General features: G+C 31.1%; 2 protein-coding genes across 3 annotated transcripts; both read left to right on the forward strand.

Annotated features, from left to right (window-relative positions):
• The first annotated feature begins 808 nt into the window (after window positions 1–808).
• On the forward strand, window positions 809–19,787 carry LOC136983204 (ciliary microtubule associated protein 1A-like). 2 transcript variants are annotated; one of them, XM_067279892.1, is made up of 4 exons: window positions 5,414–5,573; window positions 5,676–5,744; window positions 13,636–13,773; window positions 19,452–19,787. In XM_067279892.1, the coding sequence occupies exons 2-4, from the start codon at window positions 5,724–5,726 to the stop codon at window positions 19,566–19,568; spliced, it is 276 nt and encodes a 91-aa protein (XP_067135993.1). In that variant the 5' UTR covers window positions 5,414–5,573; window positions 5,676–5,723; the 3' UTR covers window positions 19,569–19,787. The 2 variants fall into 2 exon arrangements, with proteins under 2 accessions (XP_067135992.1, XP_067135993.1); XM_067279891.1 differs by lacking the exons at window positions 5,414–5,573; window positions 5,676–5,744 and adding an exon at window positions 809–1,029.
• A 10,463-nt stretch (window positions 19,788–30,250) lies between these two features.
• Window positions 30,251–100,059, forward strand: LOC136983202 (protein ILRUN). The gene is made up of 6 exons (XM_067279889.1): window positions 30,251–30,553; window positions 53,552–53,706; window positions 67,615–67,812; window positions 74,700–74,846; window positions 89,307–89,446; window positions 96,069–100,059. Exons 1-6 carry the CDS (start codon window positions 30,399–30,401, stop codon window positions 96,156–96,158), a joined length of 885 nt encoding a protein of 294 aa, XP_067135990.1. The 5' UTR covers window positions 30,251–30,398; the 3' UTR covers window positions 96,159–100,059.
• Window positions 100,060–101,866: the final 1,807 nt, after the last annotated feature.

The following is a 101,866-nucleotide window of genomic DNA, read 5'->3' on the forward strand; positions in this document are numbered from 1 at the left end:
TATTATTAAATATTTATAATAAGAATTTCAATATTTAACAATTTTATTTTATAATTAAAAAAAAAAAAAAAACTAAATTAAGCAGTGTTTTAAATGATAGTTCTAAGATTAGATGTCTCGTTACTTCTGGTAAATGACTCATATTCAATATCCTCATTTCAACTTTCTGATCTAATAACTGTTAGAGTATAAGGAAGATAATTTTCCACAAATTCATGTTCCATGAAGAATTTGACAGATGTAAAATGTTATAAAATGTATATAATTATTATTTATTAAATACACAATATTTACTGTATAATCATTTATTAAATCTTCACAGTATATTATTATTTAGTATTTAATTATTAAAATATTAATGAGAATTAACATCTCTCATTCATCTTTAAATTGTTATTAATTTTTAACATAAAATTCTAGATTATAGCAAACATTATTTTGATTTTACTATAATTAAATATATTATAATATAATTAATGAATTATTTACTTATGTATTTATTTATTACAGTTAATATTAATGCGATTCTATGACAGTAAAGGAATAAATATATTTAATTTTGTTAATACTTCAAACATTTTTATTAAATATAAATCGACACGTAGAGTGTGTAGCCTATGTTAAATGTAAATAAATATTAATTTTAATTAAGATGTACAGTACATTTATATTTAATATAAAACAAACAAAAAAGCAAGAGGAAAATTTTTATTAAAAAAATAATAAAATAGAATTCTATGTATAAATCTATAAATATTTCCTTAAAGGCGAACCTCTTTTAAAAAGTATTCGACTTGGAAATTTTCGAGTTGTGTTTGAACTGCTCGCAAACACGTTTTCAACACGAAAATCGTGTACGAAGCAGGTGATGTAAATAGTTAATTCAAAATGGCTCCTCTTTTCGCAGTTAACAAACAAGGTAGAGTTAAATCACCACAGAGTTTTGTTAAATGGAATTATTATAAAAAATCTCCGAGTCAATCTACTTCCAGTTACACTAGCAGTGGAAGAAGTAGCGTTAAAAGTGATGTAAGTAAATTATATTTTTATATACAGTATTAATATAAGTTCATACATAAATAAGCAATTTTCTAAAATAAAACGCTCTATTTCTCGCTTCTAAAATATTCAACTCAACGAACGTCAATTATATATTAAAGGAGAATATATTTTATTTTAAATTAGTCCATACTTTAACTAAATACTTTAGACTTTTTAATCGTGCAATATAAACGACTAAAAACTACTATAAATAGCTTAAATAAGTTAATTTATCTGGCAATAAAATAAAAAAATACAAATAATTAAATTAATTTTAGTTATAAATTTTTAAACATTGTTAAACATATTTTAAATATGATAAATTAATAAAAATATTTTCACGCAAAAGGCATGAAATAGGACGCCATTGTAATGTTATATATAACTGATATTTAAATATTTATTTTCAAACGAGGAAAATTTCTAGGAAAGCAAATTGAAAGAGAAATAAAATTTACTTGTTTATTGTATAATTTATTCTTTTATTTTCAAATATTCGTACGTTTCAAGAAAATTTTTATATCTAATAATTTAAAAATGAAACGATTTTTTATACGAATGAACAAAATATAAGTAAATTATAACTTGTTTATTTGATGTAATATATGAATTTTTAACAAGTGGTTACGTTTAAAATTAGAATTGCATTAAAAAGCTACATTAATTTTAGTAAAAAAACTATTTTTATCTCTTAAATACACCATTTTTTATAATTTTTAATTAAATTATAATTATAACTAAATAAAAACCTTTCAATTCATTTCCCAATGCTTTCTAATTTATGATAATTTAAATAAACACTTTGAGTTAAACTTGCAAAATATTTTATACAATTTTTTTTCGTATACTATAGTATATATAAAATAAAATATATGAATGAATAAAATATCAGTTACTTTTCCTTTTCCAATGTTTACTTTCAGTTCAAATTTGAAATCCAGAGTTTTTAATAATAATTATAAAGTATTTTTCATCTTATTTAATGAAGCTTAAAAAATATAAATATTTCGTTTGAATCGAATTAATTTAATGTTATTTATATATACATGTGATTATAGACAATCAATGATTTTTCTCATTTTAGTGCTAATTGTTCTCATCTGTATCTATTTTTCTATGCTTGTGAGCATTAGGCTATATACGTACAGTACTGCCCAAGATCGTTGGAGTAAGCTGGAGATATTTTTTCCGGCCAGCAGAAAACTTAGGCCTCTACTCCTATAAACTAGTGTTTTTTTTTAACTAACAAAAATGAAATCTTTGACTGATTTTTATCAATACAGAAACCTTTTACGTATTTCATTTGTTCAAAAAATAATAAACAAATAAATAAATAATAAAATAAAATAAACAGAAGGCAAAATGTGCTCCCTCTACCCCTGTGTCCCGCACAAGCTGTCAACAGCCCTGATTCTATATAATGCTATATAATAATATACCTTGTGTACGTATTGTTAAAACAATTATTCTTTTTATTAAAGTCACACGCAGATTAACCGATTACAGTTCTCGATTTTTAATATCTTAAACACAAAATTAATTTATTTTATTGTTTATATACGTGAAAAATTCGTTTTAAATAGATTTAAGCCGTAATTAGATGTTTTAAAACTGTACGAGTTTAAAGTTATATCTCAATAATTCAATAATTGTTTATTCTCAGATCTATATTTACACGCGGACAACTTTATTAATTAAATAGAGAATGTAATTATAATATCTAATTAAAATTTTTATTTCAAAATAGTTAATTGTGACACAGTTTTTCTGAATACAAATCTTTCGATTAGGGGTAAACCGGCATCTTTATAAAAGTTTTCTTGTTAGCCTTGAAATGTTTTGAAAGTCCTAACGTTTGAATTATTATTCGCGTTGTCTTTTATTATTTATCTTGATGTACAATATTAAACTGCATAAATTATGTAGAAAATTAAATGGCGAAATTCTTTAACAGTAATACAAGGTATTACCTGAATAAATTTAAGACAGACGAAGGATTTAGAGAGCCTTAAAAGGTGTTTAATTTTAATTTAAGTACGAAAAGTATATAGTAGATACTTGGATATTGATTTGCGAATGTATGTAAATTTTAATATGCATTTGTATAATTTAATATATAGATAGTAATTTCAAGAAAATCGGGTTAAATAACTTATTAAAAATATATCGTATCAAAAATTAATTATTTCTGTATGATCGAGGATTGATACGTAAAAGTTGAATAAAAAGGAAATATTTTAAGAAAATCTGAATACAAGATATATAATTAGCTACATTTTCAGAGAGTCTTTTTTAAAAAAATTCAGAAAAATGTTTTTATATTTAATAAAATCCTTGTTTGGTAAGAAAACAGGATACGTAAGAAATAAATTTTTTCATACGTATTATTGTTATTTATAAAAATAAATAATATGTTTTTAATAAATACATCTACTAGATTAGTGTTTTTAATTGTTTACTTCAATTTTCAACTAAATAAAAATGTAAATAGACAAATGATGTACTACTATATACATGTCTACTTCATAAACATGCAACGGATAAGAAAATATATTTAAATTAATATATTAATATACTTTTAAAAAAGTAATACAGATATTAAAAAAATTAAACAGTAACTTGAAACACTATTTTTCTACATTCTAAAATAATGCCAGTTTTTTAAAATTAAAAATAATATTCTGAATACAGTTTTACCGCTTCATAACATACAACTTCTAAATATTAACTGTTACTTTAGATGTGATATTATGATACGTATTCAGAATGTTTTTAAATATAAAAATACATATTTATTTCCTTTAATTTGATTGATTTTATATTTTGCAAGAACAGTATCATCAGACGTTTATAGAAAAAAATATACCAGTTTAAGAAGTAGACACTTAATTACAATTTTTCTTAACTATTTTCTAACTGAAAAAATTTCTTTGAATATATATATATTTTTTTTTTCTCGAATTCTTGGATAATGTAATTGTAACAGAATTTCAATAAAGTCTGCTATTTGTGGTATTTTTTTTTCTTGTTTTTAAAAATTGTTCTTTCACTTAGAGCGTAGCAACTTATGCTTAAATATTAGCATTGAACAATGTATTTGTCAAATTGTATTATTTATTAAAAATGTGAATATTCTTCTTCACAAATGCGATTTAATTTCTCCTTTCATATTAAAATTTAATTACATTTAATCCTGAAAATTGTTATTGTATTTCAGCTAAAAAATAAATAAATAAATAAATAAAAAGAAGCGTAATTTAAATTGTTGTAATAAGCGTGATGAATTTTATCATTCATAAAAATAATAGAGTGGAATATAATAGCTTTAAACAATTCTTTCCATTTAAAATTAGAATTTTACATGAAAGAAGTTCTGTATAAACGTATTTTTATCGCTGATATTTTTTTATTTTTTTAATGAATTTTCGATACTTTCAACAATTTAGCTAAAAGTAAGTACAATGTTGTATTATATATTAAAATTATTAATAATAATACCTTACTGAAAACTTCTGATATTTATTCAAATTGTTAATTCTAAAAAATTAATGAAATTTCAATCTTTATTTAAAAGTCAATTAATTTTGATGAATTGCATTGTTATCGTCAATCTGGATTTCGATTTTAATGCCGACACATTCCAAATTAATAATTATATAATCTATATAATAATTATTATCATAATTATATAATCGTGTAATAATGTTTCATCATTTAATTATGATATGATAAAGAACAGAGATTTTTTATTACTTGTTTTATTTATTTAAAGCAATATAAAAATAGTAAAAATTTTATCTTAATTTAAATTATGCGTTGCTTATCTCGTACCTTCTTAAAACATATATTATCTTCTGAGAACATTTGCCAAATTAGAAATTAAGAATTTTATTATCGTAAAGTTGAAAACAGACGATTTCAGCGGTAGGAAAAAGAAGACATGTGCTCCCTTAATTAACCAAAAGAGATTTAAAACGACCCTTAAGTTATATATATATAAGTATTTTTAGATTTACCTATAAAACATCACAAAATTTTATACATAAACCTATTCCCTACCTCCCTTATGATAATATCTGGATACATTTTTGGTTGAAAATATATATGTATATTACTCTGAATTTAAGTTGATAAAATTTTATAATTTTCCCTACAATACAATTCAATGTTTAAAATGAATCATCTGCTTAATACAGCTTTATTTCGAATTAATTTATTGGGAACCGACAAACGATTCCCTCTGTGTTCTCGTTACGAAACAGATCTACGAACAGGATGTCAGAGATGATCTTAAACACCAAAATTATATAATTTATAAAATAGGGTTGTATTGTGTATAAACATTGTACACATATAAAATACTTCTCTGTCAGATAAAAAGGATATGGGTCAATGACATAACTCGATCTGCAAGATCGCCAACAGGAAGGAACCTGTTTTAAGCTACATATCCTGTTAGTTGCAAGGATCAGATTGTCAGATATAAAGTATTGAATGTTATTTCGAGTGGGCCGAAAATTTAAGATATTCAGGTTTGATTCTTTATTAATTTAATAGAAATATTTTGGCGTTATTCTTTTAATTTATATTGATTATATTTTTCTAAGCTATTTATTTTTATTTCTGCATTATAGATTAGTTTCGATAAATTTTTCGGGACCGGGCTTCAATAGATAAAGCGAATGACAGAACTTATAGATGAGGTGCGCTTTAATTTATTTTAATATTATATAATAAGTTATGTATTTTCGTTAACAGCATTATTTCTAGCATTATTTATGGAAAAATCAGTGAAAAAATAGATTAATAAACACCAATTTCTTGTTAATTTCTAGATGAATATCAATATAAATCGGTTATCGGTCGATAAATAACAAAAAAATATCAATATTAAAAAATATAATGTATATAATTGTCTATGTTTTAAAGTGTCAATATTGTTTATTGAAACTGAAGATAATATACGAATTTAATGTTGATGTATCTATAAATTTTATGTCACTTCTTAATTCTTGACTAGTTTATCAGTTGCTGAAAATACGTATATATTGTCTCAAATGTTGTATCAGTTATTAAATTTTAAATTACTTTTAATATTAATATAAAGACTTTCGGTTTAATATCGATGCAATAAATTTTGGACGAACTAGATTATTTTTAAAGATAATACAATAGTTTCATTTACTTAATTTAAAAAATTCCACTGAACTATAAAAACTAAACCAAAAAACAAAATTCATAATAACGAAATAGTTCCATAGTCGAATAAGTGATATTCTTCTTTTCTTGCTGCAAACCTACAAGAAAAGGCCCGTTGTGAGATGTCACTTCGTCATTATGAAATATATATATTTTTAAATAGTTTATTGGAAATTTTTGAAATTGAAAAAACAAGGAAGCTCATTTTGCGATATAATTTACTTATTTTAATAAAACGTTTTCTTCTCTTGTAATTATAAGTTTAATTATATGAGCTATTGATACGTTCGAAGCTCTATATATATTCGCAATAGCTTATTTTATGCATTGGTGTACTAAATCATAACAGATTTACGTAGTATTTAAGAATGAAAGGAATCTAAAATATCATGTAATAATTATATTAATTATTGAAAATTGTTTCGATTAAAAATTCTTTAATTATTTGACATCATTATGTCTTAAAATCATAAAACCAACCGGAATTTATTTGTATATTTAAGTTTTTAAATATCACAGATTAAATACTTTAATAAAGTTAAATTATTTAGAACATTTCAAATGACAATAATTGTTAATTATTTTACCTTCAGACATGCTATATATTTAAGGAAAATTATCTGACAAAGAAATAAAAATAACCTAATATACAGGAGTAGAATCAGATTTCTCGAATTGTAAACGAAACCTTCATTCCACGATAATATCAAATGACGTAAATAATCGTGTATTAATTAAAGTGATTTATATGTTAATTATATATTAAATGTTTGCAAATAACAATTTTGATCAGATTCGATTTTTTGGACTTTCAAACATAAATTTAAATTTTTAAAAAAATTATTTCACAATATTAATTAAATTTATTGTAGACAAATAATTTGCCATTTAATACAGTTAAAACCGGAATTTTCTATCCATGCACGATAAATTCATTTAATAGATATTTACGTAATTATATATTATTTACTCTTATATTATCAAATAACTACACAAAATTTGATTTTATTTTCAGTTGTTAAACGTTAGTAATTTTAAATAAAAGAAATTATCGGTGAAGATCAGAATCAATCAATAATTTGATTCTTCGTTTTTCCAGAAAGTGTACACTTTAACGTCAATTTGACGTCACTTCTTGAGTTTTACAATGAACAAATTTAAAATGATGTCGTCAAACTGACGTAGAACTGTACATTTTCTAGACGAAAGAAACAAGCTTTCGATTTCCTCTTATTATGCAGTGTTTAACTAATAGTCTATGTGATTATTCGATAAAACAGAAAGTTTATGTATATTATTTATAAATTGTAATTCTAAAAATATTAATTAAATAATTTTAAAGTAATCAAAAATATAAATAAATATAAATTATAAGAGAGGGTATTATATTATTTAGATTAGGTCTTATTTAATAAAACAAATATCTTCAGTTATATCAAAAGTTATATCGAAGATAAAGATTATTAATAGTCAACAATGAGATTTTTTGATAATTTAATACATAAAGTACTCAGACATACATAATTTAAGTCGAATAGAAATTTTTTATTAAAGTCTGAGTTTCACTCTAATTTACCTTCCCTATTAAAATTAACTCAATGACAAATAATTGTTAATTTATTACAGTATTATTATATTTTATCCACACTTTTTTAGTTAATTTCATCCTTTTAAAACTAATAATTGCCATTTTAAATACAGTTAAAACCGGAATTTTCTATCCATGCACGATAAATTCATTTAATAGATATTTACGTAATTATATATTATTTACTCTTATATTATCAAATAACTACACAAAATTTGATTTTATTTTCAGTTGTTAAACGTTAGTAATTTTAAATAAAAGAAATTATCGGTGAAGATCAGAATCAATCAATAATTTGATTCTTCGTTTTTCCAGAAAGTGTACACTTTAACGTCAATTTGACGTCACTTCTTGAGTTTTACAATGAACAAATTTAAAATGATGTCGTCAAACTGACGTAGAACTGTACATTTTCTAGACGAAAGAAACAAGCTTTCGATTTCCTCTTATTATGCAGTGTTTAACTAATAGTCTATGTGATTATTCGATAAAACAGAAAGTTTATGTATATTATTTATAAATTGTAATTCTAAAAATATTAATTAAATAATTTTAAAGTAATCAAAAATATAAATAAATATAAATTATAAGAGAGGGTATTATATTATTTAGATTAGGTCTTATTTAATAAAACAAATATCTTCAGTTATATCAAAAGTTATATCGAAGATAAAGATTTTTGTCTTCATGAAGATATTAGGCTATACTTAAAGTTATCTTTGAATAATAACTGTTGTAATATCTTTGATACATTGTTATATGTTATTTGAAAAAAATAAAACGAATATTAGCATTATCAAAGAATTGATATTTGCAGGCAAGGTTTTGAATTTCGTTAATATAATTACAAAACTATTTAATAGAAAAACTCCGGATTGGGAAGTATTGGGAAGATTGATTAAAATATCAATGAACTGATTTTAAAAGTTTAAAAAATAATAATGATAAACTTCTCTTAACAATTTACGAGAACACATGCTTGAATACACTCGATAATCATGTTGTATGCACAGTGCATCACTGAAATATTTTAACGTAGCATATGATTATTATTTTTAATAGTTACATGTTAAATAACATTAAAATTATTTAAATAACTCAAATTCAATAAGTATTGTTCAAAGTAAAACTGATAAATGATTTACAGTTTAGCCTATAATCGGGAATGCCGAAGTGTTAAATAATAAAACATAGGGTATTGGCGAAATGTTAACTATTTATTGATTTCCATTTTATGATGTAGCCTATATCTTAACATCTTGACCGCGTCAGATATAAGGCCATCTTTGTACTTCTATTACAAAGAAAATATAATTATTGGGAGAGCTTATTGTAATTAAAGGAATTGGGCCGTTTAATAAATTTATTCAGATTTCTGGGTAATAAAGTTGTAATAAAAATATCCCTTCCTACTTTAAGATGTAAAGGCCGTGTAACGCTATACATATTTGTCTAGCACAGTACATTCCTAATACAGGGCATTACTGGACACCGGACAATATTTAGCTCTCACATTACTGTTATAAGCTGTTTGATACGTGAATAGAACAGCTAACGAGGAAACGCGAAAAAAAAAAAAAAAAATGAAACGTTCGATCAAAAGCACTTACTTAATAAAAGCTAAATATAACAAAAGCTTTCGTTGCTTTTATATGTTTATTTATTATTTATTTGATATTTTATCCTATTTCTTTAGTTTTCGATTGTAGATGTATTCACTTTCTTTAACGAGTGCTATTAACGTCTCGCCTACACACCATGTTTTCAAAAGCTTTCCTATACAACAAAGTTTTTGATTCGTTGCTGGATTTGTTACTGTATAAGCGACTTTTTCCAAATGTTGCTGTTTTATTGGCTGTTAGATAACAGTACGCTTTCAATACAGCAAACCCAGACTCAGTGGCTATATGATGCGTCAAATGAATTTGCTGTCCTACAACACTTGTTGCTAAGGCAACTCTTTACTGGAACGTGCTGTGCTGAACAGATATTTAGTGTGAAGCAGCCTTAATTGTTTCTGTACACAAATAACACTTAATCTATGTAGATTCAGAATATTTATATAGATCAGTAATTAAAAACAATTTCTTAAGCTAATGCTCATAAAAATACACGCGTTATAAAAATTTTATGATTAATGTTTGATTAAACGATGGATTATAAACAAAATTTGAGATATGTTTGCTAATTAAAAAAATAACGACTTTCTTCATAGAAATCAAAGTCTTTTCATCTATTAATTATTTTCTTGAATTAACATAGAAAACTGGAAGCAGAAGTTCACCATTGTCCGTTCCACCGATGTAATCCATTATATGTTATACTACTTCCTAGCATCGAATTATTACAACTTCCTTAATTATCATCAACAATAATCAAGATTATCTTGTCACCTTTAAATGTCGAATGATATTAGTTAAAACACAGTTAAAAATATTTGTCTTTATTATGCTTTACAGCAGATTTATTGAGAATCTTTAGCCTATTATTTTATAGAATACCCCGGAAAAGAAATATAAACTTCTTTTGATTTTTTGTCTGTCTAAGGTAGGATGATCAGACGTTCCGTTCTTCTACAACCTCTGTTGGAACACTTAAATGTCCAGCATTTCTTTATTTTTATATTTACTTCACGATCGATATATTTCGAGCGATTTCGTTTGACGGTTTGAGTGACTTCGCGTGTCTTCGTGAAATCAGCTGAGACAATTGTGAGAAGGTAACTACACTAATTATAAGATCAAACCGTTTTACGAAAATTACTATTGACCACGTTATTGTTCGTGCTTCATCAGCAAATACGTACGACGATTTTTATTTTTTTAATTTGTCTTACTTGTGCTGAAATTTGAAAAAAATTGCAGACCTATAAATTCCCCACTGTCGTCCGTCCGTTCGTCTGTCGTTTCTTAATCTCAAGAAAAGATCTAGATCAGTGGTTCTTAACCTTTTAGTGATGACGGACCATTTATCAAAATTTTTCTCTTGCCATGGACCACGAGCTGTTTGGCAGTAATATAAGTTCTTATATGGTTGTTCTATAAATTAAACTTGTATAAAATTATTCGAAACCAAGAGTATTATATTATTTGCGAAAATGTAACATTAATTATATTATTTTAGTGCAATTTTTGTAACTGCATAATGTTTACCAACTGCTGGATTCTTTGTTCAGTGCTGCTCAAAGCCAAACGCATGTTGGCACTGGCATCCAACCGATTTCGATGTTTATTTTTAATTATCAAAAGCACTGAGAATCCTTGCTTGCATAAATATGTGGTTGAAAATAAAGTTAGGTACCGTAAAGCAATTTCTCGAATTTTAGAGAAAGCAATAGCTTTATGGCTCCAAAAATCTTCAAGATTAATTCCTGTCTCGAAAGTATCCTTGCAGTTACTATCGTGTTACATTTCAATTAACTCTTCTTGTATTTTATCCGGCACCTCAGAAATGTTGACTATGAAAGGAGTGTGGATCAGTTTCCGAATAACGTCTTCCAGGAGATCTTTTAAAGGAAACTGGCCCCTATTCAGGTGTTACAAACGTGGAGAAAACCCGGAGAACTCCACGTGCCAGCCCGTCTGAACGCAGTGGGAACCCGCGACCAAACTCTCAGTGTTTAGCGACAGAACCGCTCGGCCACTGGTGGGCATCTCAGCACACTGTCAATAATTGGGTTCAATGTATCAAACGCAAAAAAAATTCTTTCTTTCAACTTTGCTGATCAATAGGTCGATTTTAGCGATAAACGTACTAATTTTATCTTCAAATGCAAATATATTGCTAGTGTTTTCCAATTTCATATTTCCTGACCGTTGCAGTTGAAGGTTCAATTTATTTAGTTTGTGCAAAAAAATCCACTAAATAAGCAAAATGTATTTGAAATTTGAACTGACAAAACTCGTCGTCATTTATTTAATAATTTTAGGATGATTTCACGGACCACTTTGGGTGCTTTCAGGGACCACCAGTGGTCCACGGACCACCGGTTAAGAACCACCGATCTAGATAGATGAAAATCGAGACAAGATATGGAAACCTTATGGGGAAGAGGACCAGATTAACTATAAACAAACTTCCGTAGAAAATCGGAAATTATGTTATTTCAATTCAAAATTTTCTCCTGAAAGATGTTAGATAGATGACCGGCACGGCTCTATTGTTAAAGGAAAAGTATGATGAACAGGAGCAATCCACTATTAATTTGAGATGGAGAACATATGTTTTAAATTAAATAAATTAAAAATTTGATGAAAATGATTACAGCTCGACATTGTGACGATGTCACAATAAATAAATTTTAGTCGTTTACTAGAATCATACTTTCAGTTATTAGATTTAGATGAATTTCAGATATTTTTGTGTCATTTTCGAGGCACGCCATAATGATTTATACTATGTAATGTGAATTCAAAACAAGCGAAAATAAATGAACATTTAAATAATTATTTAACACATTTTACATAATCAAATTTTGGAGATTTTGTAGTATTCAGTTAATTTTGTTCATTTGATAAGTGTAAAATCGTTTTCTATATCATTGTTTTTATTTTTCCTCTTATAAGTAATATAATTCCGAGTTCCGGTTATTAGAATCACCATTTAATAGAATAAATATTTTATTGTTCCTAAAAATTTTCCACTAAAAACTTTAGTGTCTCGTTTTTATATTTTCAATTTATTTTCACCCTAGTCTGAAAAATTGGTAGTTTTACATTTCAAATATTTTGGATGACATAAGTATTTTTATTACAAAAATTTAAAAATCGATTGTATTCCGTATCAGTTCACTTTTCAATTGATCAAAAATGCTTGAGCTAATTTATTAATAGGATTATTTATTATTGTCAAAAACTAATTACTATTATAACTAGACATAGACTATATAGCACCGTGTTTCTTGTATTAAACTTTCCTGTAATTGATATATTTTTCTAGTTATTTTTCAGATTTAAAGCTATTTTAAAGATTTAGAAATCTTTTCAGAGAAATGTTTAAGACTGAAAAAAGGACATTTTTAAATAAATCGATTATCCTATTCAATGGCATCGATAATAATAGCGAGATCGAGATAACCTTGCTATTGTTATCGATGTCCTATCAATGGCTCTCTAAATATTTTGCCGTGTGGACCTTGAACAATTTCTCAGTTACTTATATTTGGCCTACTTCCGGAAAATATTTGTCATTCTTGTCTTAGAGGAATTTTGTACACAACAATAGAATTTGGTAATGAATGGAAACAAAATTGCTTTTAATACAATCATACAATTAAATAAATAACTTGTGCTTTTATTATAAATCTTTGAAACATTTGTGTGTAGCTATTATATACCTGTAGTTTATTGTCGATCAGTATCTTTGAGTAACGTTAAATTAACTTCTGATGCGTTAAAAAACGAAAAGATTATAAATAAGTAGGCCTATCACATAAAGTACTGATTAATAACAAATACTGAATGAAATATTTTATCATGATAAAATATAAACTTGATCAAATTTATTTATTTCAAAAAGAATAATTTGCTTTCAAATATATATAACAAAAGATTATAAATCAACAATGAGATTTTTTGATAATTTAATACATAAAGTACTCAGACATACATAATTTAAGTCGAATAGAAATTTTTTATTAAAGTCTGAGTTTCACTCTAATTTACCTTCCCTATTAAAATTAACTCAATGACAAATAATTGTTAATTTATTACAGTATTATTATATTTTATCCACACTTTTTTAGTTAATTTCATCCTTTTAAAACTAATAAAATTCTTTTAAAATAAAATTGATTTATTTATTTTCAGACTCCAGGTCCTGGTTCATATTATCTTCCACATCCCGATATATATAAATTGAAATCGCCATCTTTCAGTATGCGAGAAAGGATTCCTTTCAACAATACTAATGACACTCCAGGTCCTGGTGCTTATTCTCCCGAAAAGGTATATTAATTTAAAGTTTGATTACAAAATTTCAAATTATTCAATTTATTATCGAAATTTTATTTTAAGATACTGAAACACAAATATTGATATATATTGATACATAACTTATATTTTAAATTAAGTTATACATGTTAGCTATATTATTTAATATTTATAAAATTGCATCATTACTTAATTTTAAAGTAAAAATAATAATAATTTATATTATTTGCGCATTCTTCTATCTTGGATTAAGCTAGAAGGAATTTGTGAATATACTTGAAATAATCTTGAAGATTTCAGCGCTGATAAAGGGCCACTAGTTTGGTTTCTAATGGCACACAAGACAGAAATAACCTGTCTTTGTGTGCCGTTGAAAAACAGAAATAATCTGTTCGAATTCTTAAGAACAAATTAAATAGACAAAAATAATCTGTTCGAAAATAGAATGCTGGGCTAAGGCAACGCAGCACGTGATCGATCTACCAAAGGGATGCCTCTTGGGAGGACTTTGTATCTAAAACTAACTGTTATTTAAGTGTTAGATACGTGAAGAAAATTCGGAAAATTCCATACTGCCAGCCTGGTTGGCGCAAACCCTCTACCAACTACCAGTGTTCGGTGGTTTTATCCACTTGGCCACTGGTGGGCACTACCTGTCGTGGGTTCGACCAAGCTCACAATGGGTACAATGGGACGGGACCCTACATATCCGGGATAGACCTCCATGAAAAATTCCTGGGTACTCTTCTCCATCACTCGGTCACTTAACAAATACATTAATATAAAGTACTTTATAGTGATAATATAATAATTGAGAAGCAGTACAAATTAGCTTTTCCTATTAATATAACTTCTTTCACAGGCAATTTATATAATGTAAATTATATCGTAGTAACTTTTTCGTCATGCAAAGCACTATCTGTATAAAAATCTATAACAATATGAGATGTATGCATAGGCGTAGCTAGGGCGGGGCGGTGGGGGCGGCCCGCCCCAGGTGTCACCCGTGTAGGGGTGACACCCGATAGGCCTGTACCAAAAAAAAAAAAAAAAAAAAACAGGTCAACGGCTCGCTTACCATCACAGCTTCTTCGCTACGAGGAAACGCCACGAGGGCTCGCACCAGCTAAAAATCTTACTATGATTTATTCTATAAATCTAAACTCATATGTCGCGACATCGCATATTCAATATAGCGTTCAAGTTGCTCGAGTGCGAAGATATTACAATTCAACAGTGTTTTATAAAAGAGTTAAAAAGGGTGACACCACGATATCCGCACCGGGTGTCACCCATGCTAGCTACTCCACTGGATGTATGTAAATAAATAGTAATTTGTTGTAGCTATGAGTGACGATAGTTTGGGCGATAATGATTATCTGTTAGTAATTTTTTTTACAAAATCAATTTAACTGACTTTAATTAACCGTAATGAAGGCAAAATGTTTAGTTTTGTATTGCAAATGCGCAAAGAATATATCAGAATCGAAAGTTAGTACTTATAATCTTTAAATTTGTTGTTAATTCTTCGTAAAAAATTAAAATATTGGTTCAGAACCAATGTGAACTGTAAAACTAGCATATGTCAACATATATTAACATTAGGCTACATATTTTTTAAATAGGCGAGTTCAAAAAGAAATGCGAATATTTAATAACTACATGTTTAATTTAGTTTTTCTGTAATATTTAAATTCAGCATTTTAGAATTTTTTTTTATTTGTTGGAAGTCAAAACATTTAAGTTAGTTACATTCAAAATTAGAAAAATTTACGTGGATCTTTACCTGAAGACAGCAAACAAAAAATTAAAGATAATCTCTTTACAAGCAAATTTTTATTATAACATTATAATTACAATATTAGAGTTTAGTAACTTATATATTATTTCATTTATATGTATCATGTTTCAATTTTAGATACACCATTGTCTGAAACAAATTAACTGAAAACAAGAAGAATGGCTATTAAAGATTTTATAGACGCACATTACAGATGATGATAAGATAAGACAGGTTATTACACTATTAATTAAGCTGTCTTGATGACAGCTTCATACCATCTTCAAAGAAATGAACACTTACAAGTTAGATTGTATACTATTCATCAACATTGATAATGCCAATGATAAGGAAAACTCAATATTTAAGAAAATTGTCATGCAAAGATTATTCTTTCTTGAAGGCGCATTTTCTGGAAAATACAATAATCATTTGTCAAAAGACATTTTATTATAAATATTTGTTTATTCAATATTTATTTACTCATAAAATATCATTTTTGAATTTCACCTTTAATGTCTGATTAAAAACGATAATTAAGAATTCTAAATAAATTTTTATCATGTAGGAAGTTTCACTTTTAGTATTAAATTAAATACTAAAGCATATTAAATTATGAATTTTATTATTTAGAAAAAGTTATTTATTCAAAAGGAGAAATAAATCTAGTACAGTTTAGTGCTGTGGAATAACCACATGATTTTTAATAAACTTCCATGTTCAAATCATTGCATTGAACTACATACAGTGTATTTTTTGAACTCCGTATTCTTATTATAGGCCTGCGGTATTATATATAATACACTAAATAATGCTTTCACATAGCCTGAATGGATTTTTAAATATTGTTACTCAATTTCCATCTTATATTTACCATTTGATGTAATACAAACAAAGTGGAATACTTGCATAAAATATTAAAAATATCGATGTATGTAATTTGATACAATTAAATACTCAATCACCAACGAATTACAAAATAAATTTATACAGTATTGTGCCAAAATAAAGTCAATAGGATAAAACTGAGAACAAAGAAATTCTTTAAGCTAAGATTAATAAAAACAATCTCGTGCCAAGTGAGTGAATTCTGTTCTTAACAGACATCATTATTTTTTCTTTACGTCGAATGATGTTTACAGTAACAACAGGAAATTAACTGTATGTACTGTATGGCTTTACAGCAGCAATTCGATACTTAGGATTAATTAAGAACATCGATGTTTATCCAGATACATCCAATTCGGTATATACTGAAGAATATTAAAGGAAAATCTAGAATCTATACTAAAAATAATAGCTAGATTATACTTTTATTATAGGTATACTTTTCTTCTAAATGAATTATTCTTTTAGTGTAAGACAGACTTTAACGCGATTTATCTGAGTAATATTTTATTGATTAGTATAAGATTGCCATCCTTTAGTTTAAAAATAACAGTCGAGATAAAGTAAAAATAAATCTAAAGTAAACTCTTTGTATTTGTTAAAGCGAAGTGGATGATAAAGGTTGGAAAGAATAAAGCACAGTACTGTGCGAATGGAAAAGAAACTGTGATATTTAGTAATCGCACAAATTTGAAGTGAAATTAGTAGCGAAGCCAAGTTTAGGTGGAGTTTTGAATGAATAAAACGAAAAGTTACTAAGTTTGCAGACAGTCTGCCTATAATGGCCAGCTATAAAACTCTGTTTGTAACGAATAACATAATAATAATAAGCATAAGTAATAATTATTTACACGAAACTGATAAAAAAAAAAAAAAAAAAAAAAACAATATGTCATCGATTTGAGAACGACCTTAAAAATAATTTATCTGTATTTCAGTTCTAAAATAAAATAGTACACTCAAACCTGTTTTTGTGCGGTCTTTTTTTGTGCGATTTTTTATTTGTGCGATTTGTTTTGTGTGATTTTTTGTGTGCGGTATATGAATTTCAATCAAATTGGTATACTGCACAAAAATAATTGCACATATAAAAAATCGCACAAAAAAAGACCGCACAAAAACAGGTTTGAGTGTATCACTTATATAGATCAAATTGTTTCGTAACATATCGTATGAAAACAGTTGAAACAAATATTTTAAAAGAATAAAAATAGAAAAAATTTGTACTTTGTGCAAAACGTTTTTAACATGATTATAAACAGTTTTGCCCAAAATTCTAAGAAATTTCTAAAATCTCGGAAAATTTTAATATGTTTAGTTTGAATTAATTAATAACCACAAATATGTGAGGTAATTAAAATACCGTATTTTCCGGTGTATAAGACGACTTTTTAACCCAGGAAAATCATCTCAAAATTCGGGGGTCGTCTTATACGCCCAGTCATCTTATACGCCGGAAAATACGGTAATATTCTCTCAAAGCTTAGTTATTGAATCAATAAAATAATTCAGATGGCAAATGGTAAAGGCCCATTTGTGGCCTCGGCCATTAATAGGTGATCGCGGGTTCGCGCCTGGCTAACAAGGTGGCCACGTGGAGTTGTCTGGTTGTTCTAAATAGAAATCAGTTTCCCATAGAAAGTTCTCCAGGGAGGCACGTCACTCTTAGTAGATCACCTAAATGTGTTCATGGAGCTATAATACTAGAGCGGTACATCCTGAAATTAAGTGAAACCAATGTATGCGCGCGCAGGACAAAAGTCGACATCTTGAGCGTGGAAGAAACATAGTAAGCTCGTTGCTTAAAGTTGGAATTCAACGAAGCATTTCTGCTTTTCATTTATTTATTAATGTTTTTGATCAATTTGAAAGTTTCGCTTAAGTATTACTCACCTCTCTGTGCATTAAAAAAGCTTTTAAATTAACAATACGAAATAAATTTTATAGTTAAGGAATACGTGTTTTAAACTTCTATTTAACTGACACGACATATTACTTGTAACTCGAATAAAACGCACCGAATAGTAGAACTATATGTTTACTGCATATGTAAATTTACATCTTTACTTTTATTTCTTAAATACAGAAGAATGATGAAAAGTGCTGCCTATAGAAATCACGACTTATCAAAATCCAACTTTTAACGTAGATTATTGGCTTCAGTAGGATTTTGAGCAAACAGATTTATACATCATAAAAGAATTTTTTTGATCGCATAGCTAAAATTTTTCGTTTCTAACAATTTTTTACGATGTAACAAAAATTAGTTTATCTCAGCCAAAAAATTACATATTGCAAAAATAAAAAATCAAGCAACGAGTTGCGTAATTTTCTTGCTGTTATGCGATTTTGTTTAAAAAGCAACTTTTATATTTTTAATTATAATGAATAAAATTGTGTGTGGTGCCATCTGTTATGAGATTTTTTCATAAGAAAGCTTTTTATATTATTAAATATTACAAAATGGCAAAACGCTCAATTTTGAGGATGGAGATAATTTTTATATTTAAAAAAAAATTTAAATGCTAATAGCGAGTAAAATCGTCATTAAGTCCGATTCCTCTGGAGATATGACGAGTGACCACCTCTATCTTCCCGCACTTCAAGCAACAATGGGATGTTTGAAGTGCGGGGTCGGTTATGCAACTCGAGAGTGTCTCGCTCAAATCGGGACGTCTGAGATTTATCCTTCGATCTAATCAACTCGATAAGTGTCAAATAAGGTCGATTCATAAACTCCATGTTAAATCGGTAACGGTGCAACATCTAACATTGTCGCAACTGATCATCATAATGTCTCCTGATAACGATCAGTTGAGTTTCACGAATACCTCTAATGTATACACAGGTTATAATATATTTCCTTAAAAAGATGCTTAAAAGTATTAAGATGTTGGAATTTTATCACAAACTTTTTAAGAATTTTCTAACTATAATTTTAAGTACATTTTATAAAACTTTTTATAATTTTGCAAAAAATATTTTTATCTTTCGACTAATTTACAATGATAATATTTTTATTAAGGTTTGGATTAACAAGAAAAGTGCTCCTAGGTACACGTTCGGTATTAGGCACAGTCCATACGTCGTTTCTACTCATCGTCTGGAAGCAACTTATATCAACATTCATTGCGTGCCTTAACTGGATTCTGTAAAAATGTAACATTTGAAATTTTGTATTGAATTTGATATTCGACTTATTTAAATGTTTTTAAAGTTAAATTATTTTACCCAATTATATATATTTGCCGGAATATGTTATATAAAATGATCGATTATATCGACAGCGCGACCGAGGTGGTTAAAGTTAAAGCGCCCTACTACCACTCTGAGACGCCTAGATAGCATTTGGGCGGGACGAAAACCATAAGAATTTTTACAGATGTTTCCCGGATACGGTAAGCCCAGTTTCTCACCACCCGGCCAAACTCCCATTGTGTCGAACCCGTGATGGTCACAGAAGGCCCTCTTGGAGATCACATGGTGGAAAGAGTGAAAAATAGAAAAAAGAGATACACCGTATAGAATTAAATGCTAGCTCATTTATCAGTTAAGGAATCGATTATATTAAACTTCACATATATAGTGAAAACTCGATTATCCGAATTTGATAAGACCAGAAATCCAGAAATTCGTTTGTTTTTGTGTTTTGGTTGCATCAAGCACTATGCATTTAAAGTTTCACGAACAATAAATACTCTAATGCAATTACTATATTTTTAAAGTAAATTAATTTACACAAAATCTAACGTAATATTACATGTATATGACCTAGTTTCGTGCGCTAAAATCGTCAGCTGACGTAGTAATTTCCATTTACGTTGAGAGTTTAATTTCTGTGCGTTATACTCTGTGGTCTGTACAATGCTGCACGTTCTAGTATTTTTTAACTTTTACTTTGAAAACCGTTTCAGATAATCGGGTTTCTACTGCATTTGTTTTTCACTTTTGTTCTTTCCATCCTAAGGGCACTAAGAGGGCTTTCTTCGCAGACCCATCACGGATTTGGCCAGGTTCACAATCGGCCGGTCGGGTGTTGAGCGACGGGACCAAACAGATCCGAAACGGACTGCCCTTTCCCGAAAAATTCCTAGGACTGCTGGCCTGGGATCAAATCCGGGCCAGTGGACGATTTAACCGCCTCGGCCATTCGGCTGTCGTGTCCAGCTACATGTGACCGTGAAAAATTATTATTAATTAAGAAAATTATTTTTAATCTTTGTTTGTGTTACAAACATTTGTTCTTTTTTCTAATTTTCAAATGTAATAAAGTTAATGATATTTTTTTAAATTTTAGAATATGGAAAATCATAATTATAATTTAAGAAAATGATAAAATTGTATAAAAACTGAAAACTCGTTTCTTTTGACGATGTAACTTGTATTTTTAGAATCAATAATTCTATAACACAGAGTAGATATGAAAATTCCGCTAAAGGTCTTTTCAACCGACCTGAACATTATTATACAATATTTAGATTGTATTTTCTACTTTTGAAAAAAATAAAAAATATTATAACAGTTAAAATAGATAGTAGAACTTGAACTATTCTCTAATTAAAACCTAAAAATGCAAATGTTTAACGTTTAAAATAATATTTCAATATAAAATTCATAAATGAAAGCAATACGATTTATGATTGTAAAAATTATAATCTTTAAAACTGTTCAATGGTTTCTAGCTTATCAATAAACACGATTTCAATAATTATATTTTCAGCTAATTTATTTTTTAAAATTCAAACACACGATTTATATCTGTATTATTTTCCAATCTTGTAAAAACATAGAACTTAATTGTAAAATTGCAAACCATATTTTTGATGATAATTTATTACTGAGTGTTTGGATGGAAATTTTTAAAAATAGTTTATCGAATCCGAATATCACAATAAACTAAGAAATAATTCATAACTCTCGGCAGAGGCGCCGTCAAGTAGGCGAACCTTATTATACTGGAACGAGAACACTGTCTATCCGCATTCACAAATTCTATTTATCAAAATTCAAATTAGAATTATTGGAAATACTGCATATTTGTCTTTATGAAATAAGTATTTGAATTTTGAAAAATCTGGTGAAATTTGCTTTCGTTATTCTAGTTTCATTAAATTATAGATAATTTATTTACCGAGCTATCTGTTAGTGATAACTGTTATAAGTAATGGAAAAAAATCCTGTAACGAGTTGCTTAACTTTTCAGGCAACATTTGGTGACGCTATCTGTTATCATATTTAATTTAAAAACTTTTTATATTTTTAACTATTATAAATTGGCAAAAAGCTTAATTTTGAGGGTATGGGTGGGTTTTATAAAACAAATTGTAAATACTAATAACGAGTAAAATCGTCATTAAGTCTGATCTTACTGGAGATACACAATACCCCTTTATCTCCTACCCTTGGCGATGTGTTCTTTACAGATTCCTTTCACTGTTGCTTTAAAGTAGGCCATATATAATGTGTTAGTAATTCCTTTAAACTGTATATAATAAATTTTGAAATAATTAATAATGAAATAATTCTGAAATAATTCCGAGAGAAAAATATCGTATCTACTCGTTGAAATTATCGTATTTTGCTTAAAATTATCGTACAATCATCTCGACCCGTAACACTTACGCCCTCTATCCGTAGAAATATTAACTATACTTTTTAACTTTTCATCTGCGACCCTGTCTTACAACAAAAAATTTTTAGATCCCATTTTACAATGATGTTTTCACGACTCCCCCTTATAATATATGGTGTAAACCTCTTTGAATGAGCATAATCTAAAATTTACGTTTTTTAAAATAAAATTTTAGCATATCAAACACTAACAAATACTTAACACATTCTTTATATACAGGGTCACAGAAATTTTAAAAAATTAATAACTCACAAACTATTTACAGTAAAATGATGCGGTTTTCACAGAAATGCTTAGAAAGAAGCCGTATTTTTTATGTGTAATAAAAATTTTAGTACCACAATAGTTACATTAATTACCGTAGATAACGCTGTAGGAAACTGAAAGCATTTGTAATTTGTTAAAATAAGAATAAAAAATAAAAATATTCTTAGTGTAAGCTCTAGTAAAGAACTTATGTAATCTTATAAAGCGCCATCCATGGCAAGAAATGTACACCTAAAAAAATCCGGCTTCTTTCTAAGCATTTCTGTGAAAACCGCATCATTTTACTGTAAATAGTTTGAGTTATTATTAATTTTTAAAAATTTCTGTGACTTTTGAATCACCCTGTACTTATTTCATATGCATAAACCTTAGTTTTTCCAAAGTTTTGCGACCGTCTAAAATTCTTAGTCTACCATTCGAGTGGTGCGATCCCCTAGTTTAAGAAATGCTGTCTTGTATTAATGTAGTACCTACATTTTGTGCAACTAAAAACATGATAGCATTTCGACAGAACACGTTTATTTGTGCAAATTTTCTTTGCACATCAATTTGAGCATTTTATCAATTTGTCTAAAAGTATAGCAGTTATAATAAAAGTTCCTTTCGTTATTCTAGTTTCATTAAATTATAGATAATTTATTTACCGAGCTATCTGTTAGTGATAACTGTTATAAGTAATGGAAAAAAATCTAACGTAAATATTACATCTATCTATCTACGTAGTCTGAAATATGATGCAAAACAGTTCACTAACTTGTAAGTGTCGAGACCAATGCCTAAATTAAATATAATAGTCGAATAAACTAGATATTCGTCTTAAAAAGTACGAAAAAGATGCGCTTTATAGTCGAGAATAGACAGTAGTAGTTAACCCAAATAAAATCTTCCGAAAATTTAGTAGCCATCACCATCCGAACATCGTACAGGACTTACAGTCTGTTGACCTGAAACTCAAAGACATCTTCGTGGGACGATCAACAGTAGAAGAAGAAAAATTAAATATGTAGTGATAACTTTTTGTACCAACAAACGGAAATTTGTAAAGGTGTCTCTTGTCTGAATCCATTGGCACCCACAAACGTGGTTTATACTGTACTAGCAAACCCTTCTTGGGTTCGGTTTCCTGGCGAACTCGGTATCGGGCGGTGACAACAAAAGCCGTACATCCTTACAATTGTATATATAATCTAAAATATTTAGTTCAAATTATTTTAACTTAGAAATAGCGGGGCATTGGGCAGGTTTCTAAAGACAATTATCATGTCACTTTTAAATACAAATTAAGATTTAATGTTAATTACTTTTCTCATGTAAATGAAAATTATTAATTTAAATAACTAGTGTTGTAACCTGCTGCTGTTTTAAGGAACAACAATAGGCCTACTGTTTTATTTAGTTCACAAAAAAATGTAGACAAAAAGAATTGGATTAAGTGGCAAGTAATATGGTGATGGAATGTTTATAAACACAACTTTAAATCATGTGATTTTTCCGCGAAAATTTAATTATAGGTTCAAGTGTGCCGAGAGATTAAAAGGTTGAAAAACATTGAGCAAGATAAATAACTTTGCCATCATAAGACACAAAAGTCCATACAAAATGATTGCTTGCAGATAGGGTTTGTGATGGCTCTATATTTGTCTTAAGGACAGGAGTGTTTTGTGACAATTTATTAATTAGTGATGGCGCGACGATGGCGCTACAGTACGGGAAATTCATGAACCTTCTCTGGAAACTTGTGGATGTAAATGCACACGCATTGGTGACAATTCTGTCGCCGCTCGCTTGTCACTTGTTTCAGCAAGACTAGTAGAGAGAGCGGAATTAGAAAATGGCAGCGGCAATGCGTTTGGTGGTCCAAGAAGACGTTACAAACAATGATGCTTTAATTAAAAAAAGTTGAAATGATGCCACCAGTGGCGTGCCGTCATTGGAAGCGATGGAAGCGCCGATTCCACCTTCCAATGACCTTTCCTTGTATTTTATAAAATATGTATAAATTTTCATATTTTAACATACTTTGCATTAATTAAAATTAATATTTTATTATAACTGCATTATGTATCTTTTACAAATTTTTATAGTACATGTGAAAAAAACGATAAGATTGCTATTGTATATTCGAATAATTCAGTGGCGGAAGGAATGTCGAAACCGGGTCAGTTTCCAATCAGCCAGATTATATAAGCATTGGCACATGCGGTTTACAGAGCACCAACCTCACCCGGTTTAGCTGGTAGAAGCGACACACGCGTAAAGCATCTAATTTTATATCCCGGACCGGTTCTGAGCTGTTAGCCGCCTGCCTGTCAACTTCCAAGCAGCCAGATTATAGGTATTGGCGCATGCGCTTTACAGAGCACCAACGTCCTCCGGTTTAGCTGGTGGATGCTTCACACATAAAGCTTCTAATTTTATATCCCGGACCGGTTCTGGGCTGTTAGCCGCCTGCCTGCTAGATATTCGGTCGCCCTCGCCCGATTATGTGAATCATGAGTAGACTAGATCAATGGCGGGAAACCCCCGGCTCGCTGGCCAGCTACGGCTCGCGAAAAGTTTCTATCCGGCCCGCGAGATCTTTAATAGATTATTAAATTGGAAAAATAACTAACTATTAATTAGTCATTTTTCCAATTCTTTGTAATTTTCGAAAACGATAAGAGAAATAAACGTAGTAATTAACTTTTTATTTATTTATTTCATATTTGTAGACTAAAAAAATTACAAGTCACAAGAAGGCGTCAATTGACTACTACGGCCCGCGGAAAAAACGTAAAATTTATTCTGGCCCATGTTATAAAAAAGGTTGCCCACCGTAGACTAGATTTATAACTTAACCCAACCGATAGGAATTTACTGGCATGTTTTTATGATAGTTCTGTATAGTTGACAGGAGTTTTAAAAAAATCCATTAAAATATTTGATACATTTATTCTGCGTTTATTCTGCTCTCCCATCTTATATTACTTACGGATTTCAATGTTAAACCGGTGATATTACGATTTAGTATGTCCCATCTGTAAGGGGATGCAGAAAAAACGTGTACAATTCTAGTACAGTGTTAAAAAATTAATTGTTATTTTGGCAGCATCATTTACAATCAAATTTAATGAATGAGACGTACAATGGTACAAAAAAAGCTCTAGAATTTATTTTCCTTAAATTTACGATTTATGTATCGGTTGTCATAAAAATTTCTTTCCACTTCTTTCCCAAGACTACAGATATTCGAGTACAAAGTAACCTGTTTCGACTTATTTCTACTTAAGAAGTAGTTAAATAATTAAACGATTAGAGAATTAGAAACAGAAATAAAATCCTGATGAAAGAGCAGAAATTTTACTTAAACAGAAGCTTAACCGAACCAATCTCTTGCCGAGTACAGTGGGGTCTGATGTCTTCATAATATTAGATGTAATAAAGACAGAAATTTTTTCAGTTCAATGAGAGTGACCGAAAAGTTGTAAATTTTGGAAATTTCCGCGAACACTTGGTCCTAAAACGAATTAGTTAGAAAACGAACGATAGACAATCTGTTAAGTTTAACATATTTAGATTTTTACAGCTATGGTGAGAAACGTTTAAAATCTACAACAACCCTGTCGCGTCCTTTGATATATACTAGTGATGCGACAAAAGAGGCATTTGACATTGACCGGTATCGGCACCCTCGGGATTTGGCACGCACACACCTACCTGGACCGTCTCTGATTTCATTCATTAGCCACTCGTAGGAAGCTATTTCACTAACTTGTAAGTGGATTGTTTTAAGATTTAAAAAGTAAAGAATATTTTGTTATTTTTATGTACGTTTCTTCACAAAGTTATATTTAATTATAAGTTTCTTTAAAAGTATATTCCTACAATTGAAGAATTTTTTATACTAGGTATGTATATTCGTCACACATTTTGTTTTACCAAGTAAGTTTTTCTGATAATTTTAATTTTAGCCCTTATATCGTGGCTAGTGATTCAAAAATTTATTTAAAAAAAGTTTTGGCTCGAGACCATATAATGAAAAAGAAAACATTATTGAAAGAGAAAGACCAATGCCTAAATTAAATATAAATACGTCAACAAAAAATTTCGACATTTTGACGATAAAATTTATGACGAATGACGATTCTTTCGTAAAATTGAAGCAATTTGGAAATCAAAATAGAATAGAATTTAACATTGGTAGACAATATAAAATAAATATTAAAAATTATAACAAGATAATTACGATTAATAGATATATCTGAATTAATAGATGTTATATGTTTTTTCTCAAAGCGAGAATTGGCATTTACAGGGCATGGGGAATTTATTGAATCTAATAACGGAGGTAATTATATTGAACTTTCTTATTTATTAAGTACGTCAGATAATCTATTAAAAATACATTTAAAGAAGTATACGGTTTTTACTGGCTTATCGAACAAACGAATACGAACGGGCCCTGACGCGCAATTAATTGATTGCCCCTGTAAGTCGGCTTCTTACAGAAACACAGCTTCCCTATCATCAAATGTCACGGCACGCCACTGGATGCCACCTTTATATAACAAAAATTAAAAGAATATTCTTAGAGTTATTTAAAATTAAAAATGTGGAAGAATTATCGATGAAAGTGTTTATAAATATTTGGGTGAATCTCTCAAAAAAAGAAAAAAACACAAACAGGTAGGTATTCATTTTATTTTCTACATTTTGAGTAAACAGTTACAAATTAAACTTTATCATACCGTTATTAAACAGATCCTTGGGTGAGGTGAAATATGATGCAAAACAGTTCCGAATGTTTGCAGCAGAAATTATTCTTGTTGATACGCTTGTAATGGACACTCATATGCTGTATCCACGAACTAAATTACAATCTTTGCAACGAACGTAGTCATGTAGTACACAACATTCCAGACTTGAATAATGTAGATTTCACTATCTTCCTAACCGTAGTCGCACCCATGAAATACTCATATGATAGAGTATTAAAACTTGTTCCTGTAGCTAAATATCTAAAAAGAACAACCATTTATTTATCGTGACATTGTCAGAATATTGAGTTGCAATTTTTAATCATATTTTTAATTAATTTAATTTAAAATATATGCCTTCCACCTCAAATTAGTACAGTAGTGTCTTCCCCCTGTACATCATACTTTACCTTTAACAATAGAGTCGTGCCAGTTATCTATGAACTGCATTCAGGAGAAAAGATTTGAATTGAAATAACGTGCTTTCCGATTTGCATTGGAAGATCGTACATATCTCATACTTAATCCGGGCCTCCTGCCTTAAGCTTTCCATATCTGGTCTCGACTTTCATCTATCTAACTTCGTTCTCGAGATTAAGGAAAAAAAGACGGACAGGCGACAGTAGGAATTTATAGGTCTATAATTTTTTCAAACTGCAGCCCAATAAAGATAAATAAATAATAACTTACAATAATAAAAATAATTTATAACAAAATTGATACAAAAAAAAAACGGAAAAATCTTAGAGCATGTTTCTTTAGATAATTGAGAGGGCAAAAGCACATAAAGCAAGGGAAAGCAGCCAAGATGCATTGAAAATATATTTAATATGATAAATTTTTACCTGCCGAGCATTGAAACTCATAAAACAAATGGAAATGCAACAGCAAAAAAAGTGAAGATTTAGAACAACAAAAGCGGAAACGTCACAAATTCCTACAGTACCATGAATAAACAGAAAGAAGATTTATAAAGAAAGTCTTTTGGAAATTTTGCAAGAATAGTGAAACAGAATGCAAAGACCAACAGACTAATTTTACTTTATCTCTCGTGCCTTTGTTAAAAGCACTGCCTCAAGATCAAGATGTGCAAATTCAAATTCTAGAAATACTTCAAAATGCTATGAAATCCCAACTGACAGTGACAATTACAACGCTTCCTTTCAACCAAGCATTTTACTAATCTGGTTCATCAGAGATTCAATTTCATAAACAATTTTCTCAGTCTTTCACTCAAAATTATTTTCTTCATTCCGAACCTCAATCAAACTAGCACACAGTTATTCACTTCATCTACTCTTCAACATATTGGCCCTCCACCATCTGTTACTCTTGCATCCTTTCTGCACCCAAGCCCTCAGAACCCATCATAAGTTATTAATAAAACCTCACCTCATTATTTAAATAGTGTACAGTCATATATCTCAAATATTTTAGTCCCCTCTGATGAATCTGAAGATATGTATGATATCTGTGCTCAAATCCGAGAATCTTAAAAAAAGTATCTTACTTTCATTTTTCTTTTATTGTAAATACCAATGATATGTTAATTAAGTGAATAATCATTGTTATAAGAAGGAAACTGGTTTTTTAAAAAATAAATGAGTGAGCTTGGGAAATAAACATAATTATAGTGTTTTATTATAACTTACCTTAGATGTTTCTAAATAAATTTATAATACCGACGATAATAATATTATTCTACAAGGATATTCATTACAGACAACAAAATAATAATAGAATTTTTACAAAGATATCAAATTAACGACAGCAAATCGTAGTTCAATCCAATGTACCCTACAGTACCTCCCCTTAAAATAATCGTGTCCCCGTCACCGTTAGAACAACTGTAATGGGTGTCGATCGAGGTAAAAGCAAACTGTACCGCAAGACATCTCGATAAATCGGAGATAGACGTGAGAGGATTGTGGAAGCCGCATCCATAAACAAATATACCCCATAACATCGACACAATTGTGGTTCGTGCAAAGAAGAGAAAATCCGTCAAACGGGATAGCGAGCGGCTCAGCGAAACGAGATATTTGAAGTTTCTTAGGGTATACTATAGATTACTCCCTATGAAATTTCGTGTGTTTGAGTATATATCTGAACTCAGCGGACCGAGACGAGTTCAACGATACTCTACTTTTGGACCGGAGACGAAAAATAAAAAAGTTATCATACTTTTTTCCGGCGATCGCGCGATGATAGGGAGTCGCTAAGTCGGCTTCGCTATCGCGATCGGGAGTCGCGTGGCTTGCCATTAAAATTGCGTTTAGACGTTTCCCCCTTTTTTTAACTTTGTTCAAGAACTACCGTGAATCGATCACTAGTTTAGCACATGGCGGCGTGTGGTGGCGCCCGTACAAGAGGTCAGTCGGGCCGCCATGTTCGCTGCCATAAGTAACATTAACCGAAATGGCGATCGCGCGATGATCGGAAGTCGCGTCGCTCTCTCCGCTCTCGTTTCACGTGTTTAACGCTCCGGGAGATGACCGTAGTCCGACGTCACGGTTTGCAGACTTTACCGCAAGATGGCAATACTAGCAACTACGGTGCCGTCTGCATGAGAGCATTAAAAAAGTATGGTAACTTAAAAAGTGTGATAACTTTTTTATTTTTCGTCTCCAGTCCAAAAATAGGGTACCGTTGAACTCGTCTCGGTCCCCTGAGTTCAAATATATAATCAAAGTCCTGAAATTCCATAGGGAGTAATCTATAGTACACCCGTTTCTTATCGTCCAGTGTACTTTTGAATGAAGGTGGTCGAAATGAGTCCTCCAAATTAGAGGAAAAGACCATTCTTAATACTTTCCGGGAGCGATCGAGGCAGAACAGCCAAGAGCCAACGAGCATTATTCCTTTTGGGAGGAAGATTCGATACTCCACTGAGTAGCTAATCCTACTGTATTATTATATATTATAACTGAACAACATTTAAAAATAAAGATAATAATTTGCGAATGATACGAAAATTGATCTGGCTAAATAAAATCAATAACAGTTTTGCAAACTTGTTACAATTAGGTTATATAAAATCACTTTAATGTATTTAAATAAAATATTTAATAGATTTATATTGATACACATATTAATATTAAAAAAACATCTGAAGTTACTGTAATAAAGATTTAACAATAAAATTTTCAACTGCTCGTATTTTTTATCCGGGATTAAAGTTAGGTGGCGGATTCGACTTTTCTGATGATGTCATTTGTTGTTCTGGGATACGACAAGATGGCGATAAGGTGATGATGATCATTTTAAGAAATAAACAGTAGATCAAGAACGGTCGTTGTGTATTTTAAGTTATAAAAACTGTAAGCGAGTGTAAAAAATGGAAGTTGATAGTGACATTGAAGGAGGCTTACTCCAACAGTTCAGTTGTTTGACAACTACAGATAGAGATGTGTTAATATCTGAATTGCAAAAATTGCTCGGAGATCAACTAAATGCTGCTGGTTGTGCTTTCTTTCTCGATATGAATAATTGGTGAGTAATTTCGAGTAAATGAAAAAGAGAGAAAAGTTCTTTTTCTACTCTGATCCTATAATTTCACTTTTATTTTATAAATAGAATATGTACCTTTAATATGGATAAACTATTTGTTGATAGGCAAGTTATTTGTGATCTTATCAAAAGTTTCTCTCTCTTGTTTATCATTATCCATAAGAAAAACAACAGAGATCACATGAAAGGAAACAATTAAGATTACAAGGTATTGCTTTAAAGTATTAATACTTGATACTCTGCTATGAATTAAATTGATCAGAATGTTTGAGTTGATGTACATGTTTTAAATAACCCCAATTTTTTTATAAAATCAATAAATTTGACATGCATTCCAGACTGCAGTTACCATTCTGCAGCCCTCTAAAACATATTGATAGATTGGTGTTGTGGTTATAAATTATTATAAATTTTTAAAAAATATTTGAATGTTTTAATTGATTGCTTACATAATTCAAAATATTTGAAAATTATTCAAAGTTGAGATTTTAGATACTACAGTAGAGTGTTTATTATCCAGTCTGGATAACCAATCATAGTCGGTAGGAAAACAATGAAAGATATGTACCTTAAATAAAGCAAAAATATTAATTTTAATTCTAGTACGACAGTTAAGAAAAAGGTTAAAGTGTAGAAATTTAATACATAAGATATGAAAGAACAAAAAAATTGTTTAATTTATTAAAAACAAGCACTAGATTTCATTGTAATATACAATGCATTGATGAAACTTTGAATTCAAAGTAAAAAGTACCTAATAGTAAAATTAATATTAAATAAAATATACCACTAATGTAAAAATTATTTATTACAATTTTTTTTTTTTAAAGAACTGTAATAAATAAATTAATAAAATTAAAAATAATTGAACTGTTTTCTTTTTAACTGTTAAATCCCTGGGTCATTGTAAAATCTGCTTAAGGTTGCATTTCTATGTCAATGCTGTTTCTAATGCATCAAATGCTTTACTGTGTCTAGGCACAGTGAAGAATTTGATACATTAAAAGCTTGTGACTCATTAATTGTGCTTTTCTATTTGTATTGTAATAATAAATTAAACCTAATACTAATGTTGATAATGAGCTAGCTTGATAGCAGGTTTTGGGAAGATTGCAGACAACTGTATTATAGATGATAATGCACTAGCCACTATGGTAACTTAACTGAATTACTTAATGTACTTTTAACAGTGGTAGTTTTGAAAAAGAACACAACATTTTTGACCTGGTCAACAGGCCATCCTCAGGCATGGACAGTCGAAAGATAAGCACTCATGATCAATCTATATCAGATTCTTTTAACACATTACCAATGATTAGATCAGATTTTTTTTCTTTGGAATTACCAGTTCCAAAATAGTTGGTATAGAACTTTTTCCCCTCTTCACTGAGATACATAAGAAGTTTCAACACATCTCTTCTTATTTCTGTAACTCCTACCTTGGTTTGAACTTGTAGTGCTATGTTTCCTACTTGCAAATGTTTTCACACACACTAGAAACCGTGCTATAGTTATAAAACATAATTATCACATCCGATGGTTGATATTTTATAGCTACTGCTTTTGAATTTTTCATTTCTTTTTGGCTTCTTATAATAAGTTTTCAATGCTAGCTCACAATCTTTTATTTTGCTTTCAACTATTATAAATGGGTCAGAAAAAGAACCTTCAATCATGCATATGTATTCACTTGACACTTTTACTGTTTCTTTAGTATTTTTATCTTTACTGTAACAGACTGAGTTTCTGTTGCACTGGCATTAGGAATGGCTCTTACAGGAAATATTTGGAATATTTCAACATTTGACAAAATCACATAACAACCCAATTTTGGTTCTGACCACTTGCAGAATCAGAAAATAATACAGTATTTTTTCCTTCCATAACTTTCAATATTAAAATGTGATGCAGGAAGCAAGAAACACTGTTGTCACCTTGAAAAATTTTGGAAAATTGATCTTCCAAAAAATGGAACATTTAAGAGTTGTTATTACTGTGCACATGCACATTGAACACAAAAAGCCACAGAAGACAAGTAGAACTGTTCTGTTGCAGGGAGTTTAGGTAAGGGAAAATTTTGTCTGTAGTTAAACTCAATAATAATGTTATCACTGCTTTCCAGATAATTATTGTTGATCTCCTTTCCTTATATTAAATTTATGAAGTTCATATGTGTTTTTTTTTTTTTTTATTTATTTGAAACAAAAACTTTATTTTCCATTTGGAAACATAGGTTACAGATGTCTGACCTAGGAGATGAAATGCATATCTACTATACTTCTGAGAGTGAGCAGCAAATAAGACAAATCTAGAACTTACTCAGTAACTGCAGCATAATAATCTTAAAACATTGTAAAAAGTTATTTAGCATTCAAGTTGGGGTTAGAAAAATATTTTCTTCCTGTTTTTGAATGCGAATAAGAGGTATTCGAAGAAGGGATCTCTCCTAACATAAAATCCAACAGATTCTAGATGTCACCAGCAATCATACTAGGACCATTTGTTGTGTTTCTCTTGTTTGTCCTATAAATGATTTCCAGCCAATATTGTATATTCTATCACTTCAACCTTTTTTTTTTCCTAATTTGCATAATATTAATGAGAAAAGTAACCTGTTACCTCACTGTTTTCACAAGTTACATGATATTTAAAGTGCAGCTCCTATGTTGTATTTTTGGATTTTGTAGACATACTTTGGGTTGCAAACATCATGTCATTCAGGAAATAAAAACATTTTGTTTGTCGTAGTTATCTAACTTATTCCAAAAATATTTTTATAAAATGTCTTTGATAGTATAGAGCAGAGGTGGGCAAGCAAGAGTTCAGTGGGAACCGAAATGTGGGTTTTGCAAAATGCATGGGAGCCGCAGTTCTGTACTGTCATGGTGGATAGTATGGTAAGGCGTGCGATTTTATTATATAATATAAATATAATATAAAACAAATATTGAATTTTTTTAACAAACATATTTTCACAGAATTATAAAAGTAAAATTGTAAAAACAATAATAAAAAACAGAAATAAACACTTTCAGCAAGAGCTACATGTAACTCAAAAAGAGCCGCATTTGCCCATGTCTAGTATTGAGAAATCTTCTTAAAGCATTCCTTCTGACAATATTTAATAACCACAGCAAATATTTTACCTTGGATATTTTTATTACCATTTTACCTTGGATATTTTTGCCCCTAATAAAAAAATACAACTTAATATGGATTGTTTGATACATAATACAAAAGTTGTAATGTTGATAAACAACATACACCTTGTTTTTTCTTATCTTTGCTTTATTTCTAAAGCTGCAGCATGGCTTTTCCCTTTCCTTTTTTATCTTTTTGGCTATTAATTCCTCCTCAGATGTATATAAATCTGATGAATCCATCTTATTATTAAAGTTATTCAAATATTTTCAAGTTAATAGGTCAGATTAAAATGAATACAGTATAATGAAATAACATCACTAAGAAACAAAACTATACATACATACAAGAAAGACATCGGCCATACACAAGCTGGCAGTAAAGAGGGTAAGGAGAAGGAGAAGAAGGAGGAAGAGGAGATAGACAGTAGAGAAAGGTAGGATCCCTCTGAATGGCATACATAAGGCTACAAATACCCTGTATATTTGATGTTGGCTTGCAGTTTTTAGGCTGCAAGGCCATAGTCCCCCAAAGGGTCTAAAAGAAAACCTGAGTATAGCAAACAACAATAATTGAGTGCCGCCACGAATAGCTAAGTGTAGAAGTTAGTGCCAAGTGGCTGTTAGTAGGAAGACTTATATCTACTTAATACTAATAAAACTGAATGCGATTGCAAATCTTAATACTACTAAACAGCTAGACAGACAGTGTGAAATGCAAACGAACACAATGACAGACAAGACGAACGGACTGACAGAGCAAATGAGCAAGACCCTCGATTTTTTATTTTTATTTATTTATTTATTTTTTTTTATTTATTTTTAAATGTTAACTTACTAACTAAACTAACTTACCATAACCTAGGACGAACCTAACCAGACGACTAATGCTAAGAAACCCTAATCTAATTTAACCTAACCTATCATAACCTAACCCAAAACTAAGCTGAAAGTTTCTAATCTAACTTACAACTAGGACTAACCAACTTAGACTGAAAAAAGAAGACAAAAAATAAGAATTAAAATACAAAGTTGAAAGGCAGCTATATACGGACAGTTGAAACAAAGCAAGGGAAAGCTAATTGCCACTTGTGCCCTCGGAGTGAGTACTCTCAAGAGCCCCAATGCATCAATCACAGAGACGCAGATGGGGTATTGTCTGCCTGAAAATCGTTTATTGGATAGCGTAAGAATTGGATAATGTATATTTGGTCAAGAACCTGCATTTTTATTACCATTTATTGTTATATCATTATTAGATTGTCCGCGCAACCACAAAAATCTTTCCATTATCTTGCTTTTGTAAATTTGAATTATTAGTTCATTCTTTTTATTTTTAAAACATCAACTGCACACCGCGATAAATAAACGATAATGTCCACAAAAAACCAAAAATAGTGCGTTATCTCATATAAATAAAATTGTCACAAACGTTTTTGAACATAAAAGTTCTTCATCAGGTGAAAAACAGACAAATTGCAAAAAATGTTCCACGGAACAGTTTTCGAAAGAGCTGTGCGAAAGATTTGAAACGAAACTCGTGCGGATGTCGTCATCGTTGCGCATGGGCGGAAGTAGAAACTTTTCTGTAATGTCATCCATCGTATATGAGCATTTGCCATGTGACGGATATCAATAACTCCTCTTTGCTGTTAATACATTTCTTATCTCGGGCGGTTTTGTGTATATGTTATGGGCAAAGTGATTAATACGGGCATTATGAATAATGACCAACAAAATCGGGCATTGTAATAAATTTCAACAATTTATCAAATTGACCGGTCATTATGAATACTGCTACCACCTAGTCGGGCAAAGTGATAATAACACGTTGAGAAGTGATTATCCGACATTTTAAAACTATCGACGAAGTAAGTCAAAGTTGTTCAAACTCTGAAAGTTCAGGTACCATCCAAGAAAACATTATAAAAGATTATTTGATAATGCCATCCTCACATAGCAATATAACTGATGAAGTTCAAAGATCTACATCGTCTTCACATGAAAAAAATCTAAACCAGGATGTTATTAGTATTACAGAATTGATGAGTGAAGAAGAAACAATCCAAACAATTGATCCAAAAATAGAAGAAAAAATAAGAAATGTATCTAAAACAAGGGAGATGGCTTTGTTAAATCTTAAAAAGTAAGCAGAAAAAATGATTGGTACATCAAATTCCAAATACACAGCAGCTAATGTTGGTGATACAGTAAGAATTCGTGTACCTGATGTAGATCGAGCCCGCAGTGATGGAAAAAATATTTTAGGTGTCGTTGTTGCGGTTAAAGATAAAAACCTTTACAAACTGGGTACCAAATATGGCATATTAAATGTATTATATTCAAGAAACCAATTTACTGTTTGTAAAGAAAACTTCATTTCTGTTGAAGATGTACCAGGTGAAGAAATTTCGCTTAGAGAATGTGCAAGAATGTCATCAATTTCTGGAGGTCAAGGCTATAGTCGATGCTGCTGCAAAATTGGTTGTAAATCTAATAGATGCAAATGCTACAAAGAAAAAAAAATTATGTAATTCCAAATGTCATCAAAATCTTAATTGCTCAAATAAATAAACTATAAAACATTTAATATTTTATATAATTTATACCAAAAATGAAACTCCAGAAGTTTCCTGTAAATTAATTTTTTAATTAAGTATAAATTTGTTAATAAATACTTTTTGTTAATATTAGTTTAATTTATATAGTTAATAGTACTTTGAAATAATTTACAGAAAATAAATATTTCTAAACGAAATAAGTGGAGTTTTTTTTAATCAAATTTAAAATTCTGTAGTAAACACGATATGCACACGCAACTGAGTGCCGATTGGCTAGCGTATGCCGAATGATCACTCCTCAACGTATTATTATCACTTTGCCCGACTAGGTGGTAGCAGTATTCATAATGACCGATCAATTTGATAAATGAATGAATATTTATCACACTGCCCGCCCTTTTTGGTCATTATTTATAATGCCTGGGCATTATTCATAATGCCCGATTAATCACTTTGTCCATAACATATATAAATTGCCTCCATCCATCTCAAATGGTGTGTAAGGGGTGTGGTGTGGATGATCTTGGCCTGGTCAAACATTGGCTGGATATCCGGATCTGTGGCGTAACGTGCCAAAGCGGTAGTAAATCTCTGGTGGAGGATGTCCACTTTATGTTCTTTAATTCTCACTCCTAAAGATTGCTTTGTGGAGCCGATGTACAATAAATCTTCCCCACATCTATAATCTTTCAGTGAGATGGCATACACTCCAGATAGCTTGTCTTGGTTGGGGGCATCCTTCGCATTACGTAGCAGCTGATATATATTAGGGCATCTTTTATAGGTGATGCTGATTTGCCTCTTCCTGGCAATCTCCAAATAAAGCTTCCTTAAATATGGATTATAGGTGAGCGGAATAATGTCTTTATGATCCATTGTTTGTGACAATTTTATTTATATGAGATAACGCACCATTTTTGGTTTTTCGTGGACATTATCTTTTTATTTTTGTTCGATTAACTGAAGAAGGCTGATCAAATCAGTTGAAAACGTTTTTATACGATTAAATTTGTTGCTGGAAATTTGTGAAAGGTGGTGTTTTCATTTTATGTAACTGAAAGTACTAGTGACTGAAGACTTTGCAGCTTGTTTGGCAAGATGGTCAGTGTCTCGTTGCCAAGAACCCTGCATGACTCTGGACCCGTTGGAAATCTATTCTAATGTTGTTGTCTAAGTATCTGAGAATGTGGTGTATGAGATGGATGAGTTTTAAGTGGCTATCAGATTTGCAATCCTGTGTAAAGCTATCCTACTGTCAGAATAAATGCAATAGTGTAAGTAGTGTCTTTTGTCCTTCCTACATGTAATGTGAATTAAGCTCATATAAATAGCTAAAGTTTCCATCGATGCTATTGAGCAGCGTGTACCTAGATGGAAGCAAGCGTTATGAAGCTCGTGGCCTAAGTCAGAGTAAACTACAAAAGTGGCACCCACATTGTCACCCATCTTGGAATCGTCAGTGTAAATCCTAAACATGGGATGATCACCTGGATCTTTGAAGTAAATGTCAGGGGCAAGCTGATGGGAGGGGTGGTAATCGTAAGTCAGGAGGGTATTTTTGTTGATGCTGAATTTTTTCATATCTTCGATCTTTGGTCAAACTGGAGGAATCTTACCTACTCTAATCATTTTGTTGACATCCGAGTTGCTATAATCTTTCCAGGGTAAGGTGATGAGATTTTCCTGCCAAATAATGCATTTAATTTCTCAGTCGATAGGGGTCAATCCTGACATTACCAAAAGGGCACTAATGGGTACGGTCCTATAAGCCTTACAAATGCGGAGAGCTGCAATCCTTTGAACAGATAACAGTTTTTTACGGTTATGGACTTTGGTGACCACGTGGCCCTAGACTTGTATGGTATAGAGGAGTGCTGGCTGAATTGCTCCCCTATAAATAAGCTTAGTAGCATTAGAGCCAAGGCCCCATTGTGATGAAGGCATTGGCTGTCTTTTAGCTTGATGTGGGGTGTGAAGTTAAGTCTCTTATCAAGAATAACACCTAAATATTTAATTTTCATTGTTTGCTTTATTCTGTGAGCACCTATTTGAAGGGCAAGTTTCCTGATGAGTGGTGCGTTCCTACCAACTATCATGCTTTCGCATTTGTCTGCGTTAATGGGTTGCCTATGCTTAATTCTCTACTGGTGAATTTTATTGAGAATGTCATTGCATATGTCCTGTAAACGTTCACTGTTCCTGTGTGAAGCTAGGATAATTGTGTCGTCTGCATAGCCCTGTATGCAGCAGCCAGGAGGCAGGGTGTCATTTAAGTGCAGAATAGAGTTATAGGCTATGTTCCAGAGACCAGGACCAGACCCGGATCTCTGAGGACAGCCTTAAGTGATGGGTATGACTACGTTATTTTGTGTTGTATAAACACCTGCACTCTTGTTGCTAAGATAGGACCAAAGAAGTTTGTAAAGATTTCGAGGGCAGTGATGAGCCTGTAATGTGTGCAGGATAAAAGGCCATCAGGTGTGATCGAAGGTGCTTCTAAAGTCAATAGTGATAATTGCGGTATGCTGATTGGTTTGTTTTGCCTGGTGGATGTAGTTAACAACCTGATGGATGGCATCTACTGTACCTTTGTTTTTAGAGAAGCTGAACTGATTCTGATGCAGGGCTCTATGCTTGCATAGATGCCATATGATCCTATTAATTATTATACTGTCTAACACTTTTTCCAAAGTTGGGAAAAGGCAGATTGGCCTGTATTTTTTGTAAGTTTAGCACTAATGGGTTTGGGAATCAGTTTGACACTAACGTTTTTTCCGCTGAGTAGGAAAAAGGCCAGTGTTCAAGCAGATATTGAAGAGAATTACAAACACTGTAGGATTTGCCTCAAATGCATGTTTTATCATCCTAGTGGTTATGCTGTCAAGACCTGGGGCTTCGTTATTGGTGAGCAAACAGATGGCATTCAAAATCTCGATGTAGATGAAGTTGTGGTCATTGTCTGTATTAGGTGGAGTGAGTGTAGAACTCTGGATGACCCTTGTGTATTGTCATCGTGCTGTGTGTCATCCGAAGGCTAAAGACTAGTGAGAATGTGCATGATAGTTTCTTCTGTGTTGTTGGTGTAGCAGGCATCAGGGAGCTAGATAGTGAAGGGGGTTTGGAGTTGGCACTTTTCCTTACAAGCTAAGTAGTATGGTTCAAACTGGGGGTTGCGACCTCAAGTGTTGGTACAGAAATCCTTCCAAGTGTTAGTCCTTGTTTTATTTATAAGGGTTTATGCAAGCATTGTGTTCATGTCTGTACTGATCTCTAAGTGTGACTTGAGAGGAATGTCCAGGTCCTGTTCATTCCTAAATTGCCTCCGTAATCTACTTTTTCTTGTTTTCTAGCTCAGTGGTCCATCAAGGAACCTTTTTGTGTTTACAATGTTTGATCTTTGAGGCAATAATGTAAGAGTTAGTGATTGTATTTGTAAGCCTGGTGACAAGATGGTCTAAGATGTCCTGAGTATAGTGACTGCGGTGAATGCCCAAATTTTATTAAAGGTGTTGTGGAATAATTGTCAGTTAGTGCGAGTATAGTGAAAACTATGATTATTAGAATTACTAGTAGTGTTCAGTTGGGTGAAGATATACCTATGGTCACCGGCAGAATCTATGTCAGTAGTGTAACAGTGGTCAGCTGTAGGGGTGATGTGACTGTTTCCTAATGTTAGGTCAATCCAACTTTCTCGTGGTACAGGAGTAGGTTGGAAGGGTGCTGGTGTTCAAATGAGTAAGGTTGTATTGGGCCATGGTTTCGTTAACTATGTTACCCTGAAGGTCATCTTTTGGACTATGCCAGGTCACAGACTTGGCATTGAACCTATTAGGATAGGTTTATCTTTGTATGAGTTCAGGAGGTGGTGAATGTCTTCAATGGCCATCTCATTGTTAGTGGTGTCTGGAATGTAGACAGAACATATGTAAAGGTGAGTGTTATTGTCTGTAACACAGATGGTGGTAAAGTATTCTGTGGTGTGTTGGGAGACAAGACAGGCAGTCAGGCAGTAATGTTTTTGTTCCTGATGATAATACCAACCTTGATGCAATAGCCAGGGTCCTGAGCTGGATAGACTTTCCAGTCATTGAACCTGACTATCATGTTGTTAATAGTGTAGGGTTCTTGGATCATGATGTCTGTATTCACCAAGGGTGGCAGAGTAACTGGGACAACAGTAACACTGGGAGGACAACATACCGCTTCTGTCCCTTGCTGGCAAACAGGGCAAAGTTTTCCTACTTTACCCCTTCCTATGAATTCACGCAAATTATGACGGGCCACAGAAACTTTAAAGGTTAACTGGCCCATTTCCTCAGCAAAAGGAATGGGCATTGCCATTGACCGATTGGGGAATGGGATGACAGCGATCATATGCTGTTCCGTTGCTCTCTGTATGAGGACAAACGGAGACAACTGATACAAGCAGTGATGCAGGAGTATGAAGTGTGGCTGTGTCCGGCAAGTCTTCTACTCAGCAATAAAGATATTTTCAAAAAATTTAAAGACTTTATTCACCATATTAAGGTGCTCAGCTAATTGGGGATGGGTGGAGGAAAACCTCCCTATTCCATGGTTTCTTTCTTAGCGCCACTGTTCTTCACTCTGGTACTCAAGCGGCCTTAGTTTCTGTTTGCTATCATCTGCAAGCTCACGTCGGGATCTACTTTTTATTCTGTATATATTTGCAATTTTATTTTGGCTAATTGTAAAGGGTGTATATATGTTCAACCCATCCTAAAGTGTATTTTGTTGTAACTGCGCTGTGTACTTTTGATTATGTATCTCCTACATATTATTTGGACTGCTGCATCAGTCTTGTAATTGTGACTGTTATCTATAATTTTCAGTTCCCAGCCAGACCTCTTGTGACCCCTTTTCCTTTTCTCCCCTTTCCCCCAGGCTATACATTTTGGTAAGGCCGTCTCTTTCACAACTATCAACTATCTGTATTGTGTACATTGAAAGTGTGAATGAGGAGAAAGCAGGCAGCATTGCATTTCTGTGCATTAATCTGTATGAGTTTATAGCTGCCTGTGTTCATATTGTGTACGGGTGCATTATTCATAGCTGACCCTACTGGCAGCTTGTGTTTTCATGCCGTTTGGTTATGGGGCACTGTTGAGAGAATGCGTTATGCACAGTCTTATGTTTGCACCCTTTTGGTAGAGTGTTACTGGCCTTCACACAATTAACACAGCATGGTTCCTGACAAACCTTGTAGCTGTGGTTGCCCATGCAGTGACTACAGTGTAGTTTTTCTGTACATTTATTAGCTAGATGGCCATAACCACAGCATTTGTAGCAGCGAGTGAGAGGAATGTAGTCATCTACAGCTATCGTTGCCCATTGCACACTAACATACTGCTGTGGAATTAGTGTGTTCCTGATACTAGGAGTTACCTGAAGGATAACGTGTAATCTAGAAGTGTCTGTTGTGTTGTGGTTTATTTTGGTTATAACACAGCAAGAGTCTTGAAATTCCTGGAATGTGTGTGTAGTATTTATTGCAGTGTTCTGGATGTGGAGTTCCTCTATGAAGGTGATGGTGACAGCATCACCCAGGACATTTAACAGAATAACCTTAGGTTGTTTGGCTGCCAGGTATCTGATTTCTAACCTATCCGTTAATGTTTTTACTGAGTTTATGGCAGCTACCATTTTGTCGCTGTCAGCCTTTGTATTTAACTGAATGCAAACTCCATTTTTCCTAATTTTCCTGAGTGCTTTAACTGAGATTCCTAACTGACTAGGTTTTATGTTCATAGTGAGTGTTTGTCTTATTTTGTCCTGAGTGATATTAATGTTTTCTTTTGGAAAAACAAGAACCACATGTGTGCCAGCACTGAACTGTGTATGTTTTTGGACTGTTTTCTGGATAATTTTGGTGTTTGTTGTGTTAGACCTAGCAGCAACACCAGCATAGGAGGAGGTTGGTAAGCTAGTCAGAATAGTGTTTTTTGCGGTGTCCAATATTTTGTTGACTTTGCTATCAATGAGAGAGCAGACCTTGGAAACCTCCTGTTGAATATGACAGACACTATCGGCTAGGGATTTCGAAACTGCTTTGCTAGTTAAACTATTCAGCATATCAACATTGTTGTTGGGACAATGAACTGATGCTCGGATAGTTTCGGCTGCTAGCAAGAAAAGATCATTTGCAGCTTCACAAATTTTTGTTCTGTTCTCTTTCTGAACAGTAGAGCTGCATTCTTTGGGACAGTTTCCCAAAATAATGTCCAAAAGCTCCCTAAGTTTTTTGAGGACCAATGAGACGTCCGAGCATGGGCTCCTGGCCCCAGTGTTTCCAGAACTAGATGGACACACCATCCAGAAAGACCCTTAAACTACTTAAACTACCTTAAAACTAATAACTTATAACTTAAACCAAAGAAAAGAACAGGAGAACTGAAAACCAAATGCAAAGCAGTATAACCAAAAAACTCGAAAATGGGGTGGCCTAGAAAGACAAAACTAACAGGGAACAAAGCACCACTAAGGGAATGAATTATAAAGGAAAAACTAACTACAAAAATCAGGAACCACACAAATGCCAAAATACTAACTAACACCAATAAAGCTATGAAAATGGCTAGGCAGTTGAAACTGGCTAGTAAGGCCTAACTATGAACTTACAACTGAAAAGGCTGAAGAATGACTCAGAAAAACTTGAAAAACCAAAAATATTGCAATGCAGATAAAATACTGCAATGCAGTAAAACCAGAAAAACTCAAAAACTAATTGACTGAGTAAAACCAAAATTATAGGGGAAGCTAAACACCTGAAGACCTAATTAACTACAAAAACTATCTAACTTAGACCTAAACTAAGACAAGACTGACTGAAAAACACCCTAAAAACTGAAAATTTACAAAAGCCAGCCAAAAACAAGAAGGTGATTGAGTGGAAATTGAAAATGAGTAAATTTAACTCGATTGAATTAAAGAAACTATTTGTTTCTGCCTGGCAAAGCCAAAACAGAAACTGAGCTAGCTAAGCCTAACAAATGAAAAATCTGGCCTATTGAGAACAAAAAACTGACTCAAAATCTAAGCACTAACACAAATACTAACTAAAATGACAAAAATCAGCAGAAAAATCACTCAATAGATCAATAAGAAAAAGACCTCAGCAAAAAGCTCTGGTGAATCAAACATATTTTTAGACTTATCTAAAAATTCTGTAATTAGTCTGGAAACAGGGGAGGACCCAATTCTTGCATTCTGTGAAAACGGGTAAGGTTGACTGTAACGTAATAATCTTAATTTTCGCTGAAACGGTTAGGAGTTGAAAGTTGAAATTTGGTACACAATTAGGGTACCAAATTTAAGTACCAAAGTGTTAAGTAACGATGATAGTGTGAAGTAACAATGGAGAACAAGAGAAAGCGACGTGCAAGATTTACGGGCTCTGGAAAAAAAAAAAGGAAAAAGAAAAAGAGTAATATGTTAGAACACATTCGATTTTCAAATTTAAATGGATTAGTTCGGTTTTTCTCGACCTTTCTTCTTTAGAACGTTCAATGAAAATCGAACGATATAACCAGAACACATTGTGAAAATTGAACAGTATTAGAACATTCGATTTTCAAATTTGACCTTTCTTTAGAAATACTTAGTTTGTTGATGAAATTACTCTTTTTCTTTTGTGACTATAACGTAATAATCTTAATCTTCGCTATCATTACTTTTGCCCGAGCAATGCCGTGTCTACCTGCTAGTTTGAATATATTCATACATTCATCAATTAGTATGCAAAATTTCTTTTCTTAAAACTTTGATTTTAAGAAATGAATTTGCACTCTGAAATATGATATAAGATTTTGAAATATGGACTAAATATACTGTACTTTGAAATTATTGAAGTATGTAAATATTTCAGTAGTATCTTGCTATATTGATGTCTTGTGAAATCATGTTCAAAAAATATTTTACTTGCTTTTTCATTTTTCTTCTATCATTTATTATCAAAATATGTATAATGCATTTATTAAAAATAATATAGTATAGTCTATAATTAATATCAGGATTTTGTGAAGACACTTCTGATGAAACACATTTAGCTTTTTTTATGCTTGTGCTCTTCCAACTCTCACAAGCATAAAATGCTACTAGTGAAACAGTTACATGTGATAGAGAGGGATCTTTGTCTCAGTTAATTAATGATGAGATCCAAATTGGTTGCATTTGTTGGAATATTACTGCAGTTTTTCCAAGCACCAAAGCAAGATGATGGCAATAAAGCAAAAGTCTGTTTTAGTATAACCTATGTATGCAAATTGTATTGGTGAATGTTTTAAATTGGCTGGTGATTAATGGCTATTGATGCTTTATTTTGCACTGTTCCAAACTGCATAATTTTATTTTTGGTATTAATTTTTAGCTCATTGGAGATATTCTAACAAATGTTTGTTTAATTAATATGGTACTTGTTTAGAGAGCAAAAACTCTGATTTCTGTTTTTATCTTCCTAGCTATTCTCTTCTGCTCAGACAGTAGAGAGTATTTTTTTTCGTTCTTATTGTGATAACATAATAAAAAGTTTTTATTAAGTGAATGCAACTGCATATGTATCCTTGTCTTAGAAGCTAACAAGTTATGGGCCTAGTTTTGTGTGAAAGCAGTGAAAGAAAATAAAGGTCTCTGCAAGCAGTGAAAATGGCTGATTCTATTTTGACAAAGTTATCAGGTAAATTCAACTTGAAATAACAGAAGTGAAACTGGAACCTGAAATGGCTAAGTAGAAAGCACAAAGTACTATCTGTCTGAATGTAGAAGATAATCAGATGATGAATATATGCAAGAGTTCATTGCCAAGGAATATGTAGGAATAACTTAGAAAGGTACAGTACATGAATGAGCCAACCTCAATAACTGATTATATCTCTTAGGAAAATTGTTTCAAAGTTAATAAGAATGAAAAGATGCAAGAATATATTAGATGTACCCTGCAACTAGTGGAGCATCTGCATGGCATTGGAGAAAAAATTGGAGACTTTCAAGTGGTGGCATTATTATTCAGCAGACTTCCAGATAGCTATGAAACACTTGTTACGGTGCTCAATACCCACCCAGATGACAAACATGCTTGAATATAAAGGTAAACTGGCAGACAAATATAAACAAAAAATTGAAAATTTAAATGATACACATACAGGTAAGATAGAGTCAGCATTGAACATTTAGAATAAGATTGACAGAAACTGTAAACATAGAAATGCCTATCAGTGTTATAACTGCAAGAAATTTGGATGTGTTAAATATAATTATTTATTTTTGAAAAATTGGAGGATTATGGATCAACAAAATTATAATAAACAAAACATTGAAAGTGCCATTTGTAAGGATAATTCTTCAGATTCAGAGATGGATTTTGCAGCAGGTATAGATGCAATGAACTCACATTTATACAACTTTCTAGGTAAAAAACTGGTACCAATAAGTATCACCTCTAAGTCTTTAAGCCTTTAGAATTTCCAGTACAGTTCAAAGATAATGATGAACAAACGTTTTTGATCCATAATCTAGATCTGCTTCAGGTTCAAAAATGTTCCATTGTGGAATGCCCAGAATTTCGAATGTTTTTAAATACAAATTGCTTGAATCATTAATGTATTGATAATAAAGATGTGAATGCTTGCACCCCATAACTATATTTTAATGCTGTGGCCAATCATGATACTCACATTTATAGTGCATCAATTCAGATGCTATGAATCTTATGACAAATAATGTGCATTTCTTTGTCAGTTTGAAATATATGCCAGGGTCAGACAAACCCGGCATATAAACCAACTGCGAAATCTGGAGGCGTTAGAAATTTTTAAAGCAGACTGCAAAGGCCTGTCAGTCAATTTTAAGGAAGAGAAACAACTATCGAGAGCATGGCAGGCAATTTATGATGCAACACTATAACAACTAGCGCAAGCTCGCATCTTTTGAATATTTAAATTTTAAAAGATTCAAAAAAATAAATTCAAGGATAGAAAACATCGGAAACTGGAAATTTGAAAATTAGAATAAAACCAGAAAATATTTATAGAACACCTGAAGAAGACCTTAAAAAGTGGGTCAAAAACGTTAGTGATACGTTCTGAGTTTTTACCTGCAAAACTATACAAGGTTAGTGAGACGTATTTGTATTATCGCTTTGTTCATTGGATGGAATTGATTAGTATCATTTATTATTTGTGAAGTGGTTGTTCATCAACATCAATGTCTGAGGAGAAAGTGTCGATCGTATGCGAGGTTGTGAGGTCAAATAGACAGAAGTCAATTGAGCAGATCGCCAAGACAGAGGAATTTTGGTTAGAAGTTGTCATTCCATCCTGCATGATCAATTGAACATGCCATGCACTGTGTTTGTCAACACACAATGCCACAAATGTTCATGGCAGTCCTCATGCAATTTCTACCTCTTCCCCTGGTTGAAAGATACCATCAAGGGATGTCACTTCAAGAATGCGGATGAGGTTATATAGAGTGCGACATCTGCATTGCTGTTGCAAGACAGCTTCCAAGAATGTTTTCAGCAGCTATACCAGCATTAGTAAAAGTGTGTAGTTGCCAAAGGACAATACTTTGAAGGATATGTTGATTGATTTGTCAATTGTACACATACTTTTGAGTAATAAATCAATTCTGGGAACTTTTTGAAGCTACCTTGTATGAGGCTGATTCAAAAAGTAAGGTAACAAGAGTTTCCACGGGTGTCATATACCTCCTCTTGTTCGAATTTTCCATTAGGGCAGCAGCAAAAGACCACACCTTTATCGCATAGGCATTACTTGGCACAATGTTGCATCAAACTCTTGCAATACCATCTTGAAGATGGCTGCACTCACAGAAACATGGTCAAACGTGGAAGTGCGTAGTGTGATTTGGTTTCTGTGTCTAAAGGGCAACTCACTAGTAGAAATTCATCGTAAACTTATTGAAGTGTACAGTAGTAATGTCATGTCATGAAAGCAGGTGTGGGTTTGGTGCACTGAGTTCGATGAAGGCAGAACAGATATGCAAACTGAGTAAAGATCTGGTAGGCAAAACACATCTTCCACAGATGACAATCTGTGCTGTATTGAAGGTCTGATTCAGGATGAAGTGATTTCCATTTCTTCAGACCATTGAAGAAGCACATGAGTGGTAGGCGATTCCAAACTGATATGGAAGTTCAGCAAGTTGTCATGACATGTCTGAAGGGACTTGATGCAGATTTCTTCTCTGCTGGCATCGATGCCTTGTTATTTCATTGGAATAAATGTTTGGACAAGCATAGTGATTATGTTGAAAAATAAGATGTACTGTACCTACCAGTGCCATAATAATCTGTACCACTATATCTGCTTTTGAAATAAAATTTGTATAGGAGAACTCACGTTACCTTACTTTTTGAATTGCCTATGTATACATCACAACCTGAAGGATACATCAAATCTGGAAAGAAACATTTTGTCTGCAGGTTACCTTAATCACTATAAGGACTTGAACAATCAGCCTGATATTTGAACACTAGAATAAATAAATTTTTATTAAAGCAATGATCTAAATAAAATCTAACCAATCCATGTATATTCTAAGTTCAAGAAAGGACAGTGGAACATATATTGATGATTTAGTAATTATTAGTGATGTAACGAATAGTATATTTGGCTCAGGCTGAATACTGAATATTCGGCCAGGAGTGTGGCCAAATGGCCGAATATTTGGCCAAACTATTCGGCTTGATTATCGCATGTATGAAAATTGGCGCACAAACCGCATTATGGCAAGGATCGCGCACCCTGCTCTCTATTGGCCCGCTGTCACTACGATTTTTTCTTCCAGTAGGTCTAAATTATTTAAATTAATTAATTAAATTATAATTATTAAAGTTAATATGAGATGGAGTCTAACATCTACCTCTAGTGCCAAATTGGTTTATAATTTATGTAATAGCCGTAAATAGCCCAATATGATTCGGCAGTTGTTGGTATTTAGATGTAAGTTATAACTTATAAGTTATTTTATTTGCAATCAATCTTTTTAACTCTTTAATTAAGCACTAAAATTTTGTTTTTACTACGTATTTGTAGACTGAATAGTATCCTAAGGATATACTTTAGTGGGGACATATGGTCTAGTTTCTCCCCAGTTGTGGAACAGTTCAAATATATTATTGGGGGTTTCTATTTGTAAAGTTTTGTGATATTTTGTTGCTATTGTTTTTGTCAATATTTTTAAAATTAACATGATTTCAAATGTTATCTTTTGTATATAATGAGAAATGCTCATTCTTTGCTTTATATATAAAATAGATTATATATTAGTTACTCATCTTCTAGAAATAGATAAATAATTCTTTCATTAAATACGATAAGTTTCAATAAAACTTTTCGTAAATCATTTAAAAATATTATTTTAAAATGATAAAAAATATTAAAATATATAAGAATACGAATATAACATAATTAACTAAACAATAACATTAATGCCCGATACATTCTAACCTACATGCCATCAATGCTATAAGATATCAGGCTAGATAAAGGCTATAATATTATTTAATTACGAAATAATTAAATACTAGAGTTAGATGCTATTTCTTACTAACCTTAATAATGATAATTTAATGTTCAGCATTAGTAAAAGTTACCAAAATGATTAATTTACTGTGTTTTTGTTATTTCTTATTTTTGTTTTTAGGTATTCACTGTTTGGCCGAATAGTGATTAAATATTCGGTATTCGGCCAAGTAGTGAAAAATAGGCCGAATACTGGGTAGTAACCGAATATTTGTTACATCACTAGTAATTATTCAATTTGATGAGAAAGCTGTCACAAATATCGGAGAATGGCTTAATCAGAGCTTTGAAATCAAAGATCTCAATGACATCACATACTATTTAGGAATTTAGATTCAATGAGAAAACGATAGAAGCTTATTTGCATCAGTGAACAAAAATCAATCAGATTATTGAAAATTATGGATTAAAGCAGGCTTAAGGAGCATCTATGCTGATGGATGCAAATAATCTGAAACATGATAATGAGAGTGATCTTTTGTCAAATAATGACATATGTAGACAAGCAGTGGAGATATTTTTATGTATGATTACAACCATATGCCCTGATATAGGGCATATAATGGGTACAATTAGAATTCTCTGCAGAAAAGTAAGTAATCGTCGATAGGACTGGAAAACACAGTTAAATTTGCATATAGTATGCATAAAAATAATTTATTGAAATATACAAAGCATTTTATTAATTAACTAGCAGATGAGACCAGCATTGCTTGGGCAAAACATAACAACAACAAAGATTAAGATTATTGGATTATTTTGTTATTTTTAACTCTTGTATTATATTATATTATCTAAGAAACTCAACATCACCTTAACACCGGGGGTGAAATTAACACTAAATCTGGAACCTGTTACCAGTGTAAATCATGTGAAAAAACCTTTCTTCACAAACGTTTTCAAACTTTTTAAAATAGTTCTTCCTCAAATAAAAAAAATCCGATGGAATGCTTAAAAAAATAGAACATAACAATTTAAAACAAGATCAAATGCTTGCTTAATGAAACTTGTGATGGGCATTTTTTTACCTGAGGAAGAAGTATTTTAAAAAGTTCAAAAACGTTTGTGAAGAAAGGTTTTTTCACATGATTTACACTGGTAACAGGTTCTGGATTTAGTGTTTACTATATTATCATATTTGATTTATATAACCACAGAGGTTATCTTACATAAGGGTTTATCACATCGATTGCCCATTCTAACACATTTTAAAAATTCTTTAAATTGTGGACAGTAGAGGAAGAAAATTTGTAAAATATGTTAGATTGGTCACTCGGTGTGATAAATCTTTATGTAAGATAACCTTTGTGGTTATATAAATCAAATACTATAATATAACAAATCTTAAAACAAAAACCATATAAAGAGTTTGGTTACTTCATCCTATTATTGTCACATTTATCATGATGCTCGGATGATAACAATTGAAAATGTGATATCTTAAATTCTTAACATATCATATTTTTTCCTAATGTTAACTCTAAGAAACTGTACCATTTACAGCCAAATATCAAACTGTAATCTGCCACCAATCAAATTTTGCAAAAGAAAAAAAAAAAAAAACGGACCAAATATTTAAATTCAGCACCCTTGAAAACCACTTAAATCATATTTTGTGCAAGCTGGTAACCTCATATTATGTAATTTTCCTATTCGAATGCCACCATACAGCTGGTCCGATAGGAAGAAAGAACTGTTGCAGAAGAGGGTTGAAGTAATTCGAACAAAAGTAGTCATTAACCTCCTCCTAGAAGAGAGTATGGTCAATGACTACTAATTAATACCGATCTACTATTAATATTTGAAAAGTGATCTGTGTTGGTTAGGTTGTGATGCCACACGTGATCAAAGTTGCTAACCTTAACGTCCGTAAGATTTCATATAAAACTTGTTTAAATAAAAAAAAATACTTGTAAAATGCAAGAATAATTGCTTTTATGTGATAATAAAGTGTTTATATTTTTGCAACAGACTGTATAAACTATGTGAGAAGTATGTCCTTATAAATATTGCATTTATAGAAAAATTATTGAAAAAAATTGTAGACCTATAAATTTCCACTGTCCTTCCTTAGTCTCGAGAATGGAGTTAGATAAATGAAAATCGAGACCAAATATAGAAAGCTCAGTGCAAGAGGTCCAGATTGACTTTGTATGAACATCCAGTTTGGACTGAAAGTCATGTTACTGCAATTCAAAATTTTTTTCTGAACAAAGTTAGATAGATGACTGGCATGACTCTATTGCTACTAGGAAAAGTATGATGTACAGAGGCAAGACTACCACTAAAAGAATTGAGAATATTGTAATGAAAAATTGCACCAAGCTGCAATTTTTCATTACAATAAACACCGGTGCAATAAACACTAAGCTCGACGCAACAAACACTAAGCTGCATTGTGAAAATGTCACAATAAATAATCATTCGTTAGAATTAGTTTAGTTTATTTGGTCACAACAACATGCCACATGAGCGATTTGCTGAGGAGAATGCATTTCGGGAAGACTTTTATGGGAAGCTGGACCCTATTTAGGTGTTACTAATGTGAAGAAAACCTGGAAAACTCCATATGGCCAGCCCGTTGGCCATGTTCAAACCCACAACAAACTAACTACTAGTTTCGGTAGTTTTATCCACTCAGCTACTAGAGGGCACTTATTAGAATTAAGAAAGTACTATTCAGATACATCGCCAACTGCCATATATAATCAGGCTAACTTTTGGATATAAACAATTAAAGATAATTTAATTATAATTATTATTATAAATAATTCATGAATTTAATTATAATAATTATAATTATAATTATAATTTTAATAAGAGATGGCACCTAACGCCTACCTCAAGTGCCAAATTTATTTCTAATCTTTAATCATTTATATCCAAAAGTTAGCCCGATTATTTATGGCAGTTGGCGATGTATTGGTTTAATGTTATCGGGTTTAGTATGATGTTTATTTGTACTATTCAGAAATGAAAAAATTTGAGTGGCAAGTGTTATATGCTACCTGTTGCAGTAAAGTTATAGCATGTCTGTTTTGTGCTATATCATTGTTGCAGTAATTAAGTGAATGTAATACATATATATATATATTTTTAAATTATATCCTTTTTTGTAAGAATTATATTATTATATTTAGTTTATTATTTTGTTAAATTTTTTTCAATAGATGGTACTATGTATAAATCAGCAAATTGAACGTAGATAGAAATTAATTGATTTACAGAAATTCAATAGATATTTTAGGATGGGATATACAATGCTATCTAAGTTAGAAGTATGAAACATAAAGAGTAATTAACACATTTGTGTTGCGGCGTTATTAACAGTTATTTGAAATGTTTCACATTAAAACGCAAGTACTTTCAACAACTTACTGTTGTCATCTTCAGGCGAAATCGAATATTGTGGTTTTTGAATAAATTAGCTTTTTTAACGGACTATTTAAATTACGTAAAACACGTGCGTGGAATTCAATTAAACATATTAAAATGTAAAAACAGGCTGATGTAACATGCTACTCTAATATAAAATAAAGATAGAGGTGCCGTATTTGTGGTGTACCTAACAGAGACAATTTATAATCTAGATTGTGTAAATAAAATTACCCATAATTGTGGAATTTCTAATGTTGGTGCATTGCACGGTGTTAAGGTGGCTATGTAAAGACTCTCCCATATGAATACCTCTCTTCGATCATTGCAAGGTTTTAGCATTTTTGTGTCCCCCCAAAGCAACAAAGAACAACTCACTCTAGTACAGCCTCTGATACCGTATTTTGGCCATTTATCCCTAAAAATAGCACGCATATTTAGAAAACAGGGTTTTCTTTTGCCCATAGTCCCTCAACCAACCTTAAGACGTATGTTGTGCAATGATAGAGATTTTCTCACGTTAAATGAGAAATCCGGAGTTTACAAAATCTTACTAAAGCACACATTATCAGGGGAAGAAATTACTTACATAGGAGCAACCACAAGAATGCTACACACCTGCATTCTTGAACACCAAGAAGATATCAGAAACAATAAACCAACAACAGAATTAGCTAAAAAAGTATTAAATCAAGATTTTCTTCCACTTTGGGGGACACAAAAATGCTAAAACCTTGCAATGATCAAAGAGAGGTATTCATATGGGAGAGCCTTTACATAGCCACCTTAACACCGTGCAATGCACCAATATTAGAAATTCTGCAATTATGGGTAACTTTATTTACACAATCTAGATTATAAATTGTCTCTGTTAGGTACACCACAAATACGGCACCTCTATCTTTATTTTATATTAGAGTAGCATGTTACATCAGCCTGTTTTTACATTTTAATATGTTTAATTGAATTCCACGCACGTGTTTTACTTAATTTAAATAGTCCGTTAAAAAAGCTAATTTATTCAAAAACCACAATATTCGATTTCGCCTGAAGATGACAACAGTAAGTTGTTGAAAGTACTTGCGTTTTAATGTGAAACATTTCAAATAACTGTTAATAACGCCGCAACACAAATGTGTTAATTACTCTTTATTTTATGTTGGCGTGAAGTGTGTTAATACTATTTTGTTATGAAACATAACTGCCGAGTTTCATAGTAATTGGTGGCAAACAAACAAAGAAACATTTTCATTTTTATATATATATATTAATAATAATTTATAATTTTAAGAAATATAAAAAGTTCTATGTTTTTTTACATTTATTTATTTTATATAATGATAGGAATCTTCAGGCAGCAGTCTGTTCTTATTTTGATTTTGAATCACCTAAAGAAAATCTTCCTTCTATGTCATTTGTTAAAGATGTAACTATTGGAGAAGGTGAAGCAATTCCTCCTAACACAAAATTTGTAAAAACTTGGAGAATTCAGAATCATGGTAAGTGAGACTTAATTGTAAATTACAATTTTAGTTTTGAGTTTGTTTATTACATAACAAATTTAATTTTGAAAAATATAAAATACTAATAAATTTGGAATTAAATAAGAAACAGTGATATATTTAAAAAGAGTTAATTACTTACATATTGTCTGTAATTCATCTGTAAAAAGCAAATGTACCATAATCATGTAGACCAGTGATTCTCAACTACTGTGCTGTGGCACTTTAGTGTGCTGCAAGATTTTTGAAGTGTGCCCCCACTGCGAATACCCATACATAAGCAACGTCAGAGTAGTAGTTCAATTAGTTCTATCTTACTAGGGTGCATTTGGAAATTGTAACCAGTGTTACCAGTAACTGCTGATAGTTACCAAGGCGTTTAGAAAACGTGACCTAAATAATCAACTGCATTTAAAAATCACTGTTATGACATCACCAGTTGTCCTGCGGTACTTACTGAAGTAACCATGTGTGCTGCCAAATTTTTAAATTATTAAAAGTGTACTGTGACGAAAAAAAGGTTGAGAATCACTGATGTACATACATGATAAAACTAATCAAAGATTCAGATAATTTTTATTATATTGACTCCATGTGTGAGTGCTTATCTTAGAGTATCAAAGAACATTATAATTTAATTAATAATTAAAAGCACAAAGAGGATACAAAAAATCTTCGTGAAAACATCTTCACACCACAGGCCAACCATACCAGTTAGAACTGGTACGGTTGACCTTTTATTTTAGGCCTCTTCCTTGCCTCTACATCCTAAAATCTGTAAAAAATTTCTCTGGTGATGGTTATACTATAAAAAATTTTTGATTAATTGTTAAAAAAAAACCTGAACAATAAATTTTAATCAAAATTTTTGATTTTGATTAAAATCTATCATTCAAGTTTTTTAAAATTAATTAATAATGCCAATATCCAATTTGCTTTCATGATAGACTTTAAAATGAAATGTTGAGGTAATGTGGAAGAAGCTTAATTATGGAACTGTGATTACACTTAGCTTAGATTGCTGGAGCAGTTATATATTTGTATAATTATCAGTTAATCCATAAATTTGTGCACATTTGTAATTAAAAAAAATTTATAATAAAATTTATTTTAATTTTCTTAATTATAGGTTTGCTGTATTCTTACGTGTTTTAACAAATAATCCAATATTTATAGGTATAGTATTTCGTTCAGCAAATAAAATATCCAAATCATAAAACATTGGATATGCATTTGTACTTGAAATTGAATCTCCACCTATTCTTGTTTCTTTATAAGTACATACAAATTATATAGCACTGAAGAGAAGTTGAGAGTTCACTTTGATCTGAAATGCATTTGTAGAATAAAGAATTGAATAAATTGTATGTTTTAACCTTTGGATATTTTACTTGCTGAACAAAATACTATATTTATAAATATAGGATTATTTAGATAAAACATGTAACTTATTTTAATTCAAAATGTTCTTATTATCACTGGGCTGCAATTTGAAAAAAATTGCAGCCCAGTGATGATAAGTACATTAAGAAAAGACAAACAGACAGACTTTGTTTGTTTGGCTTTCCTTAATGCTGTCTTTCCTTAATCTCAAGAATGGAGTTAGATAAAGATTATTGAAAGATGAGACCAGATATGGAAACCTTAGGGGCAGGAGGCCCTGATTGACTATATACAGATTTTCAATGCAAATTGGAAGTCATATTATTTCAATTCAAAAATTTTCTCCTTAAAGCAGGTTAGATAGATGACCGGCATGATTCTATTGTTAAAGGAAAAGTATGATGTACAGGGGCAACCACTATTAATTTGAGGTGAAGAGCATATATTTTAAGTTAAATAAATTACAAATATGATTAAAAATTGCAGCCTGGCATTGTGAAGATGTCTCAGTAAATAATTGCTTGTTTTTTTTTTACATTTTGCCATCTTGAAAAACTGTTCCAAGTGCTTTTTTATGTCATTATTGGAAACAAAGCACTGTTCATTTAAAGAATTTTGAAGGGAGCAAAACAAGTGTTAATCAAAAGTGGCAAGGTCAGGTGAATATGACATCCCAGCCAAGCTCCAACAATTTTTGCTGTGTTTGCATTGACATATGTGGCCAGGCATTATCATGGTGAAAGACCCTTGTAATTCACCAATTCTGGATGCTTTTCTTGACTCACTGTGTTTAATTTATCCAGCTGGTCACAGTATACATTGGAATTGATCATTTTGTTTTTCAGAAGCAGTTCATAAAACAAAACACCCTTTCAATTCCACCAAATTGAGAGCATAACTTTGCTTGGATGAAGTCCAGCTTTTGAAATGGTGTGCAGCAGTTTGCTGCATTTTCCCCATGATCTTTTGCAATTGATGTTGATGTAAACAATCTACTTTTCATCCCCCATTGCCATTCACTTCAGAAATGGGTCGCTTTCTTCACATTTCTGAGAGATCACAGATGGAAATGTGAGTGATGCACTTTGCTTCACTAAGTTCATGTGGAACACAAACTTGGATACATCAGCAAACATCAAGTTTGCTGATGTATCCAAGTTTGACACAGATGATTTTTCACACTCAATTTCGATATTTGAAGAATATCTGCTATCTCCTACATCATATGGCATGGATTACTGTCAGCTACTACTACTATTTGATCGCAGTTGATCTCAACTGGCTGACTTGATTGTTGTGCATCTTGAATGGAAAAATCTCCAGAACGAAATCTTGCATACCACTTATGGCATACACATTTTTTCACAGCATCCTTTTCATACACCTCACATATGTTTTTTCAAGTTTTCAAGAAAATGTTTGCCTTTTTTGCCCTTTTCAAAACAAAAAAGCATAATGTGTCGATAATGCACATTCTGTTCACTCGTCTTTCGAATACTGACAAACACACAAAACGATACTAATCATCAAGCTTTATTTTTGACAGGTTTTGATGAAATGTTACTTGTCAAACAAACACACTTTTTTAAGGTTAAAACTACTAATAATTGCTTTTCAGAATGTCTATCTATTGGCAAGAACCACACGGACTTATTGGCCAATCCAATAGAACTGTTGGAGCGAAACACGATGTCCAAACTGTAGGGAACCATATGAAAGTAGCTGTCCATACCCATCTGTGTATGAACTGTGGGGAAAATCATATGGCATCCTCCGCATGGTGCCCAAAATGGATAGCAGATAAAAAAATCCAGAACATACAAGTGATAGTATGAACAATCTTGTACTCACTCGTTTAACCTTTATCACCGGTACTGCTTAAACTTCGGAAAACAAACATTTTCGGCCTCACCCGAGGTCTGCTTCAGGTTAAAAGAAAAAAAAACCAGTTTTCAATGATATATATGAACTGCTTGTATAGAAGCAAAGCAGAGATATATGCAGTTATATCTTACTACACTCACATATGCCAATAAACTCATGCAGAAAATTTCACAGGAAGTTCAAACAGAAATCAGCATATCTCCTATGGAATACACCAAAAACATGTGGAATGTGGCAACAAAAAGCATATCCACTATACAGATAATAAAAACAGACTAGCTCTAGAAACAAAACTAAAAACACTGAACACAAAAGTCTGTTCTACCATTCCACCCAACATTGATTTCTGTGAAAACAAAAAATAAAACTCGTAACCAGGACAGCAAACAAACAAAAACCACAGAACAGCATAAAACACATCTCAAAGAGACAAAAACAGCAAATAAACCTATCCTACAAGGAATGGTATCCCCACAATCCACTATTCTGAATATGCAGACTGTAATACTCCATGTAATGTCAAGAGATATGATATAAAACTGATGAACTGAAGGACATAATACAGATGTATGGTCCAGTCTGCATATGCCTACAAGAAACAGAGGCTAAACCAACCGATAATCTTAAATGTAAACACTACAGTGTCTTCTGCAAAAACCACCATTCTACACAAAATGCTTATGGTGGGGTGCCAATTCTAGTCTCACATGAAGTGCCAGTAAGAGAAATTCCTCTGTCCACATTGCTCCATGCTGTGGCAGTCCAAATTTATCATTAGGAACTAGTAGCAGTTTGTAATATTTATCTCCTGCCAGGAAACACAGTAGAACAAACTGACTTAGAATCATCTACATCCAGACAACACCGGGGTGAAGTCAACAACGTACCTTGAACCTGTTACTGGTGTGAGTTACACAAAGGATAAAGTACGTCACAAATGTTTTTGAACTGCTTAAAGTTTTTCCTTAGGTGATACACAGAATAACTGTGAACTTTAAGCTGTTTAAAGATGTTTGTGATGTATTTTATCCTTCGTGTAACTCACACCGGTAACAGGTTCAAGGTATGTTGTTGACTTAGAATCACTAATAAATCAACTCCCAAAACCCTGATCCTGTTGGGAGACTTTAACTGCCACAGTTCAAGCTGGGATAAAAACTACAGAGGACAGATTATCAAAATTCTTCTGAACACACACACATCACTCTGTTTGTACAATACAGGCATTTGTACTCATTTTCACTATCCAAACCGCACCTATTCAGCTATAGATCTCACTATTAGCACACCAGAGACTTTTGAAAATTGGAAGTGGACAGTCCTTCCAAATCTCAAAGACAGTGACTACTTTTCTATAATCTTCTGCCACATAAAGGATCAGCCACTAGAAAACACAGTTTTCCCAGATGGATAATCCAAAAAGCCAATTGGCAAGTATTTACCATGCTTGCTAACTTCACAATAACTACAGACAGGAGCCAGTCAATAGACCAAAAAATACAAAATGTCAGAGACAATTCTACAGGCAGCTCAGAAGTCAATTCCATGCTGAACACAAACTGTATACCAAAAGTATAAATCATGATGGAACCAGGACTGCCTAACAGGCAAGATGAACTCAATATAGAGTGTGGCACAAGTTCAAGTGCAACTCAGCAGAAGAGCATCAGATTCAAGCATGAAAAAGTGAATTCCAGGAAGATCTATCGGTAAAGTAAAAATGAATTCTGAGTGCAATTTATCACATTATTAGGAAGAACAGCAGACAAACAAGACAGAAACTGCTTGGACAGAACATTTGCATACAACTCAAGCACAGCTACTTACACCCAGTCATTTCGGATTCTGAAAGGAAATGCTGAACAAATTTCAATACAGTTTGGTGATATACCAACCAACTCATATAACAGCCCATTCACAATATATGAATTACAACATGCTTTACAGAAAACCAAGAATACAGCTATTGGTCCAGACCAAATCCGACAGGGCGGTGGTGTGTCTTTTTTTTGACGTTGCCAAAAAAAAGACACACCACCGCCCTGTCGATGTACGCCACCAACCCTGAGATAAAGGCAGATTTTGATAAAACCAGCCTCGTTAAAACGTCATTCGACACGGACCGCATCAGGGCCTTGGAGACCCTTGAGATTTACAAGGCGTCAAAATCGGGGAAATGTATTAATTTCAAGGATGGCAACGTATTATCATATGCGTGGCGGTATGTATCCGAAATGCACCCGCAATGGTAGCATCTCAGGATTTTCGTATGGAGTACCGGAAATTTAAAAGGCTTAGGAAGTGATATTGGATATTGGAGTACTGGTATTAGGATTGTTTTCAGACCAAATCCATTATTCCATGCTCCGAAACTTACTGTCAACAGCAAAATTATTGCTACTTGCTATATTTAATTAAATATGGACAGAGCAGAAATACCCACATTCCTGGAAGAAAGCAATAATCATCTCAATCTAGAAACCAAATAAATGTGCAACAAATCCCAAAATTATTGGCCAATAGCCATAAGCTATATGGAGGTTTTCAACACCACCAATCAACAATAGAATGGCTCCTTCTTCTCAAAACAGACACTCAAAAGGCATTCCTTTGATGTAACCATCTGTATCAGTGTTTTTTGACATCATAAAGGCATGTGACAGAACATGGCAGCATGAAATATTGACAGACTTATATGATATTGGACTAAGAAGGAACCTACCAGCTTTTATAGAAGAATTGTTGGCAAACTAGTTTTTTCAAGTCCTAATTGGAAATACACTATCAAACACATTCTAGCAAGAACAAGGAATGCCCCAAGGATTCATCCTCTCACCATTACTTTTTATCATTAAGAGTTAATAAAATGTTAAAACTAGTATTACCCAATATAAAAGGGTCAATGTATGTTGATGATTTACAAATTACATTGTGCAGCAGCAAATATGACCACAACTGACAATAAATAAATTAGAATCCTGGGCACAGTCAAGTGGTTTTACTTTCTCCAAAAAAAAAAAAAAATAGTTTGCATACACTTCGGTAGAATCAAAGGACTACATCCTGAACTAATGATCTGGCTCAGAGATATACAAGTAAATAAAAGAGCAAATGTAAACCAAATTCTTGGTATGATCTTTGACACAATCCTCTTACTTTTAAACTATATTACCTACCTAAAGGCCTGGTGTACATTTGCAATGAATATATTGAAAATCCTGTACAATACCTCTTTGGGAACCAAATGGAAAACTATGCAGAAAATCTACCAGGCATTTATACTGGCAAAACTAGATCATGGAAGTGCAATATAAGGATCTGCAAGTCCATCAAGACTACACCTGCTTGACCCTATTCACCATATAGGAATATGCCTGTTCACAGGACTGTTCCAAACCACACCAATACCAAGCTTATATGCAGAATTAATGGAACCACCTCTGTCTCTGCAAAGATTGCATCTCTCATTACAATTATATGTGAAACTTCAAAACCATAAGGTATCCCTATTACATCAGCTAATAATCTCACCAATTCCAGAAGCTCTTCTTCATCAGCAACTTTCATACAAACCTCTAATTTCTATACATTTGCATACTGACCCACAAGCAGGAAATCTTTCACTGTACATCCATGACCCTTGACTCTCAATACCCCCTATGGCTCTGTCTAGTACTAGATATTCATTTTGACTTACAGAGCTACTCAAAAGCAACAACTCCAAATTCTGTATGCCAACAACTATTCAAAGAACACCGATCTCAATATAATCATACAATGCCCATATATACAGATGATTCAAAATCAACAACAGAAATGCTTTTGTCTGCATTGAGGCTGCCTGCAGAAACAACAGTCTATACTGCAGAACTGTTTGTGATTTTCGTGGCTCTTTGACATATACAAAGATACAATCATAGACAGACTATAATATATACAGACTTATGCAGTTCAGTACAGGCAATCAACAGTTGTAGGTGAATGGACCATTTAACACTTACTTCAACATCTGAAATGTGCAGGAAATACAATAGCTTCCTATTGGTTGCCTGGACATACAGAACTCCAAGGAAATGAAACAGCAGACAAACTTGCAAAACAAGAAAACAGGAACCAAGCAAGAACTGTCAGACCATACTATAAAGACCTGTACAACCATATCAATGAGTACATACACAAAAAATGGCAAGACAACTGGGACAAATAATTTAACAATAAACTACACACCATAAAACCAGAATCAATAAAATGAACAACCAGCCAACAGAAAAATCAGAAAGAAGAAATAGTATAAGTAATAAACATCTGAAAGTCTGATGTGTATAATGAAGTAACCAATGATTGGCTTAAAGATTGGGCTATAAGATATATAGCCCAATCTTTAAGGCAATCGTTGGTTACTTCAGAAGAAACAGTACAACAGTACTGGCCTGACTGAGAACTGGACACAAAGACTAACACAACTATCTAATAACAAGGGATACTCAACTGATATGCTCAACTTGCCGTACCAACTTGCCCACTTACCATCTGACATATATTACTAATGTGCCCTCATTACAAAACAGCCAGAGAATGCTACTGGGAGAATGGGGAGGTAGGCGGAAGCCGTGTCTCCCTTTTCTTCGTTTCACTTGTCAGGATAGCTGTTACGTTGCCGGAGCGTTACGCGTTACGCGAGTGGATAGGAAATAGGAGGTGAGAGGGGGTCGACGATAAGGCGAAGCGATATTCGAGACACAGAGGAGACCATTTAACAATAAAACAAGATTTATTGAAATTAACAAAAGACGCCAATACAAAATCTGACTAAATTCCCTAAGTCGCGTAGGGTTCGAGAGAGAGCTTACAGTTTCAGTTCATACCTCATAATTAGTTTCCTTAGAGTTATCACTTTGATATCCACGAGGTGGAGAGTAGTATCCGAACTAGGCACAGTTTATAATATCACGACTGAGCGCAGAGACGTTAGGACAGTAGGTCCGAGCGGTGACGACGAGCGACGGCGTTTGTCCGGCAGATGATATGAGACTCCCCCGAAGGGGGTGGAAGGAGTGGCTTTTATAAGTTTAGCCTGGGAAATTGGGTCACGTGATCGAAGGTGGATGACGATTTGTGTCATAGGTGTTCCCGGGATTCAAAATATATGACGAATTCGAACGTTAAGTATAAACTTAGGTTGCAAGATGATCCGTTTAAAGCTTAAGAACAAAGGATTGTTGACAGTTATATGGCCGGGGATGCATGTTTTCTCGTCCAGGGCCGTTTTTAGACAGGATGTTTATATTAGGGAAAAATTCCTAAAACGGATTATTACAAAAAGTGACTCTGATGGAATTCCAGATCTCACACTACCTTTGACAAAAATATCTTCAAATGACCAAGTTCTATGAAATATACTAGATGAGAACGGACAAATTCAATCTACAATGAAGGCAATAAACTTATATGCAAAACTCTAGGACATACAACTATGACATATTAAAAGACTCAAGAGGGCATACAGCAATGTAACTTGCTAGACCTGGTACTTTTTGGCCTACCTAGGTCCTTGTACCACAAACCCCAAATTGAACCAACCTACAATAAAAAATTTTTGGTTTAGAATCAAAATACTCAACATCTGCATTTTCAACACTATTTTTGTTTAAAAATGTTTATCTTTTAAAAATTTCTGTAAGCAATGGGATAAACAATAGTCACTTGGCAAATATAGTGGGTGAGGTAAAATTTTCCAACTTTAGTGTTTCTGTTTTTTGAGGGTTGGTTTTGCAGTGTGGAGTCTGACATTGTCATGTTGCAACAAAATACTGTTTCTATCAATTAGGTATGGCTGTTTTTGTTGTAATTTTTCATGTAAACAGTCTAATTGTAGGCAATATATTGCAGTTTGCTTCCAACAGCTCAAAGTGGATTATACCTGACATGTCCTACCATACACAGACAAATTCTTTTTGATGTAATCCACCTTTTTCTATCAGCTTTGGCTGTTGATTTTAATCTGTCTATAGCCTTTTTCTTGTTACATTATCATAAACGATCCACTTCTCATTGCCCAGCAACAAGCCAATCAAAGAAGTCACAAAGCAAAATGTGAAATTAGAAATGTGCATCTGTTTGTTCACAGTTGTTGATTATCTACTGATGAATCATAAGGCACTCATTTTTTTAGCTTTGACACTTTCCAAATTTCTTTTACATGTCTATGGATGGTTCCATGGGATGAATTTAATGAATTTAAATATTCTGCAACTTTATCAACAGTTAAATTTGGTTCTGCTGAGAGAGCATCATTATCACAGCATCAAAATACACTGGTCTTCCTGAATGAGCTTTATTCTCCACACTCATCATAAAATCATTCTTTTTAAATCATTCAAACCACTTTTGGACAGCTCTGACACTAACAACATTTTGATTATGTACAGTGTTAATTTCCTTTGTTGCACTTGAAGCAATTTTTTCACTTAAGAACAAAGAACATAAAATGTCTTTTGTATTCATTTGTAATTTCCATTATAACAGTAGTTAAATAATGACAATTTTAAAAACACACAACACTACTAAACTCAGCAACTACTCAACTGCATCTAAGATCAATTTGAACTTGATTGGAATTTATTTGTGCCAAAACAATACATCTAATCTTTTATGAACAAAATACACTTGAATTTATGGACTGACCTGATATAATGCTAATATGATTAACATTTGTTATGCATATGACTGCATACAGCTTGAACTTGATTTATTAGATGATGTAAAATTCTTTACTAATTGTACTAGATTATTAGCTAAGTTTGATAAAGTTAATTTTATATTTAATGTACAATAATGTAACAGCTTACAATTTAAAACTTTATTTCTTTATAAACAAAATGACTGAAACCAATTTCCAGCACAAATTTATTAGAAAGCAAACATTTTCAACTGCATCTTCAGGCTAACTGATGTTTGCAGCTGTAAAAACAAGGGGACTGTCATCCACATGTTAATAAGGGTGATGTAAGAAAGAGAGAGAAAAGGTTGTAAGATTAAAGATTCTAGAATGACTCCCACATGGAGAAGAAATCTACATCTCATAAGTTAATAGTGGCATTTTTTCTCACAGCTTTGTAAATCTGATTGCTCTAAATATTTAAGTTTTTCTTTATGGGAAGTGTTATGTAGGTGTGCACAGTTGACATGTACGTCTATTTCAGGGTGGAAGCAAATGTTGCTAATACAGTGTTGGCCAGCCCTTTCAAGATGGAAGTCTGGTGGAAGTCAATGACATTCTTATCATGTTGCAGTAAAAAATCCTGTGTTCAAGATTTCTTGCATAAAATCAACACTGATCCCTACAGCCTCTGTCTCTATCTAGAACAGGACAGTGAGCAAGAAGTTCACTTCCTTGACCTCCAGCTTTCCTTATTTGATGGACACATCTCGACTAAAGTCTACAGGAAGTCCGCACATCACCCAATCTTCATCCCTGCCTCTTTCTATGATTCATTTATCTATAAAATGGCTGGCTTTGGTTCTCTAATTTGTTGAGCTTTCACCCATTCGGCTGACACTTTAGACAGGAATAAGGAGCTCCAAACTATTGCTCAATATGTCAGACTGCATGGGTACTCTCCAAACACCATCAAAGGTCTAAATCGTCATCTTTCCTCTGCCACTTCCGTCACACCTAACATCCATCCCCAGGACACCATATACAAGGCTGTCACATATGACAGAAGATTAGCTGCCTTATACAGAAATAACAATTTTTGACTACTTTCAGAAGTTTCTTGGTTTTTACCCTCTTCCACAACACTAAAGACTGTCCAGACACATGCCTTCAATCTGGTATTTATTCTATTTTGTTACAGACCACAGAACCACCTACAACTTAAAATACATGGGTGCTGCAGGGATACCTTTAAACACCTGCCTCAAAGAACATTGGACTTCCATCTTGAAAGGGTTGGCCAAGGGCTGCTTCAGCAACATTTTCTTCCAATCCCAATGTAGATATACATTTTGACTGTGCATGCCTGCTACATAACACCTCCTGTAAAGAATGACTTAGATATTTAGAGCAATCAGAGATTTACAAGAAAGCCACAAGAAAAACTACTGCTATTAACTTTTGAGATGTAGATTCCTTCCCCCATGTGGAAGTTGTTCTACGATCTTTAATCGATTAAAAGAATTAAATAATTTGTTAATTTTTACATAATTTTATAATGGAAATATATATTTGATATAGATATACAGTATATATTTGATAAGATTGTGTTTTTTCCAGGTGAATATAAGTACAGTAATACCCCGAACTTACCTGATAGGTGGGACCAAGTGATAACCGCGTAAGTCGGGGTATAATTTCGCATATAAATACCTACAAATTATTTTTAATTGGGGCCGGAGACTAAAGAAAACAATAATTTAGAAAAAAATGTTTAATAAAATCTTAGATAATACATATGTATAACAAATTATATTATTAAAATCTTAAACCGAAGTTATTTTGATGTAGAAGGCTTCATAAAATCTAACAAATTCATCTGACAGCTCAAAGATTTTTATTTCTCGTTTTGTAGAAGAAATGTGCTCTGCGTTGGAGTCTATATTTTCTAAAATTTGTAACTCCTTTTCATTTTTGTATCAAAGTCTTTAATAATGTTAACTTTACATTCCAAAGATAAAGTTTTTCTTTTCTTGTTTGATGCATAAGAATCAGTTCTACTTTGTTTGGATAACATAGTAGAGTCTCTCAAGTCTCCGTAGATATAACAAACACAGAAGTAAATAACACAAAATAAATTGTAGCTATGCGTCAATTCCGTGCGACACGTCCGAACATGTAAGCTAAACAATAGTGTGGGGGGAGTGAGTAATCAAGAGTTGTGTGGCGCTCAAACAAAAGACGAATCGACGAGATTTAAAAATTGTGTAACTATGGGTTCGTGTAAGTTGGGGTAGCGTAATTTGAGGTATTACTGTACAGTAAAACTTCTCTAACTTGAAGTTTCAAGGAGCAGGAAAAAACTTTTAGTTTTAGACAACTTGAGTTAGAGAACAGTAGAGTAAAAAAAATGCCAATTCTGAATCGATTTGTACCTTAACCCCTCTTGCATTATATAAAGTATCTTTGATAGTTATTTTTGTTTTAAACAGCTTGTGTAATGCCTTTCAGCAAAATGTTCAATGTAACTAATGGAATCAAACAGTTTTGCACGTACAGTACATCTTGTTCAGATAAAGCGAGAGGACTTCTCTCTTTGAACTGAAACATTGTCTGAAAATTGGCGTTGAAGAGTAGATGCCACTAACTGTCTGAAAATTTCATGGAAATCCAATAATTAGAATTGCTTTGGATAGAACAAATATTAAAATTCAAGATGGGGAAGTTGAAAGTAACATAAATTGGTGTTGGGGACCATGAAAAACTTTGACTTAGAGAAAATTCGAGTTAAGAAATTTAAGTTGGAGATGTTAAATCCCTGTGCTATTCCATTGAGACTTACCAAGTGCTTTGTTTTCTTCGAGTTAAAGAAATATTCGAGTTACAGATGTTTGAGTTACAGAATTTTTACTGTATTTGTTTAAATCAAAAATTTTATCTTTTAAATTCTACTTTATCAAAGAAGACATTCTTATTTTAAAAAACTGTCTTAAACTTCCTTAATACTTTTGGGTCTTTTCATTCATCCTTAGGAGTATTATCTTTTAAAAATAACAGTTTAAGTTTAAACTGAATTCATTGAAAGGAAATGGTTATAAAAATGAAAACAGTATAATCAAATTTAAAAAAAAAAAACAAAATATAAAAATGTTTAAAAAATCTAATTTAAGAATTTTGATTTATGGTAATATAATGTAACAGAGGATGCATACTGCACTATATGCAATTGTGCATATGGGAACTTTGTCTGCTTATGGAATGCAAAGAATTAGAACATTTAAATTCAATTAAACTTTTTAAATGATTTTAAAATTTTTAAAATATTTTGAATTAAATTTAAACTGTTGTTTAAAGATAATACATCTGTGGATGGGTCAAGAAAAATGAAATTACTAGAAATGTTTAGAAAGGCATGTCAATAAGATATAAGATGCTTTTCTGATAAAGCAGGATGTTGGATGTTTTTTGAAAATTGGAGATTCCATCATAAAAATCAAAAATTTGATTAATGATGATTCAGTATTATTTTTCTTTTTTAAGCATCTACAGATGTTTAAAAAAGAAATAGTCATATATTCAAATAATAGAATTTGAATGTATGACTATTAATTATAGGGTAATCATTTGTAAACAATATTTGAATTGAATTTTATAAGACTATTTTGAATAACAATTAAGAAGTTGATTTACTGAAAATATTAATTTTCTTTACTTGTTTTGATATTAATAAGTAAAAATAAAATAATTTAATAAAAACTATTTAGATTAGTTTTTAAATTTCAATTTCAATTGTAATTTTAAAAAACATGTCACAAGGAATTTGTTCCATGTAATTTAGAGGTTTGTTAGAAACAAGAAGCCCGAAGATACTTTTTCTAATAGCAATTTGATTGCTTTAAATTAGTCTTATCTTACATACTAATTTACAGAATATTTTAAATGCTCTAATTTACCTCAAATTTATTAAAATTTTTAAACAGGTGATAATTCCTGGCCACCTGGTTGTGGATTAAAATTTACATCTGGAGATAGACTTGGACATGAAGATCGAGTTTTAGTTGAATCATTAAGGCCCCGGGAAATTGCAGATGTTTCTGTAGAAATGATAAGTCCTATAAAACCAGGTATATATCAAGGACAATGGAGGATGTGTACAGCTACAGGACATTATTTTGGAGGTAATTATTTATATATTGAATAAAATAATTTAGCAAATTATAGTGTGTTGCAGATTTATTAAAATATTTATAATTATAAAAAAGTTATGCTCATACTGTAGTTAAAGCAGTCTCCCTGTACACTGTTTCATCATTCACCTGTGCAAGTTGCACTCTGTGGCAACTCTCATGTCACATGACTCATTTAATATGTTCATTCATTTATTCACATTAATTCATTTGAAGTCCTTGTATTCATTTAACCTTTGTATATATTTTCAATGCATTCTTTCCAATTACGTTGGGAAGAAATATGCAACTGATGATGGCTTAAAAATGCAAAGTAAAAGCATTTTTCTGGATATGAAACTACAAGTATTATGTCAATTAGGTGGTGGTGAGTATCAAGTCCATGTGGATGTTTTTTTCAATTTGGCATTCTCCACAGTAAGAACAATCATAAAAATGCAGATGAGATAAATAGCTATGATGTAGAAATTTTTAGCAACAAAAGTAACTTGTATAAGAAACCATGTGTTTAAAGAAATGGAAAGAAGCCTTAGTATTTGGATAGATGATTAAATCCAAATAGCACATATCTTTATAATAAAGATATGCTGAAAATACAGCATATCTTTGTTTTCAGATTTGTTATGTTCTTTTAAATTTTAACCTATGTACTATAAGTACTGGTATGTGTTGTAATGACCCCATTTTATGCTAATTTACTTAGCATTCCTAAAAATATGATAGTATTATGCAAATTTTGTGATTGATTAAATGAAATATATAACAGAATTTATCAGTTTAATGTAGAGAAGCATAAATGTTTCCAAAGCAGAACCTTTTGGTATCATCAAATTCTTCAAGTCAAGAAATGAATGATTGAGAAATCATTTATTAATTGAACTTTTTTAACCAGTTTCTATTGTGACACATTTAACACTTCAATATTGAATTTTTATAAACATATTAATGGTATAATTAGAATCTAATATTAAATGCAGGCTAAATTGAATATATAACAGTCAATAACAAATAATGTAAATGTACTAAACAATAATTATTATTCTGCAATCTCAGGAAATCTTATTCAAAACAAACTTATTATGACCTCATGTCAGAACTATATGTCAGCTTTATTGGAAAGTATAACACACAAATTCATCTGGTTACTTCTTTATTACAGAAATATTTTTGCACTATAAACGAAAGAGAGACTCAACAGAATTAATCTGGAAAAACTGTTTAATTTGGGAATAATAAATGTTTTTTGGAACTTTTTATACTTTTATCTTCAAATCTATTTTACAGAAAGATAGCATTTTAAAGTAAATGTTTGAAAATAAACATTTCTTTTAAGGTATAAGAATGCTTACTGTGCAAATTCAAATTTAAAAATTGCATTAGCCAACTAACACCAGCTGTCATGTCTAGTATTTGAGTAAAACCTTGGAACAGATCTGCTTTATTGCAGTAGATTCCTACCTATCCTGTTGGCAATGCCTATGTCCAAGAATCGAGAACTACTTTTACATGAGAATTATTTAATCTTTATTTGGTCAGAGACTGGTCCTGCTGGTATGACAAACTTACCAGCAACAGAGACATGGTAAAAGATAGTACTAAAGCTGGAAATCATACTTTATTATTAGCAACAGAAAACAACCTTATATATATCTATGTAACTTGTTGTACAATGCCCATTCACACATGTGGTCTTATTATTCACATCCCACTGTACATAGCACCAGCCACTGTTTTATACAGAACAGATTGTTTCCAAGCAGCTAGCAATTATCACCAAAGTTGTCTTTAGACCAAGAATTATTGTTGTTATAGTCAAAATAGGTAGTTGGAACACTCACACTCTTGCTGGGATAAATGCTGGTCACTGTCGTATTTGTTTGTATCAGGGCTGCCTACTAATGAATTTTGCTTCTTCTCCATGTATGGTGTAATGTGGAAAAGATTCTGTCCTGTTAATAGGAACAGTTTGCATGTTAAAGGAGCCTAAAGTTAGGGCCTATTCATAGGAGGTACTTCAGGTAGGCCACTGACTAAATAATCATTAATGTTAATATTTTTCTTTAAATGTATGTGAATAAAGTAAGATATTTGAAATATTTTAAATTAATTAAAATCATATTTAAATAATTCTTTTATGATAAAATTTATTATAATACAGAAGTATATATCAACAAGTATTGTAAAATCATAATGTATCTCTAAAATTAAATTATTTCAATATTTAAGAGACTTTTTAAGAGGAATGAGCAAGATATAGACATTCTAATTTACATTTTATATGATTTACATATAGGTATGTTTTAATGTTCTCATTATTCCATAATATTAAGTACAAATAGATCTACAAATTCATTAAATTAAATTAAATAAAAAGTTAAATGTTTGTTCATTTATATACTGTTTGAAAATTTTGATATTATTTCATTATGATAAATTTCATTTTTATTAATTTCAAGTTATCTTTGATTAGTTCAGCCAGGACTACTGAAGCCCATTGTCACTCCTTGTTTTTGGAGATAAATTTTGTTTTTAAAGTGAAAATAATTGTGCTCTGTTACAAGTAAAAGGGCCTCACGTATTTCCAATACCTGTTGAATAGAAAATCCTTTGTTTATTAATAGTATATTGGCTAGCATTACTAACTCCAAGTTGGGCACAGATGGACATAAGCAAACCACATCTATTTTGAAAAATCAGAACTTGTTTGGTGCTAAAGGTCCAAGTATTCTGTTGAATGTAGCTTTTGCTTCTATTGCAGAGGATACTACCAGCTCTGATCGAGACATTAAGAATCTAAGAAACTTTGCTAAGTCTCACTCTAAGAAGTATTTAGGATGGGTACATTTGTTTACCAAAGGGTGCAAAAGTCATTCTGACTTATGGGTTTTTTTTCAAAAAATAATTTCAGACATGCCATGCAAGATGGAGGGTCTAAGGCAGTGTTCTGCAAACTTTTTGTGGTACATCTACCAAATCAAGAAATTTTAGAGGTACCTGTACATCAAAGAAAAAACCAATGTTTATTTAATATTTATTTATTATAAAAATCAGTACAATGTTTAATGAGAAATGTGAGCCTGCTTAACTGAGCACAGGCGATAAAAATTTGGAACAATCGTTGATAAGGCTGCTCTCATCTCTTGGTCGATCGTCCTCAAGCGTTCTCTTTTTCTTGATTTAATCGTAATGAGAGTTGAAAACCCCAATTCACATAAGTAGGTTGTGGCAAATGGTAAGAGAATTGCAATAGCACACTTTGAAAGCAGTGGATACTCATTTTTTATATGCAGCCAAAAATGTGCTAGTTCTGTTTCGGAAAATTTTAGTTTTAATGTCCGATCAGTTTTTAGCTCCATGAATTCTTCCTGCTCGTTTATCGGTAGGTGTCCAATGGAAATGCTATCTGAGAATGGATTTCGTACCCAGTCCATAAGTTGCAGGTCACACTTAGGAAAATAAGAGTTCATTTTTTCTTCTAATAGCTCAAAGTGTTTCACTATCAAACCCAGAATTTTTTTCTGAATCGGCAGCCATGACATTTGGGAACATTTCATTACTACCATTGGTAGCGTGACTGATCCATAACACCAACTTAGCACGAAAGCTTTCAATCTTGTCCGATAACGTTAAAATATTAGAATTCCTGCCTTGCAGTTTTTTGTTGAGCTCATTTAAATTGGCGAATATATCAGCCAGATATGCAAGTTTTGCTACCAATTCTTCTCTTTTAAACAGAAAAGCAAAATCTGAACCCTGGGCCTCTAAAAACGTCTGGGTCTCATTTTTTAGCTCATAAATTTGAGAAAGCACTTTTCTGCGAGAAAGGCATCGTAGTTCTGTATGAAACAGAAGTGACTGATGATCTGCTCCCATTTCCTGACACACTGCATTAAACAGACGAGAGTTCAGCGGTCGCGACTTGATGTAATTGACAATTTTGACGACTTCTTGTAGGACAGAGAACAATTCATCAGGCAGAGACTTTGCCATCAGTGCTTCCCTGTGTAAAAAGCAATGTACATTTTTAATATTATGGTTTTTTTCAGAAGCCCTGGTTATAAATTCCCTAATTTTTCCCGTCATAGCTGCTGCTCCGTCTGTGCAAATGCTTATGCAGTTGTGCTATTCCAAATTATGCTCACTGAAGTACTGGTCTGTTACTTTGAATATTTCTTCTGCAGTGGTATAACCAGGTAGTGACAGACAAAATAAAAAGTCCTCTTTTATTTCATATTTGTCAGTGTACCTCACATTTGATATGAGATGCGCGTGACCACTGATATCAGTAGCCTTGTCGACTTGTAGCGCAAAAATTCCACTAAGCCTTAATTTTTCAATTAATGTTGATTGAATTTTGCTAGAAATATCATATCTGCTGACGTAGGTATTTTTTCGATTTCCTTAGCAGCTTCTTGGCTAATCATAATCTTGACAACTTCTTTGCAGACAGGTAAAATTAAAGTTTCAGCAAGAGAATTAGGCTTCTTGGATTTAACAAGCATATTAGCGATCACGTAGCTTGCTTTCTGCGTTTTGTCTGATGTTTTGAAAGACGAACTCGTGAGAGTTATCTGTTTCTTAGACTGGTCTTTCAAACGTTGAAAAAAGGCTTTGTCTTTTTGAGCCACCGATGGGTGTTTAGTAGTTAAATGTCATAAAAGTTTACTGGGCACCATCGAATTATTACCCAAAGTTTCTCCACAAACAAGACATTTTGGGATTGGGCATGATTCGTCTCCGCAATATATAAAGCCATAATGTATATAGCTCTCATCATATTTTCGATTAACCAGCTTAGGTTTTTTTTTCGTTGACTCTGCTTCTTGGGAATCATTAGTTTCACTTGACGAACTTGCAGTACGTTTAAGGAATTTATCCATTATATACACATACATGTATTAAGGTCTATTTATTTGTAATAAAAAAAGTCAATTACGTTTGCGACGACACAATCACAAACTAGCAGCTAGTTACTGGCAAAAAGCGATTTGTTTCAGTTTACAAAAGCACGTGACAACGATGACTAAGTGGGGCGCAGCATTACAATATCACATTGACATGTGCATGCACGCGGCATGCGGGTGGGCTGGCCTGCTCCTCGCGCAATGAAACACTTTGCTCGCATAACTCTCAGCTATGTGTAGGTGCATTATCTTCACAAAACTTGACATTTTTCCGCGGCACACAAACTATTGACAGTGTTCCGCAAAGTGTGTGCCGCGGCACACACTTTGCGGAACACTGGGCTAAGGGACTAGGCAGAGTTGCTGCTACACCCAGCAAGGCAATGATTTTTCTTGTTTTTCTCAGGACAGTTGTTGTTGGATTTGAAGCTAATAAAATGCACTCTGATTGTGAAAGGAATTGATTCGCCTTAAGCAAGAATTCATCATTTCTGCACAAAAAGTTTTTCACCTTATCAGAAATGCATAGCTTTAAATTCTCTTTCTCCAGGAACCTTTTTATTGTGATGGTTTTTAATTATTGGCTGAAACTGAGTGTATGAATGATATAAATCTTTAAATACAAATTTAATTTTATGGAAAGTCTATTATTTTTTATGAATTTAGATATTCTTATTCAAAGGAATCATAATGATTTACAATGAATAGGAAATTAATCATTAATTTCACTTTAATATAAATATAAATACAGTCAATTTCGTTTAATTGGGCCACTGGTTAATCAGGGCAGCCACTTTATTGGGCCAGATCTCAAAGAACAAAAACCGAACTAATAAATTAATATATAATTTAATTGCTTAATTGAGACAACTTTTTACTTAATTGGGACAGTAGTAGAAAGGAAATTTAACAAGTTTTGATATATTTTAGGGCTCTTCCGAAAATATGTAGACACTATGTACACTAATGTTGTGTAGGCCTAACGATTGGCAGAGACAAAGCAATTTTCGGGCAGTTTAGTTTCTCCGGAGGGGGTCACCATAGTGGGACATAACACACCGGGATCCCATCTGAGATGGACCTGAATGCAAGCTACTGACCCTGCTCTGGATTGGACTGAACGATCCCTTTAAAAGTGAAGGGTCAAAGATCCCTGGACAATTTTTCAAGGTCTCTTGACTGAGTTGGAAGACAGCTAGAGTTTCCTTGGAAGGTATTGTGTGCATAATTACATCTAGATTCGAACAGCAGCTATCCTATCTTTGAGATCAGCATTTGGAGTTGGCGGATTCTATGGACACTCCTGCCAAAGTGTCCCATCTCCAAGTAAAGGAAACTGTGCTTAAAGGAAGACCTTTTAGACAAACCCTTTCTTTTCTCCCTTTTTAGTTAGAACATGTTCTAAGTAAAAAGGGAGAAAGGAAAAATCGTTCGATCAGGAACGAATCAAATGGTCAACCCTTGTGTACGTCATTACTAATACTGTATTTGGCAATACTAGTGTGATGTGAATCAGTTATCTATCAACATGAGTCTGGCAAATTTATAGTACAAATATTTTCTGTATTTTGCTTTAATAAAGCATTAAAATACGTACCTAATGATTATTTTATACCTACTTATTTATATACTTACGTATTACATATTTTATTTTAGAATTTATTATTAGTTCGCTTAATTGGGCCAAAATGGATTAATCCCAACGTGTCCCAATTAAGTGGAATCGACTGTATTTGATTTGTAAATGCAATTTATATTTCTTGATTGATACAATGATAACATTTTTTGATATTTATTAATAAGTTTTATACTGTTTTAATGTTTATTTTAATTAATTATTACTTACATTTTGTAAATTTTTTCTAGAAGGTAAATTTATAATAATTTTATTTAGCTAAAGTATTATATATAACACATAATATTGTTTAATGATTAACATATATCATTTTATAAATTTTGCTTTAATCTTTACAGAAATAATCTGGGTTATTGTATCTGTAGCTGAAGGAGGGTTATTAGGTGTTACTCAACAAATGGAAGCCTTTCATCAGTTAGGATCTCCGCCACGTAATTCACATATACCTTCTGGAAACCCATTTGCTCCTACTGGAAAATACACAGGTTTGTATTTAATAGAAGTTAAAATCTTAAATGTTTTGCATATGAAAATTTTAAACTTAATATAAATTTTAACAATGACAATTTCAAATTATTTAAAATATTTAATTGATTCTGATGTGAAAATTCCAGTTGTTTTCAGTTTATTTGTAAAGTCTTGCTTGATTTAGTTGTTATTAAATTGTTAATATAGGTTTTCTTTCTCTAATTCAAAGAAATTAAATAATTTTAAAATTTATTTATAAAAATTTTGTTTTGTATCTCGACAATATTTCTTAAAATAGTTTTTATTAATGCTTAAAATTCTTATGAATCACTTTTTTGTATTTTGTATATAACCATCAAACGACTTCTTCATTCAGAGTTACTTCAATATGTTGTTTCAATATGTGTGTATATAACCTTCAATATTATATTATACAACATTATTATAATGTTTTGTCTAATAGAAAAAGCTAGCATATAAATACATACTAAAAATTAAATTAAATTACATTAGCTAAAAATAGATCATAAATTCTGGTTATTTAGAAATAGTATGATTAATTAGAGAGAGAACCTTTATCAAGACATCTCAAGCTAATTTTTGATAACTCTTTTCATAGAATTTGATTTCCATCTTCAGAAGTTTATGAGTTCTAATATATTTAAATTTAGAATATCAAGTTCTGTTGTGTCTAATTCTAATAAACCTGAGGATGACTGTTAGAGATGGTCAACATTTGTTTTAGTAATATGTGGTTCATTTTGTACTGGACTACTGGTTTTGGTGCTTATTTATATGAATCGCACCCAGTTTTTTTTTGTTTCTATTAGTCAATCTTCAGAATGCCTTTCATACGTTATATATAGGATTAAGTAATTGAAATATTCTATTTTATGAAAAGCAAAGGAAATGCATAAAATATAAGTTTCACAAAGTATTTGATTAAGTTAACAGAGAAATATGAGTGATAGAATAATAAATATAAAGAACATAATAAACAAAAAATTTTTAAAACATTTCTTAACACTTTCACTATTGGCTTAAAACTGATTTTTCTACTAATATGCTGAAAGTTTTTTTATTTTTTGTTTAATGATAATTATGTTAAAAGTGTCAAAGGAATTTCTGCTATTGTATTTTTTTTTCCTGAAAAAAAGGGCATAAGATTTGTTTGTGCCAGTAAAAAATTTAATATACAAAATACTAATACAAAATCATGGATGAAATATATTCTTTGAAGCATACAATAAATTATAAAAATAAATTTTTCTTATAAACAAAAAAAAATTTTCAAGTGATAACAACATAGTCAAACTTAGGATGCACATTGAGTGCCCTTGGCACATTGGGTGGGGCAGTGTAGGATGCACCAAGGTATCTTTGGCACTGAAAATGTTAAATTATTCAAATTTTATATGAAAGAACAAATAATACAAGTACCATTAAACAATGAAGCTTTAGAAGTGAGAAATAACCAAGGAATGAGATAAAGATGTACTTTTTCATACCTACTATTATATATGGAAAAGTATGGGATAGTATGGGAAAAGTATATGGGAAAGTATTCCTTACCAAAATTAGTATAAGCACTACATGCATATATCTTTGTGTCATAATAATTTTATTTGTTTAAAATTTTTATTTTATAATAATAATTTTTAGAGTAGATGAAAAATGTAACACATACGTGTTAAACATTCAAAAACGTGTTGACATCAAACAGAAAACAATTTGAAAATACATTATAAAAATAGAATTGCTAACATTCAGTAAAGTTCCATTTTTGATGGCCCCTAAAAGAGGTCAAAACCATTTTGTTTTTTGTATTTAATTCAAATACATATTATTTGCTGGAAATTTTGTATGCATGGTATGTTGTTTTTAATTTAATCAAATACATTTAACAAAAGCTCTATTTTTTACAGTGAATTTCATTTCCTTAGTAAATGTGTTCTAAAAGTGTAAAACTATGATTTGCCAACCAACTTAACACAAGTTTTAAGGATTAAACTTTTATCAAAATTTTGATTTCCTTTATTTACATCATTGTCTAAAATAAATTAAATTTTCAACAACTAGAAACTATTTGTTTTTCATTTAGACTTCAATTAAATAATAGTTGGTGTTCTCTAGTTTAGTTGTCTAAAATAATAATTGATGACTGAGAACTAGAAAATTTGTTGGGTTACCAAATTCATAAAAAACATCTTGCAAATACTTTTATTGCATTATAAATTGAAGTAACCTGTAAAAAATTAGAGAAAGATTAATTGAAACATATAAACAGAGAATATAAAAAACATCTTGGAACTTAACCTTCAGAATTGTTAACCTCAAAAAAATTCAACATAATTTTTTTTAAAGATTGTTTCATATAAAGAAAGAAATCTATTGGAATATTGAAGTATTTTAAAGTCCTGGAATTAATTTTTATACCCTGATATTAATCTATTATGTGATGACTTAAATACTTTTATTTATGAGAGCACATTTTTATGAATTGCTGTCATCAACTTTCTTTCTAATCCCTAATATATTGTGAATTATCAACTAAATTTATTTCAGTAAATTACTACTATATAGCATGGCATGCCATCCATGGAAGCTTTGGAAGTGCTGCTTAATATTTTATTATAATTGCATTATGTATTTTATTATAAATTTCTATACAGGTGAAAAACAATGATAAGATTGCTATTGTATAATCGAACATAAATTCATATATGCATATTCCCAACAGAAGCACTGAATACAGGACAGCTTCCACAACGAAAATACAGTCGAGTCCGCATAAGTCGACACCCGGATAACTCGACACCATCGGTTAAGTAGTCAGTTGTCGGTGGTCCCGTCTGATTTACATAGGCATTAATGTTAAAAAACTCTGGTTTACTTGACACCGTTTAACTCGTCACCACTGGATAAGTCAACATACTTTTGCTGCCCCACACTCCGATAAGTCATCACCCCCTCTTGAAAAAATGAATTTACTCTGCATGTGTGGTGTGAACTCAATTTTTTTTCAGGAGGGGTACTTGATTTATTTATTTAACAATATAATAATATATTAATATTATTAATATATATATTAATAAAAATGTCTTAACATTTTATGTATTTTTATGTATAAAATAATAACAGATGAACAAAAAGAAAATATACAATCTACATCAATGTCACACCAGAATCCAATTTTGCATTTTCTCATGCCAGAGGCTTAGATGTTACTTGCCAACAATTGACAATTGCAAAGATGCTGTTTTAAAGGCGTTCGTGATTGTTAAAAAAGAAAGTCGAGACAGTTAGGTGCTCAAAACAAACAACACTAAACTAATTTTTCAGTTTTTCATCTACAGAGTAATTGTAAATGGAGGACACAATGTATTGTAAGCCTATACTACTGTAAAACGCACTACTGTATTTTATTAATTGTAGTTTTGTGGTTTTGTTTCCAACTTTGCTTTAGTCATCACATCGGATAACTCGACACATTTTCATAAGTCTACTGCATAAGTCGACACCCTTGGGGTGTCGACTTATGCAGTAGACTTATGGAATCATGTAAAGCAGCCAGATTATACACATTCGTGCATGCACTTTACAGAGCACCAGCCTCACATGGTTTAGCTCATGGATGCTACACTCCAAAATATCATATGTGAGGACTGGATTAAACCGGCCAGTCCGATTTCAAAATTTATTGTTCAAACCCCCTCGGGAGATAGCGATCAAAATTGGAGATAGCGATCAAGATTCAAAGGATGTGCAGCCTTCTGCCGTCAAACACGCTTCCCTCCTCTCCGGATCCGACCTCTGAGTCACGGAGATCGACTCATCACCCACCGTCGCAATTGGTGATCGCAGTGGACGAGACCTGGAGTATATAAAGGGGGAGATATCTGAGAACGGGGTCGCTGAAGGTCCGCATAAGACGCCCGACCCGTAGGATCAGTCCCGAGAATCGAGGGCCGAAGCCACCGAAGCCTGCCGACGATGAGCCACCCCGACCGATCCTCCTGCTTACCTCCACAACTGGAGAGCCAAGACGATATCACCTTCGATTCCAACCGAGATATCAGAAGACGAGGTATGATCCCCCAACATGTGTAAACTCTCTCTCTCCCGCGATTAGGGACGGGACGCGTTAGACGTCTGTATTTTGTTTGTCCATCTAAATAAATTGTCATGTGTTTTCATCCTGGGTCCGTTTATTCGAATATCGCCGTAAACTTATCGACGAACCCACACACTTCCTCCACTCGACCTGACAATTAATTACTTAATCCCGACGAGTCGGGATATCAAAAAAATTTAGCCATCCTTGACAGTGGGGTGGGTCTTGCCGACCTGTTCGCCGAAAAAAAAGAGGTCCGACTCCGTCCTTCCTCCCGGCGTTCCCACACATATAACACTTCCAATGATTCTATCCAGGGCCGGCATAGCTTCCCTATTATCAAATGTCACCTCACACCACTGCTACATAGTAATTTACTAAAATATAATAGAAATATTATGTTTCTTAAATGAGATAAAATTTGGAAATGAAGTTTATGAATAAATAGGATATGAAGTTAAAGGAATAGATATTGCAAATTATTGATGTGCAATGTTTGCTGTATCTGTTACTTCAACTTAAAAACTGTATAATGATTATTAATGTTAATATAAACAGCAAATAATGATGATTGGATTATGCAAATAATAAAATTTTTATTTATGCAACTTTTGCAATATTATACAATTCAATATTTTTAAACAATGAAAATCTCGCCTGGATTGTCTGATGTATACAAGTTATTTCTGCAAATAAGCTCTAGGTTTAGTTAAAAGGACTTTAGTGTGAAATACTAGTGACAAAAGTAAGCCAAAGCTCATATTTTGATACTTATTTATTAAAAATTACTTGTGAAAAAATACATGGTAAGTAAAAATTACTTACCATGTATTTACCATGTAAAAATTACTTTGTTTAATGTGAGAAGAATCATAATTTTTCAATACTATTCAGTATCATTTTTTATTTTTATAATTTTTCAGTTTTCCAGATTCTTCAAATTCACCAATTCTAACCAATGTTAATCTAAGTACAGTTGCAAGTTTCTCTTGATGTAGCTATAATTCTCTTTTAGCTATTCCACAGGATTTGAAACTTCTTACAGTTGAATTCTGTTGGCATTAACATGCAATTTTCTAAATAGTTTTCCAAGTTCTTCTATATTTATTTGAACTGAATTCTTTATTCATAACTAAGTGATATTTTAAATAATACAGTTACATTGATGCAAAGGGCTGAAGTGGAGTTTTGAATGGATAAACCTTTGATCTTTTAGCATTTTTAATCTTGAAATTATTTAATTTTTTTTAAGTAGGTCAAACTCATCTGTTATCATTACAAAAAAGAGTTTTTTGGTGAAACATTGTCAGATCCAATCCAATACAGGATCTTCATTCATTGATCCTCCAATTGGGCTGTTACTTTCAAATTTTAGGACTATTGCACTTTTCTACTTTCTTGTAACTTTTAATGATTACAACTGCCAGAAAGAGGCTGAAGTACAAAGGGTGATGGTTAACTGTGTTTTATTATTTCTGATTGAAATGGCTTCTTTGTTCTTCTATCTAATAAACAATATTATTGTTGACAACATCTTAACATAAACTGGAGTATCCTCAATTCATTTATCGTCTTTAATATATTACAGATGATAAATGAATTGAGGTCAGTAATTTTTAACTTGATCTTTGTAAAGTGCATAGCTGCTGTTTCTTTTTTTTTTTTTTCGGTGTTCTTGTGTTATGCTATCCAACATGTATCTTATAAGATCATTTTCTATTAACAGTTTAGGACTGTAAAGTTACAGCAAAACCTATTTTTCAATTACTGTAAATAAAATCACAGAAGTCTTTTTTGGAAGCTATTTTGCTTTTTATATATGGCAAAAGCTCTTTAATAGTAAATTCATTCTAAAATCTTTTAAGAACACAAATTCATTGTCAGAGGAATTGTGTGAGCCACATTACATATTTTATTAATAATAATTATCAATGCTAAAATTAACCCAGAAAAAAATTAAATAAAAAATAATCAGAGTATCAATAATTTCCAGTGACAGGTTCAAGAGGTCTATCATTCAGCTTTTATTTGCCACAGAGAACTACTCATTCAATGAAAGATAGGCTTTCTTATGTGGTAAAGATCTGATGGATTATAATTATCAGGTATCCAATACAAAGCCGAAATTCAGTTTTGTTCATCCTGTTTAGTATTTAGAAAACATTCTGAACGTTTATTTTATTAATGTTTTTCAACTTGGAAATTATTTAATAATAATTTAAATTGTGTATAAATGCTATTTTTGTTAATATAAAATAGATTTCTAACTATAGATTTTAAAAAATGTAGAAAATACAGTAAAGTGGTAATAATGTTATTTTTATATAAATAACATCACTAGACCTGATATACTATAAGCTAGACTCCAACCAAATGCCGAATTCGATCGGGCTAGATATGGCTAAATACTAAATAAATTATGTAGAAACCAACTTTAAATTACTGGAAATTAGAATTAATATGAAAATTTGCACCTTTAATCATCCAGCAACAAATGTTTTAATAAATTAAAAACGTTTTTGATCGTTTTTAACAGTCTTCTTCAGTTACAACTCAAATTAATAAAAGAACGATAAAATGGAATACATGCAACTAAATATGAAAAAATAATAAATGCGCATGCGCAACTATAAATATATCGCGCACGATGCCTAATATACATATATTACAGAATAAATGAATAAAATTATATAACAAAAATACGTGGCCACATCCGTAAAATCATCCAAAATACGTAAGCTAGAAATATATAAAGCCCAAGAAAAAACAGGATGTATCAATCATAGGGACGCGAACTCTTTATCAACCACATGGAAATCATTTTATAAAGATAAACAATAACAACGTACAAGGGATGCGGCCACGTATTTTTGTTATATAATTTTATTCATTTATTCTATAATATATGTATATTAGGCATTGTGCGCGATATATTTATAGTTGTGCATGCGCATTTATTATTTTTTCGTATTTAGTTGCATGTATTCCATTTTATCGTTCTTTTATTAATTTGAGTTGTAACTGAAGAAGACCGTTAAAAACGATTGAAAATGTTTTTAATTTATTAAAACATTTGTTGCTGGATGATTAAAGGTGCAAATTTTCATACTAAATAAATTATGAAACCAATTTGGCACTAGAACTAACTAGGCACTAGAACAATCTAAACTAATTTTATTTCTCTTTTTGTCAAATGTTCCAGCCAAAAACAAAAAAGTAACCATAGATTATTTTTAAAAACTTTAAAAATTTATGAAATTAATATGCACTTTATGTTTTAATGTAATATGTATGAAATACAATAAAAGAGTTTTTTAATAAATATGTATTTATCTACAGTATTTTTGACTTCCTTTTCTTTATACAGGATATTGTAAATAAATGAACCAGTTCCATAACTTGGAAATGACTAAAGGTAGGAGGATCAGACTAATTATGGCCAAACAAGATGCAAGGGAACTATACATGTCCAGAAGTTGGTGAGTGTGTGTTGGGGATTCCAGGGTTATAGGATCCTATAAAGGGGTTTCTCTTGAAAGTTCAGTGGTATGTGGGGTCAAAAATGGTTTTATTGGAAAGTACATTTGGTCAAAAAATTAAGTTGACAGGAGGTGTTTATTGATTATGTGATTAATTAAAAATATGCTGTTAAAACTACAATGCTAACAAATTTTTATTATGTAATTTGCACTTTATGCATACACTATGGGTAAATTTATATATTTATTTGCCATTTTACATAAATTTTTAAAAAATTTTTAAAATTGAAAAACATTGCAAAAATTTTTGTTGACACCCAAAAAAACTTAAAAAAGTTATTGTACATAAATTGACATATGCAAATTATTATCTGATGTATAAAACATTGGAGATTGTGTAAAGTAACAATGACTCCACAGAATGAATTATCTGTTGTCCAGAGAATGGACATTATGAAAAGTTATGAACACTTGCAATCATTTTGTTCAGTTGCTAAACAGCATAATTGATCTGTTGAAGGAGTTTGAAAAATTGTAAAGAAATACAAAGTGGATTTGTTGAATATCAAAGGTTGAGTGGAAGAAGCTGATGACATCTACTTATGAAGGCAGGTTGATTGTAAGAGCAGTAACTAAAGACTCTAAGAAAAAAAGAGAAGTTGAATCTGACATGTTTGTCCATAAAAAAGAGGATCTTCAATTCAAACTTTCAGAAATTGATTACATGAAAAAACTTTCATAGCAGGATAGCAAGAAAAAAGCCACTCTTAACTTCTACTCAAATATAAAAGAGATTGTAATTTGTTAAGAAATGTGTCAACAAACCACTGGAATTTTGGAAATTGATTATTTAATGCAATGAATTGAAATTTGAACTATTTGGACAAAGAAAAAAATGTGTGTGGAAACCAAAAGAATCAGCATTGAAAACGTGTTATCTGTTATCTGTAATGATATGAGGCTGCTTCTCTTACAATAGTGTTGGCAATTTTAAATTTATCATTTCTACAATGAATGTTGTTGCTTACAGAGGTATACTAGATGCCAATTTAATTCAATCTACATTAGAAATGTGTCTTCAAAGGTATATTTTTTAGAGAGACAATAATCCAAAACACACATCTAAGACTGCTTCATACTTTTTAACAGAAAACAGGAATTTTACAGTACTGGAATGAATTGGAAATTCTTCTGATTTGACCCCAATTGAACATTTATGGGATGTTTTGGATAGGAACATTCCTTCAGAATCACAGAAAAACAAGAATGATTTTCAAATGGTAATGAAGTTGCAATGGAAGAAAATACCTCTTGCAACACTGCAAAAATGAGTTAAAAGTTCCAGAGAAATTAAAGGCAGTTATTGCATCCAAAAAATGCAACACCCATTATTAATTTACAGTATGTGAAGATTTTCCTAGTGGCATTTGCAAAATTATGTTGTGTTTACTAAATTTTTTTGCATTAGAAATTCTCTACTTATTTCAAATGTTAAAATTGGTTTTCTATATTTAATTAATATCAAAAATATGTACATGTATCCATGGCATAAAGTGAAAATTACAAAATGAAAATTCATTAGCATTATAATCTTATGGCATTTTTTAAATTCATCACCTACTCTCAACTTAATTTTCTGACCCAGTGTATATGAAAATCTAAACATTTACTCTGGAGGCAATTTTTGAAAGCTTGCACTGTTGTTGAGTAAAGTAAACACAAACATGTAGGTCAGAAAGGCAGGCAAGCAAGCATGTAAACAGGCAGACCTGTCATTAGTATGCTTGTTTACATATTTGTGCTGTTAAAGCAGCCATGCGCATATGTTGTGGTCAGTATATCTTGTCAGTGCCTTGCATCATGTTTGGCCATAATTAGTCTGATTCTCCTATCTTTAGTCATTCCCAAGTTATGGGACTATTTTATTTATTTGTAACACCCCATATATAACCCTGCTAATCCAAATTTCCACTAATTCAAATAATTCTGTGCAATAGTTAGTGCAGATCAACAAGAGTGGTTCAAAATACAATAGTGTATTTTGAATTACTTTTTGTAACAATGTCTATTGCATTAAAGCATTTAGAATTTTTAAAATACTTATTATTTTACAAAATGTTTATATAATTATATAACACTGTATATTAACTCAAAACACTAACTGAAAATCTAAACCTTATAAATGACTAAATTTATTTTTATGGTTTAGATTTGTTCAAATTATTTTTTGATTTATATTCATTTTACATACTTTGGATATTAGTCATTCTATATTAGATCTTTTCTTTTTACATCTAAATAAAATAATTCTTTATTTTGATGATAAAATATAATGATTGTTTGTTATAGGAAATATGGAGTTATGCTTTATGACTATTGTATAGACCAGGGTTGGCAAACTTCTGAGATGGAAGAGCCAAACTTGTCCCTCACAACAATTTAAAAATTATTCGAGAGCCATAAATATATTTTTACAAATAAAGAAAGTTTAAAGTAATATTATTACAAGTTATTTAAATCAAAATGTTTGTAAGTTTTTAAAATCATTGATTAAATCTTTAAAGAAAGAAACAAATAATGGCAGCATGGTTGGTTTGCTGGAATGTGAAGTTAGACTTGTATGATTGGCTGAATGTAGATCTTGTGCCATAGATGAAAATTTGATTCTGATTGGCTATGTGACTTTTTTTTTGATGTTTATTATATGTATATATAGATGTCGTCCAAATTAATCAAAAAGCATAGCATACGAAAGATTTTCTAAACCCAAAAACCCAGTTGAAAGTGCAATGCAGTATTTGAACTTCAATATTTTGTAGCTCACAAATCTCTAGAAAACTTCCACTGTTTACCAAAAGTTACTTTTGATCAGTAGTGATTTGCATTTGCATCACAAAAAATGACAAGAACAGATACATGTGCTCCCAAGACAATTCATCATCTTGAAAATGTATGCAGTGCACTCCTTCTCATTTGTTCAGTTTTGCTATATTAGAAAGGTATAAGGAGCAATTATGACAAACCAGGAACCTGCTGGTATGCCCCAGTCAAGAGTTAAAAACATTGTTTCCAGGATCTATCATAAATGTCTACTAGTTCTTCAGGTAGACCCCTTGTTCAATCCATGGTTAAAGGCAGTTTGAACCAATAAAGTTATGAAATAAATATGATGAAAAAATAATGGTGAAATAATATAAATTTAATGAGAGTTTATGAAGCTTATGATTGTTGGTTTGAAAAGTCTTTGTTAACAACTAAATTTCTGAATTTTCAAAAAAGTTATATATTTAGAGTGAAGTAAGTACAGTGGAACTTCACTTAATGAGCATAATTCGTTCCAGAATCTTACTCTTAATGTGAAACACTTGTTAAGCGAAACAGTTTTTTCCACATAAATTAATGTAAAATATGATAATGCTGAAAAAAATACTCAAATATATTTTATGTATAACATTTATTCAAAGAAAATTATACAATATATATTGTTAAGGAGCATGAATCATCTTCATCTTTTCTTCTAGCATGGAATGAACCAACCTGGAATGTGAATTCGATGTGCAGAAAACAAAAAAATCACAGATAATGGCAAGGTTGCAGCCAAAGTTTTCAATGCAAAAACATGAACGTCAGACGTTCAGCACTGCTTTCCTGTAAGTTTGACAATGGTATTTGGAATGTCAGTGGAATCATGCTTGACGTTCCCAATGGCATTGTCAAACTTCTAGGCTTACAGGAAGGCGGTGCTGACATCTGACATTCACATTTCTGCATTGAAAACTTTGGCCGCAAACTCACTAATTAATTTTTAATTTAAATATTTTAAAAATTTAATTTGGAGTTGGTCATTAAATTCAATACGAGATGGCAACATAACTGCCTACCTCTAGTCAAATTAATTAATTTCTAATATTTAATTATAACATTTACATAGCCCAAGAATTTAGCATATAGTTTGGCCTGTTTATTATATAACAGGCGATGGTTGTTGATGTTTATGCATAATATGTGTGAACACAAGTTTGGGAAAATGTTTAATCACAAGTGACACTAAGATGCTAGCAGAACAAGTGCTAAACAGAGACTGATGGAGAATGTGCACAATTCGGGATTTCCCCTCTTTTCGTCACTCGTTATGCAAAACATTGCTCATTAAGCAAGTCATTTTTTACAATTTTGTTTTGCTCGTTATGCGAGGTGCTTGTTAAGTGAGTTCCATTGTATCTTTCTTGGTTTAATTTTCCTCATTTAATGATAAATAACTTAATTGTGTATAATGAAAATTGTTTTTTTAAGTCTGCATTGAACAAGTTAAACTGGAATTCTGACTGGATATTAGCTAATATTTAAAATAATTTTGATTTTGTTCATAATAGGGATTTTTACGTTTTTGATCAAATAATTTTTAAGCAGATTATTGTTTTATGATTTTCAGCATTTTTCTTCATTTTTACATTCAGAACTATCACTTATGTCAGTGTTTCTCAAACTTTTTTGTCTGGTTGCACACTGAAATTATTAAACAAAATTCACGGCACCCCTATTATTATTATTATTATTATTTTATTTTATTCTTTTTTTTTTTGCTTTTTTACGGTTAGTAAAGATATGAAAGATGAAAAGTCTTTGAAAAAAAATAAAAGTTTTTTAAAGTAAGTAAGTTTATTTCCAAACAACACAAAAACATTCAAAACAAAAGTTATTATTATAAAGGTATCTGGTGATAAAATGAGCTCTCAATTTTTTATGATTTACTAGTGCTAATTGATTCCTTAGCTTTGCTACCAGTAACCACTTCTTGATCATTAGAATCTTCACGTTTTCTTTTTTTAATGAAAAAATTATTCATGATATTGAACGACATAATTAACTTCAATATTTTATTATAAAATTTAATTACACGTTAATAATTTATTTTTTCTTGTTGTAAAGAAGAAAAATATCTTTTTATATGATGCTTTTTCGTTATTGTCTGAATATATAACAATAATAAAAACAATTACTGCATTCAACGCATTTATATTGCACTTCTACTCGCTGCAGGAACAGAAGAACAGACAACTAGTAACTAGTTCGTTTTTTTTTCTAGTATTTACAGTATCGCCAATTACCGAGTCACTGAGACAAGTGGCGACGTAACAAGATTAGTAGAAAAAAAACCAATATTCATTTTTTATAATTGTTTTAATTATTTATTTAATTTAATACTTTAATTCCATTATTTTAAGTAATTTTAATTTAATTATTTAAAAATTTCGCGGCACCCTTGTGGCGTACTTGCGGCACCCGCTTTGAGAACCACTGACTTATGTTAATAGCATTTTCTAGATAAAATTAAAGTTACACATTTAGCATATCTTTAGTCATAAAATTCTTTATCTTATTTGTTTTTTTTCATTATGTTTATATACATTTTGTCCCATACTAATATGATAAGCCATTTCTACAAATAATTGCATAAACTGAAAACATGCAAAGAGAAGATAATTTTTAATTATTATTTTAAATAAATTCTAGAACTGCTTTACGAAAGTTCACTTACACCACTTTGCTTTTATGAAAGATCTACACTAGTACTGTACCTATCTTTGTTACCAAAAGAAATCTGAAAGTGATTTTTGATATTATGAAAATGTATGAAAAGTAAACATACTGTTTAGTGTTTGTTTTGCAGCAAGCCATTTTAGAGGCATTGTGCAACTGAGCAGCAAGGTGTCTTCAAGCTTTTCCCTTGGGAACTACACTCTGCATCAAGCTGCCATAACTTTAAACTGTGTTTATCAGCATCTGTGCTTTATGTTGTTTTATTTTGTGCATCTGTTAACTAAAATAAAATGATAAAATGGAAAGTCTATTGCTTGACTGGATTGATTGGTGTATAAAGTGTGATGTCCTGTAAGCTTCTTTATTTAAGAAGAAATCAGCCAGTTTTTTCACTAAGCCGAAACAGAAAGAATGAATAATGCAATGAAAATATTGCAAAAGTTGAATTTAAAGGTAGTTATGGAGGGTTTGATTGGTTCTTGAGACCAAGACAGTTTCCTAGCTTAAAGGTTACTCCTGGAGAGAGTACTTCTATTTAGACTCCTGGAGACAATACTTCTGGTATGGTTTCATTAACTACACTGTATTTACATTTCTACTTTAGATAGGCTTTGTATTTATCATATTATTTTTGTTTTTACTATGTTCTAGTAATGTATTTTAGGTTTTGTATGTTCTTTTGTATATTTTAAGTTTTTTGTATATTTAGTAAGTTAATTTTAACTCTGGGAATGCTCAAATATTTTTCTATATAAATTAATGGTAATTGCTTCCTCCTCAGCCTAGATTCTGCTTCTTTCAGTAATTCTTTCTTTATTTTATGCCATTTTTTCTTGCGTAAGGTTTTACAGGAATGCTCTACTTTTGGATATTGGGGTAAACTTGTACATATTTCAATATGAAAAATTCCACAAATTCTTCCACTGATCTAAGTACTTAAATATTATTATAAGAAATACATTGAAACACATAAGAGTATGCATTATATAACATGTTAAGACAATCTCTGAGAAGTGGGATATATTTTCTTTAAATTTGGATATCTGAGAAAACTTAAATGGAGAACTAAACATATTCTGCTTGCTATGCTGCTGTTCAAACTTTTTAATCAAAGTCAAATTTCTTATATAATAATACTAATAGAAATTATAATTACATCACTTTTTAATACATTAATTTATGAATTTTTAGTTTTAATTAGTACTGCTATTTTAGCAACAAGATCCATTTCATTATGTTTGCAATATTTAATTTAATCATAGTTGAAAAGATTTAAATATGATAATTTTTATTAAACATCTAAAAGTTTCATTACAAAATAGTAATAAAACTTATTTTAATAGGTGTTTCAACAACTCCACCACCAAATTTAGGTTGTATACCATGTCCTGGAGCAAGTGATCCTGTTCCAATTTTGTCAGGTCCAACATTTCCACAGTCAGCTAGTGTACCATCATCTCCTGTTAGACATCCAACAGTGCAGGTAAATAAAATATAGAGTTCTCATTCATTCTTTCATTAATTAAATTTCAGAACTTGATAAATTATGTTAAATAAAATGAGCATATATACAGTACAGAATATTTTTTATATCTGTGATAAAGGTTTGCATCTTATATTCACTTTGTAAGTTGATCCTTAATTTTGAAGAGTTTTTTGTCATCTTGTATAAACCAAAGAGAAGATAATTTTTAATTATTATTTTAAATAAATTCTAGAACTGCTTTACAAAAGTTCACTTACACCACTTTGCTACTGTACAACTGTGTTGAAAACAACAGTACAATAAAACATAATCCAGGCATAATTATGTTGTTTAACATAATATGTAGACAACATACTTGATTTTGTAGCAATAAAAATCAATTTTACAGAATGAAAAATTTTACTACATGCATTTTTGATTGAATGTTAATTTTATAGTAAACTAACCAATTGCCTAACATTAGCTGGAGAACTATAAATAAAGATGCAGGAATGGATAAAATTTTGTTATTGAGACTCTTGAGAATTGGAACTTGGAACATGAGGACCTTAAATGGCATGTAATGTACTGTACAATGCATATAGATAGTTACAATATTTAAGTGGTCTTCTATAGAATTTTAAGAATCTACACATATATTACATAAGCCAAACTTTAACCTAACCTGGGATTATTTGTCAGACCATTACCTGGAAAGAGTTGCTAATTTTTCACTTTTTGCAATAGTTTTATTTACTTTTTATATTTTTAGTGCCTAAATTTTGCATTTAACATGTTTTACTTTATTTAGCTCTAAAATTGGGCCCAGGGCGTAGAAATGACCTGGACCAAGTTTTGGGTCATAGTTTTGGGGCATAGTTACAGATGCTTGCACCGGGTGCATAAAAGGCTAGTTACCGGTACCGTAGTGATCGTACACTCTTCAGCAGGAATGACACCAACCCAGTATTTCCTTGAAACAGTGTTACCACATTCATTGTTTTTCACACTTGTCTGATGACCATAGCTTTGTCAATGGTACAGCACACAATGGTCATGAGATTATTGTGTCTGTGCCATACAACATGATTTTTCACATCCATGTCTGACTACTCCCATATGTTTTTGCAAAAAATAGTTTTAAAGTAAATGACAAAAAGAAAATTTGTATTTTGTAGCAAAAATAACCATGAGAATACCAAAGATTTTTTCTGTATGACTGAAAAAATTGTATCTTTAAGAAGTCATCAAAGAAAAAATTTGTTTTTATGAAAGGAAAAATTATCTGTGAATGATTTGTTTTTCTTTTATTAAAAATAATTTTTCTGGTTTAAGTGAGATCACAAACATATAATGATAATGTTTAATAAAAACATTTAGTAAATTATTTTAAATAATTTCCTGATTTAAGGCTGTGTACTTTACTTTAATTAAAGTGATATTTATGACAAAGTGCATTCAAACTAAACATGACTAATGAAATGATAAGAATAAGTTATATATTACTAACTTAGTTTGCATATCAGTAGCATATATAATTTTAATACTTAGTGTACTGGAAGTATGGTGTTTGGTGGTACTCAGAAAGTTTGCAATCCTGTAAGAAGAAATGCATGCAGTTTGCTGGAAGCCTATGAAGTTCCATTGTCCTTTGCCCTTACTACAGCAACAAAAAGCTCTGGATGAATAGTGCAATTTTCAGGGATTGGTTAATATCACGTGACCCAAAGATGGATACAAACAACAGAATAATCATTCTTTTCCTGGATTGCTGTGCTGCATATAAAGTAGATAGACTGGATTTTAAGAATGTAATAGTTGTATTTTTTACTCCATTTGTACCCTCCAAACTCCAACCTGTGGACCAAGAGATCATCACTCAAGTAAAGAAGCATTACCATCAAAAGCTAGTGACCTATTTGTTGTAGCAAATGGAATTGGAGAGGAATGTTTTGTCATTGAAACAGAACATCTTACAGACTATGGGAAGATTATCTGTTTTGGGACAGTATCAGCAATGCAAATATTGCTAAATGCTTCCAGAAGCAGGATTTGTAAAAAAGAAAATTGATGATGATAATGACAATCTTTTAGATCAGTGGTTCTCAACTTTTTCTAGTCCATACACAACTATCATGATGAAAATAGGAAATTTCATATACCCTAAACATAGCATGTATAATATGGGTTTTTATTCACTTTATGGCTGGCTGGGAAGTTTATTCAATTAATTATTAAATCACCATTGCAAATGAAACTTTAAAACAATTCCCTTGATATCATTGATTTTTAGTTATTAATTTGCAATTTAAAATACTATAGCCTTTATTCTAGTAATATAGATGCAAAATTAACCAATATAAAAGAATTAAATTAAAATAACTGAATCCAGGTCTTTGGAAACGTATAAAATATAAAGTCCACTAAAAAATTAAATTTAGCAGCTTTTAAAGACTTGGGTATGGCAAATTTCAAATTTCCTAAGTATAAATTGAAAAAAACAAATTTAAAATTACATTCAGCAGTTATTATATATTTATTTCCATGTACCCTATGCACTTTGCCTACCATTAAGGTTATACACAATTGTAGTAATTATATACAGTTTATACTGTAGTAGAGAAATGTTATTTCAGACAAACTATAAGATGAATATTCCCAATTGAATAACTTATTGGGATCAAGCTATTTTTAATCTAAATGTACTGTACAAGATTCAATTTTTGAAGAATTTTCTAACATTGATGAGGATGTAGCTGTATATGGTGAGACAGAGGAATTAGCAGACTATATATATATGTCATTGTCGCATCTGTAATTTGTAAGTTGTAATGGTATCCACTAATGTCCCTATCTTCTCCCTGAGACACACCCTCCAATAAATCTCTCACCCACCTCGGACCCCCATGTGGCAAAGGGGGGGCAGAAAAAGACGTAAAGCACAATACAACACCTATTACAGTAATCTTATGACATATTAATCTTGGATTAATATCTCCATATATTCTGTTGATATGAAAACATTTCCTGTTAATATGAATTTATTATTTATACCACGGAATGACACCGCTGCTGCTAGAACGCCCACTAGGGGCAGCCCGGGCTACTAGTGATGTATAAGATGAAGAAGACAATGTTGAATAAGCAATTGGAGCTGCTGAAAGTGAAGTGTCACTGGTCAAATGCCCAAAAAAGAAGTGAAATTTACAATACACTGTCTTCTAGAAAGATTCTAGTCTAGAAGTCCTGACCTGAGAAATTGAGGAAATGAAGATGGAAATATTTTGTGGCAAAAATGAAATAGCTTACTCTTTATGTTTTTGTTCAAACAGTTCAAGTTTCAATGTAACAAGTTATGTGATAAATAAATATACTTGAAAGGTGACCACAGTGCTAAATTGATCAAATTCTTAAGATGTCTAATTAACAGAGTGAAAAATTTGGTCTTTTGAAATTCAGAAATTAGGAGTTTAATTGTATTGTGCCAGTTGAACTAATACATGCTTGTACAGTTTTAAAATTCAATGATTTTAATATAATAAATTGTACAATAATGGTGTGATCTAGTTTAGATTATAATATGCAGGGGTTATTCTGCATAGTGCCAAAATTACCACGGCGATATTTTTATTAAAGTGGCAATAAAAACTCTATCTAAATTGGTTGCAATAAATGATTTGAAGTGGTGAAAAAAATTTAAAACTGGTGAAATAATTAGTGATTTTTAAAAAAAAATTTTACAGCAACCACCCCCGAATATGACCTGATAGTGTGATCATTCAGTTTGGTTGGATAAAAAATTAAAAATTTTTTTCTCTTTTTTTTTTCTTAAAATAAAACATTTGTATGAACATATACAGTCAAACTTCTTCCATAACAAAGTTGCTAAATCCTGAAAAAAGTTTTGTTATACAGAAATAACACTTTTTGGTAAATAATTATTTTAATGTAATTTTTCATTTTTTTTATATAATTTAAATTAAAATAAATATAATTTTAATTTTAAGTAAATTTACATTTATGTGTTCAAAAGTTAGCTTAACTACATTTTTGTAAAAAAAAGTTGTAATTTTTTGTTACACAGAACAATTAAAATATATTTGCTCTTTATAATGTGCTTCACTCAGTGCTTCATGGAAAATACTTCTGGGCACATTTTCGTAATGTTGCAGTCCACTATGAATAATTTGAAATGCTTTTCGCATCTTGTCATTTGTTGGTTTTATTTTTTTTTATTTTTGGGTTCCTCACTATCACCTTCTTCCTCACCTTGGATTGTTGGGTTACTTTTTAAGGTTTACAAAATTTTTTAATCAGTAGGATAGTTAGTGGTAATGACATCTTTGTCAATGTTGTGATAATTGTCCAGCATAATATTGTTCATAATTTTATTGAATTGGCATAATGCTTCCCATGATTTTTGTTAATCCAAAAGTGGTAGGTAATTCATTAGCTTCATCCTGTTTACCAGAGTTTTTATTAAATTCTGCTTTGGAAAACAATTTTTTATAATGATATCAGTTACTTTGTGAATCCACAATTTTGATAGCTCAGAAATGCATTCTCTTAAATTAATTTTGTCAGCATATTGTTTCAACTCCATCAATCATTTTCCTTAAAACTCTCTTATGATAATGGAATATAAGATTTTTGATTATACCTAGATCCATTGGCTGAAATTTAAATGTTAAATTTGTAGCAAAAAAGAACAACTGTACTTTTAAGCCTTCTTGTGAATGAAGAAGGATGTGTTGGACAGTTATTTACAACTAATGTAATTTTTTTTTATGTTTCCTTTCATTTGTTTGTCTAGTTTTAATAACCAATCTTCAAAAATTTGGCTAGAATATCTCTTGAAATGAATTATTAAAATGATAATCCACTTCAAGAGACTTCATCCCTTTGAAACATCACAGACTTTTGCTTTTTCTGATTACTAAAAGTTTCAACTTTTTACTTCTTGTCATTTGCTCCAATTAATACAGTGATCCTTCTTTTCTCTGCTTTCTACCAAAGCATCAATCGTTTTTAAAAGGGAGCATTCTGTTGGATATACACTTAAGGAATAAACCAGATTCATTTTGTGTCGAAAATGTCCTTTGGCTTGTACAGTACATTCTTCTCACAAATTAAATGTATTCACTTTAAAAACTGTTTCATCTATATCAACATAAATGCAGGTTCTAACATGTTTTGCTGTAGGGGTTGTATCATTGGTTAATTTCAAAATTGATTTGCACTGTTTTTATTACGTTGATAAACTACTCCCAGGAATTCCAAACTTTGCTGCAATGTCTTTCTTTTTGGAGCCTTTATCAACTTTTTGCAACACACTAATTTTTTCAGTAATGCTTAAACACTTTTACTTTGACATTTTGTTCTATAGTATAGAAGTCTCTGCTTTCAAATCTGAAGGTAAAATAGAGAGATGAAATACAACTTTTCAATTTTAAATGCTACTGTAATTCAGTTTTCTGAGAATGCCAATAAACAAATGTAGGAATGTTCCATTGAACTTTACATAGCATTCAATACTGTAAAATGATTTAGATATGACTCATCTCAGCAACCAGCACAGGTAAGACTACTTTCTTGGTTAAATACTGTACTAAACAAAATAAAAAATGTCACTGATATTCATATTTATTGTATAGGCTGCCTTGATTTTATGATGGAAGTGTTCCCAGAAGAGGTAGCATAAACAAAATTGGTGCAAAATTAATTCATCATACTGTATAGTACAATACTATATTATGAAATGAATAGGGATGCATTTCAGGTTGCCCAAAAATTTATACAGTACAGTAATTTTTTCCAATGAAACATGTTAACTATAAGTTACGATATTACTAAGAAATACTGTATAATACAGTATTAAATTTATTTATTTTAATACATAAATATTGTAAATACTGTACAGTATTGTAATACTATAACTCTAAAACATCTGTTAATTGTAAATCATTTAGGTCAAAATGCCCTTATTGTCAGATAATGTCTCTCTCCCTTCTTTCAACCAGTTGTTCTATGGGGGCAGATTACATGATGATTTAAAAGCTAACGACCAGTATTTCACACCCCTAGGCCACAGTTTTACAAAAGGTTTATAGATTGATACCTGAAATTGAACTTAAATTCAAACACAACCTAGATGGAATAATCAACTTTTAATGATGGATAGTCTTTACAAATTTTAAAAAAAACTTTGTTATATAGACATTTCATTTCGTTATTTAGAAGCAATTTTACTTATATTTTTGGCTGAAAGATCAGTGTACAATGCAAAAGTTTGTTATACAGAGAAATTTGCTATATGGAAGTTTAACTGTATATATATGTATTTTACTTGTACTGTACAAATACTTAAGAACAAGTGTCAATGCAATTTTTCATAAATTTTATTGTTTTTTCCTGTTTCTTAAAAAATTGATAGCTTTCTTTTCTCTGATGAAATTAGAAAGTATTAAGTGTTACTTAATTTTAGACTAATGAAAGAATTAATTATTATTTTTAGTTAGGTTTTTTTTTCTGAGTTTTGCAATTTGAAAAATATCTTTAAATTTACAGAGGTTATTGTTATGAATAAAAGTTAATTTAAAATGTTTTTTGGTTAATGTAACAAAAATCTTATATTTTTCAGAATTCAACTCATTTTGGACATCTGCCATCAATAACATCATCACCTTTACTACAGAATGGTGAACCATCCACTGAGGAAATGACTCCATAAAAGTTTCAAAGTTTTCCAAAAACCATCTCTTTGTTAACAAATAGAAGATTGTCTTGTGCGTTAATTGTCACACATCATTAAAATGTCTAGTAAAATTCACCAGTTTACTTTCTTCACATCTAAACAGAATTTCAACTTTACAAACAAAAGCCAAATGAAATAGGAGTTATAGAAATAAGCATTATTCAAACGTCCTTGTTTCTGAATAACTATACCAGTGTTGTTTATTCTGGATAATAGTTATTTATGAATTTAAAATGTTTTACTGAAAACTACTTTTTTTATAAATATATTCTAAAATAGAATTAAATAGAAATATAATTAATTATTCATTGATTTGTAATTGAAGAAATGAAACTTTATGATTATTAAATAAATTTTCTGTTTCCTTAAAAAAGAATAGTTTGTTTGTGATCATGTTTTTAACAAATTAGATTTCTAGTGTAGGTTTCAAGTTTTGATTGTCTGTTAACAATCTTTGATAAGAAAGTGATTTATTTAACAAATTCATATTTGGATTTTAATATAATATTAATTAATAATTGTGTTTTCAATAAAAATACTTATTTTAGTTTGATTTTACTTGGATTGTTCTATAAGTGCATTATTGTTGTGTACAGTTTTCTTAAAGGTTGGCAAAATCCATTTCAGATGTTGGTAATGCTATATATATATATATATATATATTTGTAATAATTTTTAATGGTTTAAGTCATTTGTGAATTGAAAATTTTGGTTTTGAATTTTTTCTTTAAATTGTGTTTAGAAATTTACATTTTATAGAAGAAAGTATATCAGGAAAAGTTATTCTTGAAAATAACTAATTTTAATGTAATTAAAGCACATAGTATGAGAGTAATCTTGACCAAAATTAAGAGAGTTACTTAAAAATATCAGAATCCCTACATCTTATACAGTATATCATATTTTGATAAGGAATTGTCACATTTATAAAACATTTTCCAAGGTTTTATTTCATTATTTTCTACTGTCTCTTGCTGCACTATAACATGTCACTTGTCAAATATATCAGTGTTACGATGTTACATTGTCATTTTAATACAAACAATTGCTTTTTGGTAATTTGTGTTTGTTCTTTGTTCATATTCATACAATATAGTTTTTTTCTGTGGTAGAAATAAATGGTTAATCTTTTTTCTAAATTTTTTTAAAATTTGAATTTGAGGATAATTTTGAAATTATTTTCCTTTATTTGTGGTAGATTTGTAAGTGGTTAAATAATTCATATGTAATTAGTGAACTAATTTCAATTTGTACTTCATGACCAGAACTGCAAATATAGAAGTAGAAGAATTAGCTTTGTTGTTTATTAGAATTTCTTGTCTTGCCTTTAGCATATATTTACATACAGGGTATATTGGTAGGAAAATTAATTTTTTTATTAAATTTTGTTTTTTAATTAGAATTAGTGCATTTTATAAAATAAAATCTGTTTAATAAAATTTAAAAAACATAGTTGATGGAATAAAATTGATATTTCATTAATATTTTAGTATATTAAACAAAATTTAAAACCCTTTCATACTTTCAAATTTTAAATAATGAAGGAAACTACTTAAATTTTACTATTTAGAAAACAAACCAAAATTTAAAGTGAAAGTTACTCAGATTTTTACAGAATTAAATTTTAAATATTAATTAATTAAAATGAATTAATCAGTTTTTACTTTGTTTTTATGTAATGAATCCAGTTTTTTATTTAATTTAATTTTCTTCATTTTTTTAATTACAAACACAGTTGTTTTTTCCTACTCCAAAGTATCCAAACTAAATCTCACTGTGTCGTGAATTCATGGTCCAACTTTTTGAAATAAGAATGCTTTTATTTGACCAATATATAAAATAGAAGTGAAGTTTTCAAAAAATAAAATTTTCATATTTTTCTTTACAAAGTCGTCATACTGTTTCAGCTAACTATCCAGTTCACATTTTTGATATTATCTTGTGCTAATACAAAATGTCACCATGTCAGGTGAATATAACTGAACAAAAATAAGTAGATGTGATATATTTGTGCTAAAAATCTGTTACAGATATATTAGTCATATTTCTTGCAATTGTTGCCTTATATGAACTTGTCTTCTTCTTATTCTGTAATAAAATATTGTTGTTAATGTTGTATCAATGTGATACTGATCATTTATGACCTTTTAGAATACATGCTATATTTGTTGTTGAAATACAAGGTAAAATTTAAAAAAAAAAAAAAAGAAAAACGATGTAACTTTGTTATTTCTGATGATATCGTTACGAGATATTCCACTTTGGTTAATTTCTTATCTTCTATGATGTGATATTTTAATTAATATCTAATGTAAATTCAGTATAATTGTTTGACATATTTGCTATTTCTGAAATAATTTGTCATTCTTCTAATGGTTATTTTGATTCTTAAAGTTTAAGATTAGATATACAGAAAACATATTTTATTTTGTACAAATATATATAATTGTCATATACATATATATATATATATTAGTGTATAAATATTATTGAAACAATTTTCACTTAAATATCAGAATGTTTGGAATTAATAAATCAGTTAAATTATCGGAGAATATTTTTGAGATTAATTTCAGGGATTTTAGTTTATATTCTGAAATCTCAGGTTGATAAATGCATTAAATCAAATTTGATGTTCAATTTAAGATATATTAATTTGTTCAAATTTAAGATAACAATTTTGATAATAGTATTTGAGTTTAAAGTTATAAATGGCTCAAACTATGACTTTTGTTACTTATAAAAAAGAAAAAAAAAGAATTTGTATAATAATTGTATAAGTGAATAATTTACATCGACTGAATGAATTTGGTTCGGATGTTGTATGTATATGTGTATATACGAATATATACACACACTCATGCCTACCATTGCATGAATAAATGAATAGAATAAATCAGGAGAAAATTGTTTGGCTCTAAGAGAGGAATAATAAATTGTAAATGTCATAATGAAAAATTGATATGTTGAATTGTAAAACTGTTTTTGTGTTAACTTAAAGTCAGATCAACTTAATGAAAACTATAATTACTTTTATATAGGAATGGAATGGAATGGAATATTTTTCAAAGTATATTTGTTTATAAGTTGAGATATATAGAATTCATCTGATTTTTTTGTTATGTGATGCTATCTTTTGAAGTCAAAGATCTCAATCAAGATAAAAATATTTTTTGAGTTATGTTAAAAATTAAAATATTAAATAAGGAATTTTGATTTTTGTTTGATTTTCAGAGTCAGCAAGCATTTAATATGATAAAAAGATTTAGTACAGAAAAGTTTCAAATTATTTTGGTTTTTTAACATGGAATGAAAATATTAAAATCTGATATTAAAATGGAAAATACTTTTTAAGATTCAGTTTTTATGAATCAATACTTATTTTGTCATTTATTTAGCAATTTAATGTTATGACTGTATGAATGATACATATTTCAGAAATGTAAAATTCATTATTTTCAAGTGTGAATGTTTATTAACATTTAAATCTACTTGAAATTGTTTTATTAGAGAATTTGTGTAAAGTTTTAATAATTATTACCCCCAAATAATTTCTATTGAAACTTCAATCAATCTTATTCTGTTACATGATATTAGAAAAAAAAAATTGTTTAAGAACAATATTTGTTAGTAGTATAATTTCTGTATTACTTTTTAAATGTTCTATATATTGAAAAAAAATGTATATTCATTATTATTATTTTTTTTCCAAATACTTTTGGTGGTGATAATATGATGTACATAAGAATGATAAAAGAGATTGTGTTGAATGTATGATTCCTAATATTGTGTACAGACAGATAACCATTATGACTCCGTGTCTGCCTGTGTGAGGTCTTCATCAATAGAAAATAGAATATCCATTTATTCATGGAAATTTTTGATTTTATTTTGTCTATTATTTTTTAATTATTGACGTTTTAACCTTAAAGCATTCTATAAGAGAGACACTTTCCCTGAAAACTAACAGTTTACGGCATACAAATACACATACATTATTCGGAATTATATTTTACCATCAATATGTAAAATACCACAAAAATAATTTTATTAATATAAAAACGGCATATATTAAGTATTTATAGCATTTAATTTTAAAGCTCTCCATTAACATTAATTTCGCACCGTTTCATTATTAAATCTTTATTAACGTCATACTAGTATAAATGAAAATATTAAAATATTTAACTCATCGTAGACTGTATATCTTATTAAAACACTACACTCATGACACCTTATAAATTTGCAGCCGTGTTTATTCGGTACAAACGAACGTTTTCGGTCGTGTTTAACGACCTTCTTCAGGAAATATCCAAAAAAATTCGAACACAACGAAAATCTGCAAAAACGAACAAACTTCGGAACGTTTTTAAAAATATTCTAAAGAGAATTGCGTGCGCCATCTCTACATCGATGCGTATTAAATAACACATTACATGAGAATAAAATAAAAATAAATAACAGACAATAAAAAGTAATATGCTCCTTGGAGACATTAAAATAAAATACAAACATAAACTATGGTGCAAGCCGAACGGCGCACAGAACAGGGAAGGAGAGGGGCTGTGCAGAGACAAAAAACTACGGTTTCTGTCCTTGTGTAGGCTTCCGCATATCCGCTTTTCTGAGGTTTACACGTCGCCTGAGCGCCAGGCTGCAGATATTTTACTAGCCTCTCTGAAGTTGATAGATTGTCCTTTTTGACTTGCTTTGCAGATATGCCAAGCTTCTGTATAACGGAGGTGCTTTACGTTGCGAACTGTTTGTACTAATCTTGCTTGGGCCCATTCAGCTTGGACTTCTTGGGGATCTGCCAGGACGTAAGTCGCCAACGCTGTGCATGGTTGTTCGCTTCTTATATTTCTCTGATGTTCCGCCAGCCTTTCCTTGAGTGATCTTCTGGTGGCTCCGATGTAAAATAGCTTATTTTGCCTCCGTGTGTCCGTAATAGGGATCCTGTAAACCCCCGGAAGGGAGTTAGTGTCCATGGCGTCTTTATCCGCTCTTAGCAGCTGGTATATAGTGGGATTCCGTTTATATATTATTCTTTTGTTTGTGGCAGTTCCTATACGTCTATAGATGCTGCCCAGTTCCGCTCTGTATTCCATCAATGTAAACTCCTCTGTATTTAGGAGGTTTCGCTCCTTATTGCGTGTCGTAATCTCGCTAGTGACAGCTTTAGGACTGATCCCGTTCTTCTGAGCTAGCTTAATGATGTAGTTCATCTCTTCGTTTTTGTCTTGGGTACTACTACAGTGTGTGTGTGTGCTCGTGCCGCGAGCGCTCGGAATGCTGCGAGTTTGTACGTCGGCGGGTCGTGCGAGTTCCATGGGATAAAGAGTTTAAACTCTTTATCCCATGGAACTCGCACGACCCGCCGACGTACAAACTCGCAGCATTCCGAGCGCTCGCGGCACGAGCACACACACACTGTAGTAGTACCCAAGACAAAAACGAAGAGATGAACTACATCATTAAGCTAGCTCAGAAGAACGGGATCAGTCCTAAAGCTGTCACTAGCGAGATTACGACACGCAATAAGGAGCGAAACCTCCTAAATACAGAGGAGTTTACATTGATGGAATACAGAGCGGAACTGGGCAGCATCTATAGACGTATAGGAACTGCCACAAACAAAAGAATAATATATAAACGGAATCCCACTATATACCAGCTGCTAAGAG

Source organism: Centruroides vittatus, unplaced genomic scaffold (assembly GCF_030686945.1).
Source record: "Centruroides vittatus isolate TY-2023 unplaced genomic scaffold, ASM3068694v2 contig_878, whole genome shotgun sequence".
In the NCBI taxonomy this organism is placed as follows: Eukaryota; Metazoa; Arthropoda; class Arachnida; order Scorpiones; family Buthidae; genus Centruroides; species Centruroides vittatus.

Coding starts and splice junctions, on each gene's coding strand:
- LOC136983204 (XM_067279891.1), top strand. CDS start 889: ATGGCTCCTCTTTTCGCAGTTAACAAACAAGGTAGAGTTAAATCACCA. Junction 1,030..13,635: donor GAAGTAGCGTTAAAAGTGAT/GTAAGTAAATTA, acceptor ATTTATTTTCAG/ACTCCAGGTCCTGGTTCATA. Junction 13,774..19,451: donor GTGCTTATTCTCCCGAAAAG/GTATATTAATTT, acceptor ATTTTTATTAAG/GTTTGGATTAACAAGAAAAG.
- LOC136983202 (XM_067279889.1), top strand. CDS start 30,399: ATGGAAGTTGATAGTGACATTGAAGGAGGCTTACTCCAACAGTTCAGT. Junction 30,554..53,551: donor TTTCTCGATATGAATAATTG/GTGAGTAATTTC, acceptor ATATAATGATAG/GAATCTTCAGGCAGCAGTCT. Junction 67,813..74,699: donor TACAGGACATTATTTTGGAG/GTAATTATTTAT, acceptor TAATCTTTACAG/AAATAATCTGGGTTATTGTA.